The 144,179-nt window shown below is 37.6% G+C and overlaps 2 protein-coding genes, 1 long non-coding RNA gene and 1 pseudogene across 3 annotated transcripts; 3 read left to right on the top strand and 1 right to left on the bottom strand.

Annotated features, from left to right (window-relative positions):
- The first annotated feature begins 28,292 nt into the window (after nt 1-28,292).
- Nucleotides 28,293-108,411, top strand: LOC114286876 (NADP-dependent D-sorbitol-6-phosphate dehydrogenase-like; annotated as a pseudogene).
- LOC145819506 (uncharacterized) lies at nt 33,161-34,821 on the top strand. The gene is made up of 3 exons (XM_082913496.1): nt 33,161-33,855; nt 34,187-34,375; nt 34,475-34,821. The coding sequence occupies exons 1-3, from the start codon at nt 33,319-33,321 to the stop codon at nt 34,541-34,543; spliced, it is 795 nt and encodes a 264-aa protein (XP_082769622.1). The 5' UTR covers nt 33,161-33,318; the 3' UTR covers nt 34,544-34,821.
- LOC145819507 (uncharacterized) lies at nt 35,480-37,666 on the top strand. Its single transcript, XM_082913497.1, has 4 exons — nt 35,480-35,762; nt 35,854-35,946; nt 36,032-36,096; nt 37,333-37,666. Exons 1-4 carry the CDS (start codon nt 35,712-35,714, stop codon nt 37,454-37,456), a joined length of 333 nt encoding a protein of 110 aa, XP_082769623.1. The 5' UTR covers nt 35,480-35,711; the 3' UTR covers nt 37,457-37,666.
- Nucleotides 108,412-116,376: 7,965 nt separating the features above from the next.
- LOC145819909 (uncharacterized) lies at nt 116,377-117,710 on the bottom strand. The gene is made up of 4 exons (XR_014360679.1): nt 117,502-117,710; nt 117,044-117,124; nt 116,785-116,844; nt 116,377-116,586 (listed from the first exon to the last, which is right to left on the bottom strand). It is a non-coding gene; the product is annotated as an uncharacterized LOC145819909 (long non-coding RNA).
- Nucleotides 117,711-144,179: the final 26,469 nt, after the last annotated feature.

Raw genomic sequence — 144,179 nt, 5'->3', positions numbered from 1 at the left:
GATATTCATGCTGAGGGGATGCCTTTGAACGAGTCATTCCAAGTTGCTGTGATCATTGAGAAACTTCCCAATGGTTGGAAGAATTTCAGGAATTACTTGAAGCACAAGCGCAAGGAAATGTCAGTTGAAGAGCTGGTTGTCCGACTTCGGATCGAGGAGGATAATAGAAAGAAAGGAGGGAGTACCTCCTTAGTAAAGGCCAATGTAGTTGAGCATGGCAAATCTTCTGGGATAAGGAAGAAGCCCCCTGTGAACAAGAGCTCTAAGTTGGGGCCAAGGGGTGGTGTTGCAAAGAAGTCAGCTTACAAGCCGCAGGAACCAGGTTATCGGTTCTTTGGGAAGTGTTATAACTGTGGTAACAAGGGGCATCGGCTAGTGACTGCCGCAAGTAGAAGAAGCCATACAAGACCAAACCTCGTGCTCATATGGCAAACTTGCAAGAGCACTCCCATGAGGAGGATGATATGCACTTGTTTGCCGTTGTCTCTGAGGTGAATCTGGTGGGTTCAAACCCAAGATAATGGTGGATTGATACTGGGCTACAAGCCACGTCTGCTATGAGCAAAAGCTGTTTACAACTTTCGAACCGGTTACAAACAGTGAGAAGTTATTTATGGGAAACTCTGCTACCTCGATTGTTGAGGGGAAAGGAAAGGTGGTCCTGAAGTTGACGTCAGGAAATGAGCTGACCTTGAACGAAGTCTTGTATGTTCCGGACATTCGTAAGAATCTTGTCTCAGGGTCCCTTCTCAGTAAACATGGTCTTGGCATGATTTTTGAGTCCGACAAGGTCGTTCTTACCAAAAGCGGAATGTATGTGGGTAAGGGTTATATGTTGGGGGGTATGCTTAAACTCAATGTTATGACTGTTATCCCAAAGATGAATAAAGGTGCATCTTCTTCTGTTTACATGTTTGAGTCTTCCAATTTGTGGCATGGTAGACTAGGACATGTGAACTTTGAATCTTTACGTAGATTTATCAAGTTAGATCACATACCATCTTTTAAGATTAATCTGAAACACAAGTGTGAAACTTGTGTTGAAGCAAAGTTGACAAGATCTTCGTTTCATTCTATTGAAAGAAGTTCAGAACCGTTGGATTTAGTGCATAGTGATGTGTGTAACTTAAAATTTATACAATCACGTGGTGGCAATAAGTACTTCATCACTTTTGTTGATGATTGCACTAAGTATTGTTATGTTTTTTTTGCTCAAAAGCAAAGATGAGGCGATTGACAAGTTTGTTTTTTATAAGAATGAAGTTAAGAATCAAGTAGGCTGCAAGATTAAGGCTTTAAGAAGTGATCGTGGTGGTGAGTATGAATCTCCGTTTATCGAGATTTGGGATTATCCACCAAACCACGACGCCTTATTCTCCTCAGTCTAATGGAATTGCTGAGCGAAAGAATAGGATGCTAAAGGAAATGATGAATGCAATGTTGAAAAGTTCTGGATTGCCACAGAACTTGTGGGGGGAAGCAATTCTCTCTGCAAATTACATTCTAAATAAAGTACCCCGGAAGAAGGTGGGCAAGACGCCGTATGAGTTATGGAAAGGCGTTAAGCCTTCATATAAATTCTTATGAATGTGGGGGTGTCTTGCAAAAGTGGCGATTCCTACACCCAAACGAGTTAGGATAAGCCCGAAATCCGTGGATTGTATATTCATTGGTTATGCACATAATAGTAGTGCATATCGGTTTCTTGTACATAAGTCTGAAATTCCAGACATACACAGGAATACCATCATGGAGTCAAGGAATGCATGTTTCTTTGAAGACATTTTTCCTTGCCGAACCCATGAAGGGGTTCCAAGGTCTTTGGAGCAATTTGACGAGCTTGCTGGTGAGGATGATCATGTTGATGATTCAGGTGATAATCAAATTGAGGTTTTAGATGAGCCCTGAAGGAGTAAAAAGACTAGGATATCCAAATCTTTTGGTCCAGACTTCTTGACTTATATGGTTGAGAACGAACCTCAAACTTTCCATGAAGCTGTGACTTCTCTTGAGAGTCCTTTATGGAAAGAAGCGATCAAAAGTGAGATTGACTCCATCTTACAGAACCACACCTGGGAGTTGGTAGATTTACCTCTAGGTTGCAAGCCTTTAGGCTGCAAATGGATTTTTAAAAGAAAGATGAAGGCCGATGGCTCAATTGACAAGTATAAGGTGAGGCTCGTTATCAAAGGGTACAGGCAACGAGAAGGCCTGGATTACTTTGATACGTACTCACCTGTAACTAGGATGACATCCATTCGCATGGTGATTGCGATAGCAGCTCTGCGCAATCTTGAGATACACCAGATGGATGTAAAGACAGCTTTTTTAAATGGGGATTTGAATGAAGAAATCTACATGGAGCAGCCTGAAGGGTTTTCAGCTCCAGGACAAAGCAAGAATGTCTGTAAACTTGTCAAATCTATGTGTGGTTTGAAACAAACGCCTAAACAATGGCATGAGAAGTTTGACAATGTAATGTTGTCAAATGGGTTTAGAATCAACGAATGTGACAAGTGTATTTATGTCAAAGACACTGACAGACGTTATGTCATTTTGTATCTATATGTTGATGATATGCTCATTATAGGTAGTAACGATGAAATGATCAAAACTACCAAGAAGTTGTTAAACTCTAAGTTTGACATGAAGGATATGGGCATTGCAGATGTTATTCTGGGAATTAAGATTACCAGAATCTCTGGCGGCATTGTACTATCTCAGTCTCATTATGTTGATAAGATACTTGGGAAGTTTAGTGGATCAGATACGAGTGTGTCATCGACACCTGTAGACTTAAGTCTACATTTTACCAAGAATAATAATGAAAGTGTCTCACAGTTAGAATATTCTTGGGTAATTGGAAGTTTAATGTATCTGATGAGTTGTACTAGGTCGGATATAGCTTACTCGGTTAGCAGGCTTAGTAGATACACAAGTAATCCCGATGCTTCTCATTGGAAGGGCATTGTGCGGGTGTCAAGGTATTTACGCTACACTCGGGATTATGGGCTGCATTATACTCGATATCCAGCGGTGCTTGAAGAATATAGTGACGCGAATTGGATATCAGATATAAAGGACTCAAAGTCCACTAGTGGATATGTGTTCACTCTTGGTGGGGCAGCCGTGTCTTGAAATCTTCCAAGCAAACGTGTATATCTAGATCAACGATGGAATCAAAATTTATTGCTTTGGATAAAGCAACGGAAGAAGCAGAATGGCTTCGCCATTTCATTGAAGATATTCCATGTTGGTCTAAACCTGTGCCAGCTATTTGTATTCATTGTGATTGTCAATCTGAAATTGGTAGGGCACAGAGTAATATGTATAATGGAAAGTCTAGACATATCCGTCGTCGACATAATTCCATACGACAACTACTCTCGAATGGAGTTGTCTCTTTAGACTACATAAAGTCTAAGGACAACATTGCGGATCCGCTAACTGTAGACGTGCCCTTGGGCCTCACTACAGTTCAGACTCAAATGTCACGGTCCTATATCTAATCTCGCGGAGTGCAATGCAAGACCGATGAATCATCAAAGAGTCCAAATCCGGCAAATCGTTTTTGAAAACTGATTTTTTTTGAAAGAAATGCCAAACATGGACTGCTTTTCCAGATACAGAGTCGCCACCTAAATATTTTATTTTGGAGAATTTAGGAAACCCTGACTCGTTGCCTAAGGCCACGTGTCCGTCATCGCCAAAGTTGCCTCGGCTCGGGAACTTGGGTATGATTGGGGAAGGTCACTTCGTGAGCACCCCCGCTCGCCCGATCAAAGATCGGCCTCTACTAACCATGATATCTAGTTTTGAAAACATTATGTGTTCTTATTCCGGTTTATTAGCCTAGAGTTACTATGTGATGTGCACAGCATACAAGTATAGACTGGATCGCCTGAATTGGAACAAAACATTTCATGTTTGTTTTTGAAAGCGGTTTGCTACTCGCAAGTAGGCTAAAATGCAGATTTGCCACCCTCGGGTCGGCTTAGAAAAGATGGTTTTGCCACTATCTAGTGGGCTTAAAACTCACAGTCAATGCATTATTCCAATTCAGATAATCCAACCTTCACCCACAAGCATTCAGGCAGTTATATCATATAAGCATATAGCCTCATGGTAAACATGCTATCATGGCAACATTCACACGCATGCAAGATGCTAAAGCGTAAAAGCTTACCTAGTACTCCAAGCCAAAACAAAAGCTATGTTAGAGATCCATGCATGATCGTAACTATGCTGGAATGCCTAATGCAACACATGCAAAATGCTACTACAATAGGCTCGGCTATTCTACAATGGCATGTGAAATGCTACAACTAACACGTATTCAACTCGGAATTGAAATACAATTCAGTTAGTATGATGCGCCGAGCTCGGTGCATGCAAGACAGATAAATGAATGCAAACATGCTATCATACTGTATGCTAATTGAAACATGCCCTAATCTAACCATCATAAGCTGGTAAATAAAAGGGAGAAAGACGTGGGGTTGGAAGACATACATCACACGCATGCACATTTATTACAATTGTGCCCTCGCTCGGAGGGTCCGAAAGAATAATACAGTCCGAATAAATAATTAAATATTACAAAACCCTAATTAATTAACAAATTAACTAGGAAAGCAAATAAACTAGCATGTAAGCTTATGGACCGCCTCAGCTCTGTTCCGAATGATGAAAGATGCATGCTTGAGTTGCTTGGCGCGGAAATCCATTGCGATGCCCCGATTCGCCTCTGTTTGCAATTAATCCCGGAATTTTGTGCGAAGCTCTAGAAGGCTGTTGATTTCTGATTTGCTGCAACAGAGAGCAAGAAAGGGGCACAACAAAGTATTTTCACACATGTATGCAGGACTACTCTTCAGAGAGTGTAGTCCTCGATCCTCGTGTCACCAATCACGCATCTCGATGCATGATGGCCGAGGAGTCGAATTGTATGACTCGATGTGATATAAATGCACATGAAAACACAGCAAGAACCAAACTCCATCATGGGTAATCCGGAGTGTCGGCGATCGGGAATTGAGACACGTTCCATCACTCGGAGTACGAAACGTCCCTCGTTTTCCGTGCTTGGGCTAACTCCTATCCCAAACACAATGCAAATGAGATGGCATACACAATGCGACTAACATACAACCTAGCATACGCAATGCTATGAAATGGCATACACAATGCTCGATGTAACATGGCATACATAATGCTCTAACACGCAACTCAGCAAACACACTGCTATGGACCAAAATGGCATACACAATGCACGATGGACTTAAACCAACATGAGTGGACCTCAGCCACACTCACATCAATGGCCATTAGATGAAAATGAGACAACCGAAATGTGTGCACACATGCACGACTACCAAGGACCGAACCTAAGGCATGGAATGCCACTCTACCAAAGCATGGCAAGGATGAAACATGACATGGAATAGCATAAATTACAGCTCTAAAACAGCATGAAATATGGTCCCGAAACATGCAAATATGTCATACAATGCAAGCTAGGGGGCCCGGGTACCGAAACTAGTGAAGTGCGTTACACTAGAGGTATCCAAAGCAATGCACCAAAGGCCAAACCAACCCCAAATAGACCCTAGGTAGGTCTGAAACAGTGAGGAAATGGCCTAAAATGATGGCTCGGAATGCAACGGGATGGAGCTCATTCAATGGTCCGAAAATAAAGCATACAAGCCCGACTCTCAAACGCATTTAAAGAGATGAAAATAGGGCAACATGGAATTCAAACAAGCTCTAAAATGTGATGAATAATAGGCTTAAAACATGAACACACCTCAGTATATACATGCGGTGAAACTCAAAACTCGAAGCTAGGCAAATGCATTGAACTACAAGTATGCAAAACTAACATCATTCAACCACAAGACCCAAAAATAGAGCTAGGGCAGTCCAAAATAAGCACATTATCAGTTCAAGGCATCGCCAAAAGGTGCCAACATGAAGGGCCAAAACAACATGCAACATAGGCTAGTGAACCATGAGTTGTTCTACAGCTATATGAAACATATGAGGGCTCACCCAACCAGCCAAAAATAGAAATATTTCATGCCAAATAAACCCCAAATAACCACTAAAATGCGTCCAATGCATGCAAAAATGATGAGCTTCTTTGGAGGGCCATGCAAGGGGTTACTCAACACATACAACAAGGACACTTAGCATGGAAAAAACAGCTCTGGAAATCAAATATGACAAGCCTAAAACTCACCAAATTGGCCCTGAAATGGGTCAATGAAGCATACAATGAAAGGCCCCCTCAAAAGGCCTTGAATGGAATTGTTCTACACATGCATTATATGGACACAAAATATGGTCAAAGAGGCCCTGGACAGAGCTAGGTAAGACCTTAAAACTCACCGAATTGAGCCCAAAAAGTGACTTCACAACATGCAAGTGAGGGTCCCCTTGGGCGGCCAACAAAGTTAGTAAAGAGAATGAGGGGTGAGAGGGTCACCCCTCTATGATTTTGAAGCTCAAAGGCACATCTAAGCCACTAAAAATCCGCTGTATTTCAGTGGCCAAAAGGCCAAATCAAGGCCAATGCAAGTGCTCACATGCATAGCTCAAAACATGAGGAAATAAGGCATGAAAGGGGGTAGATGACCCCAAAAAGAGAAAGTATCTTAAACAAACATGTTTATAAGCTCAAAAGGAAATCTTTTCAAGTTTATGACAAATCTCGAAAATGCTCACAAGTAAGGCTAAGATATGATGCAAAATAAGCCTACAAAGAGGGACAAAGCATACAAGGGTGTAGGAGACCTCAAACAGAAAAGTATCCTTAATAAATATTCAAGAGGAGCTCAAAATATGACACTTTTTAGTTTATGACAAAGTCCAAAAATACTTTCAAGTAAGGCTAATCAATGGAGCAAAAAAATGCAAGTTTAAGGGAAATAGGTGCTTACCCTTGAAGAGCAGCAAAGCTGGAGCTTCTGGACCAAGTTGGTGAACCTTCAACCCTTTCAAATCAGTCCCAAAGTGCTGGAATGGATGGAGGAGGTGTGGTGCTAAGGGTTGTAGTGCAAATGGTCCAAGAAAACTAGGGTTTGGAGGCTCAAGTGTAAAGATATATATATAGAGAGAGAGAGAGAGTTGTAAGCCTTCAAAGTTGTTCAACCCTTCAAATGGAAGAGGAGGGCCTCTCTTATAGAGAAGAGAGGCTAAAGCTTCTCTTGGAAGCTTCAAATATCCTCCATACACGTGTATGGCGGATGGTCGAAATGCCTTCCAGCTGGCACAGCTGTGATGCATTCAGAGAGAGCAAAAAGCAAGAAGCAGGCCGGCCAGTTCAAGTGGCCGGCCGGCCACTCCCCCTGGTCGGCCGGCCAGGGGTCAAAAGGTTCAAGAAGAATTTCTGGCCGGCCACCCCAAAAGAGTGGCCTCCCAGATGAGTGAAACACAGCTGTATAGTGAAAAACCAGAAAATGTGACCCAAGAGAGAGAAAACCAGCTTTTTAGCAAGGTTCAAAAAGGGTCAAGATGAATTACTGGTCAGCCTACCCATATTGGTGGCCTCCCATATGAGTACAACACAATGGTGGTATGAAAAGCCAGAAATTGTGGCTCAAAAGTGAGAAAAACCAGCTTTCTGTCAGAAAATCGGCTTTTTGAGAGAGAAAAAGAGAAAACTAGTTTTTCAGGGGAAAATGTGGCCTCTCACCATCCTACCACCTCCCTAGAAATGAAAATAGGGTCCCTACCAAAAATGGACCAAGACGGATGCAAAACGAGGGTTTCGGGGCCAAAATGCGCAGTCTGGGGCCCCGAAAACAGGCTGTTAGGCACCGGAAGTGGCGTATGACCACGAAGGTGGTCTCCCGAGCCACAGTGTCCCTCTAAAGGGAGGAAATAAGGGGTGTGCCAAAAACCGAAGCCAACGGAAGTAGTTAAGCAGTCTCGAATCGAGGCACACGGCCGACGGCTCCGAAAACCAGAAACTGGGCTCTAAACGGGAAAAATGGCCTACGACCACGAAACATAGCCTACGGCCACTGAGAGATGGTCTATGAGACCTCTCCCTCCCTTTGGGAAGAGAAAACAAAGAAAACAGGACCTGGTTTGCAAACCGAGGCAAAGCACAAAAGAGCCCCGAAGTCCGGGGGCAAGGCTCGCAGCCGAGACTTCGCAACCTCAGAACGAGCATAATATGCAACATCACCGAGCACTCAGTTGGTGACGTCTGAGTCTTAAGGTCGGTCAAAAATGGGGTGTCTACACTAACCAAAGGGTTAAGTCGAGTGTTAGTCGAAACGTCGTCAAAAGGAATGGGGTTGAGGCCTTTGGAAGTTACCGGAATATGTCACTGAGGAGGTTAAACCTCTAGCTATTCCTTCTATTAGTGATACCTACAAGTGTAGAGGTTAAGCTGAGCTTTTAATGACTCTAGTGTGTTAAGCTGTTGAGCTGAGTATTGCAGGATACTCAAGTAAAGTCACCTATGTGAGTGTGATGTGAGGCTGCTTCTAGAAGAATTGGGCAGGCCAAGATTTTTTGAAACCACTCGCTGAACCAGGCTAGTGTCCAGGGCCACACAGGGCACACCAGTGAGAACAGAATGGTGGTAGGAGTAATTCCCGTGTGAGATTTATTGTCTCAGTTTACATAAACGGCAAAGCAGTTCAAGATGTCTTATTCACTGTTCAGCCAGTAAACTTGATAGGTTTTCACTGGGAGAGGTTCAAAGCCAAAAGCTACCTTCTCTGATGTCGGGGTTAGTTCGTTGTACTCTCTCTTCGAGTCATTATTGTTGAACAATGTTCGTTTGTTGAGTCTTTCAGTCAATTTTTATTCATGTGGGGGATTGTTGGAAAAAATAATTTTTGGTGACTTTAATTTAATATTAAAGTGTGGTGACTTTAATTAAATATTAAAGTGGGTCCCAACCTTTTATTGTGTTAGGTCCATGTGAGCCAAAAACCATTGGGTTTTGAATAAGAAATTGCCAAGAAATTACCTCATGATGTTAGATTCATGAATAGGATTTTAAAAAGTATTTAAATCCTTTTTCTTGGCTAAAGGGTGTGAATCCTTTGGGCATCCAAACTTTCATATTTTTGGAAAGGGACTATGGATTCTTGGTGTTTTAATGACCAGCCTTAAAGGCTGGAGGCTCTTCTTCTCTCCCCTTTACATATATAAATTGAGACCCTCCTATCAAGTTTCATATAGAAATTTTTTGCTTCCATTTTACAGGTCAGCTTGCCAGAAAGGTCCTACATTGAGACAGTGCTGCTACTGTTCTTGTTCGCTAAGCTAGACAGAAAGTGCTTCAGCCGTAGCTGGTTTTGATCGTCGTATCCAAGGAGACAGACACCCGGATTGCTCAAGCACTCGACCCGTGAGGCGGCGAAATCTCTTTTAAGGAAACTGCTTCCGTGCAGGCTTCGGTTTCGTCTCTTTACCCTTTTATTGTTTTGTGTATTTCTGTTGAAATTTAATTGTAATTATTAGCATATGTTCTTGGTATATAATTTGATTTCTTCATAAATCTATTTATTTAATTTCACAATTTGAACAACAGTTATACCACAATTGAGATAGAGTAGAGAAAGAGAGAGCCGGCGACATTCTGAAGACTTACTTTACATTTTTAAAGTGTAGATCTACACTTTTAAAATATAGATCTATAGTATTAGAGTGGAGATTTGAACTTTTTATGTCTAAAATAGAGGTTTTTAAAGTTTTCTCCTCCGATTTCAGTATATATTTTTTGATTTTTGACATCTACAATAGTTCCTTCATCTTTGAAATCTTCTCCCATATCATTGTGGGTGTATGTCCTTCTCAATTCTAACTTATGGCAGTGTTTGATATCCGGAGGTGATAGAGTTGGTCAGTAGTGATGAGAATGATGTCGATGGAGATGGTAGGTTTTCAAGCAAATCTTACTTTTCAAACCACATCTTTAAAAAGATCGGTGATTTTTCTTGAATAGTAACTATTTTTTGGGCGAATTTGTTTTTTGTTTTGTTGGAATGACCCTTCGGGATCTTATTTATATAAATGTTGTTGTTTATTAATAATAATATTTTCTATGTTCTCAAAAAGATAAGTTATACAGAGAGAGAGAGAGAGAAAGAGAGAGAGAGAGAGGGGCATAAGGCACAATGTAATTTCTCCCTAGTTTTGTAATTATTTAACACATTTTAACTATGAATAATGCTATATGTACCAATTGGTGTATTAACTAGTGTACCAATTGATGATATGTCATAATTTAAGAGGTTTTTGAAATTTGTGAGATGATTAATGAGTGGGGGTCAATAATAATGTCATAACTAGTGTTGATACACTAGTTAATATACTAATTAGTGCATGTAGCACCACCGTTTAACTATATAATTGAAATATCCATTTATTTAATAAACTAACAAACATTTAATACATAAAAAATTGAATCTGGCAATTATTTTTTTAATAATTTTATTTATTTCTTTGTTTATAGAATCTAAAAAAATTAATGCGTTTATTTTTTTTTCTTTTTCTATTATGAGGAAAGCTTTGTGAATATTTTCAAACTTTTACTCTTGTTATAAATTACCACGCCACTTTTATATTGTCGTGGAATCCTTGTTACATAATCAAAGGGTAACGTAAAATTTCTCAAATGTTAAAGGTAAACATAAGTCCACGTAGATTATAAAGTAGTTTTTTTAATTTATTTTTATGGAAACTTACCAAAAAAATTAAATAGATATTTTAATTTTAATTAAATTTTTAGTCAATAATAAACTTATTTAAAAATTTCAAAAGTAGCTAAAATTAAATAATTTATCAATTAATACACTTTAAACACATCACTTTATTTAGAAAAAACTACAAATCAATTGTGTTATTTCAAAATATTTATAAATTTATAACTTTAATTATTAAAATTGATAAGATTTATCACTGATTTAAATATTTTTAAAAAATGAAATGCAATTTCTTGTTTTAATTATAATCGCTATAATTATGGTGAAAAATATAGGAAAGGGAAAATAAATAAATAAATGAGGAATATTGGGGGTGTGAAGGGAGAACGCATGCGGGATGACTGGGAGGATGGAAAATTATTGGTTGCTTCTGGGCGTTATGTAGCTATATGTCTCTTTAATTATAATTTATTATGTCTCTTTAAGAGAGTGAGGGAAGGATTTTTACCTTTCTAGTGGAGTCAGACTGAAGAGAGTATAGATGTAAGAAAAATCGAAAAAAAAAACCTATCAAATCGGTTGAACCAAACCGAACTGATCATATTTAGTCTATTTTTTAACAAGAATTAATCTGTTCAATTTTTTATTTGATTTTTTTCAATTTTCAGTTCAGTACCGATTCGAGTACATTATACACTGAACTAAATGAAACCAACTGCTTCAGTATATATAATATTTAAGGGCAAATTACACTTTGCCCCCTAAAGTTTTGCCCATTTCCAACTTTGGCCCTTTAAGTTTGATTTTTTTTACTTTGACCCTTCCTATTTGCAATCCTTCCCACTTTGACTCTTTATGTTTGCAATCTTTCCCACTTTATTCCTAGACTAAATTTCATCCAAAAAATTAACAGAATCTGCCACACTACTAACACATTAGCTCAATGTGTGATGTAAAAAATTCGCTTAAAGATGCATCTAGTGAATAAAAAAAAAATTATTCACAAACATTATTATATTATAGATGCATCTAGATTAGATGCACCTAAAAAAATTAACTAAAAAAAGAAAAAAAATTTACTAAAGATGAAAAAATATATATATACTGACTCAAACACCTGTATTGTCAATTTGAAATGAAAAGTTTACTATCGTTTTTTTTCATCTTTAGTGAACTTTTTTCTTTTTTAATTAAATTTGTTTTTATTTTTTTGGGTGCATCTAATCTAGATGCATCTATAATGTAATAATATTTATGAATAAATTTGAAAAGAAGTTCGCTAAAAACTTTTTTAAGAAATCAATTTTTTTGTTTTCTATTTTTCATTTTCTGCATCTTTAGTGATTTTTTTGCATCACACATGAAGCTGATGTGTTGGTGATGTGGCAGATTCTGTTAGTTTTTTTTATGGAAGTTAGTCTAAGAGTAAAGTGAAAAGGATTATAAACATGAAGGGGCAATGTGAGAATGATTGCAAATATGAAGAGCCAAAGTGAGAAAAATCAAACTTAAAAGGCCAAAGTGGGAAGGATTGCAAACATGAATGGCCAAAGTGGAAAAAATCAAACTTAAAGGAACAAAGTGTAATTTATCCAATATATAATATAATAATATTAATAAGTATAATAAATTATTAATTTTAATTAATTAGTTTTATCATCTCTATAACCTAAGTTTATAAATTCTTATTATATATAATCTCAATTCTAACTCACTATTCTTGAAATCTTAATATTTATTATTTTATTTTATTTTTATTAATTTAGGAATTTAAAAAAATTTATTAAATGGATAGATTGGATATATTTGAAGTAGTGGCCAAATGGCTAGACCGATTAAATTGCACTAAATCAAATAGTTTGAATTAGTGAGGTTTGATGGGAAAAGCTAGGAGTGATCGCTGATCGGGTTGGGTAGGGCGGCATTCCATCCGCCATCCGTCCAAAATTAGACGAATTGAAAAAGTCAATCTGTATCTGTCTACCGGTTTTGTAGATGCAGAATAAGCGGGTTGGTGGATGGATGCGATTAGTTTGGCGGTTTGGAATTTACAAATTTTGAGCATTTTTTTGAATTATAATTCATATTTTTTACAATCTCCAATAACTAGCAATTTGAAAAATTATGTATTATTTATTTATAATAGGCCATGGCACCGCGCATTAATATTTGTAAGATATTATTTTTTATTTACATAAAATATATATTTTATTATTTTTATTCTATGTTGTTACTTGTTAGTATTTTTTTTGTAAAACTTCATCTACGAGCAGATTGCCTTCATCCGGTGCGAGATGGTTGATTTTTCCATCCAAACAGTATCCGTGAATTTTGAAATATTTCATCCGCGTCTGTTCATCGAAAGACACGTATCTGCCCAAAATTAATCGGGTTGAATCGATTTAGTCGGCTGGGACGAATTAGACGAATTTATAATCACTTCTATAAAAAAAAATCTATATCTATATTTAAAATAAAAAAAAATGATATTATCAATTCAATAAAAAAAATTACTCATTCCGTTTCAAAATAATAGTCCCTCTTGGGGAATTCAATTTTTTTTGGCAGTACAATTATTGTACTTTAAAAAATATTACTTTTCTAAAATTACTTTTTGATAATATATATTTTTTGGGATATCAATTGTTATAATTGTACTCTCTTTTTTTTGTTAATGAATTTAAAAGAATGATAAAATACGAAATTTATATTATTTTAATTTTTTATTTTTGAAAAATGACTAATATTTTAAGACAATAAAAAATAAAATAAGAAACGAATATTTTAAGATGGAGAAAGTATCAAAATATCGACCGTACGAACTGATTACATCCTAAAAGGATGATATGTGAGGAGACAAACATTACTGTAGATGAGAGAGAAACTTAACAGAGGGGAGTTTTTTTGTTCATTTGTTTTTTTAGAAGAGAAAGAATTTTTCATGTAACTAAGACCTCATTTGGAAATAAATTATTTTAGTAATTTTTAAATTTTTTGCAAAAAGTTATACAAAAAAAGTAGGGAAAGTGATATGACAATTTATCGTGATTTTTTAATTTTTTAATTAAAACATATAATTATCAAACGAGACCCAAAAGAGAAAGAGTTAGTAATAATTGACGGTAGTTGGATGGTGTGTAATTAAGAGAGAGAGAGAGAAAAAAAAAGAGTTAGACCCCCTTTATGGAGGACCCCCACAACCCCCTTACTGATCTACACCATTCATGATGTGTGGGGCCCACTCATATATGTGTGGGGTCCACATCATGAATGGTGTGGATCACAAAGGGGGTTGTGGAGATCCTCCACAAAGGGGGTCTCTATCATTGCCGGATGGTAATAATTGACGGAAGTTGAAAGGTGTGTATTAGAGGAGCAATGATTCATAGCTCTAAATTTGAAGCTCTAACAATGTGGCATGGAGCACACACAAAAAAAAAAAAAAAAAAAAAAAAAGAAAAAAAAGAAAAGACACATTTCAAATCATCCATGAGTGGGGGCCTACTGTCATATAAGTAGAGCTCTCATTAGAGCTCTACTTTTAGTGCTCTTAAACATTTTTGTGTATTAGAGGGAGTTGTGATAAATAAGAATTTATTCATTGTTTCAGAAGCATTGTTTCACATTATACATATTTAATCTTTGTTTGGGATGTGAGTTAGTTTTTTGGTTTTTTAACTATTTTAATTCAGAACTAAAAAGCCTCGTTTGAAATAGACATTTTGGTTTTTTTGACTTCTATGAAAGAAAAAATAAAATAAAAGGGCTGCTATTGGCACCTACCTCTTTACTTTGGCCCCTCTATTTCTTTGAACCCCCACCCAACAAAATGAAACCCCTCTATTTTTTGTTTAAACCCCACCTTAATACCAACTATACCCCATATCTTTTTGACTCTCGACTTTTTTTTTTTTTTGCAATTTGCCTACTACCACCAGCAATTCCACCCTTCAGTGACCTCCTCGATTGGCGACCCCCTTCCTTTTCCTTTTTTTTTTTTTTTTGCCTTTGTCTCTGTCTTCTTCTTCTTCTTCTTCTTCTTCTTGAGATCTGGCTTCTCATTCTTCAAGGTTTCAGTTTGACGGACAGTTCACCGTCGTCATTGGCTATTGCGCCCATGCGTTTGACGGAGGACCCAGATGGGTTATCATCGGAGTCACGGGATTTCCCGTTGATATGGCAAGCCCAGTTTCTTTAAGCAGTGTGTTCCAATCTCGTTGTTTATTTGCTTCTGTACACTTACTTAGATAAACCTAGAGATTTTTAGCTTTAGTTATGACATTAGGTTCAGATTCAACACCATCAAGTTTAGAATGATATAATGCCTTTTTTGCTTCTCCTAATTTGTGTGAAGGAGGGTATAGACCATGGAGAGGCGGGAGGATAGGTCGTCGGCGGCAATGGCAGTAGTGATCACCGATGGAGATGGTGGTGAAAAGGTTGGTGGGGTAGGGTTTGGAAAATTAGGGTTAGAATGTTAGGGATGGGGGTAAAAATGTAATTTTATGTTTGGAAAAAATTGGAATTAAAAAAAATAAAAGAAATGAGGGGTTCAAAGAAGAAAAGTAGGTGCTAATAGTAGCACTCTAAATTATTATGGTTTAAATGTGATATTTTGTCTTATTAATTTTTTAGTCTATTTTATTTTTTTGTGACTAAAATATACAAGAAAAAAAAAAGTCTATGCCAAACATAGCTTTAGATTAGTGTCTAGTTATCTTTCTAAAGGAGATAAATAAGTAGTAGGATCTATTATTTCAACCAATAATATTTGGGTAATGTTAGGGATATTAAATTTTCTGCCAAATAAATGACCAAATGTCTTGTAGACCCACACCCATATGAGACATTTGGTCATTTATTTGGTAAAAAATTTGAGACCTATAACATTTTGTTTTTCCATAATATTTAGGTTGGGATACCACTTAAATTTGCCCAACAATGAATAATAATTTCTCGTGATAAATGATGAAGTTATTTTTATTTTATTTTTTTGATCATAAGAGAATTCCATTGAGGAAATAGCCAAATGGCACTTACAGAGTCCAACTGCCAAAAAGCATACACCAAACAAAGTAGAAATATTACAAGAAGCGCAAAGGCAAAAACTATAAAAATATCCAGACGCACAATTGTGCTCGTGCTCATACTGTGAAGTAGAGCCGATCATAAAAGTTTGGCGTTAGAGCATGTCTGAGATACATTATAGATAACAACCACAGAGTATGTAGGTTACAATCAAGCGCCAAAGGACTCCAAGAACACAACCAAAAACCAAAAAATCAAAGCAAAACAAGAAGAAAAACGAAACCTCAGGTCCTAAGCGGCCAGATCTGTGAAGGCGAGTCAGATCTGAGCAGATCTGGTGGTGCAATATAGAAAGTGACTTTGGCATGATTCAGCGAAGGTGAAACAAGGCAGATGTGGCGTTGACAGACAGAAGAGAGAGGAAAACCAGCAAAAACTTCCACCAAGAGGGGAAAAAAAGCCTCTCATGGAGGGAGAGAAGTGGGATAACATAGCTCCCAAAACTTATTTACAACAAGCAGAAGAGGAAAAACAAGGGAAGGAGGAAAGATAAGAGGTGGCCAGAGGCCGGAGGCCCCCTCTCCCTCTTCAGACGATGCTCCAGACAAAACCTAGAAAAGTAGAGAGAGAGGCTCTCGATAAAGAGAGAAAGTGGCACTTCAATGTGATGTTTTATTGATGAATGATGAAATTTGAAGCTGTGTAATTGGATGAAAGAGAAAGTTGTGATAAGAGAAGGGTCAAATAAGTTAACTATTTTTATTTTTATTTTTTAAGAGAATGCGTAAAAAGTAAAAAGATAATGTAATTTAAATAAGTTAAAAAGTTAATAAGTTAACTTATAAATCATTTTTCAAAAGCAGCCTTAACTGTTTTTCTAAAATATTTGTAAATTTATAAAGTTGATAAAGTATACCATTTATTATTAGCGAATTAGATGATATTTTGCACAATTCTAATCATATATATGACTAAAGGGTAGTGTTTGGTTGTGCAACCCCTTTTATGAGTTCACTTACGGAGAATTAGTGTTAATTTACGTATTTTTGTGAGATTATTTAAGTAAATTCGTGAAAATTTATGTAATTTTGTATTTTTATTTATTTTTTTTTTTTTTTGAGATAACTTACGCTAATTTGTGTTACTTATGAGTTTTTATGAGATCACTTACACGAGTTCTTAAAAACTTGAGTGATTTTGTGATTTTCAAAACTTTTATGAGTTCATTTATTGAAAATTTATGTTAACTTGTACGTTTTTGTGAAATCACTTACATTAGTTCACGAAAATTTACGAAATTTGGTGATTTTTAAAATTTTATTAGATAACTTATGAGAATTTGTGTTAAATTACATATTTTTGTGAAATTATTTACATAAATGCATGAGAAATTACATAATTTTTTAATTTATAAAATTTTTATAAATTTATTTATACAAAATTGTATTACTTTAAATATTTTTATTAGATAATTTATGTGAATTGTTGAAAAAATTAAAATATATATATATATATATATATATATAGATTGTATGTCATATACATGCACACCCAAGATAAATCTGCAAATCTCCACCACTAGCTCTGGAACATCTCTGAGTTCGGATCCTCTCCAGCTAATGTCTCCAGACTTTACTCCGGGTGATGGCCCAAATTGGGCCACATTACCCCACTCAAAATATACGGCTCAGATCAGCTTAAAAAAAAAAAAATCAAAAACAGAGTTGAGTTTGTTCTTCTTCTTTCTTTCTCTGCTTCAAGCTCTTAAAAAACCCAACTCTTAATTTAATGTAGTGTCTCAAATCGGAGAGACAGTAAGAGTTTACAAATTTCGAGATTTGGTTAAAAAAACCCAACTCATAATTTCCATCTCTGCAAATTTTTTCCCATCTCCGGGAGCCCACCGCCATTGATGGAATCTGCAAATTTACCACCAAAGTTTCAGAAATTTAGAAGAACACCCAACAGATCATCAAGCCACAAATGTTAAAATCATCAAAATCTGAAGCAAACCCACTTTCTCTCTCTAAAATTCAAGCCACATAAATCATCCAAATTCAACACTCTAATTCTGGTTGCTTCAATTTCTTTCTTTTCTTTGATTTTTTCTTTTCTTTCTTTATATTGTTTTTGGAGTGTTATTTATTTGTACATGGGTTTTGCTCTGAAAAAATATATCTAAAAATTTCAGATCTGGAAGATGAATGAGGGAGGGCGATGTTGGATCAGCCGAAGTTGGTAGGGGTAGGGGTGGGGGAGAGGAGTTCGGCGGGTGCTGGCGGTCGCAGTGGTGCATGAGGGTCGCCGAAGGGTTTGGAAAAAGGAAGAAGGTGGTATATATGTATATATGTATGTATGTATCAAATGTAAAATTAAGAAGAGAGAGATGGAGAAAGGAAGAAGATAAAAGCAGAGCATCTATGGAAGATTGGGGGAGAGAGAGAGAGAGAGGAAATTTGTCTCTGTTTTTGAATTTTTTTTTTTTTAAAGTTGAGCTAAGTCGTATAGTTTGAGTGGGGTGACGTGGCCCAATCTGGGCCCTTCACCCGGAGGAAAGTCTGGAGACACTAACTGGAGAGGATTCAGACTCAACATCTCCAACAATTAGATCCAAAAAAATCTCAGATGTCACCCTTTTTGCAGCACCTGTAATAATCTGTACAATTCAGATCTGTACAATTCACCAATCGTACCAATAATGGGTTTACAAATAAATTCACGTGTACCTAACTAATCATAAAATTAATTACGTAAAAGGATTGTACTTCTCTTTAGTTTGTCATCAATAGACTTATTTTTTATAATTTTAATTGTTCATATTTTAGAATTTGTTGAGTATATTATTTTTGTAAAAATTTAAATTGATCGGATAACAACAATTACATATTAACATCAGTTTTGTATGAATATCATTCTTGCAAAAAAGTAAGTTCATCGAATAACGGTAATCATATGCTCTGATAAACGGTTCACACAAAATTGATCCGAACACGTGATTACTGTCAGTGGTGGAGCCACAGCAGGCCAAGGGGGGTCACGTACCCCCCCTCAGTTTTGATTGTTTTTTTTTTTCATTATTCACACAATATATAATTTATTTAGTACTCTTGGAGCACCATATGGTGTTATTTATGTGGTGGTCTAAATTAATAATATAGTGTCAAATTTTATGAATGGAATATAGTAACTCATTATTATTTGGTAATTCGAAGATAATAGGTGAATTACTTAGTGCGAGTTGTGATTTCTTATATCCAAAGCACCACGTCATTAACAATGCATGATATTCTAGGATTATCTAATAATTTCTATTCAAAATACATTTTTATAATCAATACTATCTCTCTAATATTTTTCTATCAAATAAAAATTATAGAAATTTTATAATGATTTGTACTATAAATGATTTGCTTCTATTTTCTAAAATTAAGAATTTTAATTTGTAATTTTTTGTGCTAAAATTGCATACTTACATTACTATTTTGTCCGAGTTATTCCGCATTATTATAGAATTTTGATTAGTTGCTATTAATAATAAATAATTATATTTTTATGCTTAAATTTAGCTCATAAAATTATTATTATTTTATTGTTGATCACCAAAAAAAATTAAAATTATAAAGTGCCCCTTCTACCTTAATTTCTTAGCTCCTCCACTGCTCCTAACCGTTATATAACACCGTCACATAATGGTTGTGATAGTTATCGTCACTTGTTACTGTCGTTATAGTGGTATGACGAAAACTCAAATGTGTAATGACCGTTTCAGGATTACGTAGTAGTTGTAACATGTCACGACCCAAACCTGCCCCTATGGGTTTAGCACCGTAACTGGCCAGTAATCCGTGATTACCAAAGGCCTGCTTAACAGTAATACAGAGTATAGGGGCTGGCGGAAGCCAAAACAGTAATTAAAAGACATCCAATGAACTGTGACAGTCTGTATGCAAAAAGACATTTCGTATACATTCAAACCATAACAGTATGTACATGCATCTGATACAGGTATACAGTTAGGGACCAAATCCCTAACATAACAATACAGTAACAGGTACACATATCAATCTATACAGTGTTACAAAACCAGATACAAAAGGGGAAAAACTAAAACACCCCAAAAAGCCCTAGCTTGAAGGACTTGGAACCTCGCAGTGAGGCACGGTGGTTGGCTTTGACAAAACGGGAGCTTAGCCCCGACGCTCCTAGCAACGGTCTGGTGCCTGTACACCTACATATATTTATGAGTAGTGAGCTAAAGCCCAGTGAATAACATATGCGTAAAGAGGTTAAGAATGAATGTCCTTTCCGTATTGAAAATAGTAATTTATCAATATATCAGTCATTCAGTTTGTGGCTCATAATTCATGCCATAACAGTCATTCAGAAACTATAATAGTCATATGTGGTACATCCAATAGCAAAACAGTACAGTAGGTCTTAACAGACCGAGCAGTCAATGATGGCCATCATATCAGTAAATAGTAGTGGTTCCAACATGGGAACCGACAGAGATCTCTGTAACAGTAGCAGTAACAGTTCAGTAACAGTAATTAACTATGGATGCCACGAGTACAGTTCGCAAATAGTACAAGCATTCATTCAGTAAGTAGTGTTATTTCATAAAGCAGTACAGTCATTGTTCAGAAAATAATTTCAATTGAACATATCTTTACAACGTTGTTACTCACAGAGTTCTGGGCTACAAATAAGCTAATACGCGTCCTCGGATGCCAACCCTACACAGTTACAGAACGAACACAAACTAAGCTACACAGTTAGGAAATAATAACTTAATCCTTAATTTGCCTCCGTGTGGTTCTACATCAATATCCTCATTAAGATGCCTTAAACTAGGCCTAGGAATGCCTAGAATGAAATGCGGATGCAAAAATACACTTTAAAACACTTTTCAGAATTTTCAGAAAACAGAGGTCTCACTCGAGCGGACATGCAGACAAATGATCTCCGCTCGAGCTTGACTTCCGTCGCTCGAGCGGACTATAAGCTACAGTAGAAGTACTGGATGCACAAAAATCACACTCGACGGGCGCTCGATCCACGCTCGAGCGTGAGACACAAGTCCTTGCTCGAGCATGCATTCCTTCGCTCGAGTGGACTGTAAACACATGCGAAGTACTGGATACACGCATTTCACACTCGAGCTCCACTTTCCTCGCTCCAGCGGACTGCATGAACACAAGGCTTACGCTCAAGCGTAGAACTCTTCGCTCGAGCGTGAGTCCAAAATCTGGAATTTCCAGATTTGAACCTCAAGCTCAAAACTGAATTCCAATGCATCAAATTCGATCCTTTTGGGCTAATTTTCTGGAAAACACTTATAAACTCATAGTATATCATGATTCAAAGCTCAATTTGTAAAATCAAGGCCCAAAGGTGAGTCAATTAAACCCATTTTCAAACAAAACTTCAAGAACATAATCAAACATAACATGCATGTGTTCTAATAAGTTCAAAACTTTTAATACATGCTCCAATGAGCCAATTCCCTCCAAAAACAAGATGATTTCATGATCTAAAACCAAGATATGGACATGCATGTAACAAATTCCATGAAAACAACTTCAAAACCTCAATATAAGAGCATGCATGCATGAATTGAAACTCAATTCAACAATTTAAGCCATAATTTGGCTTTAGGCTTCAAAATTGACATGGACCATCCAAGACAATACATAAATACATCAATGAGAGGTTGAATTCTCTACCTTAAACCTTGTATTTCAAGATGTAGAAGCTCAAACAGGTAAATGCTCTTCAATTCCTTCAAGTTCACCAAGTCTCCAAGGCAAAACAAGATGAAAACAAGTTCTTTCCTCCCTCTCACTCTCTCTAGTCGGTTAAGTACAAGGAAATGGCTGAGGAAGATGTATAAATCAAGTCTCAAATGTTTTAGAGATAGGCCACTAAGTGGCACTCTCGTAAATAAGTTCAATTCTAGTAATTCAACTTAATTAATCTAATTTAATCGCACCAAATCTAATTTCAATTAAATATACCATAAAATCACATAAATTTTAACTAGCACATATCGCCAATCAATTTCGGATTCGGCCGCCGATAATGCCTTTCAATTTGCAGTTTAAATATAAGACATGAACAGATAATTTAACAGTCAAACAGATAGATATGCATTTAAACTCATACGCTCAATCAATCAGTTCAGAATTTCAATCAATTCAGTCACTTATCATGATCAGTCTCAGTTTAGCAGTAATCAGTGGTGTCATCAGTAAACAATAGTGAGAGTTGTCACATAACAGTACCGTAATGACTGTAACGATCCGTTACACATCATTACATATTTTTATAACATTCTGAAAAACTTCTTTTTCCGAAAGAAAAAAAGAAAAAAGCTTACCAAAAAAAAAAATCATATATAATTTTTTTTTCTTTATAATTTATTTTGCAATTTTTATTTCATCACATTAACATGTAAAATAAAAAATATATAAACAGTGATTATATTTATTTTTATAATCATTTTGTTTAATATTTAACTGTATATTTTTTTTTACTGTAATATGTTATCTAAAAATACCTTTACAAAAATAAATAAAATTAGTAGTTCAAAATAATTTTTATTTGTGACACAATTTTATGTTTATAATCATTTCATTTAATACTTAATTGTAAATAATTTTATTAGTTAGTAGTAAAGTATTGTCCAAAAAAATGCCTCAAAAATAATTTTTATTTATGGTACAATTTTTATTTTTATAATCATTTTATTTAATAATTGTGAATATTTTTTATTCAGTTAGTTCAAGTATTGGTCAAAAATAATTTGTAGATATTTAAAATCAATTATTCTTAAAGTTTTTAACTATTGAAATAAAATGTAAAAAATTATTTTATAATAATTTAAAAATATGAAATATATTGAATCATACTTAAAAATTAATAAAAATTGATCAAAATATATTTTAAATCCTAATAAATGTGATGCTGAAAAAATATATATATATATATATCAATAATTTTTTCAAATTGTGAAAATAAAAAAAAATAAAAAAATCACAATTTCAATTACTGTAACCGTTATAACTTTTACGCTCCCGCAGCAGCGATTGCAACTGTTTTTGGAAACCTGGATAGTGTAAGATCACGTTGTCAACGGTGTTGCTGGTTCCGATATCGTACTTGAAGGACCCAATTTTCAAGCAATTACAAGACAAGGCTGCAGAGGAGTATGGCTTCCGTAGCGAGAAAGGGATTGTTCTTCCTTGCTCTAACGATTACTTCCAACGGCAATTAGATTTTATTGCCAAGAGATCATAGTCATCGTACAGACACAGAAGCAGATCACATGATAGAATACAGAATATGTTGTAAATAAATAAAATTTTTCGAAAGTCATTGAGAAATATGCGTCGTGATTATGGGATCAGTTTTTTGAGTTTTTAGATAATGGGAAATTTTTTACCCTTTTTGTTTGCCTTTTCTTTTTTTTGTTAAATTTTTTTGAGTCCTGCTAGGTTTCATGAAAATTGTCATGAAAACTGTCATGAAAACAATCTGCACCGTTGGATCATGAGACACATACCTGATCTAACGGTGCAGATGGTTTTCATGAAAATTCTTCATGAAACCTAGCATTTCCCAATTCTTTTTAGTCATTGGCAGTGGCGGAGCCACAGCAGGGCGAGGGGTCACGTGTCCGCTAGTTTTGATTTTTTTTTTCTTTTTTTTTGCATTATTCACACAATATAATTTATTTAGTACTTTTGGAGCACCATGTAGTGTTATTTATGTGGTAGTCTAAATCAATAATATAGTGTCAAATTTTATGAATAGAACATAGTAACTCATTATTGTTAGGTAATTCGAAAATAATAGGTGAATCACTTAGTGTGAGTTGTAATTTCTTATATCCAAAGCACCACATCATCAACACCACATAATATTCTGGGATTATATAATAATTTCTATTCAAAATACATTTTTATAATTAATGCTATCTCTCTAATATTTTTCTATCAAATAAAAATTATAGAAATTTTATAATGATTTGTGCTATAAATGATTTGCTTCTTTTTTCTAAAATTAAGAATTTTAATTTGTAATTTTTTGTACTAAAATTGCATACTTACATTATTATTGTGTCCAAATTATTTCACATTATTATAGAATTTTGATTAGTTGCTATTAATAATAAATAATTATATTTTTATGCGTAAATTTAGCTCATAAAATTATTATTATTTTATTGTTGATCACTAAAAATATTAAAATTATAAAGTGCACCCTCTACCTTAATATCTTGGCTCCACTACTGGTTACCGTTATCCAATCAACTTGATTTTTTATAGGGATGATATATTTGGCAAATCCTAAAATATGAACGGTTCAAATCATCGAAACAAGACCCAAAAAATAAATCCATTAGGCCGAACGACACATCTCCAGCCTACAATCTTATATATAATTATACGTGAACTTTTATGATTGATCCCGTCACTTTTGCATAATCAAAATTATTTTATGATTAGTCATGTGATTCATTTTGTATCCATAATATTTTTTATTTGACGAGAACTATTTGTAAAAATAGTCCATGGCCCGTGGGCAGTCTGAAACCCGCCCTCGGAGCTCGTGGCCCAGCCCATTGGCTCGCTCAAGGCCTACTCAAATTCCGGCTCACCCGAGACCTAGTGTTATTTTTTGTAGAAAAAAAAATAAAATTCTGGTGAAAAAATAGAAAAAAATAAAAAAAAAATATTCAAGCTCGACCCAAGCCCGAGCCCGAACCCGAGCTCGAGCCTGTCCAAGACTCGAATACCCCCTGGGTCTAGGCCTAATTTTTTGACCCGTGATCCGACCCGAATTTTGATAGAAGCCCACAAAGCTCAACATAGGCTAGCCCGAGCCCGAGCCTGAGCCCGGGTGGACCAGGACGGACCAAATTTATACCCATAGACATGCTTACTTTATTTTTATTAGGTAAAATAGTAAAAATTAAAATCTAGTATTTTTATATTTATTTTTGAAAAATAAGATGACTTTTAAGTGTCTTGAGATAAATAGTTTATTATTCCAAAATAACTATGATAGTCGTATTTGAGGAGCAATGTGAAACAACACATTCGCCACGCGCATCCATATTTGTTTGTTACAATAATGTCAAGGTAATTTTTTTATTCTATATTCCGTTGAGAGAAATATTATTTATCATTAATCTTATTCTACCAAGGATTCACGCTATTAATAAATACAAGATTCACGCGATTAATAAATGCAGAAACTTATCATGTAATATAAGAAATTTATAAGAGCTTAAAGAGTTTCAATGAACTATTTTGACGACATATATTTGATATATATATATATATATATATGTATATGTAGTAACCCTCTTCTATTTATTATATTAGGAGTGATCATTCAATTGAGGAAAATTTTTATGTACACACACTCTTAAAAGAGGTGTATTATATATATTTTTAGTTATGTCATTATTTTTTTAGTTATGATTAATTTTCTTATTTAGTTATGATATTATTTTAGTTATAAATTATGAGTTCTTTAGTTATATTTCATATTATGTTTAGTTATGATCTATTTTTTTAAGTTATAATTCAGAAAGTATGAAATCATGACATTTTCTTCTTTAATTATGAAATACACGCGATACACACCTTTTGAAGAGTATGCATCATATATAGTGTTTCCCTTTCATTGGTACTCAAATTTTGTCAGGATAGTATATAGACTAGTGTATTCATAGACAATTGATTTTGAATTAGATGTTTCTAATAAATTTAACGTTAGAGCTTTGAGAAATTATTTAGATTATTAAAATAAATATTTTAGACTTTACTAAAATTACACATACTATATAATATATATAATGCACTTATTTGAACAAATTTTAATTTCGTAAATATTTCAGAGTTGGATCTAGATATAATCTCGATGACTATTTTTACCCAAGTAGTGTTAGAAGCACTTTTCACATTGCTTTTTAAGTTGGATCATATAAGGCGCCTTTGAAAATATATTATTTTAATTGATTTTTTTTATTATTTAATTATTTTAATAAGTTATTTTAGGTTTTTATGTTGGAAAAAGATGGATGATTTTTTTTTTGAATAAATTACAAATACACATCCTGAAATTTTATTAAAATACGAATTGTCCCCTGTGGTTTTGAAAATTACATTCTATTCTTGAAAATTTCTAATTTCATAACAAATTGTCATTCTTATTAATAAATCATTAGGGTTCGTTTGGAATGTGTGATGACTTTTTGGCTATTTTAACCTGGGGATAAAAAGTCTTGTTTAAGATGAGCTTTTTGGCTTTTTTTACTTTTGTGAGAGAAAAAAATAAAATGATTATAGTTTGGATGTGACATTTTATCTTATTGACTTTTTAGTCTATTTTGTCTTTTTGTGGTTATTTTAGTCAAAAAGTCCTAAACTTTTTCTTGCCAAATGAAGGCTAAGTCAATTAATAATTTTTAATAATGTTAAAAATATGTTTCAATTAATAATTTAGGTAATTTTATTACTGTATATGAGAGTAATTATGAATTTTATTTTTTCAATTAATTCTCTTAAATAAAAAATTCTAATAAGGGAATATTTATAATTTTTCAAAACAATAGGGACTAATCTGTATTTTAAGTAAACATTGGGGATGTATTTGTAATTTAATCTTTTTTTTGTGATTTTTGTGTATTGAAAAACGTGTTTGAATGATTTGGATGGGGAAGAGGCTAGTGTGCTCCTATCGTTTTTTTGTTTGTATTGGTGTGTCTTTCGAACTCTCAGAGGCGTAAAATCGTCATTTGACACGCTGTGCGGGGCAGCTCTAGTAGGAATGGCAATGGGGCGGGGCCGAAGACTACACTCCCCGTCCCCGATCTCCCAAAAGTGATAAATTCCCCGTCCCCGGCGGGGAGCCCGTCATTCCCCCCAATTCCATAAATCCCCAAATTACAGTAGCAGGTGGTAGGTATTGAAAAGCAGATCAATAATTAAAAAAACAGATCAATAAAATAATAGAGGTCGAAAACAGATCATTTATATATATATATATTTAAAATAAATAACAGATCGTTGTTATATATATATATAACAGATCATCTGTTGGAATTTGGAAATTTATAATAAATAAATTTAGAGAAAAAAAAAACAAAATAACAAAAAAACAAAGGTCGAAATCCCTATAGAGATACTATATATACACTCATATATATATATATATATGTATATAAACCCTAGATTGAAATCGATAGTGAGGAGGATTGCCGGTGAGGGAGCAGCAGCCGTCGTGCATATATGAGAGAAAGAGAGAGAGAGAGAGAGAGAGAGCGGGATGCGAAGCTCTAAACAGCAACGACGGTGAGGGAGGATGATCGGCAGTGAGGTATGAGCGGCGGTGAGAGAGGATCGGTGGTGAGGGAGGATCGACGGTGACGGAGGAACGGCAGCTGTCGTTCGTTGTGTGAAGAAGAGAGAGAGAGAGAGAGAGAGAGAGAGAGAGAGAGGGAGATGAAACCCTGAACCAACAACGGCGATGAGAGAGAGAGAGCAGCAGAGCATCAGTGTTTGTGTATGAGTGAGTGTTCAACAAAACCCTACAGACACACACACACACACACACACACACATATATATATAAACAGGGGCAAAATAGTAATTTTATATCAGGGTAAATAGGGTGGGGGCCGGGTCTGGTGCTGAAACATATATCCTCGTCCCCAGCCCGAATATCATCGAAGATTCATTTTTTAATACCATCCCTGACTCGTCAGGGATATTTTCTGGGAATAACCGCTCAATTCGGGATCGAGGGGTCGGGTCCCCGTCAGGTCGGGTTTCGATTGCCATCTCTAAGCTCTAGCATGGTCATGTGAACCATTATTGCCTTTTTCTCTTGTATTGGCTTTTTGATTGTTGGTTAAATTATAATTACATATTGTCTTTAGTGATTTGAAAAATTATAAATATTTTTTATTTAATAAAATTAATTACAAAAATAAAATTTATAATTACTCTTCTATATAATAATAAAATTATTTAAATTATTAATTCAAATATATTTTTAATATTAATAAAAATTATTAATTGACTCAATAATTTATTAATAAAATGAATAATTTATTATGAAATTTAAAACCTCAAAGGTGAAATAAAATTTTTAAAATCATAAAAAATAATTTATATTTTAACCAAAATTCAAAAAATATATTTATAATTTACGCTGGACTATTTGTACTCCCAAACCAACATACCGCCATAATCTAATTTCAACCTTGCGACTGGCAACATGTTTGAGAAAGTGTTTGAGACTTGTCTCTCTTTATCACTTCCACACTTGACAAGACCAGACCTCATATGCGAGAAGAAAACACAGAGAGTGGTTATAGAAAGAATGAAACAGGGTAAATAAGAAGAGGCCAGCCTTTTATTTGACAAATTAAATATTGTAAAAATTTGGAAAAACAAATCAAATTAGTTAATTATCAATTCTTGCCACAATAGCACTATATATAGACATGCTAGTTCCCACATTAGAGGACCAACATTGTCAAAACAACACAACCAAAGTTCTCAAAACTTTTGAAAAATGGCTGTTACACTCAAAAATGGCTACAAGATGCTGATTATCGGACTCGGCATCCGGCATATGGATAGCAAAGACATAAAAACTGTCCTCATCCATGCTATCAAGGTCAGTTACCGCCATTTCGACTGTGCTGGTACTCTCACTCTATCATATGTATGTGTATGAAATTATTTGAAAAGTTGTCAAAAAATAAAGTATATAGACTAAATTTATTCTCAATGTAGCAGAAATTGTATTGCATTTTATTCTTTCATATATTTTGTGAAGTGTGTTTTCATGATTTAGAGATATATATACACCATGTTAGTTTAATATTAATATTATTTAACCCAATTTCTAATAGCTTAGGTTTTGAAAATAATCAGTGATTTAACTTGGTATCTCACTCTTTCAAGAAAATGTGAATTCAAATCTTGTTGCCCACCACCCGGGGTGGTGGCCTAGTGGAGAAGGTATCCTTCTCTACAGGCATGACCCAAGTTCGACTCCTAGGGGGAGCGAAAACGTTGGGTTCTCCAGTGGTTCATTTTGGAGACCTCGCTCTGTATTCCAATCGACTCCTGGGCTCGTCTATGGCGTCTGGTTGAACTCCGTTGGTACCTCGGTGGTGAGTCCCTTTCTATAAATTAGGTTAAATTAGGCTATTGGTACACTAAGCCTGGGCCCTGGATGTTGTGATGACACCTCAGAGCATCCTTTCTTGTGTTTAAAAAAAAAAAATCTTGTTGCCCAAAAACTTGAATAATGTTGAATGTGAGAATTTTGCAATTTTTACAAAAATAAAGTTTCTTATAGTAAAAAACTGATTTTAATTATATAATTATAAAATTAGAAGTGTGTCGGTTTTAAAAGAGGCATACTTACGTAACATTCTTGTGTCTAAATCTGTTGTTATTTTGCTTTTATTTTCTCTCTCTTCATCACAGTGGTCTCTTGCATGTAATATTAGTAATTTTGTCTCCTACCATTCCGTGCAAATGTAACCTTACCAATAACAAAAACGGTACACTGACAAGCCGATGATTAACAACTTTGCTCTTTTGCATTATAATAATCTCAAATTTTTTGTTGTTGCAGCTCATTACAAGAATGAAGAAGAAGTTGGTGAGGCACCAGCAATAGCATTGCAAGCTGGGCCTCTAAAGAGGGAGGATCTTTTCATTACTACCGAGGCTAGTCATAACAAACCATTTTTTTTTTTCAACGAATCTAAGCGCACAGAAAGATTTTGTGTCCCATTCTGTGAAATCTTTTTATGCGCTTAGCACAGTTGTTTTTTGACATCTAGCCTTTTTGGGCTTTCCAAAAGCATATATGAAATTTCACATTGGCTTAGTAATGATAACTATTTAAATTATCATATTTTGTTGGTATTGCAGCTTTGGAATTCAGATCACGGACATGTTGTTGAAGCCTGTAAAGACAGTTTGAAGAAGCTTCAGCTAGATTATTTGGATCTATACCTTGTTCACTTCCCTTTAGCCTCACCACACCTACTCTTTTCACCATTCATCATAAACAAACTTGCAATGAATTGTTTGGTTTGTAAGAGTAGCATTTTTTTGGATGTTTGTCTTAATTTTTTAAAGTTTTATTTATTTATTTATTTAGTTCACTCACATGCATGCAGGAGTTGGTAAAACTAAGAGTGTTTTAAGGGAGGATGGTGAGCTAGACATAGACGCAACCATATCCTTCGAAACTACTTGGCATGCCATGGAACACTACAACAAAAAAGGTCTTTGGTGATGAAAATGCGTGACGAAAAAAAATTCCGTCTCCAAATATACATGTTTTAGAGATAAAACACTACAGGAAAAAGGAGGTATGGTGGCGTTTTTTTAACGACGTTTTTTTGAACGTCACTGTTATTAGTATTTAACGGCGTTTTATAAACGCCGCATATTCTATTAGACAAGACGGCACCGTTTTATAATGGGAAAACGCCTCCAAATGCGGTGCCACACGCGCCTCCTTTTGTTAAACCTTATTTTGAATCAGAACCCTCTCTAAGCATTTCGATCGAAGATTCAGAACTCTCTCTCTCTCAACTCTTATACGCACACATCTCTCTCTCCCTCTTAACCCTCTCTAAGCTCCATCGAAGATTCAGATCGAAGCCCCATCGAAGCGATTTCGAAGCTCCATCGAAGATTCAGATCGAAGCTCCATCGAAGCGATTTTGAAGCTCCATCAAAGATTCATACCTAAGCTCCATCGAAGATTCAGATCGAAGTCCCATGGAAGCGATTTCGAAGCTGCACCGGCGAGGTAGCGAGCTCCACCGGCTCATTTGCAAAGATTCAGTGATTTTCAGAAGCTCAGATCTGAACTCTGACCCCTCGATTACTCGCATTTCAAGCTCCGATCTGGAAAAAATCTCAGTTCGATTCTTGAGGTATGTTCGGATTGACTCAATTTGTACGATTATTTGTTGTTCCCTTCATCTCTCTCTCTCTCTCTCTCTCTCTCTCTCTCTCTCTTATGGTTCTGCGATGGTGGAGGGGCTGGGAAGGGGTAGGTAGATCGTCGGATTTTGGAGGATAGGCAAGGGGATTACTGAGTTTGGTCCTGGAGGGAGGGATTTCTGTATCAATGTGCAGATACATAAATGATATATATATATATATATATATTTTAATAATGTCTATTGGAAATGTTTCTATTTTTAAATCAAGATGCAAATGATGGGAACTTGAATGGATAGGATTTTTGCACAGAGTCTTGTCTGGCCTCTGAGACCGACCATTTACTTGTAGATACTATTGAAAGCAGGGTGTTGAGTAACAAGGAGGGAGAGTCTTCTCTTTCAGAAGCCAAGTGGTTAGAACATGATGAATCTTTGGCTGTTTGGGTCAAGGTATATATTAATGTTGTTGCTTTGACTTCTACCTTGTTCTCTTTTATTATATCATTAGTATAGTGCACATATACAAGTTTGATAGTTCTGGGGCGCTGTTTCTCAATGTGGTTGCCTTGTTGATTGAGGTTTGATTGTACAGATTAGTATGATGGCTGGTGAAGTAGAAATTAAAACTTCACCTGGCGCACCTTTGTAATTTAGGCCCTTCTGTTTTCATTTTATAGAGTTGATTGAAAAATTTTCGGAGCTCTTTTCTTCACTCTCATGAATGTATTGTTTAACGGGTTGACAAAGGTTGCATTGACTGTTTTGAGGCTTCCTGTATTCTATAAACAGAGGGATTTCTTATTCTATCCTCCATGGGCTTTTGGGTTGCCAATTTGGGTCCGCAGTATACCCCTCTCCTTAGTGGAATCAGCGATATGGATCAGTCTTACATATTACACAATTGGGTTTGCTCCAGACACCAGCAGGTAGTAGTGGTCTGCGTGTTCTTGGTTTCTCGTTATAGTTTTTCATGTTTATACTTTTGCTTACCAACTTAAATTCTTCATGAGAAATTTATTCTTCCTACTCTGCATTTAGTGGTCACTTGAACCTGATAATTTATTCACTGACAAATACCCACCATCTGATTCAGGTTTTTCCAGTAGTTATTGGCATTGTCCAGTATACATCAAATTCTCTCTCTCTTTCGCTTTGTTGCTGTGGGAAGAAAGCTGGTTGTTGTATGCACTTTAGGAACCTGCACATTGATAATGAATATTCTGCTTGGAGGATTTATAGTTGCCCAAAGTAAGCTGCCTGATTTCTATTTTCACTTTTGAGCCCATCTTGAATTAGAATGAGCTTTTAATTTACCAATCTTTATACCACATTGTTGAATATTTCTTGACACCACTACACATTCATAGCACTATCATCCCGACTAATTTTGCCCATGGAAAGTGTGAAGTAAATCAGTAATATAGTTCCCACGCTTGACCTGTCAGAAACAAAAAGTGAATCCAGAAGTTCCCATCAGAATCACAATTGTTTCAACCATTTATAGTGTTAATAGCAATCCATATAAGAGGGTGTGGTGCTTCTGGACCAATAAGACTTCTTGTTACATGGTTATTTGGGCACGAGAAAAAGTCAACAGTGCTACATGTATGTAATTAAAATATAGAAAAATATATAAAACGTACACTCTGTGGTTTAGATTGATTTTAAGTGTAATCCAAATAATACTAAAAATATATCTCAGCCACAGATTATATTTTCTGTGCATTTTCATTGTTTTAATTTTGTGCAACTATCATTTCTAAAGAAAAGGTCAGTCATACCCTTCTATTTTTGTGCGGCCTCGTTGATCGGGAGCACCTTGTGTAGATGTCACTATTGGAAAGAATGAGTTGCCTTATATATATCTATGTATTCATCATAATGCATAGCTCTTCGTTTCTCATCAAACACAATGGAAAGAATGAGAAAACAATTGCATATCCTAGAAATTCAAGTTAAACAGTTGTGTATCCTTATTGTTGATGCGGTGACTGAAGTGGCTTGGGTTATTACCCTACTTGAATTTTTGACCAACTTTTACTCCCTATTTTATTTTTCATGGCTACCATTACTTGTTTCGTAATTATCCTATTAAGGTTACCTCAATTATATTTTCACAAAGTTAGACATGACTAATGGTTATTTTCCCATTAGATTTTGTGGACAACTTACTATTTTCCCATTAAATTACTAAGTTTTTCCCTGTTTTTTATTTTTTATTTTTTTATTATATATATTAAATTTTAGTACTAGTTTTCATATTTTTTCCCCTAAAAATGTAAAATAAATTTTTAGTTGCCCACATGCCCCAATAATAGAAAAGATAGTAGTGACATATATATGTCTATTTGAAAAAATTTACAAACATAGACATAAACCTCTTATATATGAGATGGGTTTACTTTTTTTTTTTTGGGAACTATACTTATATGAGAATGTTATATCTGATTTTATAATTAATTTCAGTGTAAATAGAATTTTTTTTTATCATTCCGTGTGCAAGTAAAATAATTCGACCTATTTACATACTCAAATGCGTAGTCATAGAAAGTGTGTGTGTGCGTGCTTCACAAACATATGTGTTGAGTGTGTAAAGTAAGTGAGTATGATTGTAATATGAAAGTAGAATTATGCATCCTTCTTTGTTTTCTCACACACATTCTTAGGTTCATGCCTCAGGGTGTTACCTCATGTCTTGATTTCCATCTTTTAATTCTTTATTATGGAATGCTTCCTTGTTTTCTTTCTTTATTAATATTTTTTAATTTTTATTTTATTTTAATGTGGGACTTGGGCTTATTTATGTATGCTTATCTTTGCTTTGCAGGAGGCAAAATTTCAAATATGGTGAAGAATGAAGATTCAGGTAGCCCTAGCTGGAGTGCTTCACTCTTTATGCAGACAATAGAAAATGTTGCAAGAGCTGTTGCTGCTGCAGCTGCTGCTGCCACTACTGTTCGTTCACCCCGACCATATGTGGTATTCTCATCAAAAGATGACAACGGCAATAGTCCACTACATAAACTTCAACACCAAGTTTCTAGAGTACTAAAAGGCTTTTCACAGCCTCCTGAAGTGAAAAGTGGAACTTATAACCCAGAAGTACTAACTAGCCAAAAGCGTCAATGGGCAAGCGTCCAATTGCAGTCCCTGGTATTTATATTTATCTCAAGTAAAACCCTTTTTGGTCCAGGTTACTTATCTCTTTAGCAATCAGCTGTTCATTTTGCTCTGGTACTTGCTGTCATCTTGCATATATCTTGTAGTTTCACCATGTAGTGCTTACTTTGAATGGAAAGCTTATAAGAAGTTGTGCAATTTGAGTTCAAACCTGCTCATAACGTCAAATGCCTTCGATTCTTGTGTGTTCCCATTCCCTTTTATACAGATGGTCGTAATAAAAATGAAATTTTTGTCCTTTGTGTTTCTATGGTAGGTTTTATAGCAACACTGGTTTTACTAAGTGTGTTATTCAAATTTGCAGGATCATAGGCCTTTAAAAGAGCCATCAAGGCTTTTTGAGTGCATGGTGGTTGTTGGACTTCATCCTAATTGTGATATTCAGGCACTTCAGAAGCAGTACTTCGGGAGAAAGTCTGAAGGTTCAGGTAAATTTCGAAGTGCATTAAGTGGTCAGCATCAGTCTCGTGTAGAGCCTAACCTTGAACCCCAGGTGCTAATTCTTTTATGCTAAACATTGAACATAATAATTTTATAGATCATTGGACATGCTTTGGATATGATATATGACCTCTCAGTTTTTTATTTTCAGGTCTTACTTAAGTATAAGGATCTTCTTTCATTCTGCTTTCCTGGAGGTGTGGAGGTTAGTTGGATATGAGATTTATTTGTTAATGAGTTCATGTACTCTGAATAAATTGTAATTTATTTCCAGATATGTACTGTAGTTACATGGGCATTTTGGCTGCATAGAATTTAATTATGCTTAATATTATTGAAATTCAAGAAAGTAAACCTTGGAAGTTCTGAGAGATAACTCGTGAACACATGGATGGGCACATAGAAGTCACAGATGAGGTTTGATGTCACTCATATATCTCCATTTCATCATAATTAGAGGATTGTGACCATCTTGATGCATCATTTCTTGCAGAGCACTTGAAGACTTAAAATGATTGAACGAAGTTAGTTATCAATTATCTGCTATATTATCATATTCTCTGATGTTTTGGCGTTTGATAATGTTTACATTCTATTAGTTTGATTTCCTTTGATTGACTGAAACGGTTGCTTAGGATTTCGATTTCCATTGTTGATCTAGGTGCTCTTCTCTTTTATTGGTCTGACTCAAGCTTGTTTTGGATGATTTTGATTTCGATCTATGTTTTTGTTTTTCTTAGGTATCGGATCTATAACTGTTTTATTTGTTTTAGTTCTCTCAGGTAGTCAGCTTCAATGGTTTTGATCTGTAACTGTCTTTTATTTAAATAGTTTTATTGTTTATTCTACAAATAGGTAGCTAAGAAGATTTATGTATTTTCTCTCACTCTCTGTGTTTCCTCTTTTTTAGGTTTTTATTTGCTAAAAGATGATTGATGAACATTGCTTATTGCTCTCCTTTGCAATTTACCATTGATTACAGACAGTTGCTGGATTAGCAGCAGATGGGAGGCAAGTTGTTGCAAGAGCAAAGTCTGAAGCAACAAATTATGAAAGGTTTACATTATGAATGATGAAAAAACTATCAAGTCAAAAGAAAATATGTAGACAATAGATATTTATTCTCTATTTTGGTTTTCCTCTTAGGAATTTATGGATGAAATTTTTTAATAGTTCTATAATTCTGATATGAATTGTTACTTTTTTAATGAGATCTTACTATGCTTATGTCTAATTGGTAGTGGTAATGTAATGTAGGTATTTATGTCTAATTGGTAGTGCTAATGTAATGTAGATCTTCTAATTCTGGTCGATGTTGGGTTCGGTCTGGTCTGCTCTGTTGTGTTTATGTCTTTCTTCTACTCGTCTTTCTCTGCCTTCTCGTTGCCATGTCTGCAGAGCTTAAACTCTCCCAATCGAACCGTATCTTTCGCCCTAATGTAACTCCCCCCTCCTCTCTCTCTCTCTCTATATATATATATCTATATATACATATATGTGTGTATTTATTGATTCTGTAACTAATTTCAGGAACCACTTGAAGGCAAAATCATCACAAAGCTTCCATCTTCAATCTCCCACAACGGGATTCGCCTCACTGTCAATGGATCAGTCACCTTACAGGTTCTAGTTCTCTTGTTGTTTCATTTTCTCAGCTTCCAAACAAACATAGATTAAGCTGAAACTTCATATTTATATATTTGTTTAGGTCCGTGGTGGATCAGCTGGAGTGATCGAGTCTTTATATGGTGTTCTCAAGCCTATCCCAATTGTGTAAGCCATCTCCATTTCTCCCTTTTTTAATATCATTAACATTAGGATAAATACGAGTAATTTTTAAGTGGAATTAACAGTTAAAAGAGCAAAGAAAGATGAATTCTTTTAGTTATGAACATAGGGAAGAAATTCAAAAGCATGAATTTTTCAATTGATTGATTTTATTAACACTATGCCTCAATATAGGGAATTAATAAAAGAAAAGAATTATAATTTTAGAATTTTGATACATCAATATCAAGGACTGAAGAAATTTAAAGCCTCAATTCAACTGGTCTGATCCTAATGCTACAAGAGTATGCATTGAAGATTGTTTTGTTAATACAGGTTTTATTTCAAGAGTTTTACTAATAGAAATCCTTTCTTGGGTTGGCATCTAAGCTGATATTTATTAAGAACTCTATATTTGGTTGGTTGGAGTTGATGATTGAAGTATAAGATGGTTCCCATGTTGATTAGAGTAATTTTTAGAAAGATTTATGTCTTTGGCTTAGGCCTTGTCAGGATGGTTCCCATGTTGATTAATCATGAAACTTCATATTTTCAACAATGCTTATTGGATGGTGATACTGCCACATGTTATCACCCTTGCATCCAATATTTACTCCTTGGGGAGGTGTCTTGTCAAAAAAAAAAAAAAAAACTAAACTAAATTTGGAAAATTCGAATAATTCCTCATATCTTTCCATAGTTCCCTCTTGTAAGCAGAAACATAAATGAACTTTAGTAGAATAGATAGTTTTCAGAATAATAAAGGATAGTCATACATGAAGAGCTCAATATGTGTAAGATACAAGAAGTTCAAGGCTATGTGTGATTCATCCGAATATCACATATTTCTATAATAAATGAACAATGGTCATTTTCTGCATCTGGGCTGTTTATATGTATAGACAGTGTGTGATCTGCATATTAATTATTTCTTCTATGTACACTAATTGTATTTATAAAAAAAAAAAAAAAGACACTAATTGTGGATTGTTAAATGCACCTAACTAAGTTTTTAACTTTCAGCATCTAATCTTGTTTCATTGAAGACAAGTTTGTATTTACTCTCAAGAACTGCAGTGCCTTATGTTTCTATTTTCCGGAGGCTCAGTTATGCTATATGTAGTTAATATTTACATAGTGACCCTTGAATTAAGGTGCAATTCCAAAATCCCTGTTTTGCTATTTTTGTTTGTGATCAAGTCAATAATTGTGTTTTTTTTCCTTTGTTATCTATGCGTGCAGGTTAGGTTTAATGTTTGTGGGAGGCCTAGTTTTGGCGTATGCTTCAGAACACCTGGGGATTGGATCATTTTTGAGAGGTTTTGAAGTGCATATGTTTCTTATGCTGATTTTCTTAGGCTTGTAAGGAAAGCTAATTTTTTTTTGAGCAATTGACTCTCAACATGCTGATTTTCTTAGGCTTGTAAGGAAAGCTTTTTTTTTTTTTGTTGACATGAAATGTATGTTTCTAGGAAGGATGGTGAACAATGTTATGTTATTGTTGCAGGAGCATGTTGAAGTATTCAAGTATTTAATCAAATTTCGATCTTTAAACAATGTTATGTTATTGTTGCTATTTTACAGGTATATTTTTAAAGTTAAATATGACAAATTAATAGATTAAAAAAAAAAAAAGAAAAAAAAAATCTATTGCGGTGTTTTTCAAAACGCCACCATAGTTGTATTTTTAAAATAACAAAAAGCTATTACAACGTTTTTGAAGCGTCGCGAATGCCTGTGTGACGTCATGTGACCGTCGGCTGCAACATTTAGCGGCGTTTATAAAAACGCCGCCTATACTAATTTTACGACGTTTTTAAAGCGTCATATACTTACAGCGACGGCGGCATCCTCGGCGTTTGGTGGTAAGCGTCACTGAAGGAATTAGTGGCGTTTTTGAGACATATAGCGGCGTTTTGCTAAAAGTCATTTTTCCTGCAGTGAAAGTAAGATTTCGCCTCCAATTGTAATATTTTTAGACAAAAAAATCAAATTTCGTCACCAAATGCTTAAAATCAATAACACAATAGGATACAAAAATTTTATTCATCTCTATATTTTATTTTTCGTCACAAAAAAAATTCCCGCCCTTGGAAAATTTCGCGGAATATTTGGGTGCCATTTTAGAGACAAAAGTTTTCGTCACCATTGTACAAATTTTTCCGCAAGGAAATAATTTCATCTCCTATAGTTTTATTATGCAAAACGACGTCGTTTCATGCCATAATTGAGAAATCCTCTTTATTTGCCTAAATCAATTCCTATTTTGCAAAGCTCTCTCTTTCGATTAGACATGAGTACCTGTTTAAATAGATTTTTCTACCACCATTGCCGCCATTCCAACACCACCACCATCTCTGCTGCCATGGATCCATTACCACCGCCGCTACTACCACCACCACTCTACCACCACCTCTCTTCCACTTCCATGTTGCCATTACTTTATTACCGTTGTCACTCTACCACTACTATCACTACTACCACCACATATCTTCCGCCACCGCCATCACCACTGTACCACTGTACCACTGCCACCACTAACTCTCTTCCACCACCACTTCCACCACCGCCACTTTACTACCACCACCATCACCTTTATACCACCACCGCTACTACTTCACCACCACCATTGCCACTACTCCACCACTGCTGCCCCCGCCACTGCATCACCACCACTACCACCATCACCTCTCCACTACCTCCACTACCACTGCCACACCACTACCATAACCACCGCTGTCGCTACCATTTTTGTTCCATCACCACTGCCTTACTTTACCACTACCGTTGCCGCCACTCCACTTCCATCGCCGTCGCTCCACTGCCACCACCACTAGCACTCTACCTCAACCGAAACCATTTAAATCCCTTTATCAAATAGATGAGTTTGAATCGATTTCATTTGGTTTCAATTTCGAAAATTAATTTTCAAGTTTCAATTCTTATTTTTTAAAATTTTTAGTGAACTTTTTAAATATTTTAATTGATTAAAATATTGAAAAATTCCAATAAAAATAAACAAAAAAATATTAATTAAAAACTCAAAAAACAATTTTAAAAAATTGAAATAATTTTTTAATACAAAACCTATTTTGACTCATTCAAACCCTGATGAAAAAAAAAAACTAACAAATTATTCCCAAAATTCCTCTTGAAATTTCCCCCCCACCCTTTTTCTTTTCCTTCTCTTGCTTATAGTCGCTCATTTGTCTCTCAGTTGTGCTCAACGGCGTAGGGCAAGGGAGGCGGCGGCTTGCAGCGGCAGCATCTCTCTCAGTCGCTCATCTCTCTCTCGACAGCGTCTCTCTTTCTCTCTCACGCGCTCACTCAGTCTCAATCGCCTCTCTCTCACTCACTCAGCGGCGTAGAGCAGCGAAGTGGCGTAGAGCGACTGCGAGTAGGGGCAGTAGCAGCAGCGTCCCACTCCATCGTCATCATCTCTGAAGAAAAGATGAATTTCTTATTCAATACTTTCAATGTACAAGCTATACTCATATATATAGTGCTACAACTATATCTATACAAGAGATATGTATCTAAAGCACATGTGCTAATTTTTGTAACTGTCTAACCATCTACAAACTATCAAACTGCCTAACTGTTATCTGTTTTGAGCTAGCTTGGCTTTATTACTGAAACAGAACAGCAGCTGAGCTGCTATGCTTGGGCTTTGATGGCTGATTGCTTTGATGCAATATCCTCAACATTCCCCTTCAAGCTAATGGGGTGAATGAACTCCATAAGCTTGTCTTTGAGATACAAAAATCTGGAGATGGAGAGAGGTTTAGTGATGATGTCAGCCAACTGGTCAATAGTTGGAATATACTGAAGAACCAGCTTTTTAGCGAGAACTTGTTCTCGAACATAGTGGCAGTCCACTTCAATGTGTTTAGACCTGGAATGAAATACGGGATTGGAAGCCAAAGCCATAGTAGAAATATTGTCACACCAGAGAGTAGGAGGCACATGAGAGGCAATAGACAATTCAGTAAGGAGCATGCTAATCCAAGCCAACTCTGCAGCAGTATAGGCGAGAGAACGGTACTCTGCTTCAGTGGAAGAGCGAGAAACTGTGGCTTGCTTTTTGGCGGACCAAGACACCAAGTTAGAACCCAAAAATATATAATAACCTGAGGTAGATTTTCTGTCTGAAACATCTCCAGCCCAATTAGAATCAGAGTAGGCCTGAATATCAAAAGAGCTGGGAGAATAGGTCAGACCATGGCCAATGGTACCATTAACAAAACGCAGCAGTCGTTTAACTGCAGCAAAATGTCCAATGGTGGGAGCATGCATATGCTGGCATGCGTGATTAACTGCTAAAGAAATATCTGGACGAGTTATGGTGAGGTATTGGAGAGCACCAACAAGGCTACGATAGAGAACAGGATCAGAACATGGAGCTGATGAATCAGGAGCAAAGGAGGGCTTAACTGATATAGGTGATGGACAGGGTTTACAATTAGCTAAGCCTGCCTTATGAAGAATATCCTCAGCATATTTCTATTGGGACAAAACATAGCCATTGGAAGCTGGGGTGATGGAAATACCCCAAAAATAGGATAAGTCACCAAGTTCTTTCATAGAGAAGGCAGTGTGCATATGAGAGATAAATGTTTGAATGTGAGAAGCATCATTGCCTGTGACTAAAATGTCATCCACATAGACCAAAAGAGCAGTGAAAGTAGTGCTGGTTTGCTGGATGAATAAAGAAGAATCACACTTGCTATTATGAAACCCTTGAGATAAAAGATAATTGGAAAATGTAGAATACCAAGCCCAGGGTGCCTGTTTCAAGCCATATAAAGCTTTCTTGAGATGACAAACATGATGAGGGTAATCTGGATGAACAAACCCTGGTGGTTGAAGCATAAACACTTCCTCTTCAAGAACTCCATGAAGGAAGGCATTGGATATGTCCAATTGCTTCAAGGGCCACTGATGATGAAGAGCGAGACAGAGCAAAATTTTGATGGTTGGAAGCTTAGCTACAGGACTAAAGGTCTCTTGAAAATCCACACCTGCTTGCTGAAGGTACCCTTTGGTCACTAGACGAGCTTTGTGTCTAGCTATGGTACCATCCGAATTCCTTTTAACCTTGAAAACCCACTTACAACCTATAGCAGTTTTGCCTGGGGGAAGATAGACAAGCGACCAAGTATGTTGCTGTTGCAAAGCATGAAATTCAGCTTGCATAGCCTTTTACCAAACAGGAGAAAGAAGAGCTTCGGTATGACATGGAGGTTCAGAAGTTGAATATAGAGCAGAGGAAGAAGAAGGTTTGGTATGAAGTAAACATTGAGAAGAGAGTTTAGACCGCGTAATCATGGGATGAACATTAGTAGTTGTAGGGGGAAGTAAGGGTAAGTGGACTGAGAGGGAATCAATAGGAATAGAAGAAGAAGGACCACAATGGGGCCGACCAAGAGGCTGAACAGACAAAGTTACTGCTGCTGCTGGAGGAGCAGACAGAGATACTGGTGGAGCTGCTGGTGATGGAAAAGCTGAAGAAGTAGACGGAAAAGTTGAGGAGATAACTGTAACTGCAGCTGGTGCTGGAGCTGAAGAAGATGGAGTAGGGATAGTAGACCAAAAGAAAGATTGAATTTGAGGTAAAGGAAGAAAAGAAGAGATAGAGGACACTTGCTTAAAAGGAAAGACAGATTCATTGAAAAGAACATGTCTAGAAAGATAAATCCGGCCAGAAATGGGATCAAGACACTTGTACCCCTTAGCAAAGGGATGATAACCAAGAAAAATACAAGGTAGAGACTTTGGATGAAGTTTAGTGGATGAATAAGGCTGAAGCCAAGGATAGCAGAGATAACCAAAAACCCTGAGAAAAGAGTAATCTGGAGGATAATGAAATAAAACTTCAAAAGGAGATTGATGCTGCAGCTGAGTAGAAGGAAGTCTATTGATCAAGTAAATAGCAGCAGCAACTGCTTCAAACCAGAATTTAAGAGGCATGGAGGAATGATGAATCAGTGCAACTGCTATCTCTGTGATATGCCTATGTTTTCTTTCAGCAGTGCCATTTTGTGGTGGAGTGTATGGGCAAGAATGTTGATGAATAATGCCATTAGCAACAATAAAGTTCTTCATTTTATTATTACAAAACTCAGTTCCTCCATCAGTACGAAATATCTTTAAAACAGTATCAAATTGTTTCTCAGCATAAGTTTTGAATTCCAAAAATTTGTCATAGACCTCACTTTTATATACTAGAGGATACAACCAAGTAAATTTACTAAAATCATCCACAAAAATCACATAGTATTTGTAAGTAGTAGAAGAATGAAAAGGGCCCCAAACATCACTATGAATAAGAGAAAGAGGCTTATTTACACTTGAATTGGACAAATGAAAAGGAAGGCGATGACTTTTAGCAACACAACAATCTACACAATCTTGAGGAGCAAGAGGTACAGATTTAAGATGCAAATGATGTTGAAGATGATGAAATTTTACAGAGGAAGGGTGCCCTAGTCTATTATGCTAAATAGTAGGTGTAACAGAAGTAGACCTATCAGTAGATTTATTAGTACTAGTAACAAAAGCTTGTGAACAAACTGGTGAAGCAGCAGATGAAGAACTAGGTGGCAGAAAATGATAGAGTCCATTAATGTTACATCCCTTGTGAAGAACTTTCTTTATAATTTTGTCTTGAATCACAAAGTTAGACTCATCAAATGTTATGATGCAATGATTATCCTGAGCTAACTTTTGAACAGAAACAAGATTGGAAGAAATAGATGATGAATGAAGAATATTATTAAGTCGAAATGAATGATGTGGAGTAGGTAAAAGTCCGTTACCAGTGTGATTGATAGGGACAAAAGTGCCATTTCCAATAGTGACCTGATCAGTACCTTGATATGGTTGATAATAGGACAGATTATTGAGGTCATTGGTGATGTGATCAGTAGCAGCAGAGTCTAGGTACCATGGGACTGATGAAGATGATGAGGCATCTGCAGCTGAAGAAGCAACAAAGGCCCTAGGAGCAGATGATGAAGAACCATTGGTATTGACATTATGAGGCAAAGACTGATATTGAGAGTGATACTGAGAGTCCATTCGGTGCCAACAATTAAGAGCTAGATGACCAAAACCGCCACAAATTTGAGAAACGTGAGAGTTGTGAGGAGAATTTGGTGAATATCTTCCTCTTCCTCCTCTTCGTCCTCTTCCTTGAGTGTAATGACCAGAGAATCTGCCATTACCATTGGCTCCTCTGTAATATTTGCCTCCTCTGTAAGAAGATCTACCGCGAGAGGCATGATCGCGAGAGGAAAATGTAGAAGTAGGAGAAGCAAAGCCTTTGACAGTAGAAAAGGCAACTGTTGGCTCAAAAGCCTTTTTAGTTTTTGCTTCCATGTGAATCGCTTCAGAACACAACAGAGAAGACAACTCTTCCATTGAAATACAACCAGATCGGGCTCGAATGGATGTTTTGAAAGCATCAAACTCGTCAGGAAGACCATTGAAGGTTAATAGGACAAGATCTTCATCATCAATAGCTACTGATGCAAGAGCCAGCTGACTGACGATATCTTTGATTTTGGAAAGATATTCCTCCATTGATTTAGATTTTTTTAAAACAGAATTCAATTTATTCTTTAACTGATGAATGTGTGATCTGGAAAGAGAAGTGAATTTCTTGTGAAGAGCAGACCAAACTTCGGCATAGTGATGAAATGGAAGAATAGTAGAATAGATCGGAGGAGATAGAGTAGCATTGAGACAACTTAATTGATGAGCATCAATAAGTATCCATTGAGTGTAATCTGGATTGGTTACTTCAAGACCATCTCTATTAACGATCAAAGGAGAAGGAGAGAGTATGGAACCATCAACATATCCAAAAAGATTAGTAGCTCTAAGGATATTAGTAACTTGACTACTCCAAATGATGAAATTGGTAGAATCAAGTTTTACTGTCATAAAAGAAGATAGGTTGGAGATCAGAAGAGACAGATTAGATGGAATAGTTGAAGACAGAGATGATGCAGAAGCTGCCATGGAAGAACACTCGTTAAAGCTTCATTGCTCTGATACCATGAAGAAAAGATGAATTTCTTATTCAATACTTTCAATGTACAAGCTATACTCATATATATAGTGCTACAACTATATCTATACAAGAGATATGTATCTAAAGCATATGTGCTAATTTTTGTAACTATCTAACCATCTAACAAACTATCAAACTACCTAATTGTTATCTATTTTGAGCTAGCTCGGCTTTATTGCTGAAACAGAACAGCAGCTGAGCTGCTATGCTTGGGCTTTGATGGCTGATGGCTTTGATGCAATATCCTCAACAATCTCCAAGTCTTACTGCCCGTATGCTCTCTCTCTCTCAAAATGTTGTTGACAATTCGACTCAATTTGAAACATGTTCGCACCTTTCACACATGAATTCGCCGTAGTCTGGAACTTAATTGAAGGGAATTTCAGTTCAATTCAGGTATTTATTTTTAAAAAAAAAGAATTTTAGTTCAATTCAGATTGTTAGGGCTTCAAATTGGTTCAGATAAAGTTCAAATCCATCAGATTTGACTCAATTTGAAATGATTTTGCAAATTCAAACTCGAATTAGGGCCAGAGGCAGTTTCATGGAGCGAAAATGTTGTTCTTGTCGGACCATTATGGTGTACAGAGTGCTCACATGATAGAAGGGAAGTGCATTGTCCATACTTTCAAGAATTACACAAAGCTTGAGAATGTTGGGGCTGAGGATTACTTTTGTCAGTTCGAGTACAAAGCTACCACTGGAGGGTTCACTTTAGACCGTGTGGCTCTGTGAGTTACATTTCTATTCGATTTTGGATATGTGTTATTTTGTGTGATTGGTAGGTACAACAAGGTAGGTACACTCAACAAATAAATATATTTTTATGTATACACTCAACTAAAATTTTGATATCGGATTTGCATTAGAACTGGTGAATTTCGTCTAGTTGGGGCTTTTGTGCAAATTTTGAGGTCAGTGCATTTGTAGGAGTAAAATTTTTCTCTTGCTTTGATTCAATTAACAATTGATTCCTAAAGTTGTTGACGAAATGGACCCTAAAAATTTATAAATTGGAGCTATGAGGAGCTGATGTGTATTATGTTCAGATCTTCAAATTCATAATTGTCAATATCTGATTGGTGTGATTCATTTTTAATTATGGCTTTTGATCCCTTTTTTTTTTTCTTCTTTTTCTTCTAATTATTTACTATCCTAGACATCTGGAAAAGTTTTTTTTTTCTTAATTTATTCTTTTTTTCAATGATTATGAAGATCTTATCTACAAGAACTAAACGAGATATTTTAATTTATGAACTTCATTTTATGAAATACATTATTTATTGATCTGATTAAAGGGTATAGATGCGAAAAATAGACAAACAATTTGGGATGGAGGGATTATTATTATTTATTTATTTATTTGACAAATGCTAGTTTCGTTGTTACATATTCAACAATGATAGAGACCACTAATTTTGGAGCTCTAAAAAGACCACTAATGACATGGCACTCAATAAAAAAAGAAAAAAAATACAATACCAAGGCCAAAATATCAAATCATTCATGGTGGGGCCTACTGCCACAACATTAGTGGTAGCACTAATTAGTGCTCCCATTCATTTTCCTTACATATTATGGAACTTTATGGTAATAGGAAGATATCAAATGTAGATTGTGTATGACTATTATTGCTGCTAACCAACTCTAAGCCTGGGTTTGTACTCTTTTTTTTCTTTTTCTTTTTTTTTTTTTTTTGAGTGGAGAGAATAGGAGATTTGTTTATTAATATAAAGTTGGGAAAAGAGATCTAATATTATAATCTGAATATAGCATTTTTGAGTTTTAATTTGCTTTTATGAACAGTTCTGATAAAGAGGAGCCTGATGCTGAAACAGTTACATCCATGTTGGGTTTCCAAAATTATTGGGATGCCACTTATGTAGATGAATTGGTGAATTTTCGTGAGCATGGCCATGCTGGTGAAGTTTGGTAAGTTTTGCTCTAACTATTGTCACCTCTCTTTGATCTTCTTCTTTAGGGATTGTAAGTGGTACTTTATTGTCTTTACACAATTATTAAGGTCATTATCTTGTGCCTGGCGGAAAAGGAGTATCCTTGGTAGTTGCTATTAACCGTATATTCCCACATTAGAAATCTTTTTCTTCTTCTTGGTTTGTTTTTGTTTGAGAGAGGAAGTTCAACTCAGTTATCACTATAATGTAGTAATAAATTATTTGAGGATGGTATCAATTTGTAAGTATGAGAATAAGGTTCTTGTTGTTATTGGCTTGGAGCTAAAGGGTAATCATAGGGCTCTCACTGAATACTCTAACAGCATGATTATTGTTATGAGCTTTTGTCATCTCTAATCTGGACTCATAAACAACATGGAAGTTATTGGTTTTAGAATTCCTAAAATAAAAAATTCTAAAGCAGAGAGATTAATAGGTATAAATTACAGTAATTTTTTTTCAAAAAATTATCATTACATCCCAAATTATTTTCCTCAAACTTTCAATGTGTTTAAGTGATAACCATGTGTGTCCCCCAATTGTTGGAAGCATGTTTGACACAAACGTGACACCTTAGAATTGTCTTGTGTGTTCGCTTTGTTGAACATTATTTGTTTCTATATATAATGGGGAATGTTGGATTTAATTTTTCTGGCAGCCCAATACTCGTACAAAATACCCTAAATACGGAAAATAATTTCAGTACTTTCATGTGAAATGATTTGAGCAGGCTTTTGAACAGTAACCAACTCAGTGGCAACATCCCTTTAATGCTAGGATCAGTATTGAATTTGGAGGCGCTGTGAGTATCTCCATGTCATACCCAATTAAAATCATAAAGCTGTGAATTTCCATGAAAGTTTTGAATTGAGTATATCTTGTGTTGTTACAAATGTCTTGATAGGAACTTATTAAGTGGGTCTGTACCACCGAACCTCAATAACCTTGTAAATGTCCGAGAGCTGTAAGTAGACAAAACAAATATTTTTTTTTTATTTAAGCATATATACTTGTTTCCAGGTAGTCAACTTAATTTGCATTCAATTTTCAGCTAAGTATTACAGACTTTTGATTTTCTACTTTCAGGTTCTTGTCAAATAATCAACTGTCTGGCTCCTTGCCCAATCTTACGGGCATGGCCACTCACAACTTCATGTAAGTAGTTACCATGTTGTTTACTAAGGAAAAAGCATCATGATTCTCGAGCACTTTTCTAATGGATATCTTATTAATTCCTTGTTTTTTCCTTCCTAAGAAAATTTACTTTTCTTGCCATCACCTTGTTTTTGTTATTATATTCCATACATGATACATACCAATTTATTTATTGACTAAAATGTGACTTGCAGGTCTATTAGCAATAATTCTTTTAACAAGTTAGATGTTATTGCATGGTTTTCAACCTTACAATCTTTGACAACATTGTACGTCTCTCTCTCTCTCTCTCTCTCTCTCTCTCTCTCAACAAACATGCATGCATGCTGTCACATACAAACACACAACTTAACAAGATTTCTTTGAACTATTTAAGGTATGCTACAAGGGTTCTTTTCCACGATTTAGCTTTATCTAGGGCCTTACGTTTTCATGCATCGTAGTGATCATGCCTCTTCGCACAATGGTAATCATCTGTTTTGGCCTTCTTTTTATCTTTGGATTATTTTCAACTTAAAATATTTCACTCCTTGCTAGTGTACTCTTGGGATTTTGTACTAATAACTGAACAATTGCAGCCAATTTTCTTATATTTTTCTCAGTTTTGGGTGATGCAGCATAGGAATTTGATTTTTGGACCAATTATTGATTGCTAGTGGACATGGTTGTAGGGCCTCTGGTAGAGTTTTAAAAGTACTGAAAAAAGAAAAAAAATACCATTGAGAGCTGGAGACAATAAGGCTTCATCTTGACATGTATGACAACGATTTGATATAGGAACCAACATATTTTCTTTGATGATGTCAGCTAATTAATTGACATGTATGGGACTCCCGGTTCGAAAGCGAAGTCCAAAAATGCACCTTTCACACTTAAGCTTGAAAAATAGGTTGTCGGAGACCAAAATCGTGCAACATCCACGAGACAACCCAGGGATTACTTCAGACAATTTGGAAGGGACCAATGTGAGTCGTGGAAACTTACGGAACTAGCATGGGACTCCCGGTTCGAAAACTAAGTCCAAAAATACACTTTTTCACACTTAAGCTTGAAAAATAGGCCATCGGAGGCCAAAATCGTGCAACAGCCATGAGACGGATGGGGAACACCTCAAACACCTCGGGAGGGACCGATGTGAGTTATGGAAACTTACGGAACTAGCACGGGACTCTCGGTTTGAAAACTAAGTCCAAAATTACACTTTTTCACACTTAAGCTTGAAAATAGGCATTCAGGGGCCAAAATTGTGTAACAGCCACGAGACGGCCCAGGAAACACCTCAAACATCTCGGGAGGGACCAAAGTAAGTTGTGAAAACTTACGGAACTAGCACGGGACTCCCGGTTTGAAAACTAAGTCCAAAAATGTACTTTTTCACACTTAAGCTTGAAAATAGGCCATCGGAGGCCAAAATCGTGCAACAACCACGAGACGGCTCGGGGAACACCTCAAACACCTCGGGAGGGACCAATATGAGTTGTGGAAACTTACAGAACTAGCACAGGACTCCCGGTTTGAAAACTAAGTCCAAAATTGCACTTTTTTACACTTAAGCTTGAAAATAGGCCATCGGAGGCCAAAATCATGTAACAGCCACGAGACGGCCCGGGTAACACCTCAAACACCTCAAGAGGGACCAAAGTAAGTTATGGAAACTTACGGAACTAGCACGGGACTCCCGGTTTGAAAACTAAGTCCAAAAATGTACTTTTTCACACTAAAGCTTGAAAATAGGCCATCGGAGGCCAAAATCATGCAATAGCCACGAGACGGCCGGGGAACACCTCAAAAACATCGGGAGGGACCAATGTGAGTTATGAAAACTGACGGAACTAGCACGGGACTCCTGGTTTGAAAACTAAGTCCAAAATTGCACTTTTTCACATTTAAGCTTGAAAATAGGCCATCGGAGGCCAAAATTGTGCAACAGCCATGAGACGACTTAGGGAACATCTCAAACACCTCGAGAGGGACCAATGTGAGTTATGGAAACTTACGGAAGTAGCAGGGGACTCCCGGTTTGAAAACTAAGTCCAAAAGTACACTTTCTGAGTACCAACACGTGGTAAGGTGTAGACACCCCATTTTTGACCGACCTTAAGACTCAGACATCACCGATTGAGTGCTCGGTGACGTTGCATATCGTGCTCATTCAGAAGTTTCAGAGTCGCGGCCGTGAGCCCCGCCTCCGGACTTTCGAACCCTCTTCTGTGTCTTGCCTCGGTTTGCGAACCAGACTCGGTTTTCCCTGTTTCTTTTCCTGAGGGGAGGGAGAGGTCCCGTAGACCATCTCTCAGTGGCCGTGGGCTACATTTTGTGGCCGTAGGCCATTTTGCCCATTTCGGAGCCCGATTTCCGATTTTTCGGGACCGTTGGCCATGTGCCTCGGTTTGCTCTAAATTTTAGCATGCCACTTTCGGTGTTTAACAGGCAGTTTTCGGGGCCCCGAACTGCGCGTTCTGGCCCCCGAGCATTCGTTTTGCATCGGTTTTCGTTCATTTTTGGCAGGTACCTCTATTTTATCACCAGGAAGGCCGTAGAAGGGTGGGAGGCCAGCAATTGTTTCAGCAACCAGTTATATTCCTCTGGCGCCCTCCGACGCCCGTTTTTCTTCACTTCAAAGCTAATGTTGAACAACCTTGGGACATTTTCTTGAACTTTTAACCACATATTTGTGTTGTACACACATGGGAGGACACTAAAAGTTGGTGGCCGGCCAGTAATTCCACCTGACCCTTTTGACCCCTTTCTAAAAATGGCCTATTCTCTCTCCTGTTTTACAGTTAACAATTTTGAACCACAGGGTTGTGTTGAGGGCACCTGGGAGGACACCTATCTGTGGTGGCCGGCCACTAAATCTTCTTGACCTTTTTGACCCCTAGCCGGCCAGCCACCTGCAACTCTGAAAAGTGGCCGGCCATGATCCTTGCAATGTGTACTTTACAGCTGTATAGCTGTTGTCCCCCAAAAATATCTATATCCGGGGGACAGTTTTTGGGGAAAAGATTGGCTCCTTTTCCCCCACCTTTTCCCCTCCATATCTCCCTTTCCTTGGTCCATATAACCAGCCTCCAGCTTTGGTCTTAAGGGTTGGAAGAAATTGCTTTGAAACTTTGCATATTATCTCCCTCCATCTATCTCTTTCAAGCAAAAGCATCCAAGTTCTACCACCGTTTCTTCATCACCACCTAGCATCACCACCACTACTCCATTTCCAGCAGCTTGGGGAGCTTTCCAGCAGCTAGGAGGCATCACTTCTCAAGCCAAGGAGCAACCAAAGACTTGTCTTCAAGGGTGAGTACCATTTCCTCCTTTTTTGGCTCATTCTTGTATCATTTCCTAGCCCTACATGCTTGCTGTTTTGAGCTCCGGCCCTAACTGAAAGTGGCCTTCTTTTGAGCTCTTTTTCACCTTTTCTTAAGGGCCTCTCACTGTTTGAGGTCCCCATCTTGCACTTTCTTCATTATCCATCTTGTATGCCATAATCTTGCATAGTATTTTTGGCCTATATGTGATCTGTTTTGGAGCATGATGTAAACTGTAGATAGGCTTATTTTGAGCCCCTCTTCAATATTGAAGAAGGGCTCATCACTGTTTGGGACCTCCATGTGCCACTTGTCATTATACCTCTCTTTGGTCCCCTTTTTTGCATGATTTATTAGCCTGTTATGCTTCCATTTTTGGACGATTTTCAGAACTGAGAATAGTCTTATTTAGGCCTTCTCTTCATGTTTCATTGAGGGTCTTTCATGGTTTGAGGCATATTTTATACACTTTGTATTATATCTCTCCTTTGGTCCCCATTTTTGCATGATTTATTAGCCTATTGTGCTTCTATTTTTGGACGATTTTCAGAACTGAGAATAGTCTTATTTTGGCCTCTTCTTCATGTTTCATTGAGGGTATTTCACTGTTTGAGGCATCCTTTATATACTTTGTGTTATGTCTCTCTTTTTTGGCCATATTTTGCATAATATTTTTGGCTTGCATGCATACTGTTTTGGGTCCGGTCATCAACTGTAAAGTGTATTATTTTTGGTCCCTCTTCAATGTTGTTGAAGGGCCCCTTTGTGTTTAAGGCCAGAAACCTTCACTTGCTTCTTTATCCATCTTTTGGCCCATTTCTTGCATGAGAGTTTAGCCATATCTGTGCTGGTTTTTGTGATTTGCCATAAACTGTAAAAGATCATATTTTGGGCCCCTCTTCAACTTTGTTGAAGGGTCCTAATCTGTTTGAGGATAGAAGCTGTGAGTTGCTTCTTTATCTCGCATTTAGGGCCATTTTTGCATGCTAGTTTTGCCCTGTTTCTGTTAGCTGTTTGGCCATGCTTTGAACTGTAAAAATGCTTATTTTGGGGCTGCCTTGCTTCTGTATTTTCATTCCATGTACCAATCATGCATGCTTTGTATAGCTGTAAGCCATTTCATGTACCTAGTCTTGCATTTCGAGAGAGATTCCATGCATCGGGTGTCATTTCGCCTTATTTCGGGGCTGTTTTGCATCTCATCTTGCCTCTGATTTTTGCATATTTGCACATCATATTCCATGTCTTTTCCATGTCTCATTAGAGTGGCGTTTTGGTGCCTGAGGGTCGGTTCTCGGTTTGCGTGCACGCGTGTACGCATTTCGAGTTGTCTTGTTTTCATCTTATGGCCTCCTATGTGAGTGTGGCTGAGGCTCTCTCATGTTGGTGTAAGCCCATCATTGCATTCCGCATGCCATTTCATCCATAGCATTGTGTATGCCCGGTTGTATATTACCTCGTGTAGCGTGTATGCCATTCCATAACATTGTGTATGTTTGGATTGTATCTTAGTTGCATTTCATGAATGACATGCATATTGCATCATGTTCGGGATAGGAGTTAGCCCGGGCACGGGGAACGAGGTGCATTCCGTACTCCGAGTGACGGAATGTGTCTCGATTCCCCAGTCACCGACACTCCGGATTATCCATGATGGAGTTAGGTTTTGTTGTATTTTCATGTGCATTCATTCCATATTGAATTGTGCAATTAGACTCCTCGGCCATCATGCCTCGATATGCGTGATTGGTGGCACGAGGATCGAGGCATGCATATATTTGTGAAAATACATTGCTATGCCCCTTTCCTGCTCTCTGTTACAGCAAATCAAGAATCAGCGGTCTTCCGAGGCTTGGCACGTATTTCAAGAACAGGTGCAAACAGAGGCTAATTGGGGCATCCCAGTGGATTTCCGCGCAAGGCAACCAAGACATGCATCATTCATCAGAAGCAAGGCAGTTCCTGGCTTGCACGCCAGTTTTACAGCTTTCTTAGTTATTTGTTAATTACTTAGGAATTTGTACATTATTCGGACTGTATTATTTGGACTGTAATATTCTTTTATTCGGGACTGTATATTTATTCGGACCCTCTACGCGAGGGCACAACTGTAATAAGTGTGCGTGTGTGTGTTGTATGTCTTCCAACCCCACGTCTTTCTCCCTTTTATTTATCTGCTTATGATGGTTAGATTAGGGCATATTTCAATTAGCATATAGTATGATAGCATGTTTGCATCATTCATCTGTTTTGCATGCACCGGGCTCGGCGCACCATACTAACTGCATTGTATTTTCAATTCCAAATTGAATACATGTTAGCTGTAGCATTTCATATGCCATGTTTAGAATAGCCGAGCCTGCTATAGTTGCATTTTTGCATGTGTTGCATTAGGCATTTCTGTATACTTAGGATCATGCATGATTTCTAATGTAGTTTCTATTTTGGCTTGGAGTACTCGGTAAGTTTTATGCTTTAGCATCCTTGCATGCGTGTGAGTGACTGCCATGAATAGCATGCTTACCATGAGGCTAATTGCTAATATGATATAACTGCCTGAACACCTGTGGGTGAAGGTTGGGTTATTTGGATTGGAATAATTCATCAAATGTTTGTTTTAAGCCCACTAGATAGTGGCAAAACCATCTTTTCTAAGCCCACCCGAGGGTGGCAAAATCTGCATTTTAAGCCTACCTGCGGGTAGCACCATCAAACCATTTTCAAACAAACAAACATGAAATGTTTTGTTCCAATTCAGGCGACTCAGTTTATACTTGTATGCTGTTCGCATCACATAGTAACCTAGGCTAATAACCGGAATAAGAACATACAATGTTTTCAAAAGTAGATATCATGGTTAGTAGAGGCCGGTCTCTGACCGGGCGAGCGGGGGTGCTCACGAAGTGACCTTCCCCAATCGTACCCAAGTTCCCGTGCCGAGGCAACTTTGGTGATGACGGACACGTGGCCTTAGGTAACGAGTCAGGGTTTCCTAAATTTCCCAAAAATAAAATATTTAGGTGGCGACTCTGTATCTGGCAAAGCAGTCCATGTTTGGCACTTCTTTCAAAATCTGTTTTCTCAAAACGATTTGCCGGATTTGGACTCTTTGGTTCAGATTAAGAACCGTGACAATTTGAGAGTCCTGAGCTGTAGTAACCCCAAAATGAACAGAACGGGAGCTCGTCCCTCCCGGGAGCGTTCGGGGACGTCTACACAAGGTGACACCGACGTGTCAGCCGAGGTACCACGTGTGTTGGTCGTGACGCTGAGGTGATCTCGGCAAGGCCGAGGTTATCTCCGAAGATATCAGAATCCGAGATAAATGGATAAGGGACAAGAGTCCTAGAATGAGAGAAGACTTCAGTTTGTATTAAGATAAGACTCTTAGAGAGTTTATCCTAATCTTACTGGGAGTCCAAGATTAGCAGTAATCCTGAGTCCATAGAAGTTAGGCTTCTATTGGGACTAGGTTTATGTTGGCTATAAAAAAGAGGCACCCCCATGGGTCTAAGGTATGCTTCTGATACTCAAGCTTGTGAGTTTAATACTTGATTTATCTTTGAGAGATATACTGACTTGATCGTCGGAGTGCCCCCGGGTGGTCGAAACCACCGCGGGATTCTTATATTTCTGTTGCAGGTCAGTCAGGTGCCATCTATTCTGCCAGTGCTCTCCAGCTGATTACTAGGCGGGCAGTGTGATCAGAAAATCACCCACACAATTTGGCGCCGTCTGTGGGAAAGGAAGAAGAATAGATAGCCAATGACAGACAGAAGGATCAGACTGGAGACAACGCTCTTGCTGGGAATAGGAGATCTATCAACCTCGACGTTGAAGGGGACAATAGCAACACAGAAACTCGTGACCAGAGTCACGGAGTGAAAGAAGCCGGCCAAAAAGGTGACGCACCAAAGACAACAGATCAAAGCAACAAAGATGACCTCCAGGTATGGAAGGATAGATAGTTGTGGAGGAACGAAGACCCTTCCAGAAGGGATGCAAAGACAGGGGGCATGAGCGCTCCCAAGGAAATAACACTCAAGTATAGAAGAACTCATCCTGAGTGAGCAGATCCCGGATTCCAGATCCTGGATCCCGGATCCGAGAAGACATGATCTCAGCCTAGACAAGTAGGCCCGAGAAGACGAGAGCTCAACCTAAGTGAGCAGATCCAAGATTCCAGAAGATAAGATCTCGGCACTTGAGTCCGAGAAGAGAAGAGCACAATGAGCAGATCTCAGATCCCAGAAGATAAAAAGGAAACACACAAGATCAGACTAAAGTTGGCCAGAATTGAGACGTATGCTAGGGCCGAGGAGGACATGCCGGGAACAAAGGCATCGGAACAAGAAAAGAGAAACGGCTCGCCGATGCGAGGCCGAAAATCAAACTCAGGTTAGAGCCAAATAGAGAAACCAAGGCCGACAACCTCGGCTTGAATTCAACCTCGGCGACAAGGTCGAAGCTACATGTATGATGAGAACCCAAGTGGATTTTAAGTTCACACTGGGGGCGCAGAGAAAAAGAATGTGTTTGCCACTTGTTGAAATTTGTAGCAATTTACAAGTTGGTTAAACCAATATGATGCTTAACCGAAGTTAAGCCGAGATGATACTTAACCGAAGTTAAGCCGAAATAATGCTTAACCGAAGTTAAGCCGAGATGACACTTAACCGAAGTTAAGCCGAAGTAATGCTTAACTGAAGTTAAGCCCAGATAATGTTTAACCGAAGTCAAACCGAGACGATGCTTAACCGAAGTTAAGCCGAGATGATGCTTAACCGAAGTTAAGCCCAGATGATGTTTAACCGAAGTGAAACCGAGACGATGCTTAACCGAAGTTAAGCCGAGATGATGCTTAGTTGAAATTAAGCTGAGATGGTTCCTTATCTTCACTTGTTGAAATTTGTAGCAATTTACAAGTTGAAGTTAAGCTGAGATGGTTCCTTACCTTCACTTGTTGAAATTTGTAGCAATTTATAAGTTGAAGTTAAGCTGAGATGGTTCCTTATCTTCACTTGAAAACACACAAGATCGGACTAAAGTTTGCCAAGTAAGATCAATAGAGAAACCAAGGCCGACAACCTCGGCTTGAATTCAACCTCGGCGACAAGGTCGAAGCTACATGTATGATGAGAACCCAAGTGGATTTTAAGTTCACACCGGGGGGCGCAGAGAAGAAGAATGCGTTTACCACTTGTTGAAATTTGTAGCAAATTACAAGTTGGTTAAACCGAAAAGTATTGCTTAAACACTTGTTGAAATTTGTGAACAATTTACAAGTTAGGTTAAGCCTAGATGATGTTTAACCGAAGTTAAACCGAGATGATGCTTAACCGAAGTTAAGCCGAGATGATGCTTAACCGAAGTTAAACCGAGACGATGCTTAACCGAAGTTAAGCCAAGATGATGCTTAACCGAAGTAAAGCCGAGATGATGCTTAACCGAAGTTAAGCCGAGATGATGCTTAGTTGAAGTTAAGCCGAGATTATTCCTTAATTCACTTGTTGAAATTTGTAGCAATTTACAAGTTGGAGTTAAGCTGATTCCTTATCTTCACTTGTTGAAATTTGTAGCAATTTACAAGTTGGAGTTAAGCTGATTCCTTATCTTCACTTGTTGAAATTTGTAGCAATTTACAAGTTGAAGTTAAGCTGAGATGGTCCCTTATCTTCACTTGTTGAAATTTGTAGCAATTTACAAGTTGAAGTTAAGCCGAGATTACTGTTTCTCTTCACTTATTGAAATTTGTAGCAATTTACAAGTCGAAGTGAAGCCGAGGTTATTGCTAAACACTTGTAGCAATCTACAGGTTGGTTAAACCAAAGAAGATGCTTAACACTTGTTGAAATTTGTAGCAATTTACAAGATAATGTTAAGCCGACATGTGATCATCTGTTGAAATTTGCAGCAATTTACAGGTTAAGGTAAAAGCTAAGTATATTGTTTAAACACTTGTTGAAATTTGTAGCAATTTACAAGCAGATCATTGTTATAACTTGAGAAAAATTTACAGTATATGTTAATCCTTGTTGAAATTTGTAGCAATTTACAAGTAGGCTAGACCGAGATCACCGTTTAAACACTTGTTGAAACTTGAGAAAAAGTTTGCAAAGTTAACATTGAGTAGTATATGTTTCACACTTGTTAGAATTTATGAAAAGTTTGCAGGTCAGTATCTTGCCGAAGTAAAAGTTTTGTAGCTATTATACCCGAGGTATGTAACCCCGAGAAGATTGCACAAAGGAGGCAAAGTATGAAAGGCATGCAAAATATTCTAAGTATAGAATCATGCAAGAGAAGTTAGAAGAAGATCAAGACAAAATTCATGGTGATTGACACGCCCTCACCATACAATATCATCTTGGGAAGGCCATGGCTGCATACAATGGGGGCAGTTCCCTCAACGTTGCATCAACTACTGCGGTTCCCAACTAAACATGGGATTAAAGAAGTCAGAGGGGATCAATTGCAGGCGGAGAATTGCTCCATGGCAGCAATGAAATCCACCTGCAGCATTCGAGAACTAGAGAAGGCAGAGATTGAAAGCGAGGACATAGAGGTACTAGATGATGTCGGCAAGGAGCCAGTCGAGAGGTGTGAAGAGGCACTAAAAATCCTCGTCCAGGAGGGGGATAAAGAACGCTTCTTTCTTCTCGGCTTAGGCTTAGCCGAAGAAGAAGAAAGGGAGTTAGAAGTTTTTTTTTTAGAGCAAACATTGAGCTATTTGCTTGGACACCTTATGAAATGCCTGGCATTGACCCCGAGGTCACATGCCACAAATTGAACGTCGACAGGTCGGCCAAACCTGTACTCCAACGAGTAAGAGGGCCAACATTGATGCACGTTGAAGTAGTAGAAGAAGAAGTAGACAGACTTCTGGAGAACAGGGCCATCCGAGAAGTCAATTACCCGATATAGCTATCAAATACAGTGGAAGAAGGAATGATAATCAAGGAGCAAGGAATGTTAACATTGGCCAACAACAGACATTTTTCAGAAACAAAAAAGGTGACATATGCAAAAAAAACAAAAGCACAAAGATGAAGACCCTAAAGAACTAGGGACTAAGGCAAGAACGTCGGACTAATCTACTTCAAACGGTTGACGGTGGTTCAGCATTGGCAATCAGCTGGAAGAGCTTCTCTACCACTATCTCGGCAACAATTTCAAGAAAGGACGTGGTTCTAAGACTATGCAGAAAATAGAAACGAAGGCAAGAATCTGGAAATACAACAAGAAAAACAAGAAGAGAAAAATCGGAGTCCAGAAGATGACAAAGTTCAAGAATAAAGCCAAGTGCACAGGCACTAAGTAAGTATGTGAAGAACAAGAAAGTAATGACCCAGACACGATGCTAGAAACAGAAAGCGGATATGACAAGAACAGTGGCAGGCATTCAAACAATTCAAAACTTGAAAACAGACGAAAATAGAAGGCAACAGATGGCAAATAAACAGATTCAAAGTAGATTAGAAGAGTTATGAAAGATTGAGCTTAATAGCAAGTAAAGAGTTTATGAACCTACAAAGTGAAATGAACACCGATATGAAAATCGCCAGAGTCAAATAGATGACTGGAAGTCGGGAACTCACAAGAGAGTGTGAGTGGAGCAGTTACAAAGCTCTTGGAGTTTACGAATTAATGAAACCAGAACCTCGGCTAGGAGGTGCGATTTCAAGCAGCTTGGAAAGCATGAAACTTGATTCTTGACACCAGTGGATAGTAAAGTCCAAGGAACTTTGAGGTCGGCGAGTTTGATCTCGGACAGAGGGGCACAGATGAACGAACAGTGTAGGTTCCATCACCTCAGAATGCCGAGGTAATAGAACCTAGGGGCAGTTGTGGGGATATATTTTCTGAGTACCAACACGTGGCAAGGTGACACCGACGTGTCAGCCGAGGTACCACGTGTGTTGGTCGTGACGCCGAGGTGATCTCGGCAAGGCCGAGGTTATCTCCGAAGATATCAGAATCCGAGATAAATGGATAAGGGACAAGAGTCCTAGAATGAGAGAAGACTTCAGTTTGTATTAAGATAAGACTCTTAGAGAGTTTATCCTAATCTTACTGGGAGTCCAAGATTAGCAGTAATCCTGAGTCCATAGAAGTTAGGCTTCTATTGGGACTAGGTTTATGTTGGCTATAAAAGAGAGGCACCCCCATGGGTCTAAGGTATGCTTCTGATACTCAAGCTTGTGAGTTTAATACTTGATTTATCTTTGAGAGATATACTGACTTGATCGTCGAAGTGCCCCCGGGTGGTCGAAACCACCCCGGGATTCATATATTTCTGTTGCAGGTCAGTCAGGTGCCATCTATTCTGCCAGTGCTCTCCAGTTGATTACTAGGCCGGCAGTGTGATTAGAAAATCACCCATACAGTTATTTTATTGAACAGGTTATTGAAATACGCAGGGAATTTTTACTGAAAAGAAAAATTTTAATTTGAAAATAGTACCCCCATTTTAAAAATTTTTAATTTTTATTAGCGACAAAATAAAAAATGTCGCTATTAGTTTCCAAAAAACATGACGAATAATTTTGTCATTAATGATATAGTACCAAACAAATAATTTCGTCACATTTGCTGAATATTTCGTCGCTAAATTGAAATATTTGGTGACAAAATGTTTTTTGTCATTGAAGAATTTTTTTTTCTGCTCATTTTAGTGATGATTTTTTTGTCACCTTAATCTATATCATTGGTAAGGAAAACTTTCGTCACTAAAATCTATTTGGTGACGAAATATTTCGTCGACAAAAACAATTAAAATAAAATATTATTTAGTTTTGATGACGAAATTGATGTTATAGAGGACGAAAAATGCAACATTTGGAGACGAAACATTTTGTCGCCAAAAATGAAAAATAGGCGACGAAACTGTTTTTCGTCACCAGGTACTTTCGGTGACAGCGTATAGGTAACAAACGTGGTGACAATTTTTTTTCGTCACAGATCACTTTAGTGACTAAAATTTGATGTTTGGAGACAAAATCAACCTGTTACCAAAGGCCTTTTTTGTTGAAGACACACACACAGAGGCAAACAAATAGACAGAGAGAGAAGATGTTTTTAGGGAAATTACATGTTCCTTGAACCATTTTATAGAAAGAGAGGGATATTTATACCTCAAATTGTTTTTAGGGAGAGTTGAAGATGCTCTAGAAAATGGGGATGGTGAAGGCCCTGGTGGGTAAGACATTGTAGAACAAAATTACTTTAGTCAAAAAGAAAAAAAAGACAGAGAGAGTCACAGAGTGAGAGAGACAGATATTAGGGGAAGAGATGCAGAAAGAGGGACAAAGAGAAGACAAAATAGAGAGGACATATTGGGGTAATGCTTCAATAGTGGATCGACGGTGGTGCTCGATGGCAGTGATGCTCCTTACTCGACGGCGATGGAAACAAAGCAACAGAGATTCAATATCAGGAGGAGGGCAATCGGCATGAGAGAGAAAGAGAGAGAGATAGAGAGAGAAAGTAATGGAATGAGAGAGACAAAGGCGTGAGAGAATCGAATAGGGCAGATGCGAGAGAGAGAGAGAGAGAGAGAGAGAGAGAGAGAGAGAGACGTGTTTAAGCCCTAACCCATTTTAGTGTGTTTGAAATCCCTCCAGAGTTCCTCACCAAATTAATTTAAAAATCCCTCCAAAATGATAATAAATAAAAAATAAAATTATAATAATAAATAATAATGATAATAATAATAAAATTAAACATGAACTCAAATTGGGCAGTATGTGTTCCCACAAAAAAAAATTAAATTTTATTGCTGACTAAATGTGTTTTAGTCACCAAAAAGGTATATTTGCCGACCAAATGAGGTAGTCACCAAAGATTAAAAATAAAATTATACTAGATATTTGGCGACTAAATTTCTTTTAGTTGGCAAAAGTTGGTATATGACGACTAAAATTTATTTAGTTGTTGAAAATAAATTTCTGGCGATCAAACTTTTAATCGCCAAAAATAAAAGTAAATTTTTGTTTTCCTTTCAGCGACTAAATAAATTTAGTAGCCAAAAGTAACTATACAATGACTAAAATATTTATTAGTCGCTGAAAATAAATTTTTGGCGACCAAACTTTTGGTCGCCAAAGATAAAAAGTAAATTTTTATTTTTCATTCAGCGACTAAAATATTTTAGTTGACAAAACTATCTATACAGCAACTAAAATATTTTTTAGTCGCTGAAATTAAATTTTTGCCGACCAAACTTTTGGTCGCCAAAGATAAAAAGTAAATTTTTATTTTTCATTCAGCGATTAAAATATTTTAGTTGCCAAAACTATCTATACAGCGACTAAAATATTTTTTAGTCGCTAAAATTAAATTTTTGCCAACCAAACTTTTGGTTGCCAAAGATAAAAAGTAAAGTTGCCAAAACTATCTATACAGCGACTAAAATATTTTTTAGTCTCTAAAAATAAATATTTTGCGACCAAACTTTTGGATGCAAAAAATAAAAAGTTAGATTTTATTTTTCACTTGGCGACTAAATTATTTTAGTAGCCAAAACTAACTATACAGCGAGTAAAATATTTTTTAGTCGCTGAAATTAAATTTTTGCCGACCAAACTTTTGGTCGCCAAAGATAAAAAGTAAATTTTTATTTTGATTCAACGACTAAATTATTTTAGTTGCCAAAACTATCTATACAGCGACTAAAATATTTTTTAGTCGCTGAAATTAAATTTTTGCAGACCAAACTTTTGATTGCCAAAGATAAAAAATAAATTTTTATTTTTGATTCAGCGACTAAATTATTTTAGTTGCCAAAACTATCTATACAGCGACTAAAATATTTTTTAGTCGCTGAAATTAAATTTTTGCCGACCAAACTTTTGGTCGCTAAAGATAAAAAATAAATTTTTATTTTTTATTCCGCAACTAAATTATTTTAGTAGCCAAAACTATCTATACAGCGACTAAAATATTTTTTAGTCGCTGAAATTAAATTTTTGTTGACCAAACTTTTGGTCGCCAAAGATAAAAAGTAAATTTTTATTTTTCATTCAGCGACTAAAATATTTTAGTTGCCAAAACTATCTATACAGTGACTAAAATATTTTTTAGTCACTGAAATTAAATTTTTACCGACCAAACTTTTGGTCGCCAAAGATAAAAAGTAAATTTTTATTTTTCATTCAGCGACTAAATTATTTTAGTTGCCAAAACTATCTATACAGCAAAAAAAATATTTTTTGGTCGCTGAAATTAAATTTTTGCTGACCAAACTTTTGGTCACCAAAGATAAAAAGTAAATTTTTATTTTTCATTCAGTGACTAAATTATTTTAGTTGCCAAAACTATTTATTTTTAGTCACTGAAATTAAATTTTTGCCGACCAAACTTTTGGTTGCCAAAGATAAAAAGTAAATTTTTATTTTTGATTCGGCGACTAAATAATTTTAGTTGCCAAAACTATCTATACAGCGGCTAAAATATTTTTTAGTCACTAAAAATAAATATTTTGCAACCAAACTTTTGGTTGCAAAAAATAAAAAGTTAGACTTTATTTTTCATTCGGCGACTAAATAATTTTAGTAGCCAAAACTAACTATACAGCAACTAAAATACTTTTTTAGTCGCCAATTGTGACAAATTTAGCGACTAAATTTTTTTTAGTCGCCAATTGTGACATTTTTAGCGACTAAATTTTTTTTTAGTCGCCAATAATCAATATACCCCAACTAAAAAAATTTAGTAGCTAAATATTGTACTTTTACCGGCTAACATAATTTTTGGTCTCCAACTCCACAACTTTTGGCAACCAAAAATTTTTAGTCGGCAAAGATGGTCGCCAAAAGTGTATTTTCTTGTAGTGTGGTCTTTTCCACCTACTCTTTTCACCATTCATTATAAACAAACTTGCAATGAATTGTTTGGTTTGTAAGAGTAGCATTTTTTTGGATGTTTGTCTTCATTTTTTAAATTTTTATTTATTTATTGCAATTTATTTCACTCACATGCATGCAGGAGTTGGTAAAACTAAGAGTGTTTTAGGGGAGGATGGTGAGCTAGACATAGACACAACCATATCCTTCGAAACTACTTGGCATGCCATCTGGTTTCAATGGGTTTAGTTCGCAGCATTGGGATCAGGTGTGCATTGATCTAACATTTTTTGACACGGATCTTTTGTTCTCAAAATTCATATCAATTGGTCCAATACATTTTTAATTGCAAGATCATGTTTTCGGAACTCCCAACTCCCATTTTCTTGTTTTAATTGGGAATCACATTAGGGAAGGAATAGAAATTTGAGGATAGAGAATCGTTAGTCGGTCATTTCACCTCTTAATTACTCTCGTAATATGTTACATTAATACATGGGTAAATTATGCTGATTATTCATAAACATTATTATATTATAGATGCATCTAGATTAAATGCACCTAAAAAAATAAAAAATACAAAATACAAAAGATGAAAAAATATATATATACCGACTCAAATACCTGTATTGTCAATTTGAAATGAAAAGTTTACTATTGTCTTTTTTCATCTTTAGTGAACTTTTTTCTTTTTTAATTAAATTTGTTTTTATTTTTTTAGGTGCATCTAATCTAGATGTATCTATAATGTAATAATATTTATGAATAAATTTGAAAAAAAGTTCGCTAAAAAGTTTTTTAAAAAAAATAAATTTTTTTGTTTTCTATTTTTCATTTTCTGCATCTTTAGTGATTTTTTTACATCACACATGAAGCTGATGTGTTGGTGATGTGATAGATTCTGTTAGTTTTTTTTTATGAAAGTTAGTCTAAGAGTAAAGTGGAAAGGATTATAAACATGAAGGGGCAAATTGAGAATGATTGCAAATATGAAGAGCCAAAGTGACAAAAATCAAACTTAAAGGGCCAAAGTGGAAAAAATCAAACTTAAATGGCCAAAGTGGGAAATGGGTGAAACTTTAGGGGACAAAGTGTAATTTATCCAATATATAATATAATACTATTAATAAGTATAATAAATTATTAATTTTAATTAATTAGTTTTGTCATCTCTATAACCTAAGTTTATAAATTCTTTTCATATATAATCTTAATTCTAACTCACTATTCTTCAAATCTTAATATTTATTATTTTATTTTATTTTTATTAATTTAGGAATTTAAAAAATATTTATTAAATGGATAGATTTGATATATTTGAAGTAGTGGACAAATGGCTAGACCGATTAAATTGCACTAAATCAAATGGTTTGAGTTAGTGAGGTTTGATGGGAAAAGCTAGGAGTAATCGCGGATCGGGTTGGGTTGGGTAGGGTGGCATTTCATCCACCATCCGTCCAAAATTAGACGAATTGAAAAAAGTCAATCTGCATCTATCTACCAGTTTTGTGGATGCAGAATAATGGTGGATGGATGCAATTAGTTTGGTGGTTTGGAATTTACAAATTTTGAGCATTTTTTTTAATTATAGTTCATATTTTTTACAATCTCCAATAACCAGCAATTTGAAAAATTATGTATTATTTATTTATTATAGGTCATGGCACCACGCATTAATATTTTTAAGAAATTATTTTTTATTTACATAAAATATATATATTTTTATTTTTATTCTATATTGTTACTTGTTAGTATTTTTTTTTTAAAACTTCATCTACGAGCAGATTGCCTTCATGCGAGTGCGAGATGGTTGATTTTGCCATCAAAACCGTATCCGTGAATTTTTAAATATTTTATCTGCATCCGTATAGCGATCCCGGATTTACCCTTGTTGTACAGCGATCCGGACATGTGTCCGTGGATGTTGGTAGTTGATTATTTTCTTGTTTACATCCTTTTTACTTTGTATTTGAGTTATAGGATGTGTTGGGCAGGTTTGTTACAGGTTGGTTGAGTTTAGAAACCAAAACTAGTTGCCCAAATTTTGACCTGTCCGCTCGAGCGGGGGTTTTGGCACTCGAGCGGGAATTGCACCCATCCAGTATTTCCTGTGCAGTATTGGACGCTCGAGCGTGGAGTTGGCCGCTCGAGCGGGGTTGTGTGAGTGCCGCTCGAGCGGGGAGCTGGAAGCTCGAGCGAAGACCTGGTTCTGTAAAAGTTCTGGGAGTGTGTATCCGCCGCTCGAGCGGGATTGTTGACGCTCGAGCGGGAGTCTGTGAGTGACGCTCGAGCGGGTCGACTGGGTTTAAGTTCCGTGTTTTGACTTTTCAAATCACTTTTTCACTTTCTCTTCTCTCTCCTACTTTTCCAAAAAACACCATTGTTGAGCCTCTCACTCTAGAACTCTACCTTCTCTCTAGGTTTTGATCTAGTAGGAGTGATTTGCCCATCTTTGGCCTTTACAAAAAAGTTGTTGATCGTCGAGGGCTACATTTTAATCTGAAAATTTCGGGATTTGGAGCACGTTGGGTTTTATCATCTTCTCCCTTGAAACTCCGAATTTGAGGTAGGGATATCCTACTCCTCTCTATGGATTTTGTCTTTAAATTTTGGTATTTTGAGATGTTGGGGTTGGTTTGGTAATTTTGTGAAAGTTTGGGGCTTTTGTGTTATTTTACAAAAGTTGGGGTTTTATTTATAACAAACCTAGATGCATGTTTGGTATAGAGGAATGGAATAAATGTTGAATCATTGATGAAAATGGGACCTAAGGGTTGAAATGGTAATTATGGAAAATGACCTAATTACATTATCTGATTAATTGGGATAATTAATTGTGAGAAATGAGGACATGAAATGGAATTGTTGAGATTGGGAGTGCATGGGGTTAAAGGGTGTAGTTGAATTGTTTATCACACACCGAATTGAAATGTTGATTGAATATCCATTTGTGCATTTATTTTCTGTTTAGAAATAATTGCTTTGGGCTATCGGTGGAGGATAGTCGTGATTGTTGTAGACAATGCATGATGATTAGGCAAACGAAAACTAATCAATGGAATGTGTCATGGAATTTGACGGTTGATAGAATACATTAACTGTATGTATTGAGTGATGGTATATAGAACCAATGTGTTTGTATACGTTATGTGTAGAGGAGGAGATGGGGGATGTACTCCGCGGTTTAAGGGAAGATAAAGGATGTACCTCTAAACCGGATAGTGTTGGAAGAAGATAGGGGATGAACTCCGTAGATACAGCTCATATGCTTGTCTAGAGAAGTGAAGATAGAGCTCATATGCTTATCTTTGTGAAGTGTGGATACAGCTTATATGCTTATCTGTGAATGCGGGATATTGTCGTTATACATATCTGTTGAGAATGTGGATATAGCTTATATGCTTATCTGTGAATGTGGGATATAGTTCTTATACATATCTGTTGAAATGATGATAGAGCTAACATGCTTATCTGTTGAAAAGGGGAAAATGAAAAGCAACTTGGACTCATAAGTCGTATGACATAATTGTGTGATTTATGTGAATGTATCAGTGTTGGCCATCTATCAATTGCTAATCTTTTAGTCATTGTTCATGGTTGGTTTAGTATATTTCTACTGGGCTGTGGCTCACCCTATATGGGAATATCATTTTCAGGTACAGGTAGCATGCCACCTCCAAGGTCATAGCTTGGGAGGCTAGAGGCGGACATACTTTTGTCATTTTACTTTTGATGTATTACATGTAAATTCAAGCCTAGGGCTTAATATGTAAATGAGTTAGTACTCTTTGTTGTAACCAAGTGTTGACTTGGAAAGCTGTAAGCCCGTAGGGTATTTTGCTTTTGTTGTTAACATGTAATACTTTTGTAATGAAACTCTGATAAATAGAAGAATGTGGTTATTTCATATGTCAATGAATGTCTTATTTGATGGGTTTAATGTTATTATTTTGAGGGCGTTACAATCCGTCCACCGAAAGACACATATCTGCCTAAAATTAATCGGGTTGAATCGGTTCAGTCGGCTGGGACGAATTAGACGAATTTATGATCACTTCTAAAAATTAAAAAAAAAACTATATCTATATCTATATTTAAAATAAAAAAATTGATATTATCAATTTAATAAAAAAAAATTACTCATTCTGTTTCAAAATAATGGTCCCTTTTGGGGAATTCAATTTTTTTTGGTAGTACAATTATTGTACTTTAAAAAATATTACTTTTCTAATATTACTTTTTGATAATATATTTTTTTTGGGGATATCAATTGTTATAATTGTACTTTTTTTTGTTGTTAATGAATTTAAAAGAATGACAAAATAAGAAATTTATGTATATTTTTTTATTTTTGAAAAATGACTAATATTTTAAGACAATAAAAAATAAAATAAGAAACTAATATTTTAAGATGGAGAAAGTATCAAAATATCGACCGTACGAATCGATTACATCCTAAAAGGACGATATGTGAGGAGACAGACATTACTGTAGATGAGAGAGAAACTTAACAGAGGGAGAGTTTTTTTGTTCGTTTGTTTTTTTAGAAGAGAAAGAGTTTTTCCTGTAATTAGGACCACATTTGCGAATAAATTATTTTAGTAATTTTTAATTTTTTTACGAAAAGTTATACAAAAAAAGTAGAGAAAGTGATGTGACAATTTATCGTGATTTTTTAATTAAAACATTTAATTAACAAACAAGACCCAAAAGAGAAAGAGTTGGCAATAATTGACGGTAGTTGGATGGTGCGTAATTAAGAGAGAGAGAGAGAGAGAGAGAGAGAGAGAGAGAGAGAGATGGTAATAATTGACGGAAGTTGAAAGGTGTGTATTAGAGGTGCAATGATTCATAGCTCTAAATTTGAAACTCTAACAATGGCACTAATAATGTGGCATGAAGCACACACAAAAAAAAAAAAAAAAAAAAAAAAAAAAAAAAAACAAGACACATATATCAAATCATCAATGAGTGGGGCCTACTGTCACATAAGTAGAGCTCTCATTAAAGCTCTACTTTTAGTGCTCTTAAACATTTTTGTGTATTAGAGGGAGTTGTGATAAATAAGATTTTATTCATTGTTTCAGAAGCATTATTTCACATTATTCATATTTAATCTTTGTTTGGGATGTGAGTTAGTTTTTTGGCTTTTTAACTATTTTAATCCGAAACTAAAAAGCCTCGTTTGAAATAGACATTTTGGTTTTTTTGACTTCTATGAGAGAAAAAATAAAATGAAAAGGCTACTATTGGCACCTACCTCTTTTCTTTGGCCCCTCAACCTGTTTGAACCCCCACCCAACAAAATGAAACCTCTCTATTTTTTCTTTAAACCCCACCTTAATACCAACTATACCCCATATCTTTTTGACTCCCAACTTTTTTTTTTTTGCAATTTGCCTACCACCACCAGCAATTCCACCCTCCAGTGACCTCTTCGATTGCCGACCCCCTTCCTTTTCCTTTTTTCTTTTTTCCATATCTGGTCTCTGTCTATGTCTCTATCTTCTTCTTCTTCTTCTTCTTCTTCTTCTTCTTCTTCTTCTTCTTCTTCTTCCTAAGATTTGGCTTCTCATTTTTCAAGGTTTTAGTTTGACGAACAGTTTACCGTCGTCATTGGCTGTTGCGCCCATGCGTTTGACGGAGGACCCAGATGGGTTATCATCGGAGTTATAGGATTTCCCGCTAATATGGTAAGCCCAGTTTCTTTGAGCAGTGTGTTCCAATCTCGTTGTTTATTTGCTTCTGTACACTTACTTAGATAAACCTAGAGATTTTTAGCTTTAGTGATGACATTAGGTTTAGATTCAGCACCAGCAAGGTTAGAATGATATAATGCCTTTTTTACTTCTCCTAATCTGTGTGAAAGAGGGTGTAGACCATGGAGAGGCGGGAGGAGAGGTTGCTGGCGACAATGGCAGTAGTGATCACCGATGGAGATGGTGGTGAAAAGGTTGGTGGGGTAGGGTTTGGAAAATTAGGGTTAGGGTTAGGGTTTGGAAAATTAGGGTTAAAATGTTAGGGATGAAGGTAAAAATGTAATTTTATGTTTGGACAAAATTGGAATTAAAAAAAATAAAAGAAATGAGGGGTCCAAAGAAGAAAGGTAGGTACTAATAGTAGCATTCTAAAATGATTATGGTTTAAATGTGATATTTTGTCTTATTAATTTTTTAGTCTATATTATCTTTTTGTGACTAAAATATACAAAAAAAAAAAAAAAAAAAAAAAGAAAGAAGAAGAAGTCTATGCCAAACATAACCTTAGATTAGTGTCTAGTTGTCTTTCTAAAGGAGATAAATAAGTAGTAGGATCTATTATTTCAACCAATAATAATTTGGTAATGTTAGGGATATTAAATTTTTTGCCTAATAAATGACCAAATGTCTTGTAGATCCACTCCCATATGAAACATTTGGTCATTTATTTAGTAAAAAATTTGAGACCTATAACATTTTGTTTTTCCATAATATTTAGGTTGGGATACCACTTAAATTTGCCCAACAATGAATAGTAATTTCTCGGGATAAATGATGAAGTTATTTTTATTTTATTTTATTGATCATAAGAGAATTCCATTGAGGAAATAGCCAAATGGCACTTACAGAGTCCAACCGCCAAAAAGCATACACCAAAGAAAGTAGAAATATTACAAGAAGCGCAAGGGCAAAAACTATAAAAATATCTAGACGCACAACTATGCTCGTGTTCATATTGTGAAGTAGAGTCGATCATAAAAGTTTGGCGTTAGAGCATGTCTGAGATACATTATAGATAACAACCACATAGTGTGTAGGTTACAATCAAGCACCAAAGGACTCTAAGAACACAACCAAAAACCAAAAAATCAAAGCAAAACAAGAAGAAAAACGGAACCTCAGATCCTAAGCGGCCAGATCTGTGAAGGCGAGTCAAATCTGAGCAGATCTGGTGGCGCAATATAGAAAGCGGCTTCGACGTGATTCAACGAAGGTGAAACAAGGCAGATCTGGCGTCGACGGACAGAAGAGAGAGGAAAACCAGCAAAAACTTCCACCAAGAGGGGAAAAAAAACCTCTCATGGAGGGAGAGAAGTGGGATAACATAGCTCCCAAAACTTATTTACAACAAGTAGAAGAGGAAAAACAAGGGGAAGAGGAAAGATGAGAGGTGGCCAGAGGCCCCCTCTCCCTCTTCAGACGACGCTCCAGATGAAACCTAGAAAAGTAGAGAGAGAGGCTCTCGGTAAAGAGAGAGTGGCGCTTCAATGTGATGTTTTATTGATGAATGATGAAATAAGAAGTTGTGTAATTGGATGAGAGAGAAAGTTGTGAGAAGAGAAGGTTCAAATAAGTTAACTGTTTTTATTTTTAATTTTTTAAGAGAATGCGTAAAAAGTAAAAAGATAATGTAATTTAAATAAGTTAACTTATAAATCATTTTTCAAAAGAGGCCTTAACTGTATTTCTAAAATATTTGTAAATTTATAAAGTTGATAAAGTATACCATTAATTATTAGCGGATTACATGATATTTGGCACAATTCTAATCATATATATGACTAAAGGGTAGTGTTTGGTTGTGCAACCCCTTTTATGAGTTCACTTACGGAGAATTAGTGTTAATTTACGTATTTTTGTATTTTTAAATTTTTTTTGAGATAACTTACGCTAATTTGTGTTAGTTATGAGTTTTTATGAGATCACTTACATGAGTTCATAAAAACTTGAGTGATTTTGTGATTATCAAAACTTTTATGAGTTCACTTATTGAAAATTTATGTTAACTTGTACATTTTTGTGAAATCACTTACTTCATGAAAATTTACGAAATTTGGTGATTTTTAAAATTTTATTAGATAACTTATGAGAATTTGTGTTAAATTACATATTTTTGTGAAATTATTTACATAAATTCATGAGAAATTACATAATTTTGTAATTTATAAATTTATTTATAAAAAATTGCATTACTTTACATATTTTTATGAGATAATTTATGTGAATTCTTGAAAAAAATTTAAAAAAATTATATATAGATTGTACATCATATACATGCACACCCAAGATAAATCTGCAAATCTCCACCACTAGTTCTGGAACATCTCTGAGTCCGGATCCTCTCCAGCTAGTGTCTCCAGACTTTCCTCTGGGTGACAGACGTGATTAGGCCACGTCACCCCAATCAAAATCTACGGCTCAGATCAGCTTAAAAAAATAAAATAAAATAAAATTCAAAAACAAAGTTGAGTTTGTTCTCCTTCTTTCTTTCACTGCTTCAAACTCTTAAAAAACCCAACTCTTAATTTCTCAAATTGGAGAGAGAGTCAGAGTTTACAAATTTTGAGATTTGGTTAAAAAAACCCAACTCATAATTTCTGTGGGGATGTATTTTCTGAATACCAACACGTGGCAAGGTGACGCCGACGTGTCAGCCGAGGTGCCACGTGTTCTGGTTGTTACGCCGAGGTTATCTCGGCAAGGCCGAGATTATCTCCGAAGATATCGGAATCCGAGATAAATGGACAAAAGATAAGGGACAAGAGTCCTAGAGTAAAGTGGAGACTTAGCCAAGATAAGGATAAAACTCTTAGGGAGTTTATCTTTATCTCCTAAAGAGTCCAAAATAAGTACTGAACAGGAATCCATAGAAGTTAGGCTTCTAGTAGGACTAGGTTTATGTTGGCTATAAAAAAGAGGCACCCCCGTGGGTCTAAGGTACGCAGTTTTATGCTTTGAATAGTGAGTTTAGCACTCGATTATCTTTGAGAGATATACTGACTTGATCGTCGGAGTGCCCCCGGGTGGAAGAGCCACCGCCGGAGCCTTTTCTTTCTGTTACAGGTGAGCTGAAGCCATCTATTCTGCCGGTGCTCTCCAGCTGATTACTAGGCGGGCAGTGTGGTCAGAAAATCACTCACACAATTTGGCGCCGTCTGTGGGAATCTTAGAAGAATAGATGGCCAGTAACGGACAGAAAGAAAACATTGGGGGCGACACTCCTGCTGGGAGTGGCAGACCAATTGACCTTGACGTTGAAGGAGACAACCACAACGCAGAAACTCATGACCAAGGCCACGGTGAAAACGACGTCGGCCAGGAGGGCGATACTTCGAAGAGGACAGACCAAGGCAAGTACTATCACGAAGACAACCTTCACGTATGGAGGGATAGGTGCCTACGGAGGGATGAGGAAGTAAAAGAATTGGCGAACAAGTTGGCAGACCTACAATCGGTCGTCAACTTCATGATGCAAAACAATGTCATGTAACCACCATACCCACTGCAGGATACGCCGATGCCAGCAACTAATACCCAGAAGGGAGGAGGAAGAACAATTCCCGAAGTCCCTTAGCACGCCAGGAGCGGAAGGCACTCTCACCGACCTTCCAGGGAAGTCGGACGAGAAGAGCCGAGACGAGAGGAATCCCAAAGAACGTATCACACGAACGACCCAGAGCCCAAAGAACATCGGCATGTTCAAGGGCAGGCGCTCTGCTTCGACATAACACATGGAGAGAGATCAAAACGAACCCACCACGAGGCTGAGAGTAGTGTGCCAAAAAGATTAAAGTCCAAAGATAGCCGAGCTCCAGGGAGGAGTAAAGAAGACTTAAGAGATTACCTCAAGAGGAAACAACAGAATGCTGAAGCCGAGGTAACATCCCCGGTTAAGCCGAGGACACCATTCTCGGTGGAACTGGACAAATTTGAAGCACCAAAAAGATTCAGTATGCCGAGGTTCCAAATATATGATGGTAAGTCAGATCCCAACTTTCACGTTGGACTATACCTAAATTCAATGGCATTGTATAATGGGAACGAGCCGTTGCTCTGCAAAGTATTCCCATCATCCTTCGGGGAAATTGCATCAGATTGGTTTCATAAACTACCGAAGGGAAGTGTAAAGACTTAGGAAGGCCTGGCCGAGATGTTTGTGGCCAGGTTTGTGACAAATAAACTTCAACCCTTGAGGGTCGATGCACTGATGGCTTTAAAGATCGCCAAGGATGAAGGCCTTAGGGCCTACGCAAAAAGGTACTACGAGGTGTTCAATCGAATACCTGATTGCAACCAAAAGGTGGTGGTCGTGTCCTTCAAGAACGGCCTGAAAGATGACTGCCCACTACGGAAATATTTGGCAAAGACATTGCCAAAAAGCATGGAAGAACTCATGGCAACAATCGAGAAGTATGCCAGAGCCGAGGAGGATACGTCGGGAAATAAAGAAATAAAGTAGGAGAAAGGAAATGGCTCGCCAAAGCGAATCCGAGGTAACAACGGACCGACCAAGCAAGAAACGGACTTGAAGGCAAAACAAGCAGTAACGACCATATTCCGAGTCCTGATCCACAAAGTCTTGGATCAAATACGAAACCAACCATATTTTAGAGGACCGACAAGAACACCAGGGGAATTCATGGGAAGAAACGTCGGTAGGCGTTGTGTTTACCATAATGAAGAAGGGCATCCAACTCAGGGTTGCAGAGCCCTAAAAGCACACTTAGAAGACTTGGTAAGGCAAGGACATCTGAGGGACCTTGTTGATGAGGCCAGGACTAGAGAAGAACAGGCAAGATTGCCTCAAGTACCAGCAGCTCCGCCTCCCCCAGCACAGCAACCACCCGCAGGAGGACCACAGGTGGTTAACGTAATTCACTCAAAGGTGAACGAAAATGACATACGAGGGGAGACCCAGAAGGTAAAACACCTGCAGCACGTGAACCAGGTTGGACATAAACGACCTCGGCCTGAAGAAAGCCAGGGACCGACGATAGCATTTATTGAAGCCGACCTAGAGATGGTCCAGTATCCCCATAACGACGCCTTGGTAGTATCCCTCCAGGTTGGGGAGTGCCAAGTGAAACGCATCCTGATTGATCAAGGAAGCTCTTGCGACATCATGTACGTTAGATGTTACAAAGAGCTGGGCCTTCATCCTGATGACTTGAAACAATCAAATGGCCCGATGGTCGGCTTCAATGGAACGCCGACGTGGCCACTGGGCGCAACAAGCTTGGAAGTACAAGCTAGCACTAAGAAGATCAGGACAGAATTCATGGTGATTGACACACCTTCGCCATATAACATCATCTTGGGAAAACCATGGTTGCATGCAATGGGGGCAGTTCCCTCAACATTGCATCAACTACTGCGGTTCCCAACAGAGCATGGGATTGAAGAAGTCAGAGGAGATCAACTGCAGGCAAAGAATTGCTCCATGGCAGCTATGAAATCCACCTGCAACATTCGAGAACCAGAAAAGGCAAAAATTGAAGATGAAGAAGTGGAAGTCCTAGAAGACGTCGGCAAAGAACCAGCCAAGAAGAGCGAAGAGGCGCTGAAGAAATCCTCGTTGAGGATGGGGATGAAGAACGCTTCTTTCTTCTCGGCTCGGGCTTAGCCAAAGAGGAAGAAAAAGAGTTGGAGACTTTTTTAAGAGCCAACATTGAGGTGTTCACCTGGACACCTTACGAAATGTCTGGCATTGACCCCGAGGTCACTTGTCACAGACTGAATGTCAACAGGTCGGCAAAACCTGTGATTCAACGAGCCAGAAGACCGACATTGATGCACGTCGAAGCAGTAGAAGAAAAAGTGGACAGACTTCTGGAGGCCAGGGCCATCCGAGAAGTTCATTACCCGACGTGACTATCCAACACAGTAGTGGTAAAGAAGAAGAACGGTAAATGGCGGGTCTGCGTAGATTTTACAAGCCTGAATAAAGCTTGTCCCAAAGACTACTTTCCTCTACCCAAGATTGACCAGTTGGTAGACGCCACATCTGGACATGGAAGGATGAGCTTCCTGGACGCTTACAGAGGATACCACCAGATAGCCATGTACCCCCCAGATGAAGAGAAGACAACGTTTATCACCCCGAAATGACTGTATTGTTACAAGGTAATGCCTTTTGGGTTGAAAAACGCAGGAGCGACTTACCAAAGGTTGGTAACCAAGATGTTCAAAAATCTGATTGGCCAAACAGTGGAAGTCTACATTAACGACATGGTCGTGAAGACCAAGGAACCAAGGGGTCATATTGCCGACCTAAAAGAGGTCTTTGAGATTCTCAAAGCATACCGACTTCGACTCAACGCATCGAAGTGCGCGTTTGGAGTTGGATTAGGTAAATTTTTGGGGTACCTGGTAACAAGAAAAGGCATTGAGGCCAGCCCAGATCAAATCAAGGCCATCCTAGAGCTAAAAATCCCGACGTTGGCAAAACAAGTTCAGATGCTTACTGGAAGGGCCGCAGCCCTAAACAGGTTCATAAGCCGAAGCTCAGACAAATGTAAACCTTTCTTCAACCTGGTAAAGAAGGCCACAGCATTCCTATGGACTGAGGAATGTGAGGCCGCCTTGGCCGACCGAAAGAAGTATCTGACCACGGCTCCAGTCCTCTCAACACCTGAACCTGGAGAAGAGCTATTTTTGTACTTAGCCGTTTCAGAACATGCAATAAGTGCGGTATTAATTTGTGAAGAAAAAGGGGAGCAAAGGGCTGTTTACTATGTAAGCAAAACCTTAGCCGATGCAGAAACAAGGTATCTACCCTTGGAAAAATTGGCGCTAGCTTTGGTAATGGCTTCAAAGAAGCTGAGCCATTACTTTCAAGCGCATAAGATTATAGTGCTGACAGAACACCCACTGAAGTCCTTATTAGAACAAGGAGACTTAACTGGAAGAATAGCAAGATGGGCAGTGGCTTTAGGCCAATACGATCTGGAGTTCAGGCCGAGAACAGCAATTAAGGGCCAAGTTTTGGCCGACTTCGTGGCCGAATTCACGCCGGAATCCATCGAACATCAGGCTCCGTTGAGCCGAGATGAATGATGTCCAAGCAAGCAAGGAGAAGCCCATCCAAAGACAAAAGAACAAGGAAAAGAAAAACTAAGATCCTGCAGCATTTACATCGGCGACTCCTTTCGCCTGTTTGTCGATGGGAGTTCAAACCGGCAAGGAGCGGGGGCAGGAGTAGTGTTAATATCTCCTGATGGGGAGATATTGGAACAGTCTATTCGATTGGGGTTCAAGGCCTCAAACAATGAGGCAGAATACGAAGCACTGATTGCAAGACTGAAGCTAGCAGTGGCAGCAGAGGCAGATGAGGTAATAATTTTTTGTGATTCACAACTTATAGTAAATCAAACAACAGGAGAGTTCGCAACCCGAGATGAGAGGATGTCGGCATATGCAAAAGAGGTCATCAGACTGGCAGCCTTGTTTCGCAATTGCCGACTTCTTCAAGTCAGCCGAGATGATAACAACCACGCCGATGCATTGGCCAACTTGGCAAGCTCAATGCAAACTGGAAAAACAAGAACAATAATGATTGACTATCTGTCAAGCCCGAGCATAGAACAGCCGATCACAGAGCAAGAAGCAATATGTATGGACTTGGGTCCAAGCTGGATGGATGCAATTGTTGCATTCCTAAAAGAGGGAAAGCTACCAGAAGACCATAAGGAGGCACACAAGATCAAATTGAAATCGGCAAGATTTAGCCTGATAGCAAGTGGACATCTCTACAGAAGGTCCTTCACAGGACCCCTTTTAAGGTGCGTACACCCTTTGCAAGTTAAAGATTTTCTATACGAGATTCATGAAGGGATTTGTGGAAGCCACGCTGGGGGCAGATCACTAGCTCACAAGGCCATTACCCAGGGGTATTGGTGGCCCTACATGCAAAAAGATGCAGAAGCCTACGTAAAGAAGTGTGAACAATGCCAAAAGTTTGCACCTTTAATACACCAGCCAGCTGCTGACCTGAACCCTGTATCCAGTCCATGGCCATTTGCCCAATGGGGCATGGATCTCATGGGACAGTTGCCCCAAGCAACTGGGCAAAGGAAGTACTTGCTGGTAGCAACAGATTACTTCACAAAGTGGATAGAAGCAGAACCTCTTGCCAAAATCCGAGATGTGGACGTCAAGAATTTCGTATGGAGAAACATCATCACCAGATTTGGCATTCCAAGAGCAATAATTGCCAAAAACAGAACGCAGTTTGACAGCAAACTCATCAAGAACTTCTGTGTGAAATTCAAGATAAAGAATTACTTTTCAACACCAAGTTTTCCCCAAAGCAATGGGCAAGCAGAAGCATCCAACAAAGTAATTTTGGATGGGATAAAAAAGAGGCTGCAAGCAGCAAAAGGAAGGTGGGTAGACGAATTGCCCAATGTACTCTGGGCATATCGGACTACACCGAGAAGATCAACAAGGGAAACCCCCTTTGCCATGGCTTATGGCACAGAAGCAGTCATCCCACTAGAGATCGATATCCCAGGGATCAAAACCGAAGGAGTAGAGAATGGTACAAATGATATACTTCTAGCCCGAGATTTGGATCTCTTAGCAGAAAGAAGGGAGAAAGCTGCAATTCAGCTCGCAACATACCAGCAACAACTTGCTAGAACTAACAATAAGAAGGTTAATCCAAGGGATTTTCAAGTCGGCGACCTAGTCCTAAGAAAAGTTATTGGCAACAAGAAGGATCCAAGAAAGGGCAAGCTTGGCCCAAACTGGGAAGGGCCCTACAGAATTACTTCAGTATTGGGCAATGAAGCATACCGGCTTGAAGATAATGAGGGCAAAGCATTGCCAAGACCTTGGAACAGTTGTAATTTGAAATTTTTCTTTCATTAGATGTTCCTTGTTATTTTTTGCCAAACATCATCAATAAAATCTTAGCAGAATTCTCCAAAGACTTGTGAATTGATAAAAGATGCATAATAATTGTTTCTGAGTAATGAGAACCCAAGTGGAACTCAGGTTCACATTGGGGGCAAAGAGAAGATAGTAATGCTTAACGCTTGTTGAAATTTGTAGCAATTTATAAATTGAAGTTAAGCCGAGATAATTGTTTATCTTCACTTGTTAAAATTTGTAGCAATTTACAAGTTGAAGTTAAACTAAAGTAATGCTTAACGCTTGGTGAAATTTGTGGCAATTTACAAGTTGAAGTTAAACTAAAGTAATGCTTAACGTTTGTTGAAATTTGTGGCAATTTACAAGTTGAAGTTAAGCTGAGATAATTATTTATCTTCACTTGTTGAAATTTGTAGTAATTTACAAGTTGAAGTTAAGCCGAGATAATTGTTTATCTTCACTTGTTGAAATTTGTAGCAATTTACAAGTTGAAGTTAAATTAAAGTAATGCTTAACGCTTGTTGAAATTTGTAGCAATTTACAAGTTAAAGTTAAGTCGAGATAATTGTTTATCTTCACTCGTTGAAATTTGTAACAATTTACAAATTGAAGTTAAACTAAAGTAATGCTTAACGCTTGTTGAAATTTGTAGCAATTTACAAGTTGAAGTTAAGCCGAGATAATTGTTTATCTTCACTCATTGAAATTTGTAACAATTTACAAGTTAAAGTTAAACCGAAGTAATGCTTAACGCTTGTTGAAATTTATAGCAATTTACAAGTTGAAGTTAAGCCAATATATTAGCACTTGTTATAACTTGAGAAAAAAAATTTATAATCATTATATGTTTATCCTTGTTGAAACTTATAAACAATTTACAGGACAAATACTTGCCGAGATAAATTATCGGGTGGCATAACCGAGGTGTGTTACCCCGAGAAGATTGCACAAAAAAGAAAGAGTACATGCGATATATGCAGAATATTCTAAGTATAGAATCATACGAAGACAAAGAAGAAAAGACAAGAGTACAAGCATTCAATAAAAGAGAAAAGTTGTATTAACATTCCAAGTAAAAAGGGGGGCACATCGGCCATACAAAGAACATACATCCTTCCCTAAGACAAAGAAACAAGAAAATACAAATAAGAAGAAGACTTAAAACTAAGACTCCTCTCCGCCAGATTGTTGAAAATGAAGATCAGATACCACCTCGGCCTCCTTCTCTGTCGCTATCTCGGCGTCAATTTCCTGAAGAGTTTCTTCAACCGTCTTGACCTCAGAAGGGATGTCGGCTGGTGCGATCTCGGGAACAGCCTCTATGGGAACCAAATCACCTTCATCGTCCTGAGTCAAGTCTAGGACTTGCTCATTCTGAGGAGGGGACTTGGTCCCATCAGCGTCTTTGAATTTTCTAATCAAAGCCTCGTCATCTTCCTCCTCGGCCTCATCCTCAGCATCAGATTTGCTGACGTCTTCACTTGGAGTTGGAGCTGGAGGAAATGGCAAGGGAATGGCGTCGGCCTTGCGCAAAGGAGAGTCATCAGGAATATTAAGCTTTTTAAGAAGGGACATCCAACCAAGGGTGAAACCCTTGTTGCATGCCTCCTTCACTTGTTTTTCATAGGCCTCAGTGACGTCGGCCATACCCTGAGAATATGCCTTTTCGTCGGCTTCTTTGATTTCAGCTTCTTTGGTGGCCAGGGCCTCCTGAAGCTCCTTCTTAGCTTGGGCCATCTTTTCCTCGGCCTCTCTCCTTTGAGATTCAGCCACCTTTCGGATAGCCTCAGCTGCCTCAGCCTTCTCTTCAGCATTGGTCTGGGCTTTTATTGCAGCCACGGCTTGGTCCTCTAGTTTTTTCATCTTCAATTGAAGACCTTTGTTGGTCTTTTGGAGGGAAGAGAACTCCCTCTTCATCTCAACAAGCCTTTCCCGATTTTCGAAAGACTACATTGAAAATGAGTGGGCATGCTGGATGGCCTGAAAGAAAACAGAAGTGTTAGAGAATATTCAAAGTATAAAAGAGGACGATTACCAAATAGAAGACATCTACCTGAACGGAGTGCTGTCACATCAGGGCGTAATTCTCATACTTGCTAAAGCCAGCATTTCGTTCCAAGTCCCCTGGCAGAAGCAGAGTTGTACTGAGTGCTACACCGACGTTGATATCATCGGCACTGTCAGAGGACAGGACTGGCTTGTCCTCCAGAGTAATTTTTAGAGTCCAAGGGGCACCGCTCTGTTTGGACCCCGAAGTCGTCGTGGAAGAAGACCTTGGCTTTTTGGATTTTGGGGATTCTGATGGCTGAGTTTCAGAGCGCCTCTTCCCAGCAGAGGGTCGAGGTTTGTCGCTCTCAGGCAACTTTGATATAGGCAAAGCATCCTCAGACTCAGTCTGAGTAACTTTAGCCTTTGGTTAGGCCTTTTTTATTCTCTTTGGCTTCGATGGAGGAAGGGTTTGGGTTGGCTGCTCATCAACAGATGATGGAATGCTGGCCAGAAGATCTTTTGCGACAGGCTTAGGGTGACCCATCTCGGCAGTTAGGACAAGTCGTCGCCGACGTTTTCATTCTGCAATTGGAACCAAGTATGGAGCTGAAGAAGATGGTTGATCTGCTGGATCAGATGTTGACCCCTGATCTGTCCGAGATGTGGATGCAGTCTATGGGGTGGTGGCAAAAGGTGGAGATAAACTCTTCTTCTTCTTTTTTCTGGGGACGTCGGGGAGAGCTGATTTATATGTCGGGATGAAGTTAAGAAGCAGGGGGGCCTTTCGCTTCTGAACTGGCAGATCTAGTAATTTCTTTAAATCCTTGCTGGGAACAAAGGATTGGCCAAAGTTTTTTTAGCGCCTGAGGCAGAACTGCAAAAGTAAAGGCAAAGCAGACATCAGGAAACAGATAAAATATAGAAGACTTTAAAAGTAAAGCAAGTATGAATGAAGGGCTCTTACCATTACCCTCTATAAAGACTGATCGTGGGAGAGGGAAGAGGTGGAGGTCTTCATCTGGGGCAAACTCCCAATTCCCCGAGATAATGAAATAATCATCTCCAGCCCCTTTGTTGGAATCTGGGAGGTCGGCTACAATTTTGAATTCTGTGGACCTCGGCTTAAGAATGTAGCCTTTTTCTTTCAAGTTAAGGCCACACATGGTATAGCAATATTGGATGTCGGCAAGAGTAACCCTAGCATTTTCCCGTTTAGCTAGGGCTATAATACCAAAGATCACTCGATAGGAATTGATTGCCAATTGCATGGGGTTTAACTTGTAGTAATGGAGAACCTCACGAAAGAGAATGTTTAATGGCAGCCGAAGTCCACGCTCTATAAAGGCGACTACAGGGAAGGGCATGGAGTTTTCGGTAAGCATGATGGAGTCATCATCCCCAGCCAACCTCAGATTGACATCGGCTGGGATTTCAAACTCCTGTCTAAAGTATTCTAGTTTGGAGGGAGTGTTTACCCTATGTTTCCACATACCCATGATATCGGCTTAATCTTAGAAGGAGGGTCTCAGAAGATGTTTTTAGAAGGTTATTGGGACCTCGGCTAACAGTAAGGTAGGTACAGGTTTCATTTTTTTCCTAAGTTATGGGTTCTACAGACAAATCCCAAGACCTAAATCTATGGAAACACGGATTGAAAGCAAGAATCTGGAAAAGATGCAAAAAATAGAAAACAAAAACAAAGTTTCAGAAACAAGAATTGGGATGGGCTATCAAGAACATGAAGAATACAAGAGTATATAGCCAAGAACAGTGGCAAAAGTGTAAAGATGTGGTGAAACAGTGCGTACGTTCAAAATATGGGCAAAAGTAAAATCATGGATGAATGCATTCGGATGTACGGTTTATAAATTAAAAGAGCTTGAAACAGTACAGTAATAGCGACAACAAAAGAAGAAGAAACATCAAGGAACTAAAAACGAAAGGAACAATAGCTTACCAGGAAAAGGGAAGCCGGAAAAGGATTTGCCGATGTCCTACGACAATTGCAGAAGCAGAAGACCGGTAGAAATCTTGCCGGAAGGGGTAACGAAGAAGGTTGCAGAGCTTTGGAAACTTGAGCAATGGAAGATTTCGAAAGCTAGAGAGAGAAAGCAGGGGATTCGAATGAAAAAATGAAGAGACGGAAAAAAGAGAAAAAAGTTTTTGATTAAACAGAAACGGCGGCAAAAGCAATCAATACACCTAGAAGAATGAGGGCGTCAGACGGCGCACGTGAGAAAAGAGGTGGCTAACAAGCGCGTCACATGTACGAACCAATAAGTGGGAAACGTATGTCTAAAACGGTTGGGTTGAAGTGCATGACAGCTCATGCGCGTGAGAAGTTCCTTTAAAATCTTGATTTTTTAGGGAAAGCATGTCGGCCAGAAATGAATGATCTCGGCTATCAAATTTTAAGCCGATTTACTGGCAGAAAATACAGATATAGGTTCTATCACCTCAGAATGCCGAGGTAATAGAACCTAGGGGGCAGTTGTGGGGATGTATTTTCTGAATACCAACACGTGGCAAGGTGACGCCGACGTGTCAGCCGAGGTGCCACGTGTCCTGGTTGTTACGCCGAGGTTATCTCGGCAAGACCGAGGTTATCTCCAAAGATATCGGAATCCGAGATAAATGGACAAAAGATAAGGGACAAGGGTCCTAGAGTAAAGTGGAGACTTAGCCAAGATAAGGATAAAACTCTTAGGGAGTTTATCTTTATCTCCTAAAGAGTCCAAAGTAAGTACTGAACAGGAGTCCATAGAAGTTAGGCTTCTAGTGGGACTAGGTTCATGTTGGCTATAAAAAAGAGGCACCCCCATGGGTCTAAGGTACGCGGTTTTATGCTTTGAATAGTGAGTTTAGCACTTGATTATCTTTGAGAGATATACTGACTTGATCGTCGGAGTGCCCCCGGGTGGAAGAACCACCGCCGGAGCCTTTTCTTTCTGTTACAGGTGAGCTGAAGCCATCTATTCTGCTGGTGCTCTCCAGCTGATTACTAGGCGGGCAGTGTGGTCAGAAAATCACTCACACAATTTTCATCCCTGCAAATTTTTTTCCACCTCTGGGAGCCCATCGCCATTGATGAAATCTGCAAATTTACCACCAAAGTTTCAGAGATTTAGAAGAACACCCAACAGATCATCAAGCCACAAATGTTAAAATCATCAAAATCTGAAGCAAACCCACTTCTTTCTCTAAAATTCAAGCCACAAATTTGAAATAAACCCACTTTCTCTCTCTAAAATTCAAGCCACATAAATCATCCAAATTCAACACTCTAATTCTGGTTGCTTCAATTTCTTTCTTTTCTTTAATTTTTTCTTTTCTTTCTTTATATTGTTTTTGGAGAGTTATTTATTTGTACATGGGTTTTGCTCTGAAAAAATATATCTAAAAATTTTAGATCTGGAAGAAGAACGAAGGAGGGCGATGTTGGATCAGCCGAAGTTGGTAGGGATGGGGGTGGGGGTGGGGGAGAGGAGTCCGACGGGTGCTGGCAGTCGCGGTAGTGCGTGGGGGTCGTCGAAGGGTTTGGAAAAAAGAAGAAGGTGGTATATATGTATATATGTATGTATGTATCAAATGTAAAATTAAGAAGAGAGAGATGGAGAAAGGAAGAAGATAAAAGCAGAGCATCCATGGAAGATTGGGGCAGAGAGAGAGAGGAAATTTGTCTTTGTTTTTAATTTATTTTTTTAAGTTGATTTGAGCCGTATAGTTTGAGTGGGGTGACGTGGCCCAATCTGGGTTGTCACCTAGAGGAAAGGCTGGAGACACTAGCTAGAGAGGATTCGGACTCAACCTCAACATCTCCAACGATTAGATCCAAAAAAATCTCAGATGTCACCCTTTTTGCAGCACCTGTAATAATCTATACAATTCAAATCTGTACAATTCATCAATCGTACCAATAATAGGTTTACAAATAAATTCACGTGTACCTAACTAATCATAAAATTAATTACGTAAAAGGATTGTACTTCTCTTCAGTTTATCATCGATAGACTTATTTTTGAATTGTTTTTGATAATTTCAACTATTCATATTTTAGAATTTGTTGAGTATATTATTTTTGTAAAAATTTAAATTGATCGAATAACAACAATTACACATTAACATCCGTTTTGTATGAATATCATTCTTGTAAAAAAATAAGTTCATCGAATAACGGTAATCATATGTTCTGATAAACGGTACACACAAAATTGATCCAAACACGTGGTTACCCCCCCCCCCCAGTTTTGATTTTTTTTCTTTTTTTTTTTTTGCATTATTCACACACCATATGGTGTTATTTATGTGGTGGTCTAAATTAATAATAGTGTCAGATTTTATGAATGGAATATAGTAACTCATTATTATTAGGTAATTCGAAGATAATAGGTGATTCACTTAGTGTGAGTTGTGATTTCTTATATCCAAAGCACCACGTCATTAACAACACATAATATTCTGGGATTATCTAATAATTTCTATTCAAAATTCATTTTTATAATCAATACTATCTCTCTAATTTTTTTCTATCAAATAAAATTATAGAAATTTTATAATGATTTGTACTATAAATGATTCTAATCTATTTTCTAAAATTAAGAATTTTAATTTGTAATTTTTTGTGTTAAAATTGCCTACTTACATTACTATTTTGTTCAAGTTATTCCACATTATTATAGAATTTTGATTAGTTGCTGTTAATAATAAATAATTATATTTGTATGCTTAAATTTAGCTCATAAAATTATTATTATTATATTGTTAATCACCAAAAAAAATTAAAATTATAAAGTGTCCCATCTACCTTAATTTCTTGGCTCCATCACTTATCCTAACCGTTATATAACGCCGTCACGTAATGGTTGTGATAGTTATTGTCACCTGTTACTGTTATTACAGCGGTATGATGAAAACTCACATGTGTAATGACCGTTTCAGGATTACATAACAGTTGTAACAGTGCCGTAATGACTGTAACGATCCGTTACACATCGTTACATATTTTTATAATATTCTGAATAACTTCTTTTTCTAAAAAAAAAAAAAAAGAAGAAAAAAGCTTACCAAAAAAAAAAATCATATATAAATTTTTTTTCTTTATAATTTATTTTATAATTTTTATTTCATCACATTAACATGTAAAATAAAATATATATAAACAGTGATTATATTTATTTTTAAAATCATTTTGTTTAATATTTAATTGTATTTTTTTTTTACTGTAATATGTTATCTAAAACATATCTTTACAAAAATAAATAAAATTAGTAGTTCAAAATAATTTTTATTTGTGACACAATTTTTATGTTTATAATCATTTCATTTAATACTTAATTGTAAATAATTTTATTTAGTTAGTAGTAAAGTATTGTCCAAAAAAATGCCTCAAAAATAATTTTTATTTATGGCGCAATTTTTATTTTTATAATCATTTTATTTAATAATTGTAAATATTTTTTATTCAGTTAGTTCTAGTATTGGTCAAAAATATTTTGTAGATATTTAAAATCAATTATTCTTAAAGTTTTTAACTATTGAAATAAAATATAAAAAATTATTTTATAATAATTTAAAAATATGAAATATATTGAATCATACTTAAAAATTAATAAAAATTGATCAAAATATATTTTAAATCCTAACAAATGTGATGCTGAAAAAATATATATATATATATCAATAATTTTTTCAAATTGTGAAAAAAAAAAATCGCAATTTTAATTACTGCAACCGTTATAACTTTTACGCTACCGCAGCGGCGAGTGCAACTGTTTATGGAAACCTGGATAGTGTAAGATCACGTTGTCGACGGTGTTGCTGGTTTAGGACATATTTTCTTCTTATCCTCTCTCTCTCTCTCTCTCTCTCTCTCTCTCTCTCTCATTCCTAGTAAATCCCAATAACATCTACTTATAAATACATCATCAATAATTGATTCGAAACCAAATCATAACTCATTCATCATGCTGTCTCTCTCAGAGTTTTCTTGTTCAGTGCACAAACATATCTACATATCAACATGTTCAACAAACTCATGGCTAAGATTCCATGTGACAGCGGCGATGGAAGCAAGAGAGCTCCAAAGGGCCACTTCGTGGTTTATGTTCGTGATCGTGATGATGATCAAGAGGTGATGACGAGGTTTGTGGTTCCGATATCGTACTTGAAGGACCCAATTTTAAAGCAATTACTAGACAAAGCTGCAGAGGAGTATGGCTTCCGTAGCGAGAAAGGGATTGTTCTTCCTTGCTCTAAGGATTACTTCCAACAGCAATTAGATTTTATTGCCACGAGATCATAGTCATCGTACAGACACAGAAGCAGATCACATAATAGAATACAGAATACGTTGTAAATAGATAAAATTATTCGAAAATCATTGAGAAATATACGTCGTGTTTGATTATGTGATTAGTTTTTTGAGTTTTTAGACAATGGGAAATTTTTTACCCTTCTAGTTTGCCTTTTCTTTTTTTGTTAAATTCTTTTTAGTCATTGGCAGTGGCAAAGCCACACCAGGTCAAGGGGGTCACGTGCCCTCCTAGTTTTGATTTTTATTTTTTGCATTATTCACACTGAGAGAGTAATTTATATTTATAAATTGGGCAGAGTTGGGCAATGAGCCGTTATGGGTCACAATACGGAGGGCAGAGTAAAAAGACCTTGAAAATTAGTCCGGTCCTAGAACCTTGAAGTTAGTCCGGTCCCAGACGGCCCTAAAGTTAGTCCAGTCCCTGAGAGCCTATTGTTATCTTGGTCCAGGAGAATACTACGGATAGCTCGGTCGCCAGGTTACCGCACTCAGAGTTAGTACAGTCACGGTATAGCGCAGCTAGCTCTGTCAGACCTAGCTAATGGTTAGCACTATCTAAGCAATACTATGGTCAGTACTGGGAAAACCGTGGTAGGAGCAGTGAATGGAAGAACTGAGGTAGAGTTATCTCGGTCTAGTCTGCAGCTTAGCATAGCCATGCTTACCTCGGTCATGTTGGAGTCCGGCCATGGTAAGACCTCTCACTTGGTTTAAACAGTGAGAGGGGTGTTGAAGGATAAGCATTATCTTTCAGGAGAATGAATCCTAGAAAGACTCTACATGGAGGAGTAAAAGTCCTACTAGGATTGTGCCACACGAAACTTATAAAAGCTCACAACATCACCTATGGAGAGGTAACATAACTTTGATTCCCAAACACACAGAGCTTTTTGTCTATTTGTCTATTTTGCTGACTTACGCATTGGAGAGGTACCCGGCACACACCCGCCGGCTAGCTCACGTTTGTGTTTTCAGGGAGTAAAGCGACGACGTACGGAGGAGCACAGACTTGATCAACAGGATTATACGGGAAGAATATTTCGTGCCCGTACAATTGGCGCCGTCTGTGGGAAAATCAGACTAGAACAAAACCTCTTGATCAAGCTTTTCCTCTTTAGAAGCAATAGCGCACAACGAAGATTTGTCGCAATCCGCCATCGACGGACAAACACCAGAGGGGGGTGCAAGGCGCGAAAGCCTACCTTCTATCCCTCCCATGACGGACTTGAAGCCACAGCAACAAAATCCCAGGAGGGATGCAAGGGGGAGGAGGCGGACTAACAGCCCCCGCCACTCTCGTTCACGAAGTCCTGACAGACAAAGGCGAAGGATTGATCCTCAAGTTCTGGAGGACCGCGTGAATGAGCAAGATGAATTAATAAGGAAGATGGTGGCGGACATGAAGGCCATGAAGCGCCAGATCAAGGGAAAAGGAGTGGCGACAGGAGAGGGGCGCAAAGGCAATGCGCCTCCTCGCCACTCAGAAGATCGTAGTAGGCATACCACGACATCGCAAGCAGAAAGTAGAAGCCTCAGGACGAGCGACACTCAATCAAGGACTTCCAGAACTCGTTACTCCAGGTCTGAGAGAATGAGATCATTAAGGTCTTACACAGAGGGAAGTACCTATCGGCCCTCACACACGCACCATACATCATCCAGGCAAACGGAGTTACCTAGATCATCCGACTTACGGACTATGCTTGAAGAAAGGGCGCGACAGAAGGAAGATGCTAGGGCACGCGACCCGCACAGAGTTTCAGCCCTTCGGCGGTTGGCTCCTCGAATGCATGGAAGCGTCGAGGTTGGAATGCCAGTACCACACCTTGCCTACGAACCAACAGATAAAGCGTTGGCAAGACTACATAGCTCGCCATTCGTCCCGGCGATTGAGAACGCATCATTACCCTCAGGCTTCATCCAGCCTAAATTTACCACTTACGAAGGAAAGACAGACCCTTACATGCACCTAAGCCACTTCCGCCAGGTTATGGCGGTATATCAACAAAACGAGGCTTTGATGTGCATCCTCTTCCCATCAAGCCTTGGTGACCTAGGCTTGACTTGGTTCAAAAAACTTCCAGAAGGCAGCATAGCCTCCTGGGCGCAATTGGCAGAGGCATTCGTAACAAGGTTCAGAACAAACACCAAAACCCCGGTGGAAATTGATCAACTGCTCTCCATCGACATGGGCAAAAAGAGTCATTAAAATCCTACAATAGCTGCTACTGGGAGACCTTCAACCAGATTGGGGACTGCCCCACCAATCTCGCTATCGCACAGTACAAAAGAGGCCTTCTAGTCGGGAACAGACTAAGGGACTCAATCACTATGACATCGCCTCTCACGATGGAGGCCTTAATGGAGAGAGTACACCAACACATTCGGGTAGAAGAAGATGGTGCCCGTGCTAAGGCAAAGTCTAGCACGACCGCAGTACTAGATAAAAAGACCGCGGCAAAGGTCAACGCAATAGAACGTCCAAACAAAAACCGACGAGGCAGGCGGGACAACGGAGAAGACCAGGATAAAAGATGGTTAAGAGTCCGCACTACCATTACCACGGTATTCAAAAAGCCAATCTACCGGATTCTAAGCGAGATACGCAATGAACCTTTCGTCAGATGGCCTGCCAAGCTAGGAGAGGCTCAGAAGGACTACGACAAAAGATCACGGTGCACCTTTCATAAAGAAAAGGGGCATCGCACTGAAAATTGTACACCATTGAGACAACATCTAAAGGAGTTGGTGGCGGCCGGTCACCTGGACAAATACATTGAAGGAGGGGCGCAGCCAGCCCCCCAAAATGACAACCACCCGAACGGAATGCCAATCGACGCCCCACCTCAAGGCATGATAAACGTAATACATGGGATATGCGAACCTGAGCGCGTATGTGAGCTCAGGGGCATGATCAAGAAGGTTGAGCACTTAAGGGAGGTTCTAAGTGCACAACCCACAATCAAGAAAGAAAGAACGGAGGCCACAAACGTCATGTCTTTTTCAGACAAGGACTTGGAAAGAATATATTGCCCTCACAACGATGCACTGGTCATCACCCTCCGCGTCAAGGACTACGACGTCAAGCGAATTTTGATTGACCAAGCGAGCTCATGTGAGATAATGTACTATGACACCTTCAAACAACTGAAATTGGAGGACAAAGACTTGGCACCAGCTGTGTCCCCTCCGATCAGATTCAACTCAATGCCAGAGTGGCCAGTCGACAAGATCATCCTTCCAATCATGGCAGGAAGCGTGACAAAACAAGTGAAGTTTTGGGTGTTAAAAGTCCTTTCCACTTACAACATAATCTTGGGAAGAACATGGCTGCATGCCATGCGATCTGTAGCGTCATCCTACCATCAAGTAATGCGGTTCTCCAACGAAGTCGGGGTAATTGAAGAGGTCTTTGGAGACCAGATTATGTCCAAGCAATGCTTTGTCATGGGTAATGGCAGCCGCGTCGTCAAGGGATATGTTCATTTGGTGGAAGAACCTGAGAGCAATGAACTGTTCGCAGATGTCGGCAAAGCAGCTCATCAAAAAGCGGTGGAAGACTTGGTAGAGGTAAGAATATATGACAAGAACTCGGATAAGTTCTTTTTTCTCGGTTCGTCGTTGTCCAGCACTGAGAGATTAGAGGTCTTGGAATTCTTGACCTCTAACATCGAAGTGTTCGCCTAGACACCCTACGACATGCCAGGCATTGATCCAAACTTCATCTGTCACCAACTCAATGTCCACCCATCCGCCAGACCAATCATTCAGCGCACTCGCAGATCGGTACTCCACCACGCCGAGATAGTGGCGGAAGAAGTGGGAAATCTGCTAGAGGCAGGAGCTATCAGAGAGGTGCACTACCCCAGATGGATTTCCAACACAGTCGTGGTGCCAAAAAAGAATGGCAAATGACGTGTCTGCGTCGACTATAAGACAGTCAACAAAGCATGCCCAAAGGACAGCTTCCCCTTACCACGGATAGATCAATTGGTAGACCTAACGACGAGGCACAACCGACTTAGCTTTCTGGATGCGTACAGAGGCTACCATCAGATCGCCATGTACGAACCAGACCAGGAGGTCATGTCCTTTACCACTCCAAGAGGACTGTATTGCTACAAGGTCATGCCCTTTGGCCTAAAGAATGCAGGGGCAGCATTCCAGAGAATGGTCACCAAGATATTTGAGCCGTTGTTAGGCAGAACAATGGAAGCTTACATCGACGATATGGTGGTCAAAAGCAAGGATGAGAACGACCATCTAAGGGACCTAGGAGAGATGTTCCAGATTCTGAAGAGGCACAAGTTGCTCCTTAATGCATCTAAGTGCGTGTTCGGTGTAGGATCTGGCAAATTCCTAGGCTTCCTGGTGACCAACCAAGGTATAGAAGCAGACCCCTCCCAGATCAAAGCTATTCAGGATCTGGAGAGGCCTAACTCAGTAAAAGAAGTACAGCATCTCACCGGCATGGCAGCTGCACTCAACCGATTCATTAGCCGATCGTCAGACAGACTACGACCATTTTTTCAAGCATTGAAAGCCAAGTTCGAGTGTGACGAAGAATACGACCGCGCTCTGCAAAGCTTGAAAGAATACATGTCTTCTCCACCACTACTTGTCACCCCAATGCCTGGAGAAGAACTCTTCCTGTACCTGGCAGTCTCTCAGCACGTAATCAGCGCAGTGTTAGTCCGCGCAGAAGAAGTCCAACATCTGCCCATCTTTTATGTCAGCAAGACATTGCTAGGTGCCGAAACAAGGTACTTACCACTGGAAAAACTGGCACTAGCCTTGATGATGGCCTCAAGGAAGTTGTCGCACTACTTTTACACCCATACTATAGTTGTCCTCACAACTTTTCCATTAAAAGCTTTGTTTGAGAGGGCGAACTTTTCTGGGCAAATCTTGAAGTGGGCAGTAGAGTTGGGACAATTCGACATCAAGTTCCAACCCAGAACCGCGATAAAGGCCCAAGCTTTGGCAGACTTTGTTGCAGAATTCACCCTAAGAAGTCATCATATTTGCCCAGTCGACCTGACTGACACAACCGAACTAAGGATAGAAGTTGACGCCGGAATACCGTAACCCCTGGTGCAGGATACTCAGTCAGACCCCAAGGCAGACCAGAGTAAAGAAAGCAAGGAAGAAGCGAACCATGCTACACCAAGCCAAGACTCACCATCAAATAAAGACTTGGTACAATCAGATAACGAGGGGCAGACAGCAAGCATGGACCTTGAAGAAAACGTCAGCAACATTCTTAACCCCGCGACATCATCTGATCCCTCCACTTGCTGGAAGTTGTTCATTGGAGAGATGTGGAAGCTCTTCGTGGACGGAGCATCCAACCGGCATGGTGTAGGCCTTGGCATAGTCCTCATCTCACCAGACGGCCTGGTTGTGGAGCAAGCAATCAACCTTGGCTTCCCAGCATCAAACAACAAAACGGAGTATGAAGCACTTCTTGCAGGACTCAAATCAGCATTCTACATGAAGGCCACCGAACTAATGGTCTACAGCGACTCACAGCTGGTGGTAAACCAAATTTCTGGCGACTATGAAGCAAAGGATGACAGGATGGCCAAGTACCAAGAATTGGTCAGAACAGAGATCAAGAAATTTGAAGTAGTTAGGATAAAACAGATTGGCAGGGAGGAAAACAGCAGAGCAGACGAACTAGCAGGCTTTGCTTCAATGGCATATACATCCATCCCTCATCCACTACTAATTGACTACCTACCAAGACCAAGCATTGAGGACCCCGAAGTAGAAGAGGTATGTTGCGCTGAACTAGGCCCCTCATGGATGGATCCCATCATACTGTTCTTAAAAGACGGCATCTTACCGGAAGAAAAAAAAGAAGCCAACAAAATTAGAGCAAAGTCACAGCGATTTTGGCTCTCCCCATCTATGGCATTGTACAAAAAGTCATTCTCAGGACCTTATCTAAAGTGTGTCCACCCTAGCAAAGTAGAAGCATTCTTGTTTGAAATACATGAAGGCGTGTGCGGAAGCCACCAAGGAGGAAGGTCGTTAGCTTACAGAGCCATTTCGCAAGGATACTGGTGGCCATACATGCAAGCAGACTCGGAGAAGTATGTGAAGAAGTGCGAGAAATGTCAGAAGTTCGCACACCAAATACATCAGCCAGCTAGAGAGTTCCTGCCGCTAACCAGCCCATGGCCCTTCGTAATGTGGGGCTTGGACATAGTAGGACCACTTCCAACAGCACCCGGAAACAGGAAGTTCTTTCTCGCAGCAACAGACTACTTCACAAAGTGGGTGGAAGCAGAAGCATTAGCATTAATCAAGGAAAAAGATATGAAGAAGTTTGTCTGGCAGAATATCATTACTCGGTTCGGCATACCTAAAACCCTAATATCAGACAATGGCACTCAGTTCGACGGCAGAATCTTTAAAGGATTTTATGAAGAATACAAGATAGAGTTCTACAATTCTACACCGGCATATCCCCAAGCAAATGGCCAAGCAGAAGCATCAAACAAGGTTGTCTTGGATGGATTGAAGAAGATGTTAGAAAAGGCAAAAGGCAAGTGTACTGAGGAATTGCCTCATGTTCTGTGGGCTTACCGTACCACACCTCGGCGATCAACTGGAGAGACACCATTCTCTTTAGCCTATGGCATGGAGGTAGTAATCCCACTGGAAGTTGGCCTCCCTACACTTAGAAGCGAAAATTTCGATCCAGACTTGAATGGAGAGGCCATAACATTGGAACTCGACCTCACCGAAAAAAGAAAAGAAAAAGCACTGGTTCACATCGCCTCATACCAACAAAAGTTATCCAGGAAATACAACAAAACAGTACATCCAAGGCAATTCAAGATTGGAGATTGGGTGTTGCACAAAGTGATGGGAAACACCTTGACACCAGGAGATGGCAAGTTAGGGCCTAATTGGGAAGGACCTTACAAAGTAGTCGGATTAGCTGGCAATGGGGCATACCACTTAGAAGATGAGGACGACAAAGCAATTCCCAGGCCATGGAACACTGCCAATCTCAAACTATTTTATTTTTAGCTTTTCTTCAAAATACTTGTAATTTTTCTTTTCCCCAATAAAACAAGTAGTTTTCTTTTCAGCATAAGTGTTTTATTCTGTAAAAATTGTTTTAGTGAGTTAGGGGCATTGAAAACATGGTTGGCTGGAAAAACCAACACCCTTCCTAAGCCCAGGATAAGGATCCAGGCTGCAGGACGTTTGGTCAGAATAACCAAACAGTTTACTCTAGGTTGGCTGGAGAAACCAATCTAGACGTTGGCTGGAAAAACCAACACCCCTCCTAAGCCCAGGATAAGGATCCAGGCTGCAGGACATTTGGTCGGAATAACCAAACACTTTACTCTAGGTTGGCTGGAAAAACCAACTTAGAGGTTGGATTCAAAACCAATACCCCTCCTAAGCCCAGGATAAGGATCCAGGCTGTAGGACGTTTGGTCGGAATAACCAAACACTTTATTCTAGTTTGGCTGGATTAGACCAACTCTTAGTACTCTTCAGCCGAAGTAAGGATACCGGCTAAAGAGTGGTTGGCTGGATTAAACCAACTTTTAGCACTCTTCAGCCGAAGTAGGAATATCGGTTACAGAGTGGTTGGCTGGATTAAACCAACCCTTAGTACTCTTCAGCCGAGGTAGGCATCTCGGCAAAAGAGTGGTTGGCAGGTATGACCAGGGAAAAGTATCTCGTCCGGGAAATATTGTGTTTCATTCAAATTGTAGTGAGAAAGCAAGCACAAACAGGAAAGTAAACCGAGATAACAGTTGGAGCAAAAGAAGACTTCATTAAAAACTCATTACAAGCACAAGCATACAGATCAAACAGAAATAAGTATTGAAAACAAAAGAGGCATGCATTCAAAATTCACAAGTACAGAAGGATGTTACTTCAATCCGGTTACAAACTTTTGTCCAACGAACAGAAGAAAAGCGAAGTCAGGCAAATAGATCGTCAAGATCGGCATCAAGAGCAACTCTAAGACCAGTTTCAGCTGGCAGCACAGTCTCCGTTGGGAGCACGGTTTCAGTAGGCAGCTCATCAGTCAGGTTCCCCACCATTGGCTCCAACCAAGCTAACTGATCAGCAGGATCATTGACAACCGAGGTATCGTTGGGCACGGTTTCTTCTTCCTCATCTGATTCTTCAAGAAATTGTTATTGAACGGTCGAAGCATACTCTGCCATTGAGCTCGGTATGAAATATGGTAGAGGATTGTAGACCTCGGTCTCTAGTTGATGACCGAGCTGCGTTACAGCCACCCTCCACCCGCATTTGAAAAAAGGTCCTTCGCAGTTTCGCACTGCTTGATGTACAAGGCTTCGCCTTCTTTGAAACCTCAGCTTTCAGCATCCTCCAGCTTCTTCTTCAGCTCCTCAATTTCGGCTTTCTTCTTTCCTTCTAGTTTAGCCAGTTCGCGCAAATATTTATCCTTTATCACGGCAGCAGCCTTTTGTTTGTCTTCTTCTGCCGAGCTAACCAGTCCGATCAGACGACCATTCTTGGATTATAGCTCGGCTATCTGCTTCCTGGCTTGCTCTAGCTCGGCAGTTTTTTCAGTCACTTCGGCCATGGCCTGCCTTGTTGTCTTACGAAGTTCTAACACACGCTTGTGAGCAATGTGACTCTTCTGCATGGCCTGCGAAGGAATGGGAAGACTTGTAATCAAACCGAGAGAAAAGTTGGGCAAATTAGAAAAATCAGCAAATGAAGCTACTTACAAGCACCATGGATTTTATGGCCGAACGGATGGCCTTTAGCTCGGTCAAATTTTATGATGCTCCATGTCTGCTGGTAGGCAAACACTCTTGGCAAGATTGAATGCCATTAAGTGATCTTTTTCAGCGACCACTGAGTCAGTGTCCTGAATAGCTCGGTTCTGAAAAGTGATTTTGGGAGCCCACTTGGAGGAGCCATCTCGATCAGAAAGCTCTGGCTGCGGGCTTGGTGGAGGGCTTGGTGGAAGAATGGTTTCGTCTTCATCAACAAGGCGTTGCTCGGTTTGGGTAGTCCGGGTACGCTTGCTTGGGCGAGATGAGGAAGGTTGTTGAGATAAAAGGGCCACCACGGTTTCCTGAGTCTGGATGGGTGGTGGTACCTCGGCTCGGTTTGTTTCGGTTAGGAGGGCCCTTACTCTGTTCCTCTTTGCCATCTCTTCTTCGACAGTAATTCGAACCAAGTTGATTTCAGGCAAGGTTGGATCCGGTTCAGGAGAAGCCTCCAGCAAGAAGTCTGTTACTCTGGCTTTTCGTCGACTGCTGTATCTATACGTCGGTTCAAAATTCAGTAGCTTGGCCCAACTTCTTTCAGGATATCGTAGTGCGGCGCGAAGTATGTTTAGATTGGGGTAGCTATACAGTGACTTAAGATGGGCTGAATCTGCATAAAGAAGACAATTGTCAGTTCGGTTCAGGAACAGGAAACCAAAATAAATGGAGGCATACGAAGAAGCTGAGGTAATTATACCAGGGGTTCCTTTCTTCCAGTTTATACTACGGCCTGGGATCTGGGCTTGGTGGTCTTCAAAATTCCCAGATACCCAAAAAAAATCATTATCGTTCAAGTCTTTATCCGGCGTGTCCTTTATTATTTTCTCTCGACGGCGGCGTATTCTTAGATAATAGACCCAACCATCTTCTTTTGATCCTATGGAATATTGGTGGAAGAGTTCGGCTAAGCCGAGGTTAATGCCAGCTCGGCGGTTTAGTTCGACTATACCATTTATTATGCGGTATGAATTTGTGGAGAGTTGGGTGGGGCATATCCTAGTAAGGAATTCACAAAGTAAAGTCTGTACAGGGAATCTTAGTCCGGTTTCTATAATGGACAAGAGGGTAAAAGGTACAAAACCTTGGTTTCCCCATGGTATGATATTTTGTTTGGCTAAGGTGAGATGGACATCGTCAGGAATGTTATACTCCCTTCGGAATTCGACCAAGCCACCAGGTGTGTCTACTAGAAACCTATATTTACCCATTCTCTATTAAGTTACGAATAAATTAAACTGGTGTTAGCTCGGTCAGAAAAAGGCGTTGAGTAGCTCGGTTAAGCGCTCAAAGGAGGGCCTGGGCAACCTAAAGTCTGCAAAGTGAAAAGAAAAGTGTTAAGCACAGATCATGGGACCGTGCTAAAAGATATAAAGGCAAGATAAATATAGTCCTCGCTCGGTTTGTAGAAGGGATTTGGTATCTCGGTTTGTGCAAGGGGTCTGTTATCTCGGTTTGTGCATGGGTTTTGTTAGTCCGGTTGAGCCTCTAGGGGCAGCGCTCTTAGTTCGGTCTGAACTACGAAGGCTGGTCTAGCCCCAGGTTATAGCTCAGCCGTGGTCGAGACTATCAAGCACACTATTACGCAGACTTAGTACGGTTTGTTAGCTCGGCAAAATTAAATCAAAAGATGGTTTGACTTGTTGAAATTACTGGTATAGCATGAAGTATTAGTTCGGTTGTACAAGTCTGACTAAGATTCACAGCAACTGCAAACAACTTTTTAGTTCGGTTATATTGTGATTTTGGATTAAATACAGTGTTCTACAGACTGCTTCATGAAATACAAGTGGTTCTTATGAGGTTTTTCCCAGAAAACGCAAGGAAAAACAAAAATGTGTTTTGAAAAAACACACAAAATACACGTATTATAAAAGCAAATGCGAAAAATAACAAAAACAAAGCAGATTTGAGTAAACTTACCAGGTCAAGAGGAAGAAATCGAAGATGGAGGCAACGGCAGTGAAGAACACGAACTCAGCAAAGTTCAGGGTCGAGAAAAAATAGAAGCCCAGAGAGAGAGAATGAAGGAAATGAATAGTAGGTTGATAGATTCAAAATGAAGAGTGTGTTTTGTGTAGAAGGACAAAAAAAGAGCAGGACTGTTCAAAAAGCACGGAGTACGAAGACGGCGTAACAGCTGCATTGGGCCAATCAGAGTAGGCCACGTGTCATGGGAATGGGGAACGATTCAGTGGCTGTGATTGAAGAGACGTTATGACCAGACAGGTAGAGCCCGGTGTAAATTTAGTTTGGATGGAAAGGCTCAAGTGTTTGGCTCAGTTGTGCGACTAAAGTTTTATAGCTCGGTTGGAAGGCTGAAACTTTTTAGCTCGGCTGGTGATAGGTAATCCCTATCATGCTGTGCAGATGGAATTAAGGGGCAATTGAGAGGGTAATTTATATTTATAAATTGGGCCAAGCTGGGCAATGGGCTGTTATGGGCCACAATACGGAGGGCAGAGTAAAAAGACCTTGAAAATTAGTCCGGTCCCAGAACCTTGAAGTTAGTCCGGTCCCAGACGGCCCTAAAGTTAGTCCAGTCCCTAAGAGCCTATTGTTATCTTGGTCCAGGAGAGTACTACGGATAGCTCGGTCGCCAGGTTGCCACACTCAGAGTTAGTACGCTCACGGTATAGCGCAGCTAGCTCTGTCGGACCTAGCTAATGGTTAGCACTGTCTAAGCAATACTATGGTCAGCACTGGGAAAACCGTGGTAGGAGCAGTGAATGGAAGAACTGAGGTAGAGTTATCTCGGTCTAGTCTGCGGCTTAGCATAGCCATGCTTACCTCGGTCATGTTGGAGTCCGGCCATGGTAAGACCATCTCACTTGGTTTAAGCAGTGAGGGGGGTGTTGAAGGATAAGCATTATCTTTCAAGAGAGTGAATCCTAGAAGGACTCTACATGGAGGAATAAAAGTCCTACTAGGATTGTACCACACGGAACCTATAAAAGCTCACAACATCACCTATGGAGAGGTAACACAACTTTGATTCCCAAACACATAGAGCTTTTTGTCTATTTGTCTATTTTGCTGACTTAGGCATCAGCGAGGTATCCGGCACACACCCGCCGGCTAGCTCACGTTTGTGTTTTTAGGGAGTAAAGCGACGACGTACGGAGGAGCGCAGACTTGATCAAAAGGATTATACGGGAAGAATATTTCGTGCCCGTACACACACAATATGTAATTTATTTAGTATTCTTGGAGTACTATGTGATTTTATTTATGTGGTGGTCTAAATTAATAATATAGTGTCAAATTTTATGAATGAAATAGAGTAATTCATTATTGTTAGATAATTCGAAAATAATAGGTGAATCACTTATGCTGTGTTTAATTGGGGGATTTAAGGAGGGATTTGGAAAGGGAAATGGAAAAGGTAGGTGAAATATGAATAAAACATGTTTATATTTCACATAGTTTCACACACCTTTTCCCTTTCCCTCTCTAAATCTCTTCCCAAATCCTCCAATCAAACACAACATTAATGTGAGTTGCAATTTCTTATATCCAAAGCACCACGTCATCAATACCACATAACATTCTGGGATTATCTAATAATTTCTATTCAAAATATATTTTTATAATCAATACTATCTCTCTAATATTTTTCTATCAAATCAAAATTATAGAAATTTTATAATGATTTGTGCTATAAATGATTTGCTTCTATTTTCTAAATTTTAATTTGTAATTTTTTGTGTTAAAATTGCATACTTACGTTACTATTGTGTCCGAGTTATTTCACATTATTATAGAATTTTGATTAGTTGCTATTAATAATAAATAATTATATTTTTATGCTTAAATTTAGCTCATAAAATTATTATTATTTTATTGTTGATCACCAAAAAAAATTAAAATTATAAAGTGCACCCTCTACCTTAATTTCTTGGCTCCGCCACTAGTTACTGTTATCCAATCAACTTAATTTTTTACAAGGATGATATACTTGACGAATCCTAAAATATGAATAGTTCAAATCATCGAAACAAGACCCAAAAGTAAATCTATTAGGCCGAACAACACATCTCCAGTCTACAATCTCATATATAATTATACGTGAACTATAATAATAAAATTGCATATTTTATGATTGATCCCATCATTTATTGTATAATCAAAATTATTTTATGATTTGTCATGTGATTCATTTTGTATCCATAATATTTTTTATTTGATGAGAATTATTTGTAAAAATAGTCTGTGGCCCGTGCGCGGTCTGAAACCCGCCCTCGGAGCTCGTGACCCAACCCAGCCCATTGGCCCGCTCAAGGCCTACTCAAAGCCCGGTTCACCCGAGACCTAGTGTTGTTTTTTGTAGAAAAAAAATAAAATTTTGGTGAAAAAAATGCTCGAGCCCGAGCCCGAGCCTGTCCAAGACTCAAATACCCCCTGGATCTGGGCCTAATTTTCTGACCCATGGTCTGACCCGAATTTTGACAGGAGCCCACAAGGCTCAACATGGGCTAGCCTGAGCCCGGACCCGGACCCGGGTGGACCAGGACGGACCAAATTTATACCCATAGACATGCTTACTTTATTTTTATTAGGTAAAATAGTCAAAATTAAAATCTAGTATTTTTATATTTATTTTTGAAAAATAAGATGACTAAGTGTCTTGAGATAAATAGTTTATTATTCCAAAATCACTAAGAGCATCCCCACCAGTCTACCTAAATTTTATCCTAAAATATTAATAAAAAATTCATTCCCTATTTTAGGAATCACTTTTTCATTTATTTCCCCCAACAGACTCCCTACCATTTCTCTATTCTATTAAAATGATATTTTTTATTATTTTTAAATTTAAATATTTTTTTAATAACAAAATAATAAAAGCAAAAGCAATAAAAAAATAAAAACAAAAGCAAGAGCACAAGAACATGATAGCTTCTGTGCAACGAAAGGAGGTCGACCGGCCGGATGACCGGGTGGATGTTCGGGGACTTCCAGGCGCGCCTTCAAAATGAAATAAAAAATAATTTTATATTTTTGGGAAGTGAACAGTGGCTCCCTACATTTGGGAAGGGACTGTAGCAACACTTTTATTTGAGGGGTGGGTTAAAGGATCTGATACGGGTTGTTTTTTATAGCAAAATCCCTTATTTTGAGTAAGGACACCATATAAGACATCTGCTGGGAATGCTCTAAATGATAGTCGTATTTGAGGAGCAATGTGAAACAACACATTCACCACGCACATCCATGTTTGTTTGTTACAATAATGCCAAGGTAATTTTTTTATTCTATATTCCGTTGAGAGGAATATTATTTATCATTAATCTTATTCTACCAAGGATTCACGCTATTAATAAATACAGAAACTTATCATGTAATATAAGAAATTTATAAGAGCTTAAAGAGTTTCAATGAACTATTTTGACAACATATATTTCATATATATATATATATATATATGTAGTAACCCTCTTCTATTTATTATATTAGGAGTGATGAGTGGCGTAATCAGGAATTCAATGCAAAGGGAGCACAAATTAATGATAATTTGGTTTTATTTTTATAAAAAAACTTTTCAAAAAATTCTACTTTCTTGTTTTTCTTTTTTTTTTTTTTTTACTAAATTTTTAAATATTTTAAGCAATTTGTTTTTTTAGTTTTTAGACATACCTACATAAATATACCTAAAAAGTAAAAAATTATGAAAAAAACCTTTTAAAAATTCACTAAATACCAAAAATATAAAATAAAAAAAAATACAAGAATTCAGTACATTTTTTATATTTTTATGTGTTTATTAATTTTTTAAAATATTTTTTCACAAATTTTTTACTTTTTAGATACATCTAAGTAATGTGCATCTAAAAAAGTAAAAAAAATGTTTAAAATTTTAAAAATATTCACTCAAAACAAAAAAATATGAAAATCAAAAAACTCAATTTTCAAAAAACTTAATCCAAAAAACTCAAACTAAACACACTGATTAATTTTATTTTTTTTTTATAATAAACAACAATGAGATATTACTAAACTTAGATGTTAAGAGTTCATTTGAATAAATGTGAATTTTAAATTAAAGGATTTGAGATTAAATTTTATACAAATTTTGGGGAGTAACTATTTTATAGGTGGATTGAAAAATTAAAAAAGAAGATACGTTAAGACAAAAATGATATATTTTAGTAGAGAAATTCTATAAAACATACCGCAAAAAAAATGTCTATCATTTGTCGCAATTATGATATTCGTGGTCTTTAGTTATAACACATTATAGTGTTAGATATAATTTAGTTATAACTTCTTGTGGTTATTATTTTATTTATGACTATATATCAAGTAATAGTTAGTTATGACTCATCCTGATATTAGTTATAACATATTGTAAATTTTTTTATTTTTTTATTTTTATAATTGAAGATGTGTTGCTTGATTATAATTTATATAGTGGCCATTTTAGTTATGAATGGAAAGAAACACATGAAGGATAAACTCCACATGTCAAATGTAACTAAAAATCCAATAAATTTTATATCTTCATTGAAATTTATTATGTTTACATATCAATAATGATAGACATCACCATTATATTGAAATTTTTATAGATAATAATATGACTTATTATAGTTTCTTTATTTTCAATCAAAATAACCATTATTGTTCTCATAATTTTAAAAATGTCATTTACATTTCACTTTACATAATTTTTTTATTTAATATATTTTCTTTATATTTAAAACAAAAAACAAAAAAAAAATTCTCAAAACTCAAGGGGGGCACGTGACCCCCGGAGCCCAACATGGCTCCGTCCCTGGGAGTGATCATTCAATTGGGAAAAATTTTTACGTATACACTCTTAAAAGAGGTGTATTATATATATTTTTGGTTATGTCATTATTTTTTTTTTAGTTATGATTAATTTTCTTATTTAGTTATGATATTATTTTAGTTATAACTTATGAATTCTTCAGTTATATTCCATATTGTGTTTAGTTATAATCTATTTTTTTAAGTTGTAACTCAAAAAGTATGAAATTATAACATTTTCTTCTTTAATTATAAGGTGCATGTGATATACACATTTTAAAGAGTATGCATCATATATAGTGTTTCCTTTTAATTGGTACTCAAATTTTGTCAGGATAGTAAATAAACTAGTTTATTCATAGACAATTGATTTTGAATTAGATGTTTCTAATAAATCTAACATTAGAGTTTTGAGAAATTATTTAGATTATTAAAATAAATATTTTAGACTTTACTAAAATTACACATACTATATAATATATGTAATGCACTTATTTGAACAAATTTTAATTTCATAAATATTTCAGAGTTGGATCTAGATACAATCTGATGACTATGTTTTTACCCAAGTAGTGTTAGAAAACCACTTTTCACATTGCTTTTTAAGTCGGATCATAGGCCTCTTGGTAGGGCTTATAAGCTGCTTATTTCAGCTTTTAGCTTAATTTAAGTTAAAATATTGTGTTTGGTGCAACTTAAGTTAACCAGCTTATAGCTTAAATTAAGCTATTTCTCGGCTTATCTCAAAAGCTGGTCAAGGGATGCTTAAATTTTCGACTTAAGCGCGCAATTAGTGCGGGGGGCTTAAATTACTTTAATGCCCTCATCAATACCCAAATATTAATATTAATTAATATTATTATTAATTAAAAAAGAAAAAATTGTATATTTTTTAAGAAAAAGAAAAAAATCAATATTAATTAAAAAATAAATATTAATTTGTATTAATTATTAATAAATTCATATTGTATATTTTTATATTGATTAAAAAATAAAAAATTGTATATTTCTGAAGAAAAAGAAAAAAATCAATATTAATTAAAAAAAATATTAATTGGTATTAATTATTAATAAATTCAAATTAATATTTTTATATTAATTAAAAAATAAAAATTGTATATTTCTAAAGAAAAAAAATCAATATTAATTAAAAAATTAATATTAATTGGTATTAATTATTAATAAATTAATATTGTATACTTTTGTAATGAATTAATTATTAATTGATACTAATTAATTACAATTGTTGATTACTAATATTAATTGATACTAATAAAAATTAATTATTAATATTAATTTATACTAATTAATAATTTTAGTATTAATTGAGACTAATTAAGCCATTAATTGATACTAATTAATAATTTTAGTATTAATTGATACTAATTAAACAATTAGTTGATACTAATTAATTTATAATGGAAAAAAATTGTAACAATAATACTTCCATTACATTTTTATCAAATGTATCCATTTTTATATTAATTGATACTAATTAATACTAATTATATTAACTTTTATTAATGAAATAATTTTTTTTAAATTAAAACTGAAAAAAATGACAAAATAATCATTTTTATATCATATAAGGGCAGAAAGGACCATTATACAGTAAAAAGCTATTTTACAGCTTATTAACCAAACACTACTCTGCTGCTTAAATCTATAATCTCATAGCTGCACCAAACAGATTAACAGCTTATGTTCACAGCTATAAGCCATAATCTATTAAGTTATAATCTATAATCACTTTTCCACAGCTCTACCAAACGGGGCCCATATAAGGCGCATTTGAAAATATATTATTTTAATTGATTTTTTTTATTATTTAATTATTTTAATAAGTTATTTTAGGGTTTTATGTTGGAAAAAGATGGATGATTTTTTTTTTTGAATAAATTACAAATACACATCCAGAAATTTTACTAAAATACAAATCATCCCCTGTGGTTTTGAAAATTACATTCCATTCCCTAAGATTTCTAATTTCATAACAAATTGTCCATTTTATTAATAAATCATTAGGGTTCGTTTGAGATATGTATTGGCTTTTTGACTATTTTAGCCTGGGGCTAAAATGTTTCGTTTGGGATGAGCTTTTTGGCTTTTTTTACTTTTGTGAGAGAGAAAAATGAAATAATTATGGTTTGGATGTGACATTTTATCTTATTAACTTTTTAGCCTATATTATCTTTTTGTAGTTATTTTAGCCAAAATGTCCCAAACTTTTTCTTGCCAAACGAAGGCTAAGTCAATTAACAGTTTTTAATGATGTTAAAAATATGTTTCAATTAATAATTTAGATAATTTTATTATTGTATAAGAGAGCAATTATGAATTTTATTTTTTCAGTTAATTCTGTTAAATAAAAAAATTCTAATAAAGGAATATTTATAATTTTTCAAACAATAGGGACTAATTTGTATTTTAAGTAAGTATTGGGGGTGTATTTGTAATTTAATCCTTTTTTTTGTGATTTTTGTGTATTGAAAAACATGTTTGAATGATTTGGATGAGGAAAAGACTATTGTGCTCCTATTGCTTTTTTGTTTGTATTGGTGTGTCTTTCGAACTCTCAGAGGGGTAAAATCGTCATTTGACGTACTGTGCGGGACAGCTCTGGTAGGAATGGCAACAGGGCGAGGCGGGCCGGGGACTACACTCCCTGTCCCCGAAAGTGATAAATTCCCCGTCCCCGGCAGGGAGCCCGTCGTTCCCCCCGACTCCGATAAATCCCCGAATTACAATAGCTGGTGGTAGGTATTGAAAAAACAGATCAGGTATTGAAAAAACAGATCAATAACAGCCAGCCTCGAGTCACAAACAGATCAATATTCAGCCATAGATCAATATTCAGCCTCAGTTCACAAACAGATCAATAATTAAAAAAACAGATCAATAAACTAAATAGAGGTCGAAAATAGATCATATATATATATATATATATTTATTTATTTAAAATAAATAGCAGGTCGTTGTTATATATATAAATATAAAACAGATCATCTGTTGGAATTTGGAAATTTAAAATAAATAAATTAGAGAAAAAAAAACAGAGGTCGAAATCACTACAGAGATACTATATATACACTCAAATATATATATATATATATATGTAAACCCTAGATCGAAATCGGTGGTGATGGAGGATCGGCGATGAGAGAGCAGCAGCCGTTGTGCGTGCATGAGAGAGAGAGGGAGACGAAGCTCTAAACAGCAGCGGCGGTGAGGGAGGATGATTGACAATGAGGCACGAGCGGAAGTGAGAGAGGATCGGTGGTGAGGAAGGATCGGCGGTGATGGAGGAATGGCAGCCGTCGTTCGTTGTGTAAGAGAGAGAGGGACGCGAAACCCTAAACCAACAACAGTAGTGAAAGAGAGAGAGCAGCAGAGCATCAGTGTTTGTGTGTGAGTGAGTGTTCATCAAAACCCTACAGACACACACACATACATATATATATATATATATAAATAGGGCAAAATAGTAATTTTACATCAGGGTAAACGGGACGGAGGACGGGTCCGGGGTAGAAACATATATCGCCATCCCCGGCCTGAATATCATCGAGGATTCATTTTTTAATACCATCCCCGCCGGGGGTACTTTCTGGAAATAACCGCTCAATCCGAAGTCGGGGGGTCGGGTCCCTGTCGGATCAAGTTTCGATTGCCATCTCTAAGCTCTGGTAGGGTCATGTGAACCACTATTGCCTTTTTTGTTTGTATTGGCTTTTTGACTGTTGGTTAAATTATAATTACATATTGTCTTCAGTGATTTGAAAAATTATAAATATTTTTTATTAAAATTTTTTATTTCATAAAATTAATTACAAAAATAAAATTTATAATTACTCTTCTATATAATAATAAAATTATTTAAATTATTAATTGACTTAATAATTTATTAATAAAATAAATGATTTATTATGAAATTTAAAGTCTCAAAGGTGAAATAAAATTTTAAAATCATAAAAAATAATTTATATTTTAACCAAAATTCAAAAAATATATTTATAATTTACTCTGGACTATTTGTACTCCCAAACCAACATACCGCCATAGTCTAATTTCAACCTTGTGACTGGCAACATGTTTGAGAAAGTGTTTGAGACTCGTCTCTCTTTATCACTTCCACACTTGACAAGACCAGACCTCATATGCGAGAAGAAAACACAAAGAGAGTGGTTATAGAAAGAATGAGAAAGGGTAAATAAGAAAAGGCCAGCCTTTTATTTGACAAATTAAATATTGTAAAAATTTGGAAAAACAAATCAAACTAGTTAATTATCAATTCTTGCCACAATAGCGCTATATATGGACATGCTAGTTCCCACATTAGAGGACCAACATTGTCAAAACAACACAACCAAAGTTCTCAAAACTTTCGAGTTCTCAAAACTTTTGAGTGCTCAAAAATGGCTGCCACACTCAAAAATGGCTACAAGATGCTGATTATCGGACTCGGCATCTGGCGTATGGATAGCAAAGACATAAAAATTGTCCTCATCCATGCTATCAAGCTCGGTTACCGCCATTTCAACTGTGCTGGCACTCTCACTCCATCATATGTATGAAATTATTTGAAAAGTTGTCAAAAAATAAAGTATATAGACTAAATTTATTCTCAATGTAGAAGAAATTGTATTGCATTTTATGCTTTCATATGTTTTGTGAAGTGTGTTTTCATGATGTACATGATGTTGGTTTAATATTAATATTATTTAACCCATTTTCTAATAGCTTAGGGTTTGAAAATAATTAGTGATTTAACTTGGAATCACACTCTTTCAAGAAACCGTGAATTCAAAACTTGTTGCCCACCACCGGGGGTGGTGACCTAGCGGAGAAGGTATCACACTCTTTCAAGAAAACGTGAATTCAAAGAGTTTTTGTTTTGATACAAAGGGACAAAGGTGGGAACTGTTCAAATTACTCGAGATACGAGGGCGGCGTGACAACTGTCTTTAGCCAATCAGAGCGTGCCACGTGTCATTGAAATGAGAATCAATTTAGTTGCTGTGATTGAAGGGACGTTTTGACTAGACAAGCTGAGCCCGGTATGAAATTTAGTTCGGCTGGAGAGCTTAAGAGTTTTAGCTCGGCTGAAAAGACTAAAGGGGTTTAGTTCGGCTGAAAAGGCTGAAACTTTTTTAGCTCGGCTGGGGACAGGTAATCCCTTTCATGCTGCGCAGATGGAATTAAGGGGCAATTGAGAGGGTAATTTATACAAAAATTGGGCCGAGCTGGCTAATGGGCCGTTATGGGCCACAGTGCGAAGGGCTGAGTAAAAAGGCTATGAAGTTACTCCGGCCCAAGAGAGGTGTAAAGTTACTCCGGCCCAAGAGAGGTGTAAAGTTACTCCGGTCCCGAGGAGGTTAGCTCGGTCACCATACTAAAACTTATACCGGTTATGGCGCAGTACGGTTAGTTCGGTCTAAACCTTGCTAAAAATTAGCTCGGTTTAGACCTACCACGGTTTGTACAGGAGGAACTGAGGTAAGGGCAGTAAAAGGACGAACCGAACTAAATATAGTTCGGTCTGTTCTACGGCTAAGCGGAGCCATGCGTACCTCGGCCACATTGGAATCCGACCATGGTAAAACCATCTCACTTGGTTTAAACAGTGAGGGAGTGTTGAAGGATAGGCATTATCTTTCAGGAGTATGAATCCTAGGAAGACTCTACATGGAGGAGCAAGAGTCCTACTTGGATTGTGCCACACAGAACCTATAAAAGCTCACAAACATCACCTATGGAGAGGTAACACACAACTTTGATTCCTGAATACACAAAACTTTTGTCTATTCGTCTATTTTGCTGACTTAGGCATCGGAGGGGTTTCCGGCACACACCCGCCGGTTAGCTCACATTTGTGTTTTCAGGGAGTAAAACGACAACGTTTGGAGGAACGCGGACTTGATCAACAGGATTATACGAGAAGGTTTATTTCTTTCCCGTACAAATATTAATATTATTTAACCCATTTTCTAATAGCTTAGGGTTTGAAAATAATTAGTGATTTAACTTGGTATCACACTCTTTCAAGAAAACGTGAATTCAAAACTTGTTGCCCACCACCGGGGGTGGTGACCTAGCGGAGAAGGTATCCTTCTCTACAGGCGTGACCCAAGTTCGACTCCTAGGGGGAGCGAAAAGCTGGGTTCTCCAGTGGTTCACTTCGGAGACCTCGCTCTGTATTTCGATCAACTCCTGGGCTCGTCTATGGTGTCTGGTTGAACTCCGTTGGTGCCTCAGTGGTGAATCTCTTCCTATAAATTGGGTTAAATCAGGCTATTGGTACACCAAACCTGGGCCTTGGATGCCGTGATGACATCTCAGAGCATTCTTTCTTGTGGTTCAAAAAAAAAAAAATCTTGTTGCCCAAAACCTTGACTAATGTTGAATGTGTTGCAATTTTTACAAAAATAAAGTTTTCTTATAGTATCAAACTGATTTTAATTATAAATTATAAAATTAGAAGTGTATCGGTTTTAAAAGAGTCCTACTTACGTAACATTCTTGTGTCTAAATCAGTTGTTATTTTGCTTTTATTTTCTTTCTCTTCATCACAGTGGTCTCTTGCATGTAATATTAGTAATTTTGTCTCCTACCATCCCGTGCAAATGTAACGTTACCAATAACAAAAACGGTACACTGACAAGTCGATGATTAACAACTTTGCTCTTTTGCATTACAATAATCTCAAATTTTTTGTTGTTGCATCTCATTACAAGGGTCATTCAAGACAAGTCAACATTACATAGAATAGAACAAGAAGTCTTCATTTTATAATTAGTCAAGGACCAAATAAAATAAAGGCTATAACGTGAGGGTCAAATAGCAATATCATGTTCAGTATATTTTAGTCACCCTTGTAAAATGACTAACGAAAAGGGGACACATTGTTTTTGACCTATTTTAAATTGAATTTCTCTGATTATAAAAGTATTCATCTATATATATGTATGAGATAATAATTTTTGGGATGTTGCAGCAACTGTGGGATTTTGCTGACTAGAGATTGCTTGGCATATGCAAAAGTGAAGCCAGCAATGAACCAGATAGAGTTACACCCATACTTGCAGTGTGAATCTCTTGTTAACTTCTGTCAAAAACATGGCATCTGCGTCACTGCCCACACTCACCTCGGCGGTGCTTTGGCTAACTCTCTCTCTGTGTCCGATATTTTGTAATTGAATGATAAAGTAACATGTTAATGATGATGTAGCATGAATAATTTTTTTCTCGCTTATGTGGTGTCAGGGTTTGGCTGAGAAATATAAAAAGACGGTGGCACAGATAATTCTCTGATGGGGTATACAAAGGAACACAGCAGTTATCCCAATGACATCAAGAATTGAGAGGTTAGAGGAGAATATGCAGATATTCGACTTTGAGTTAGCCAAAGAGGACATGGATCTGATTAAGAGCATCGACAGGAAGCACCGGGCCAATCGACCTGCCAAAACCTGGGGCATAGACATATATGAATGAGAAAGTATGCAGAACGGGACACCAACAAAATTGCAGAATAGATACAAGGGTCGGTGTGTGTAGACACCCCATTTTTGACCGACCTTGAGACTCAGACGTCACCAGTTGAGCACTTGGTGATATTGCATAACGTGCTCGTTCAGAAGTTTCAGAGTCTTGGCTGCGAGCCCCGCCTCCGGATTTCCGAACCCTCTTCTGTGCCTTGTCTCGGTTTGCAAACCAGACTCGGTTTTCTCTGTTTCTTTTCCTGAGGGAAGGGAGAGGTCCCGTAGACTATCTCTCAGTGCCCGTGGGCTACATTTGGTGGCCGTAGGCCATTTTTCCCATTTCGGAGCCCGGTTTCCGGTTTTCGGAGCCGTCAGGCCGTGTGCCTCGGTTTGGGACCGCCTAACCACCTCCGTTTGCTCTAATTTTCGGCATACATCTTATTTTCTCCCTTTTGAGGGACACTGGGGTCTGAGAAACCCACTTCGTGGCCGAACGCCACTTTCGGTGTTTAACGGGCAGTTTCCGGGGCCCCGAACTGCGTGTTTTGGCCCCCGAACATTCGTTTTGCATCGATTTTCGTTCATTTTTGGCAGGTACCTCTGTTTTATCACCAGGAAGGTCACTGAAGGGTGGGAGGCTAGTAATTGTTGCAGCAACCAGTTATCTCTCCTCCGGAGCCTCCCGGCGCCCGTTTTTCGCACTTCCGGGCTAATGTTGAACACCCTAGGGTTAGTGTTGCCAACTTTCAACCACATATTTGTGATGTACACACATGGGAGGCCACTAAAAAGTGGTGGCCGGCCATTAATTCCTTTTGACCCTTTTGAACCCCTCCTTCCGGGCTAATGTTGAACACCTTGGAGCCATTTTCTTCAAACCCCAACCACATATTTGTGATGTACACACATGGGAGGCCACTAAAAAGTGGTGGCCGGCCATTAATTCAACTTGACCCTTTTGACCCCTAGCTGGCCGGCTAGGGGGGGTGGCTGGCCGGCTAGGGGGTGTGGCTGGCCGGCCACCTGCAGAAAAAGTGATAGGCCGGCCGTGTTCCTTGCACTGTGCACTTTACAGCTGTGGGGCAATATCCCCCAGATATTTTCTGTGTCCGGGGGATATTTTGTGGGGGAGTTTTACCCTCCTTTTTGCCCCACCTTTACACCCTCTTTTTGTCCATATAACCAGCTGGTGGCCTCACTTCTAAGGGTTAGAAAATTTACTCTTCAAGCTTCCATAGCCAACTCCATCTTCTTCCTTCTCAATTCTTCAAAAAACCCTAAGTCACTAACCATCATTCCTTCTACACCACCAAGCTCTACCACCATCATCTCATTTCCAGCAACAAGGAAGCATTCTTGAAGGCTAAAGAAGCTGCAAATCCATCCAAGAAGCAACAAAAGTTCGAATCTTCAAGGGTTAGTTACACTTTTACCCTTTTGAACCTTTTTCTTGATATATTTCTAAGCCCCACTTCCTTTTTGATTCAAGCTCCGGCCCTAACTGAAAAGGGCCATCTTTTGAGCTCATCTTCACTTCTCATTAAGGGCTCAACCCTGTTTGAGCCCTCCATGACACACTTGCTTCATTGACCTTCTTGTATGTCATGATTTTGCATGCTATTTTTGGCCCATGAGCAATTTATTTTCGAGCATGTTGTAAACTGATACAAGGCTTATTTTGAGCCCCTCTTCAACATTGGAGAAGGGCTCAACATTTTTTGGTGTCTCCATGTGTCACTTGTAGTTATATCCCTTTTTGGCCCCGTTTTTGCATAAATTGGTAGCCCTCTTTGATTCTGTTTTTGGACCTTGGTCCGAACTGAAAGTGGTCTTATTTTGGCTTATACTTCATGTTTCATTCACACTTTTTTTCTGTTTGGTGATTATTTGGTACACTTCATGTTTTAGCACCTTTTGAGCCTTATTTTGCATCACATTTTTAGCATATTTGTATACTGATTTGAGGTCTTCCATATACTGTAAATATTCATATTTTTGGTCTCTCTTCAATGTTGTAGAAGGAAATGTTTCAGTTTGAGTTTTTCTTATACCACTTGCTTCATTACCCCTCTTTTGGCCCCTATTCTTGCATGCTATTTTTCCCCTACCTATACTTGCTGTTTGGCCATGTTTATAACTGTGAAAGTGCATCTTTTGGGACTGTCTAGCTTCTGTCTTTGCATTGCATGTCCATATTGTGCATATTTAGCATAGCTATAGGCCATTTCGGGTGCCTAATGTCGCATTTCGGGACATTTCCTTGCATTTCATGTCATTTCGCTTCATTTCGGGACTGTTTTCCCCCATATTTTGTTGCTGAAATTCCATTAGCATGCTTGCATATCATTTTTGCCATATTTCATTGTGTTTTATCATTGCCTCGGTTTGCGTGCCCGTGTGCACGCATTTCGAGGCACTTCATTTTTATCCGCCGGCATCCTATGTGAGTGTGGCTGAGGCTCACTCATGTTGGTATAAGCCCACTTGTCATTTCCATGTCATTTCATATCATTTTATCATTGCCTCGGTTTGCGTGCCCGTGTGCACGCATTTTGAGGCACCTCATTTTTTATCCGCCGGCATCCTATGTGAGTGTGGCTGAGGCTCACTCATGTTGGTATAAGCCCACTTGTCATTTCCATGTCATTTCATATCATTTTATCATTGCCTCGGTTTGCGTGCCCGTGTGCACGCATTTTGAGGCACCTCATTTTTTATCCGCCGGCATCCTATGTGAGTGTGGCTGAGGCTCACTCATGTTGGTATAAGCCCACTTGTCATTTCCATGTCATTTCATATCATTTTATCATTGCCTCGGTTTGCGTGCCCGTGTGCACGCATTTCGAGGCACCTCTTTTTTTATCCGCCGGCATCCTATGTGAGTGTGGCTGAGGCTCATTCATGTTGGTATAAGTCCATTTGTCATTTCCATATCATTTCATAGCATTCTATCATCGCCTCGGTTTGCGTGCCCGTGTGCACGCACTTCGAGGCGTCTCATTTTCATTGCATATCATTGCCTCGTGCCCGTGTGCACGCATTTTGAGGTGTCTCATTTTCATTGCATATCATTGCCTCGGTTTGCGTGCCCGTGTGCACGCACTTCGAGGCGTCTCATTTTCATTTCATATCATTGCCTCGGTTTGCGTGCCCGTGTGCACGCACTTCGAGGCGTCTCATTTTCATTGCATATCATCGCCTCGGTTTGTGTGCCCGCGTGCACGTATTTCGAGACACATATCACCGCCTCGGTTTGCTTGCCCGCGTGCACGTATTTCGAGACACATATCACCGCCTCGGTTTGCGTGCCCGCGTGCACGTATTTCGAGACACTAATAATTTCCTCGGTTTGCGTGTCCGCGTGCATGCATTTCGAGGCATCTCGTTTCATAGCATTCTGTATGTTAGGATTATATTTTAGTTGCATTTCGTGCATATCATGCATATTGCATCATGTCCGGAATAGGAGTTAGCCCGGGCACGGGAAACGAGGTACATTTCGTACTCCGAGTGACGGAATGTGTCTCAATTCCCCAGTCACCGACACTCCGGATTACCCATGATGGAGTTAGGTTTTAGCTGTAGTTTCATGTGCATTCATCCTATATTGAGTTGTGCATTTCGACTCATCGGCCATCGTGCCTCGGTATGCGTGATTGGTGGCACGAGGATCGAGACATGCATATATTTGTGCAAATACATTGCTATGCCCCTTTCCTGCTCTCTGTTGCAGCAAAACGAAGGATCAGCAACTTTTGGGACTTGGCACGCATTTCAAGAACAAGTGTAAACAGAGGCTAATTGGGGCATTCCGGTGGATTTCCGCGCAAGACAACCCGGACATGCATCATCCATCAGGAGCAAGGCGGTCCCTGGCTTGCACGCCAGTTTTATTTGCTTTCATAGTTAATTTATTAATTAGAATTTTGTAATATTTCGGACTGTAATATTCTTTTATTTGGAACTGTAATATTTGGACTGTACATTTATTCGGACCCTCCGAGTGAGGGCACAACTGTAATAAGTGTGCGTGAGTGTGATGTATGTCTTCCAACCCCACGTCTTTCTCCCTTTTATTTATCCGCTTATAATGGTTAGATTAGGGCATATTTCAATTAGCATACAGTATGACAGCATGTTTGCATTCATTCATCTGTATTGCATGCACCGGGCTCGGCGCAACATACTAACTGCATTGCACTTTCAATTTCAAAGTTGAATACATGATAGTTGTAACATTTCATATGCCATCTTAGAATAGCCGAGTCTGTTATAATTACATTTTGCATGTGTTGCATTAGGCATTTTTATATACTTAGGATCATGCATGATTTCTAATGTAGTTTCTATTTTGGCTTGGAGTACTCGGTAAGTTTTATGCTTTAGCATCCTTGCATGCGTGTGAGTGACTGCCATGAATAGCATGCTTACCATGAGGCTATATGCTTATATGTTATAACTGCCTGAATGCCTGTGGGTGAAGGTTGGGTTATCTGAATTGGAATAAACCATCAAATGTTTCAAGCCTACCTGCGGGTAGCAAACCATTTTCAAAAACAAACATGAAATGTTTCGTTCCAATTCAGGCGACTCGGTCTATATTTGTATGCTGTGCACATCACATAGTAACCTAGGCTAATAAACCGGAATAAGGACGCACAAAGTTTTCAAAAATTGATATCATGGTTAGTAGAGGCCGATCTTTGATCGGGCGAGCGGGGGTGCTCACGAAGTGACCTTCCCCAATCGTACCCAAGTTCCCGAGCCGAGGCAACTTTGGTGATGACGGACACGTGGCCTTTTGGCACCGAGTCAGGGTTTCCTAAATTTCCCAAAATAAAATATTTAGGTGGCGACTCTGTATCTGGCAAAGCAGTCCATGTTTGGCACTTCTTTCAAAAATCTGTTTTCTCAAAACGATTTGCCGGATTTGGACTCTTTGGTTCAGACTTAGAACTGTGACTACAAAAAGCCGAGTCCGAGCTGTAGCGAGGTCCCCCGCGGGCTTGTTACAGTGTGGCCTCTACACCTTTCTGTTCTGTGAATTTTTACTGTATCCATAGCAAAAATTATTGAGAGATTATCCTTAATTATGTTGAGAATAAGAGTGTAATCCAGAAGATCATTACATTTTTTAGAAATCTATTATCAATTTCAATAATTCTGTATCATGGAATGCACCTACTAAACTCCAACACTAGCATGTGTTGAATTATGTAATGTCAGAGCATTTATTCTATGTTGGTCTGGCATTGCTTGAAAAATGTTGCTCTTCAATTTTTTTTTTTTTTAATTAAAAAAATTCAGATATTTGTAACCCAAAGCTGTAGAAGATACAAAAACAGAGTAAAGAGTCATAAAAGACCAAAATGCAAGTGTGAATCATCTGAACAATAATCTTGAAGAAAGACATTGAGATTGTGTCAGTTGAAAATACTAAACTAAAAGATCTATTGGAACTGTAGCTGTAACTACATTTGTGTACAAACATCTCAAGTTTTCTATCGTTAACATTACAAGAAATTGGAATCATTTGATTTCCATTAACCAGAGGTATTTTCCAGTCTCTGTACTTAAATCACTAAAAAACAAAAGGGATGATCGCGAATCGGCTTCTAGGGTAATTATCAAATTTATGGAGATACCATTTGTGTGTTTCGGCAGCTGCAAGCACAAGATTTGCCACCTGCCAAATGTAGAAGGAGCATTAGTCGCCACATTTTCCCTACTCCCCCGATGTAACCATAAAAACAGATGGCTGCAATGGACCATAATAATGGACTCATCCATTTGACATTGGAAATGAATTCTATCATACATTTCAGGTGTGATTGACATTATGGCACATGATGTATCAATTTTAGACTTCCATCAAATATAATTCATGCATGCTGAGACCTTCAACATTTCAAATCAAGCAATATATATGACGAGAGACAGATGAAAATTGTAGTGTAATAAGACACAAGAAGATTTATTGTGTGTGCAGCACATATGAAGAAGCTGAGTTCTGACTACAAACTCCTTAGGTAAAATACAACTCCTTATGGGTGAGATAAATTCATGAGAAAACCGTTTCATCCCTTAAAAATTAAACTGAAATTATTTCCAGCATTTTTCTTTAATGCAACAAAGAAGCACGTGAAGCACTGTAGTGGTCTCCATTTACAAGCAACTTTCTTGACAGTAGGCACCAACTTCTTGCGATGGTAACATATTTATGTAATATTAAGTATTAACTAACAAGCAAATAAAGACTTAGTGAATTAGAAGTTATTGAGCAATAGGGTTGTTCAAAAATCCGTTCAAACCGGTAATCCAGACCGAACTAGAATGACTCTTGCGGTTTGGTTCGGTTCTATTAAGAATTGGTTCGATTTTGGATTAAGAAATATGAGAACCGTAAAAACGGTTTGGTTAATGGATTTTATGAAAAAACCGCGGTTCGAACCGAACCGAACCGAACCGAACCGAATTTTAAAAGAGATATATATATATATAATATCAAGTTTTATTTTTATTAATTGGTTTCTTATAATTTTAATGATATTAGGATGGTATAGATATTCAATGTTGAGTAATGCCTTAATATTATTAGTTTTTATCATGAGTTAAATGTAATTAGTTTGAGTAATTATTTGGCTAATATTAACAATTTATTCTTGTAAATAGAAATTTTTGGAACCGTGAACCAAACCGAAACCGAACCATTTTTTTGGTTTGGTTCTGGTCCGGTTTTACAAGTGTAATGGTCTGATCTGGTTCTCAAAATCACAGAACCGTTAGGATCGGTCCGATTCTTGGATTTTCTCATAACCGAACCAATCCGGACCGTGTACACCCCTATTGAGCAACAGTAATTTTGTAATTTATTGACCAAAGACAGTATTCCAAACCTAAGAGATTTAAATCTCAATCAAACAAAAGAATATGACAGATGTGAAGCTTACAAGAATTGCATGACAACGGCACTGATGTATCCAACCCCATAAAAATATAGCCATTCCAATCTACGAGTACCATCTAAGGATCATAAGAGGACTGGCAAATCCCCGCCAATCAAATTCTTTGGCTGGGATCTGATTCTTTCCTTCAACAATGAACTCAACCACCCGGTTCGAAGCAAAAACAAAGGTCTCCAGTGCAAATGTACAGCAAAGTGACAACAGTGCTGCTGTATAGAAACTAAGCTCAGAAAGATGCCAAATATCAGTAAAATATCTTCCTACACATCAACGGTATCATTTGCTATCACGAAAATAGCATTCTCTTCATTCTATAAAATCTAAATGTCAGAAACAAGCTTATTATGGTGTTGTTCTTTGATCCATGAACCTTCACGTGTCTGCAAGAAGGTGCATAGTAGAATTGCAGATCAAATCTAGACTGTGAGTCAAATGGTAAAAACAGTGACATCCCCTAGTAAAAGGCTAGGTCAGAAGTTTTGTTTCCATTTGCAATTGTACTGGTTCTCCATATAAGTCACTGCTGGAAAAAAGGCTTTTAGCGGCGTTTTAAAAACGCCGCTATATGTCTGAAAAACGCCGCTAATTCCTTTAGTGACGCTTATCACCAAACGCCGAAGACGCGGCCGTCGCTGTAAGTTTATGACGCTTTAAAAACATCGTTAAATTAGTATAGGCGGCGTTTAAAAAAACGCCGCTAAATGTGATAATCAACGGTAACATGACGTCACACAGGCCTTCAGCGACGCTTCAAAAACGTTGTAATAGCTTTTTAGCTATTTTAAATATATAACTACAGTGGCGTTTTGAAAAACGCCGCAATAGATTTTTTTTTTTTTTTTAACTACTAATTTTGTAAGATTTACCTGTAAAAATAGCAATAATGAATAAAACTTTGTATAGACATATATTTCTGTGAGATTACTATTCCCTCACATCTATAATAGTACCCAATACATCCTTCAAGAAAAAAATCCAATAATTTCAATCCCAACATCATTCTACCTGTGTATGTTTTATCTTGACCAAATGCATTTAAATTGTTTATTGATAGAACATTTCTAGAACACATCAGAGGATTTACAAAGAACCCACAAATCCCTGTTGTATTTTATACAAGTGCATGAATCAATCACAAAAAGAAAAATAAAATAAAATCTGTGATTTCTCAAATCAATGTCTTCAATTTGGAATGTTCACCATCTCAGCTTGGCTGGGAAATACTGCAAAAAAGTTCACTAATAAGAATGCAAAAAATCAAGATAAAAAAAGAAAAAAATAACACAAAAAGTTCGCTCAGGAAGAAATTCGAGTACCTTTTTTTGAATAACACAAAAACTGAATTTAATAGCATCTAACCCATTACCTGAATTGACTGCAGAATGAACATCTAAACACTTAGAATTAATCAAATACCATACCTTCAGTATAGGCATGTTGTCCTTTTCAATTGATGGAAGTGCCTGTAAAGTCAACATAAGCTACAAAATCACAGATTAAACTGTTTTTCAGTAACTAAACAGACAGAATCACATATTTGAAGCTCAAATAACAAACAATCAACAATCAAATTAAACTTCATAAACACAATCATGTACATACACACACACACACACACACACATATATATATATATGCAATTTGTATAGATCAAAAAGAAAGTAGAGAAACGAAACATACCTTGAAGATCGGCGATCTCGCAGTGACAGTGAGGAACAGAACAGAGCTCAAGAGGAGAATCAAACAACAGAACAGCAATTTCTGAAGGCACATGCACAAATACCCAATAAATATCTTATATTTGATTCAAAACTGTGGGCCTTTCATTTGGGATTCAAATTCCCAATAAATAACCCACATACTCTGCATTCTTTCCCATAACAGAATCAACTATAAAGTAGGTAAGATTCAAATTTTGTTTACTCAGATTCAGAATATGGTATCCACAAACCTAATATATGTATGTAAAGACAAACAGAAACAAATATATGTCAACATTTATATATATTATAGATGCAACACAGATAAACTACAAAAGGGAAAATCAGATAAACTACAAATTTGTCTATCACTACAACTAGATTTTCATTAAAAAGAAGAAATATAGGAGAGAGTGAAAAACATTCCAAAGCACTTACAGCAAATCTCAGAAGAAGACATGATTTTCCAACTCCAGAATCTCCAATCAGCAAAAGCTTGAACAAGTAGTCATTGCAAATGACAAAAGGAATAATAACCTTTTCATTTTAAACTCAGCTGAAAAATTACAAAATACTTAACGAGGAAATACACCTTCAACATTTAATTGAATAATATAGGCCTATGGTAAATATAAAAAAAAAGAGTAATCATTTTCCACAAAACAGATATTTCCTGTAGCGAAGGCTTTCAATCACAGCATCAGCCAAATCTGAAATGAAAGTGGCACATCAGCCAAAATGAGAAAGATATAATACATATAAAAAGAGTCCTTGCAATACCTGCAGCCATGTTAGGCTAACCTGCACCGCAAGACTGGAGGTGGACAGTACTTTCCACAATGCCATTGTACCAAGTCACAGCTACACTCTAATTAAGAACCAAGAAACAATGAGAATGGAGAAAGAGGTAATTTGCACTGTAGTATTTGAATGAGGCAAGAATTTAATCCAATAAGAGAGATCAATTCTTGTTGCATTCTGTTTCAAACATGAATTGCTCTAAGGAAGTTTCTAATTGTTTAATAGTTGACAAGAAACCAATTTCTTTTGAAGCTTTGTCTTTTGGGAAGTACCAATTTCTTGAAGAACTGAAAACATATATGAACCTATTCATCAGATCAAAATACCTCATTCGCAAAAATCTGACATGACATCATGGAAGAAAACCACTGTAAATATATGTAATAGTAAAATTACTCCAAACAGAACATCATCTTTGCCCGATTCTCATTGAAGCTCAATATTGAAGCTACATTACCACAGCGATAACAATAATTTGGAGCAGACCATACCTGATAAGCCAAGAAGCACACAGTAAAATTAATTAAAATATCACCAAATCTGAAGTGATGTTATATACACTAGTCATGTTACATAGACTCAAGTCCCCCTATCAAGTGTGGATATTATACATCTAAACTCCCAAATTTCTTGGCATGTTTCTCTTATTTCTCAAGGCAGAATACTGACTTTATGTAAGACAGTGTAAAAGCAACAGAAAATGAAAAAATAAAAGACAATTTCTTAGTATTCGTGTTTTATTTCCTAAGGTGGAATGGTGACTTTTCTTCAAGATGGCACTTCACTTGCTCTAAAGCAATCATGTCACAAAGAAACATAATAAGGGAGGTCTATCAATTAATTACACAGTAAATTTGCATAACTAAACATGCTTGTTGGGCCCAGTTTTGACTGGACATGTCGGACACACAGCCCATATCCTTACTTTGAAACTAAACCAGTAAACAGTCCATTTGTCAATGGTATAGAAGGAACAAAAATATATCATCTTAAAAGCTTATGACTTTTAAGTGACGTCAATACCATTTGATGACATCCTTAAAGAAACAATTAATGAGAAGTTAAGTTGAGAGGGGTCCAATGTCATTATATCATGCTGTAACACCATATACGAATATCTTACCAAGTTATTAGCTGAGAAAGTTAAGAAAGTATTTCCCAAGGTTACTGATGAGACTCAGTCAGCTTTTGTGTAGGGTAGGAGGATAAGTGGCAGTGTATTTTTGGCTCAGAAATTAATGAGAAATTATCATCGGGTTGGCAAGGTCCCAAAAAATGTGCTGTTAAAGTTGACTTGATGATGGCTTATGACAATAAAATGGGATTTCTAATAGGACACGAGTTGATAAGGTTCCCCTTAAAACTTATTATTGACTGGATCAAAATGTGTGTTGATTCCCTATATTCTCAGTTAATATTAACGGGGAGCTATATCAAATGCACTGTTCTTGGAAACTAGAAAACGTAAAGGCATGAGTGGTGAAAACAAAAACAAAAAAGCAAAAACAAGGTTGTTGCATGGTGTTCGATAACTACATACTATATGCTCCGTGATTTTCTATAGTCACATAAAAATCAAACATAGAAGAACATATAAATACCAATAGAACATTGGCATTTGAAAGAGGAAGAAAAAAGTTACCTGGATGCTTTCATGAACATCAGTCACTATGGGAATATCATATGCAACCTTTACCTTCTCAAGGATCTAAAACCAGAAAGGATTAATGTGTATGAGTAAAGCATTAAGGGAATTCTGTTGGCTTAGATAAGCATGAAATTCCAAATTGAAGGCTTGTTTAACCATTGTACCCTTGAACTTGACCTGCCCCATTGCATTTTCTATGGCATTGAAGTAAATATCAGTCCATTGCCTAAAGTGGGAGAATTGTGAATAAACGAAGAAAAAATTGTATATCCAAACGAAGAAAAATACTTACTGAAGGTTCACAAAAATATCATCTTCAATTGGATCTCCAACACCATGGTCAAATGAAGGAGCGTAAACTGATCCCTGAAAGAGAAATAACCATCAGAACTCAATATGAGGAAAGAAAGCATACATGCTATTCTTGCCTATAAGCAATAAATTCCAAAGTACTATAGAAGAGAGCCGTAAAAGAATTTCCATAAGTCTATGAACTAAATCTACAATTTCAACATAAATAGCTACTCACCTGATTCTTCAAAGTCTTGAGACATATCATAGTGGCAGAGTTCTTTACATTGCAAAAGAAGCATTGTACAATTCTTACCGTCTTTGTCTACATCACAAGCATTAACTAAGTAATAGAGTAAACAAATCAATGAACCAGAGTAGAGTATCATTCTGAAATGGTATAGTTTTTCCTATCATAGTGATATTAACCAAAATATAATGCTTGCTCAAGCTGATACTTGCTTTTGATGTTCTAAAGGAATTTGAACATCGGAATTCCTATGGCATTCAATATATATATATATATAAGATGTTATTAAAAAAACTAGATACATTTTACGAAAATCAAAGTTTTGAGCTCCACTGAATCAGAATCTATTTTACAATGGAGTCATCTGGAAACCAACCATGAACAACAAAAAGTTATGATTTTAATATAGTCATATAAAATTTTATATATATAAAAAAAAAGGATAACTAGTTTTGTTCGAACATGTATCTCTAAATCATTTATGAAAAACAATGCATGTTCCAACTTCTATTGGTAATATAAAATAGTAAAAAATTAAATCCCATGATCAACAGACATTCTAGTTCATTTAGCTTCCTTGATAGTAAAAGAAACACAAACTGAGAGTGCAGGGCATAAAGTATAAACTAAAAATTCAGAGCTAAATCTGCAGACAAAGGCTTGTATATTTGACAAATTTAATGCTGCTAAATCTGCATAAGATCCATAGTTTCTAAGTAAATATTTTCATACAACTCTAAGTAAATATCTGCATAAGATCCATAGTTTCTAAGTAACAGAGCAGCACACAGAAACAGAGGCATAAAATATAACTCTAAATTTTCCATCATGTTTATATTAGCTTCATGTAGATGATTTCTATGAAATCTTGAAAATGAAACTTTCTATTTATGTAGCTTCATGTAGAGAGCGAGAGAGCGAGAGAGAGAGAGAGTACCGATTTAAGCTTGAAATGCGAGTAATCGAGGGGTCAGATGTCAGATCTGGAGCTTTGATGGAGCTTCGAAATCAGTTCGATCTGGAGCTTCGAATATCTGAATCTTCGATGGAAATCACCGAATCTCTGAATCTTCGACGGAGCTTCGAAATCGGTTCGATTTGGAGCTTCGATGGAGCTTCAAAATTGCTTCGATGGAGCTTCGAATATTTGAATCTTCGATGGAGCTTAGAGAGGGTTGAGAGAGAGAGAGAGGGGGCTCAGATTCTCAGATTCCAAATGATGCATGCGTATGGGTTGAGAGAGGGGCCCCAGATACAAAATATGGATTGAAAAGGCGCGTGCGGTATACCGCATTCGGAGGCGTTTTTCAACGCCTCCTATTATAAAACGGTGTCGTTTTTGGTTAAAAGAATATGCGGCGTTTTTTAAACGCCGTTAAATGTTAATAACAGTGACGTTTAAAAAACGTCGTTAAAAAAACGTCACCATAACCCTTTTTTCCTGTAGTGAGTTATCATTGTTAATTAATTTTGATTTATACTTCCTCTATGACAAAAACAACTGTATTGATGGATAACAAACAAAGAGCATCGAAATAAAGAATCTAGTAAGGAACCTACTGATCCCACAGAATGATGAGGGATCAGTGTAATACCACCCACCCAAGAACCCACAGAATTCAACCTTGAAAAGCAGCATAAGCATGACCTTGACAAAATAGTTTGTGACATGAAGTAACACACTATGCTGTCAAGCATAAACTCAATTAGAACAAGGAGAAAACATTGTATCAATCAAATTAAAGATTAAAATTATAGATCATAAATTGTACGGGGAGCAAATATTCATCGCTGTCCGTACTCCTTTCGTCCAAGCTCTGTGTCTAACCGATCAACCTGAAAGCATAATGGCGGTAAGCTACCCGGCGGTGTGTTGCCGGAAACCCCTCCGACGGTCAAGTTAGCACACACTCAGAGAGAGAGAGAGAGAGAGAGAGAGAGAGAGAGAGAGAAACTCAATGAATGTAAGTCTATCTCACCAAATGATGTTCTATGTCCGGCATGGGGGCCCAGTCACGCTTATATACTTTCTGCGCTCAACTCTACACCCATTGCTCTCTTGACACGTGGTGTTGCTCTCCCATCTGTTAGCACAAATCCAGCAATCACCACCTAACCCAACCGTTAGGCTACATTAGCGAGAACTCGGCAACCCGGCGGAATCACCTCGACCTTCCACGACCGTGCTACGTAACGTGCCCGAGTGCTCCACTCGCCGAGCTCCATAACAGCCGAGCTCGGTAGCACTCCGGCAGGACCGAGTTCCAGACAGGTTACACTGGCATTCAGAAGACTTTTTCCACCGAGCTAATCGTGTTCCCACAAAACCCGGTAGCAGACGCTCATCTCGGCTAAGTAGACCTCGAGGAAAGGCCTCGGCCGAGCAAGTCCAAATCCGGAGAAGCTCGGTCCAAACATGGGACCTGGACCTCAGTTCTAGGCCTGGACCGAGCAAGATCATCTCAAAGGAAGCCCCAATTAGCTCGGCCTAAACAGGGGCGAGCCTCAACCAAGCAAATCCCACTCTAATCAGGCCCAAGTTAGCTCGGCCCAAACATGCTCGGCCATCTTCTGTCCGCCTCCTTCCGGCCCAAAGCTAGATTATAAATCTCCCTCTCAATAAAGTTTTCAGGTTATGAAACTTATAATAGGCCAGCAAGGTTGCCAAAAACGTGCATCCGAGCTGAGGGACTATAATTAAATACATTTATTGTCTCAACAAGGCACCTCAAAGCTTGAACTCCCATCAACAAAAGCAGAAACACAGACCGCCATACCCTGTGTCTCTCAGTGTTTGAACTTTCACTACTAGAATATTGCAATGGCTCAGACACCAACGGTGCCATTTTATACACATAAAACCAAGTTGCAGCGAGCAAGAATGTTGTCCAAACCACAGCCAATGTGTAAAAATGACAGAAGAATTTCTGAGGTACATGAATTTCTACAATTCAGCAATTCAATGGAACGAAGTTTCAGTGAAATTTGATGCAATCATGAGAAGTTTTAATGGAGCAATCTACTGAAGCTTCAAAACCTCCTTTACCATGGGCTAAAAATGCAACTAAAAAAATCAACTATTTCACTCACCAAAAAAAAAAATTACAATCAAACAAATTTGCCTTTTAATTTTTAATTTTAAAAAAAATTCAAAAAAATATTATATTTCTAAATTTCTGCACAAGACGAATTGAAAATTAAAAAATAAAAATTTCCAAAATAATAGGAAAAAATGATTTTTTTTATTTTTTAAAGAATTTTTTTTAAAAAAAAATTCAAAATTCGTCTACGACACAAGGAGGACAGTAAAGGTAAACAATTTTTTTTTTTTATAAAAAAAAAATCACTAACAAAAACAACTTCTTAGAGTTTGCAAAAGTAATAAACAATGGAAAAAACCAAACAGACTTCCCAAATCCCATCTTCAACAGGGTAACAACCGACTGAGAGAAACCCAACTCTAATTCCATTAATTAGTCCCAAATCAAACTCAAAAACATTTTCAAAATTTGCATAAGCCCACGAACAGATTGTCGACAGATCAAATGGTTACCTAAATTTGATTACCACAGAGTATTACCGTATCAAAACTCGAACACAAAAATTAATCTTGCATACGTACATACATATATATTTACATGGAGATAAAATCGCTTACTTGTGAGGATGATTGCATGATCTTCCCTCTCTTGGCAAACCCTAACAAAAATTCGTGAAACGAATTAAGCAGAGATGAAGGTGTTAGTGTAATATTAGTGTGCAATATCTAGCTATCCAGCTATCCCACTAATGATAATGTTTCTGCTTTCGGTGTTAGTTACTTAGTATCCTATGTATACCACCTTTTCTCTCTATAAATGAGAGTGTTGTAAATCACTGAATAATCAATCAATTGAATACATACAATTTATTTTCTCTGTATTTCTCTCTCTATCAATTTATCTTACATGGTATCAGAGCTATAGGTTAACCTCTTGATATTCTTCGCCTTTCGGCGGGCGGCAACCTTGCCTTGACCGTCCACCGGACCTCAACCAATTTGAGACCTCCATCAACTCCAGCAAGACCTCTCTCACACTTTCTCTCTCCACTTCACAGTGATAACTGCAAAACTTCTCCATATAGCTAATTCTGATTCTCTTCTCGGTAACCAACCCAACACAACAAGTCTCTTGGGTTCAACTATTATGGATTTGGATATACTGAATCTTGATGTGGATAACCAACCCATCTCATTCGCCATGCAAACAAATGTTGGGTCCAATAGGTGGCTGTGAATCAATCAATATGGCGTCTCCAATACCAGATCAATCCTTCCGTCGAACCACTACAAGCTCTTGAAATCAAACTTCGACGCTTTGAATCTCATCCAGCTCGGTCTCACTCTCACTGACGCCGCCGGAAACCTCACACATCTCGGCTCCGACGAGAGCGGCTTCATTTGGGAGTTCAATTTCTGTAACTTCGACGTTGCGCGTGACCTCCACGCACCGGACTCCGTCGAGCTCCTCCGCAGCCAGGGCATCGAGCGACTACCTCAAGGCTACCAGTGGGTCCTTTGCTGCAACCGCAGGCACCACCGACGCATCCGTAGGCGGTGGATAACAACTGCGCGTCACCATCGCAACATGAATCTAACGCCGGAGCTCTGCCGCCCTCTTCCGGCGTCATTGGCAACCTCCCGGTATCGTTGTCGGAGACAGCACCACCATCGTCGCTAATCTCCGTTGATATCGATCTCGAGCTTGGAATTATAGCTGAAAATGAGAAACAGACCGTTTGAAAGAACACACCATACAACACACCCACACCCATACTGTCACGCCCCCAAACCGCCCCTAGTAGTTTGGTGCCGTGATGGCCAGTAACCCGAGGTTACCGAAAGCCAACTTACAAAAATCACACACAATCAGAGTATAAAATATGGGGCTTACAAGAGCGGAAGCAAAATATACATATAAAACTGAGTGGTCCATGAGAGCCGTGCATAAGTCCAATGGAATGTCATACATCAAACACCTTTACAAGTCTTACAATTAGGTACAGCAAGAATGAGATACAAAATACATCCTGACCAAAAGGCTTCTCAAGCCGACATATGCCAAAATAAACAAAAGAAATCATAAGCCGAGAAGCATAATCTTCAAGACGATGCAAAACGCAAATCCAAAACATGTCGGCTATGCGCCCAAAACACATCGGCATCATGCCTAGGCCTCAATGCCTTCTTGTTCATCACCTACATATATATATGGAGAGGGAGAGCTTGGATACTCAGTGAATGATATCAGAAATAAAGGTTTTGCATGATTGATATCCAAGATTTCTTACAAAACAATACATAGTATACTTTACAACCAAGAGGGAAAAATCAAGTTCATTTGCCGGCTTTCAAGTTCCTTGGATGTTAATAACATCTACTTATTTCAAGGGGTGATGACATATCAAGACAAGCTGTGCTGCGAAAGTTTAGAGTCCTCTAGCACTAAGGACTGTCAAGACAAGCTGTGCTGCGAAAGTTTAGAGTCCTCTAGCACTAAGGACTGTCAAGACAAGCTGTGCTGCGAAAGTTTATAGTCCTCTAGCACTAAGGACTGTCAAGACAAGCTGTGCTGCGAAAGTTTATAGTCCTCTAGCACTAAGGACTGTCAAGACAAGAGTGCAGTTGCATTATAGTCCCCTGCAGCTAAGGACTTTCAAGACATGTCATCAAAACAAGATAGTGCTTGATATACAATTAGGGATAGTCATTCATGCTAAATCAAATACTTTTCAAGACAAGGCAAAACAAGATTTATCAAAACAAGTGTAACATAGCTTTATTAAAAATACCACTCACTTAATTCTTCAAACGTCGGGGTCAAGCAAGGTCCAAGTCCTACAATCACATGGCAAAGCGTACTTGAACATATTCCTCAAAACAAGTCTAACATGCATGCAAATGATTTTGGAAAACATACTGGGCACCGACCAGGTCTAAGCCGAGGTTCCACACCTTCTCGCCGAGGTGTGTTCCCGAGGGCCACATTTAAGGAAAAGAGATCGGGGAAAACCTGGGTTTCCCTCTGCTGATGAATCGTGAAAACATGAGTATGAAAAACGTGAGAAGTATGAATGTTCAATCACCACTTGACATCACAAAATCTGGGATTTTCATGCTACAAGTTTGAAAACATGGACCTGGGTACCCATAATTGGAAATCATGCAAGAACAAACACAAAACGTGAATCTAGGCAAAAAGCTTTCGGATCAAAACATGACTTTTCTTGAAGAACACATGAATGTCATTTTCTCTTTCTAAAACTGAATTTCAAAACGATGCATGGCTTACAAATCATATCCGATCATGCAATACAATAACATGAACATAAAGAACATCATGAGCAGATTAAGAATCTAACCTTAGAACACGAATCTAACGGTTTGATCTCTAGGAATCAAGCTTGAAGACTTACTTCTTCACTCTAAAACTCTTTCTTCTTCCTAGAGCTTCTCTCTCTACAAAGCAAGTTTATGATACCAAATGATAGTTTTCTATACCCGGTTCTGGGGTTAACCCTCTGCTGAGACACGTGGCGGCGACTGGTTGGGTTCTACCTGAAAAGGTGACTGACAGACCAGACAAAACATGGTGGAAGGGTGTTCAACAAGCAAAACGGTATGGGCTCTCTAACAGGGCAATGACATCGGCTAACAACAAGGCGTATCTAACAAGCTACACAGAATGACACTCCGGCAAGGGGTGACATCGGCTAACAAAGGACTTTGGCAACTAAGGTGGCAATGACCTCGGCTAGGAAGGACAACACTTGACTAAGCTGTGCCGCATCTTGGCCTAGATGCGCCACACCTCGGCCTAGGTCGTACCACTCCAGGACGAGATCGCTTGGGTGCAAGGTAACATCTCGGCTAATGTGGTCGAGGCAAGGACGGAGGTCAACAAGGGGGTTCCAAGATACTACTACTAGACTAAGGGTTACCTCGGCTTGGAATGATCTAGGCATAACGTCGGCTAAACGTAACTTCGGCAAGCACATAACACTTAGACAAATCACAAAGGTATCAAATCAAGGCATGGATCTCGCTCACCTCGGTAGGACAAGTCACGAACACACACATGCAAGCTTAACAAGCCATAATCATACAAATGCTCATGAACATGATTAAGATGAAAAATGTGGGTTCTTACAGTCTACCCTCCTTAAGGAAGTTTGGTCCCCAAACTTAAGTTACCTTGTCCCACAAATAACTCCGGATAACAGATTTTCATTTCTTCTTCCTTTTCCCACGTGGCCTCCTTGCCATAATGCTCCAACCATTCAATTTTTACCATCGATATCGACTTATTTCTCAACTGTCTCACTTGTCTGTCAATAATCCTCATCGGCTTCTCTTCGTAGCCCAGATCTTCATTAACCACAATCCCGGAATAATCTATTACATGCGGTGGGTCTCGGATGTATTTTCTCAACATCGAAACATGGAACACGCTGTGGACTTGACTCAACTCTGGTGGCAAAGCAAGTCTGTAAGCAACGGTGTTAATCCTCTCAAGAATTTCAAATGGCCCAACGTATCGGGGTGCGAGTTTGCCCTTCTTCCCAAATCTCGTAACTCCTGTCATCGGCGAAACCTTCAAAAATACATGATCCCCAATTTCAAATTCTAACTCCCTCCTTCTCTGATCGGCATAACTCTTCTGTCGACTCTGCGCGGTTTTAATCCTCTGTTGAATGAGTTTGATCTTTTCAGTTGTCATTCGAACCAACTCAGGGCCAATTAGAGCTTTGTCTCCCACTTCAGTCCAACATATCGGCGACCTGCACTCCCTCCCATACAAGGCTTCATACGGCGCCATACCGATGCTGGCTTGATAGTTGTTATTGTACGCGAACTCCACTAATGGCAAATGTGATTCCCAACTTCCCTGAAAATCCAACACGCACAACCTGAGCATGTCTTCGAGTGTCTGGATCATTCTTTCTGTCTGCCCGTCGGTCTGGGGGTGAAAGGCTGTGCTAAATCTCAACTCTGTTCCTAAAGCTTCTTGTAGACTTTGCCAAAATCTAGAAACGAACTTCGGATCTCGGTCTGACACAATGGACATCGGCACACCATGAAGTCTGACGATCTCATTCATGTACAATTCGGCAAGTCAGTCGGCATTGAATGTATTCTTGACAGGCAAGAAGTGAGCTGGCTTAGTAAATCTGTCGACTACGACCCAGATGGAATTCATACCTCTTTGCGTCCTCGGCAAACCCACTACGAAATCCATGGAGATGTGCTCCCATTTCCACTCAAGAATTGACAAGGGTTGAAGAAGTCCAGCCGGTCTCTGGTGTTCTGCCTTTATTTGCTGACAACACAGACACTGAAACACAAACTCGGCTATCTCTCTTTTCATGTTTGGCCACCAAAAAGTACGCTTCACGTCTTGATACATCTTGGTGCTCCCTGGATGAATGGCAAACTTGGAGTTATGGGCTTCTTGCAAAATCTTTCTTTTCAACTCTGGCACGTCGGCCACGCACAATCTCCCTTCGAACCTAAGCACCTGATTTTCCACTGTGTATCCTGGCCTCGGCTTGGAGACGAATTCATCAATTACCCTTTTTAGGAATTTATCTTCCATCTGCCTGGTCTTCACTTCCTCAACGATGGTCGGTTCCGCTGAGACCGTTGCCAGACACGCCAAACTTCCGACTAGCTTCGTGCTTAATGCGTCGGCTACGGAGTTTGCCTTACCCGGATGGTACTGGATCTGCATGTCATAGTCCTTTAATAACTCAAGCCATCTTCTCTGCCTCATATTTAACTCTTTCTGGGTGAACAAGTACTTCAGACTCTTGTGGTCGGTGAAAACTTGGCAAGATGCTCCATACAAGTAGTGATGCCATATCTTCAAAGCAAAAACCACGGCAGCCAACTCCAGATCATGGGTAGGATAATTCTCTTCATTGGGCTTCAACTGACGAGACGCGTACGCTATGACTTTACCTTCTTGCATTAACACGCAACCCAAACCCTTATGTGAAGCATCACTGTAAATCTGAAATTCCTCATTAGCCGATGGTAGTATAAGAACTGGTGCTGTAACTAACCTCGTCTTCAGCTCCTGGAAGGCTGATTCTCTTTCATGGGTCCATTCATAAGCTACTCCCTTCTTAGTTAGTTGTGTCAATGGCACTGCAATCCTCGAGAAATCCTTCACAAACTTTCTGTAATAACCTGCCAAACCCAGGAAACTACGAACCTCGGACACGTTGGTTGGCGTCGGCCAACTCACAACAGCTTCAATCTTGCTGGGGTCAACTGATATACCGTCTTCATTAATTACATGCCCTAGAAATGAAATGTTGGAAAGCCAAAACTCGCATTTACTCAACTTGGCGTACAACTTCTTATCCCTCAAGGTCTACAGGGCAAGTCTCAGATGATTCTCGTGCTCGCTCGTACTCCCGGAATAGATCAATATGTCGTCGATAAAAATAATGACAAACTCATCTAGGTACGGCTTAAAGACTCTGTTCATCAAGTCCATGAATGCTGCTGGGGCATTGGTCACTCCGAATGGTATTACTAAAAATTCGTAGTGGCCATATCTTGTCCGAAAAGCAGTTTTCTCGATGTCCTCGGCTTTAACCTTCAACTGGTGGTAGCCTGACCTAAGGTCAATCTTGGAAAAGACTCGTGCTCCTCGTAGCTGATCAAGCAAATCATCGATTCTTGGTAATGGATATTTGTTCTTAATGGTCACCTTATTAAGTTCTCTGTAGTCAATGCAAAGACGAAGGGTGCCGTCCTTTTTCTTAACAAATAAAACGGGTGCTCCCCACGGTGAAGTGCTCGGCCTGACGAATCCCTTATCCAACAATTCTTGTAATTGCGATTTCAGTTCTCTAAGTTCTGCTGGGGCCATTCTGTAGGGTGTTTTGGAGATGGGTTGTGTTCCTGGCGGGATGTCCACGGTAAACTCTATTTCCCTATCGACAAGGTGGCCAGGCAACTCATTCGGAAAGACGTCGGGGAATTCCTCAACAATAGGTATGTCGGCTAACTCAACATTTCCATTCAAATCACTTAGTATACTGCATAAATAACCCTGATATCCTTTTTGGATTAACTTGTAGGCCTTCATGGATGAGATTAAGTAAGGTGGAGGTACTACTCCTTTACCTTGGAAAATGACCTCGGCTTGACTTGGGGTCTTCAGTGTGACGCTCTTAGTAACACAATTAATGGATGCATGGTTCGCTACTAACCAATCCATTCCCAATATGACATCGAAGTGGGTCATGCTTAATGGCATCAAATCAACTAACAACTCTACCCTCTCAACCATGACAATACACGCCTTATAAACGGATGTGACAATCATATTCCTCCCAGATAGAGTAGAAACAGATAATATGTAGTCAAGGGGTTCTAATTCTCTACCCAACTTCTCGGAAAATATAGTGGACACAAATGAATGCGTAGAACCCGAATCAATCAATACGTATGCATCTTGAGAACAAATTGAAATGGTACCTGACACCACCGCTTCAGCATTCTGGGCGTCTCCTGGCACTAATGCGAAAACTCTGCCCTGCCTCGCCTGTATCCCCCCGACGTTATTTTTCTGTGCCGAGCCTGAGGTGCTTCCATTCCTCCTCCCATCATCGGTCCTTGCTTTCGGGCAGTCCTTCACGCGATGGCCTATCTCGCCGCACTCATAACAAGCTCCTGTTGTCCAACGACAAACCCCGAAATGTAGCTTTCCACAACTCGCGCACATCGGCTTAACGTTACCTTCTTGATTGGAGTTGCTGGAACTGTCCGTACTCATCTTCTTCTTGGCGTTAAACGGAACTCGGCGATTATCATAACTCTGTCTCTTCCTCTGACCCTCACCTGAACTCTCGGCGGTTTCATCTTCTTGAATTCTCTGATTAGAGTTATCGTGTCGTTCCCATACAGAGCTTGCTGCGGAGGCACTTGTGGCACTGGAGGGGGTGGAGCTGCATATTGGCCATTCGTCTGTTCGGCATGCGTAGAAGTGGTACCAGTATCCTGTGGCCTAGGTTGTCTCTGCTCACGAACCAAGCCTTCGACTAACCTTTCCAATCTCTCCAACCTGTCTTCTGATCGATCTCGGCCAACTGGGGGTCTACCTCTCCTCATGATGCTAGGGGGAATGCAAGATGAGACTTTAAAACAACTAAACAGATAACACTTATACAAGTAACAAACGTCTAGGCCAAAATGATGCACACATAGTCAAGTAGCAAGCAATATGATGCAATCTTAACATTCTTCTAAGGGAAATCCTAGGCTCTCTAGGACTCAAGGTGTGTGATTAACGTACTACAAGGATCTTGTGCTCTGATACCAATCTGTCACGCCCCCAAACCGCCCCTAGTAGTTTGGTGCCGTGATGGCCAGTAACCCGAGGTTACCGAAAGCCAACTTACAAAAATCACACACAATCAGAGTATAAAATATGGGGCTTACAAGAGCGGAAGCAAAATATACATATAAAACTGAGTGGTCCATGAGAGCCGTGCATAAGTCCAATGGAATGTCATACATCAAACACCTTTACAAGTCTTACAATTAGGTACAGCAAGAATGAGATACAAAATACATCCTGACCAAAAGGCTTCTCAAGCCGACATATGCCAAAATAAACAAAAGAAATCATAAGCCGAGAAGCATAATCTTCAAGACGATGCAAAACGCGAATCCAAAACATGTCGGCTATGCGCCCAAAACACATCGGCATCACGCCTAGGCCTCAATGCCTTCTTGTTCATCACCTACATATATATATGGAGAGGGAGAGCTTGGATACTCAGTGAATGATATCAGAAATAAAGGTTTTGCATGATTGATATCCAAGATTTCTTACAAAACAATACATAGTATACTTTACAACCAAGAGGGAAAAATCAAGTTCATTTGCCGGCTTTCAAGTTCCTTGGATGTTAATAACATCTACTTATTTCAAGGGGTGATGATATATCAAGACAAGCTGTGCTGATACCAATCTGTCACGCCCCCAAACCGCCCCTAGTAGTTTGGTGCCGTGATGGCCAGTAACCCGAGGTTACCGAAAGCCAACTTACAAAAATCACACACAATCAGAGTATAAAATATGGGGCTTACAAGAGCGGAAGCAAAATAAACATATAAAACTGAGTGGTCCATGAGAGCCATGCATAAATCCAATGGAATGTCATACATCAAACACCTTTACAAGTCTTACAATTAGGTACAGCAAGAATGAGATACAAAATACATCCTGACCAAAAGGCTTCTCAAGCCAACATATGCCAAAATAAACAAAAGAAATCATAAGCCGAGAAGCATAATCTTCAAGACGATGCAAAACGCGAATCCAAAACATGTCGGCTATGCGCCCAAAACACATCGGCATCACGCCTAGGCCTCAATGCCTTCTTGTTCATCACCTACATATATATATGGAGAGGGGGAGCTTGGATACTCAGTGAATGATATCAGAAATAAAGGTTTTGCATGATTGATATCCAAGATTTCTTACAAAACAATACATAGTATACTTTACAACCAAGAGGGAAAAATCAAGTTCATTTGCCGGCTTTCAAGTTCCTTGGATGTTAATAACATCTACTTATTTCAAGGGGTGATGACATATCAAGACAAGCTGTGCTGCGAAAGTTTAGAGTCCTCTAGCACTAAGGACTGTCAAGACAAGCTGTGCTGCGAAAGTTTAGAGTCCTCTAGCACTAAGGACTGTCAAGACAAGCTGTGCTGCGAAAGTTTATAGTCCTCTAGCACTAAGGACTGTCAAGACAAGCTGTGCTGCGAAAGTTTATAGTCCTCTAGCACTAAGGACTGTCAAGACAAGAGTGCAGTTGCATTATAGTCCCCTGCAGCTAAGGACTTTCAAGACATGTCATCAAAACAAGATAGTGCTTGATATACAATTAGGGATAGTCATTCATGCTAAATCAAATACTTTTCAAGACAAGGCAAAACAAGATTTATCAAAACAAGTGTAACATAGCTTTATTAAAAATACCACTCACTTAATTCTTCAAACGTCGGGGTCAAGCAAGGTCCAAGTCCTACAATCACATGGCAAAGCGTACTTGAACATATTCCTCAAAACAAGTCTAACATGCATGCAAATGATTTTGGAAAACATACTGGGCACCGACCAGGTCTAAGCCGAGGTTCCACACCTTCTCGCCGAGGTGTGTTCCCGAGGGCCACATTTAAGGAAAAGAGATCGGGGAAAACCTGGGTTTCCCTCTGCTGATGAATCGTGAAAACATGAGTATGAAAAACGTGAGAAGTATGAATGTTCAATCACCACTTGACATCACAAAATCTGGGATTTTCATGCTACAAGTTTGAAAACATGGACCTGGGTACCCATAATTGGAAATCATGCAAGAACAAACACAAAACGTGAATCTAGGCAAAAAGCTTTCGGATCAAAACATGACTTTTCTTGAAGAACACATGAATGTCATTTTCTCTTTCTAAAACTGAATTTCAAAACGATGCATGGCTTACAAATCATATCCGATCATGCAATACAATAACATGAACATAAAGAACATCATGAGCAGATTAAGAATCTAACCTTAGAACACGAATCTAACGGTTTGATCTCTAGGAATCAAGCTTGAAGACTTACTTCTTCACTCTAAAACTCTTTCTTCTTCCTAGAGCTTCTCTCTCTACAAAGCAAGTTTATGATACCAAATGATAGTTTTCTATACCCGGTTCTGGGGTTAACCCTCTGCTGAGACACGTGGCGGCGACTGGTTGGGTTCTACCTGAAAAGGTGACTGACAGACCAGACAAAACATGGTGGAAGGGTGTTCAACAAGCAAAACGGTATGGGCTCTCTGACAGGGCAATGACATCGGCTAACAACAAGGCGTATCTAACAAGCTACACAGAATGACACTCCGGCAAGGGGTGACATCGGCTAACAAAGGACTTTGGCAACTAAGGTGGCAATGACCTCGGCTAGGAAGGACAACACTTGACTAAGCTGTGCCGCATCTTGGCCTAGATGCGCCACACCTCGGCCTAGGTCGTACCACTCCAGGACGAGATCGCTTGGGTGCAAGGTAACATCTCGGCTAATGTGGTCGAGGCAAGGACGGAGGTCAACAAGGGGGTTCCAAGATACTACTACTAGACTAAGGGTTACCTCGGCTTGGAATGATCTAGGCATAACGTCGGCTAAACGTAACTTCGGCAAGCACATAACACTTAGACAAATCACAAAGGTATCAAATCAAGGCATGGATCTCGCTCACCTCGGTAGGACAAGTCACGAACACACACATGCAAGCTTAACAAGCCATAATCATACAAATGCTCATGAACATGATTAAGATGAAAAATGTGGGTTCTTACACATACAAAGGGAGATGAAAGATAGCATGTTTTGGAGCTAGACAACACACCCACACACCATACACAACACACCCAGATACACACCATACATTCACACACCGATACAGACAGCACGACACAGACCCACACCATTCACACTTGCATCGAAGCTCTCTCTCTCACAATCCGGCAAAAAGATTTTCTCTATCTCACTTTACTTTTTTTCCCACCCACCAAAACCTAATCATCCTGCTGGCCATGTATCTTCTTCCACCACTCTAACCAAACACCACTCAGTTCCCCACTACCCCCTTTAATTTTTAATTTATGTTATGTTTTTACTTTTCATCATCAGCATGTTCACACTCTCTTCAACTTTCTTTTCTTTTCTATATATACATACATATTTTGTTTATTATAATACCAACCCACATTCAACACCATCTCACTAATTTTTCTGCTCCAAACAACCTTGTGTCATTCTTGCCATCCGGCTTGCGCAACACCCTTGTTTTCTTCATATCAGGGCACCCCGCTCACTGTTCTACACACACACAAAAAACAAAAACAAACAAAAAAAAAAAACCTTTCTACCATTTTTTTTCCACATCTCCACTCTGTATTGAGCCGTTCTACTCCACTTTATTAATCCATTTGTTTCAACCTCCAATAGGTTTCTATCTTCAAACCTATTTGAGTTTGAGAGGGGGTATTATACATATATCATGGTGAGCATGGTTATACACCATGCGAACCACCCAAGCCACCCCATGGCGCACTCTCTAAGTCGCTCCCTTAATGTACCACCAAAGTTTTCTACAACGGTCTGGCATGACCCCGTAAACTGTCCTGACATTGATTCTGGTTAGCTTCTACATCGGTCCGGCATGACCCCATAAACTGTCCCGACATTGATTCCGGTTAGCTTTTATATCGGTCCGGCATGACCTCGTAAACTGTCCTGACATTGATTCGGTTAGCCTCTACATTGGTCCGGCATGACCCCGTAAACTGTCCCGACATTGATTCCGATTAGCTTCTACATCGGTCCGGCATGACCCCGTAAACTGTCCCGACATTGTCTGCTACAACGGTCCGACACGACCATACAGTTTCTTCTCCAACTGTTTGACACGACCATACCGTGTCTTCAATAACGATTTGACACGACCATACAGTGTCTCCTATCCAATTTTATTTTATTTATTAGCTTACTTTCCTGTTTTGTTACTCTCTCCAAACTCAAGTTGGTTAGTACCTATCCTCCTTGAGTTTGAGGGGGGCTGTTAGTGTAATATTAGTGTGCAATATCTAGCTATCCAACTATCCCACTAATGATAATGTTTCTGCTTTCGGTGTTAGTTACTTAGTATCCTATGTATACCACCTTTTCTCTCTATAAATGAGAGTGTTGTAAATCACTGAATAATCAATCAATTGAATACATACAATTTATTCTCTCTGTATTTCTCTCTCTATCAATTTATCTTACAGAAGGAATGGAAGCGACGAGTATAGGTAGCGTCGCCGTGACCCATGCTGCTCTCAACAATGCAACGAGCTCTATCTCCATTCTTCAAATACCCTGATTCGTCCGCTAAACAACCCACCATGGCTTCAATTTTCTATACACCATTTCAGAGTAACGATTGTCGAAGTAATAGCCCATGCAAAGGCTGTGGTGTGGACACTTCACTGGATTGATGAGAATTATGGGGTTGTTGCATGTGAGTTTAGTTTATTTTAAGGGCAAATTACATATAAATATCCTGAGATTTGAGAAATTACAAATATTTCTCTGAAGCTAATATTTTCATAATAAATTGTAACAAATTATGGGACAATTTGTTATGAAAATATAAATTTTGGGAGACAATTTGTTATGAAAATATAAACTTCAAAGATATCTGTAATTTCCGAAACTTCAAAGGTATCTGTAATTTAGCTAAACCTCGAAGGAGGTATATGTAATTTGTCCTTATTTTAACTAGTGTAATAGCCGTGCTATGCACCGATTAAAATAAATAATTAAAAATTTATTTAACATTAATTAGTTTTTATATGATAATTATATTTACGATAAAATATAAATATATTTCGTTTCAATAAATTTCGTAATTTTGGTTTTTTAATTTACCAATTATCTCATATCTATTATGTAAAATTAATTATCTTATCAATAAATCAAAATTGAAGAATAAATAAAAAATAGAAAAAAAATAGAATATCAGTAACCCCAATCTTCAACCCACTCTTCAAATAAGATTTCAATGATTTCGATCTGGCTAGGTTGCTAGGTATAACCTCTGAAACGGTCTCATTAAATATTAATTAATTATATTTGCTAATATTTTAGAGGTTAGACTAATTGAACATTTTGCAAACCCTATAGCCATTTCCTTAATTTGAACTCCATATAGATCATTTTTTATTTTTATATTTTTGAATTGTTTTATATTAAAAATAAACTTAGAACTAATATACTAAACAAATAAATTAAACTGAATATGTATATAAAACAATTTAACTCTAGCCCATAGGCCTAAATTTTTTTCAATGCGTATTTGATTGAAAATGTGTTAGACCATTTTAATGGCTAGTACATAAATCTCAATATTTATTCAGTAGGCAACTTAAGCCAAAATGACTACTTGGCTTATAATTAGCATGGTTCAAATAAAAGGTAATGCATGTACTATATGGGAATTTATAATTTTTTTTCCTCATTTGTTAATAAATTTATGCATAATCCACATTTCAAATATGTATTTTATAAATTTTTAAGAGTTAATCACAAACTTTAAAAAAAAAATAAACATGATACATTATAAATATGTATAAAATAACTTTATTAATAAACCATTTTTATTAAAAAAATTCTATACTTAATCAAATAGTTCTTCTAGCATTTGAAAATTTAATATTTATGAATAAATTTTTTATTTTCAAATACTCCAAGCACTTTTCACATTTAAAATTTCTGAATAAATTTATGTAATTTAAAATTTTTATATTTTATTAAAACTTTTAGCATTACAACATCAATAATTAAGTTTTATCAAATATGCTTTAAATCTAATCATCAACCTATTTTTTAAACAAAATTTTGGCAAATATTTATTTAGAAAAACTATCCACATGTTAGCGCACCATGTTCACGGTTATTGTTAAGCTTATGTAACTTAGGCACTAATCTAAATGCACCTTGTATTTTTTAAATTTTGTTTAATGTTTGGCATGACCTATAAAATGGTTATAAATTATAAGTAAAATTTTAAATTATTAACTTAAAATAAGTTGTAAATTTATTTGGTGCAATGTAATTTTTGATAATCTATATAACATTTTTATTGTGTAAATATACATAATCCCTCAAAGTTATTACTAAGACGAAAGATATGAGATTCTTATGTTCATATGTATTTAAGGATTTCAAATAAGTTTAAAAAAAAAAAAAAAAAAAGTTACAAATTGTAGTTTAAAAAACCTCTATTTTTTAGCCAAATAACCTATAAAAATATCAAATAAATTATAATTTAAAATTACAACCAAATAAACTTAGTCACACACAAAATATATATATATATATATATATAATGTAATATAAAAATTTAATAAGTATGACATTATTTAAGAATAAGTGCACCAACTATAAAATCTAAAAATTAAAAGCAAACCTTTTAAAAATTTTGAAATATGAAACCATGGAAATTATAAAACATAAATGCATAAGTAATATTATAACTAGTAATGCTATGCAGCTCGAATCTGCCTTTCCCCGAATCCTCCCGAAATCAAAATGACGTCGTTTCGTCGTTTTGATTTATTTTTATTTTTTTTCAGAAGAAGAAAATCAAAAAAGAAGAAGGAAGAAGAAGAAGAAGAAAATCGGACTAGGCATCAACCATCAACCATTTCAGATCAAAAAAAAAAACAAAAACAAAACAAAATCGGGCTGCGCATCAACCATTCATCTTCATCATCAACATCATCAACCATTTCAGATCCAAAAAAAAAATCGGGCTGGAGGCGGAGGCGGCGGCGATCGGCGACGGCCTCGACCCTCGATCGGCCGGCCTTGACCCTCGATCGGCAACAGCCTTGACCCTCTCTCTCTCTTTCTCAATTCTCTCTTTCTCTCTTTCTCTCCCTCTCCCTCTTTCTCTTCCTCTTCCTCTCTGCGTTTCAGACATAAAGGAGGGAAGAAAAAAAGAAGAAAAAAAAAAGAGGAAACTGCCCAAAACGTCGTTTTGGGCAGTTGGGGAATTCAGGGAAGAAAATTTCAGGGGAAAAATCATTTTCCATATTATAACCATATGCATCATCCAAAAGAAGAAGAAACTTACAATGAAAATTTGTTAATAAATATGCACATTTTCTCAGTAGCCTCTGTCATCTATATTTATGTACTTGATAAATATAGATTTTAAATTGAATCTCGACCGAAGAGATTGGAGATTTATTTTATAAAATACACTTAGATTAAATAAGCATGCAATAAATTTTTAGAAATTAACATAATTGTTAGATGTATAATAGAAATAAGGATGTGCGGGGCTAAAGATTATAAATTGATCTTTATAAAAAAGCATAAATTTACAATGAAAAAATTTATCAATTGAATTCTTTATAATTACTCCATCACTAACAGTTACAACACTTGATGAACACCGCCTCTAATTTGACTCGAATCCAATAAGTGCAAGAGAGAAGATTTATGGGAGATGTAAATTTCTTCTCATGATTTGTGATACACAATTTAAAATTTTTAAAATTGATTTTAGTCTTCTTTCTTTTTAAAAGTCATAAATTATGAGAAAATTAGATTTTTTTTTTTTTTAAATAGTTATATGGCACATTTTTGAATATTGAAATAAGTTAATATACTTTCCTGTCAAATTTCACGAATCATTAGATAGCTATATTTTTATTGTTGAGAAACTGTTAGCCAATAGATTTTTAAATTTTTTTTTTTTTGAATAATAAATAAAAATTAATCAAGAAACTTAGTATGTGAGTTTGGAAATAAATAAATAAAATGTAATTTTAAAAGCTTGGAAATAAATAAATAAAATGTAATTTTAAAAGATTACTATATTAATTTTGAAAGGAGCATTATTTTAAATTTTGAAAAAGATTTCTATATTAGTTATAGCATGGATAACATGACCATTTGAAAGGTTTTTATAAATTTTAGATTCTGTTGAATTGTTAATCATATTTAATGACACATAATTTTAAATCTTGAAATAGAAAATATATATATATATATATTTAAAAATCATAAACTATGGAATAATTAGAGTTTTTTTATGATTATAATTAGATTTTAATGAATTGCTTCCATATTAGTGGCACACAAATTTAAATTTTAAAATAATTGAGCATACTTTCCTTTTAGAAGTCGTAATTTATGGAATAATAAGAATTTAATTGTTATGGTTAAATTAGAGTTAACTAATAGACTTTTTTAAAAATAAAAAATAATTAGATTTTAGGAAATTGCTTCCATATATAGTAGCACACAAATTTAAATTTTGAAATAGTTGAATACATTTTCTGTAGCGATCCTGTTTTCGATCCTTTTTTCATATTTTGCCACTTCGACTAGACCAGTTAGGGATCGAGCTGCCCGGTCAGCTCGCGGAGGTCCAGGGGGGCAGCGCCCCTTGGCGAGTCCGAGAGCAACGCCTTAGCGGGGGTCGAGGGGCAGCGTCCCAAAGCAAAAATTCAAAATGCATTCGAAGTTGCTTGTCCGCTTGAGTAGTCGTTTATGCGCTCGAGCGGAGAATGTTTGATTTCAGAAGTTTGACCTGTCTGCAAAAGTACTGGGTTAGTGTATTTGACGCTCGAGCGGGGCATTCCACGCTCGAGCGGATCATGTTATATCAGCTCGTGAATCTGATATTTCAGATCACTTTTTCAGTCTTCTCTCTCTCTCTAAATCTTTCCAGAATTCCAGATCGGGAGCTTCTCTCTTTAGAAGTCATCTTCTCTCTTTGATTTCCCCAAATCCATTGGGATTTAGACCTAAGTTCTTTACCAAAGTTGGTTATCATCTCGAGGGCTTCGTTGTGTGCGGTGAAGATCGAGTTTCGACACCATTGATTTTGAGGGTTTCATCTCATTTCTTCTTGAAAACTTAAGGTAGGGATTTTTTTAGAGTTATATATATGTTTTTGCAAGATCTATATGATTTTCGAAATCATCTTTCAATAGCTTTGAAAATTGATTGTTGATTCAAGAAGTTGAGCGATTTTGAAAGTGGGTTTGTTTCTTATTCTTTTAAAATGATCTTATGGGTTTTGATCTTCGTTGATTGAAGAAAAGATGATTTTGGAAAGTTTTCTTTCAAAAGATTTGAGTTGTATAGTTTTGGTGAGAAAACCTGAAATTTGGAGATTTTTTTTTAAGAGACTGAAAATCCATGAATGATATTGTTATATTTATTTTGTGTGTCAAAATAAATGGATCTTTAGAAAATTTCTTATTTATATTTATATAAATAATGAATTTCAGGGAATATGAGAATTATTGTTCATTTTGGAAATTATTGTTCAAAACGTTGAAATAGTCTTCAAATAACTAATTGTTGAGGATACTTAAGAAGAGTGAATTGTATTATTCCTTGGATGATGAATTGGAATAAAAGTATTTATATTCATCTTGTGTTATTTGCATATCAATTCATTTGATTATATTAAACTTTGAAAGTTGATTTGAAAACTTGCATTGAGAAAAGAATGCTGAGAAACAAGTTTTCATGGAATGGTTTTAGGGTAAATATGTTGGTAAGTCTTGATAGGTGGTGTAGATGATATTGAATAAGTTGGCCTAAGAGTCTGGGGTGAAAGACCGAAAATCCGCGTGGATAGGTGTCGAGCCTTCCAGTTAATACCGGTAAAAATGATAAATTGGTAGCACTTGTATAATCTACTTGCAGGTACCGACCTAGGGATTACCAGAGTCGTATTTATCACTCTTGAAATGAATTGTTAAGTTTTGAAGAATTGAAATTGCCTGACATCATTGAGCATGATGGTTTTCAAAGATGAAGATGTAATTTTCTATCAAAATGGCATAGCATGGCATGTGCATTTCATCTATTGAGACTTGTATAAAATGTATATACTTTGTTAAGGATTTCCTACTGGGCTTTATGCTCACCCTACGGGACTTTTGTGTAATAAAAGATGTGGTGATGATGTCTAACTAAAGGCGAGGAAATGTGTGTTAAGAGTACGGGACTCTCATTTTACTGTGACTCTGTGTGTAAGCCAAGGGCTGTATGTGTGTAGGTTTGAATAACCGTTTTGTGTAACCAGACTCAAGCCTTGGAAACTTGTAAACCCTTGGGAGTATTTATTTATTTATTTATTTTCTTATTGTTGGATTAATGTATTGTTGCATGAAGAACTATTGTATCATGTAATGTAAGTTTGGAGATTTATATTCAGTTTTCCTTGAAAGAGCCATGATTGTTGTATTATCATTTGGGCTAGAAATTTGAGGCATTACACTTTCCTTTTAAAAATCGTAATTTATGGAATAATTAGAGTTTTATTGTTATGATTAAATAAGAGTTTAATTGTTATGGTTAAATTAGAGTTAACCAATAGACTTTTTTAAAAATAAAAAATAACTAGATTTTAGTGAATTGCTTCTATATATAGTAGCACACAAATTTAAAATTTGAAATAGTTGAGCATCCTTTCCTTTTAAAAATCGTAATTTATGAAATAATTAGAGTTTTATTGTTATGATAAATAAGAGTTTAACCAATAAAATGTTTTTTATTATTTAAAAATTGAAAAATCTTAAAATTTAGTTTGAGGGTTTAAAGCTCCCACAAGCCTTGTCATTAGAAAGACCCTTTTCTTTATAGATAACTAGTGGTCACCCGTGCGATGAACAGGATTTTAGAAAGTCAATAATTAATAAAAAAAAATTTGCTATTTGTTTATATTTCTTAATATTTTTATTTGGTTTGTGTATATAAATCTTACTTCACATCATTAAAAATATTTAATATTTCACATTATTGAAAATTTTAAAAAAGTATCATACATTAGTAAATCATCACATATAAAATAGTTAATTTATCTAAGAATTACTTCAGACAACCAAAAGTAGAGTAACAAAGGCATATTATAATTAATCAAAATGACTAATATATTAAATAAAAATAACACTAATTTGGCTTAATCAATAATATAGATACACTACAACAAAAAACACCAACGGCGACTAAAAAAAAAAAATTCGTCGCTGAAAGTGCATGAAATGGCGACTAAAATGGAATTAGTCGCCGAAAAGCAAGGTTTTAGCGACTAAAAGAGTATAGTCGCCGAAAATCAGGGTTTTAGCGACTAAAATGAAGTTTAGTCGCCGAATATAGGGTTTTTAGCGACTAAACTTTGTTTCGTAGCCAAAAGTCACAGTTTTTGGCGACTAAAATACTTTAGTAGCGAAAAGTTACGGTTTTGGCGACAAAAAACAGGTTTAGTCGCCGATTATAGCAGTTTTGGCGACTAAAAACAATTTAGTCACTGAAAGTGGGGGTTTTGCCGACGAAAATCCATATTAGTCGCCCAAAGTAGTGGTTTTGGCGACGAAATTTCTGGATAGTCGCCAAAAGTCCTGATTTTTAATTGAGAACTTGTTTTTTAGCGACAAATAAGTAATTAGTAGCCCAAAATAATACAATTAGCGACTAAAAAATGGTTTTAGTCGCCAAAAGTCGCATACTTTTTTTTTTAGCAAATAATTTATTTTTTTACAAAAATTATATTGAATTAAAAAAATTATATTTATAAATATTATTTTGTATTAATTGCGGTTAATATAGTATATAAATAATATATATTGCATATATGATCATATGATGATATAGTGGCAGAGTGGAGGGAGTGTTGTGCCAAAGGGTTTGGCGTGGGTTGGCGCAAGTTCGAAACCTGCTAGCAGCGAAGGCAAAAATTTTTTTTTCCTGAAAACACTTTCAGCGACTAAAGTGAATGGTCGCCAAAGGTATAAATAATAAAATAAAAAATGAACTATTGGCGACTAAACTGTTAGTCGCCAAAGGTATAAATAATAAAATAAAAATGACTATTGGCGACGAAATCTTTAGTCGCTGAAGACATATATATTGGCGACTAACAGTATTTTAGTCGCCAAAGGCATCCGCGACGATTTATTGGCGACAACACGGGCGACTAAACTTTTTAGTCGGGAAAAGTGAAATTTTGACATTTGGCGACTAAAATGGGACCTTTGGCGACTAAAAATTTAGTCGCCAAAGGTGTTTTTTTTTGTAGTGATATTACATTAATCATCTCATATAATATAATAAATTAAAATAAAATTAATTTTAATTCCCATTATATTTATTTAGTGGTAAAAAATTTTACATGCTATTTGTTTTTTCGTTATATTAATTCATTAAACACAAATAGGTTTGGAATGATTATAAAAAAAAAAAATTAAAAAAATGTTTGAAAATGCATTATACTTTAATTGACAATCATAAAGAATATAAATATTTAAATTATTCAAAAAAAAATTAACATTTTAAATATGAGATATCTTCCATTTGCTCAAACTCAGAATCTAAATAAATAAATAAATAATTTAAACAAAGAAGAAATTTGTGGTTTAGTTCTCAAAGGAAATGAGTTACTAAAAATAAATTTAATCATGAATTATTTCAATAGAATAATCAACAATAAAAAATCAACTGA

This window comes from Camellia sinensis, chromosome 2 (assembly GCF_055761805.1).
Source record: "Camellia sinensis isolate YWXY chromosome 2, ASM5576180v1, whole genome shotgun sequence".
Lineage (NCBI taxonomy): Eukaryota > Viridiplantae > Streptophyta > Magnoliopsida > Ericales > Theaceae > Camellia > Camellia sinensis.
Note: the sequence above shows the minus strand (reverse complement) of the source record. Positions and strands in the feature narration are given on the sequence as shown.

What these genes read in the sequence shown, in the direction of transcription:
- LOC145819506 (XM_082913496.1), top strand. Translation starts at nt 33,319, where the DNA reads ATGAAAGTAGAATTATGCATCCTTCTTTGTTTTCTCACACACATTCTT. An exon ending in GCGTCCAATTGCAGTCCCTG is followed by an intron (nt 33,856 to 34,186) that starts GTATTTATATTT and finishes TCAAATTTGCAG; the next exon opens with GATCATAGGCCTTTAAAAGA. An exon ending in AGCCTAACCTTGAACCCCAG is followed by an intron (nt 34,376 to 34,474) that starts GTGCTAATTCTT and finishes TTTTATTTTCAG; the next exon opens with GTCTTACTTAAGTATAAGGA.
- LOC145819507 (XM_082913497.1), top strand. Translation starts at nt 35,712, where the DNA reads ATGTCTGCAGAGCTTAAACTCTCCCAATCGAACCGTATCTTTCGCCCT. An exon ending in ACCGTATCTTTCGCCCTAAT is followed by an intron (nt 35,763 to 35,853) that starts GTAACTCCCCCC and finishes AACTAATTTCAG; the next exon opens with GAACCACTTGAAGGCAAAAT. An exon ending in ATGGATCAGTCACCTTACAG is followed by an intron (nt 35,947 to 36,031) that starts GTTCTAGTTCTC and finishes ATATTTGTTTAG; the next exon opens with GTCCGTGGTGGATCAGCTGG.